The 121,896-nt window shown below is 45.1% G+C and overlaps 3 protein-coding genes and 1 long non-coding RNA gene across 20 annotated transcripts; 2 read left to right on the top strand and 2 right to left on the bottom strand.

The window, feature by feature from the left end:
- Nucleotides 1–1,748: 1,748 nt before the first annotated feature.
- TMEM268 (transmembrane protein 268) lies at nt 1,749–48,286 on the top strand. 15 transcript variants are annotated; one of them, XR_008656525.2, is made up of 9 exons: nt 1,749–2,546; nt 15,377–15,486; nt 17,923–18,033; nt 19,131–19,280; nt 25,182–25,292; nt 28,434–28,514; nt 29,990–30,172; nt 34,575–34,840; nt 35,509–37,138. XR_008656525.2 is itself a non-coding variant. In XM_055271331.2 (9 exons), the coding sequence occupies exons 2-9, from the start codon at nt 8,151–8,153 to the stop codon at nt 48,284–48,286; spliced, it is 1,041 nt and encodes a 346-aa protein (XP_055127306.1). In that variant the 5' UTR covers nt 2,421–2,546; nt 8,073–8,150. The 15 variants fall into 15 exon arrangements, 14 of the variants coding, with proteins under 14 accessions (XP_055127301.1, XP_055127300.1, XP_063492903.1 ...); XM_055271331.2 differs by lacking the exons at nt 34,575–34,840; nt 35,509–37,138 and adding exons at nt 8,073–8,256; nt 48,095–48,286 and having other exon boundaries at nt 2,421–2,546; nt 17,926–18,033; XM_055271330.2 differs by lacking the exons at nt 34,575–34,840; nt 35,509–37,138 and adding exons at nt 8,073–8,256; nt 48,095–48,286 and having other exon boundaries at nt 2,421–2,546.
- On the bottom strand, nt 48,068–53,276 carry TEX53 (testis expressed 53). 3 transcript variants are annotated; one of them, XM_055271338.2, is made up of 2 exons: nt 49,425–53,276; nt 48,068–48,395 (listed from the first exon to the last, which is right to left on the bottom strand). In XM_055271338.2, exons 1-2 carry the CDS (start codon nt 49,531–49,533, stop codon nt 48,292–48,294), a joined length of 213 nt encoding a protein of 70 aa, XP_055127313.1. In that variant the 5' UTR covers nt 49,534–53,276; the 3' UTR covers nt 48,068–48,291. The 3 variants fall into 3 exon arrangements, 1 of the variants encoding a protein (XP_055127313.1); XR_008656527.2 differs by having other exon boundaries at nt 48,272–48,395; nt 49,334–49,550; XR_008656528.2 differs by having other exon boundaries at nt 48,272–48,370; nt 49,334–49,550.
- On the top strand, nt 49,749–57,078 carry LOC134736286 (uncharacterized). The gene is made up of 3 exons (XR_010120198.1): nt 49,749–49,996; nt 50,898–54,710; nt 54,916–57,078. It is a non-coding gene; the product is annotated as an uncharacterized lncRNA (long non-coding RNA).
- A 1,194-nt stretch (nt 57,079–58,272) lies between these two features.
- Nucleotides 58,273–69,151, bottom strand: TEX48 (testis expressed 48). Its single transcript, XM_063636839.1, is given in 5 exon segments — nt 58,273–58,607; nt 60,071–60,202; nt 63,265–63,387; nt 63,602–63,709; nt 68,445–69,151. Coding segments are annotated over 4 exon segments (363 nt in total). The 5' UTR covers nt 63,606–63,709; nt 68,445–69,151; the 3' UTR covers nt 58,273–58,503.
- Between the last annotated feature and the right edge of the window lie 52,745 nt (nt 69,152–121,896).

Genomic DNA, 121,896 nt, shown 5'->3' with positions numbered 1-121,896 from the left:
GGCCGAGCATGCAGCCAGCTAAGTTCTGGGGTCTGAGAGTTTCCCAACAATTTGGCAATATCTGTTAAAATAAAAAAATGCATGCACAGGCCAGGTGTGGTGGCTCACCCCTGTAATCCCAGTACTTTGGGAGGCCAAGGCGGGCGGATCACCTGAGGTCAGGAGTTCGAGACCAGTCTGGGCAACATGATGAAACCCCGTCTCTACTAAAAATGCAAAAATTAGCCAGGCGTGGCTATTATTACCCCTGTAATCCCAGCTACTCGGGAGGCTGAGGTGGGAGAATCGCTTGAACCCAGGAGGTGGAGGCTGCACTGAGCCAAGATCACACCACTGCACTCCATCCAGCCTGGGTGACAGAGCGAGACCCCGTCTCAAAAACGAACAAACAAACAAACAAAAAAGCATGTACATTCTGACTCAGCACATCTACTTATAGAAATGGGCCAGGCATGGTGGCTTGCATGTGTAATCCCAGCACCTTGGGAGGCTGAGGTGGGAGGATCACTTGAGTGTAGGAGTTTGAGACTAGCTGCGGAAACACAGTAAGACCCAGCATCTACAAAACAAGAACAAAAACATTAGCCGGGCGTGGTGGCATGCACTTTTAGACCCATCTACCAGAGAGGCTGAGGTGGGAGGATCCCTTGAGCCTGAGAGGAGAGGCCGAGGCTGCAGTGAGCTGTGACTGTACCACTGCACTCCAGCTTGGGCAACAGAGAGTGACCCTGTCTCAGAAAAAGAAAAAGAAAAAGAAAAGAAAGAAGGAAGGAAGGAAAGAGAGAAAGAGACAGAGAAAGAAAGAAGGAAAGAAGGAAAGAAAAAGAAAGGTAGAGAAAGAAAGAAAGAAAGAAAAATGCAGGCTGTGGTGTGTTTGCATGTATACAACAATGCTGCTATGTTCATCAGGGCAAGGCCTGTCAGCAAGGCTGGAAATCACCTTCATGTCCACCAAGAAAGAAGGGCAAAGAAAACAAAGACCCTTTCTATTAGGTTGGTGCAAAAATAATTGCGATTTTTGCAATTTTTTTTTTTTTTTTTTTTTTTTGAGATGCAGTTTTGCTCTTATTGTCCAGGCTGGAGTGCAATGGCGCAATCTCAGCTCACCGCAACCTCCACCTCCCGGGTTCAAGTGATTCTCCTGCCTCAGTCTCCCGAGTAGCTGGGATTACAGGCATGCGCCAACACGCCCAGCTTATTTTGTATTTTTAGTAGACACAGGGTTTCTCCATGTTGATCAGGCTGGTCTCGAACTCCTGACCTCAGGTGATCCTCCCGCCTCAGCCTCCCAAAGTACTGGGATTACAGGCGTGAGCCACCGCGCCCAGCCTGTAATGTTTTTAATGAAAAAACCGCAATAACTTTTGCACCAACCTAATATAGGGACGTTTACGTGCCCCTTAAAAGGAAATGAGGCAGTGTGGCGCGTTCTGGCAGATGAGCGCCAAGGTACTTTGTCGAATGAAAAAGCTGAGTGCCCAACAGAATAGAAAAGGCCATCCTTTGTGTAAACGCACACACGCACAGGTACATATGTGCTCTAAGGAAAAATACAAGAAAAGCACAAGGTTAGTGCTTTCCTCAGGGGAAAGGGCACTTACTTTTAACCGCAGACCCTTTGAAATTACGAATGATGTCAGTGGGAGTGAGCCCTTGTGAGTACAGCAATTGGGAACACGAGTGAGTATTTATGTGTCTGGTAGTTGTGAACATTTCACACAATCTCATTAAATCTTCACACGACCTCATGAAGTAGCTATAATTATCTGCTTTTTACAGAAAACGAAGGCACAGAGAGGTTAAATAATTTACCAAAGATGATAATAAGTGGAGAGACCCGAATCACAGCCTAGACAGTCTGACCTCAAACCAATGCTCTTAGTAATACAGCACATACACAATTTTCCATTAGAAACAAGTCCCCGGCCAGGTGCGGTGGCTCACGCCTGTAATCCCAACACTTCGGGAGGCCCAGGCGAGAGGATCGCTTGAGGTCAGGAATTCGACAGCAGCCTGGGCAACACGGCGAGACCCCCGACTCTAAAAACAACGACAAAACCAACCAAACAAAATCCAAACCCAAGTCCCCAATAAACTTCTGGTCTCAAATACTGCCTCATCCACGGGTTCCGTGACTGTGTGTGAGGGGGCTGGACCTCCGGAGTAAGCCGCTCCTTTACAGTGAGGAGACGGCGGGCACCCGTGCCCCAAGATGCCGTGCACGTGGTCGGCTCCGCGCGGAGGCTCCTTCCGGCGTCCCGGGGGGCGCTCGGCTGATGAAACGCGGCCTCCAGCTTCGCTCCGCCGCGGGCCCGGGAGGCGCGTTCCCTCTTGGCCCCAAAGCGAGCCCGGCAGCTGGCTCCTCTGGGTTGGGCGACCGAGCGGGGCCGGCCGGGCCGGGGGCGGGCCCGGGAAGGCGGCGCCGCGCGGCGCGGGAGGCAGGCGGGGCGCGGGGCTGCGGTGCCCAGAGGCTGCGGCACCGGGGGCTCTACGCCCCCGACCTTCCGCGTCCCGGGGTGGCGGCGGCTGCGGCGGCGGAGCGGGCGGTGAGTGTGCACGGGCCCGGGCGCGCGCCCGTGTCCTGCGATCCGGGATTGGTGCCGCGGGGCTCCGGGGCCGGGAGGCCGCCTGGGCGCCTACGCCTTGGCCTGCGTTCGGGCCCGACGGCCTGGGGTCGGAGCCGCGGGCAGCTTGCGGGGGGGCCTCCGTGCGCGCTGGGGCCCCTGTCCCCGAGTGCTGGCCGTAGGAGCCGCTCTGAGAAGCCTCCTGGGAGCCCGCAGTTGGGGAGGGCCGGACTGATTTCTGGGGTGAAGGAGATCCCCCCTCCTCACCGACCTGGACAGTTCCAGAGGGCGGAGACAGACTGGGGCGAGACAGCTGCCCAAGGCCAAGGCCCTGTATGGCGGGACAGCTCCGGCTGGCTTGAAGGAGCCAGGGTTTCAATTCTGGCTCAGTCCAGGACTGGCTTCTTGACCTTGGATGGTACACTTTGTTTTCTGGGTCTTAACGTCCTCACCTGTAAAATGGAGAGCTCGGACTCATTGTGTCTCAAGGTTTTTCCGTCCCGAAACTTCTGTAACAGGCCCTCTTAGGGTCTCGTGTTGGGTTTTTCACAAACAAAACAAAACCTGACTTAGGAAACTGACGAATCTCAGTGCTGCACACAGTTCCCCGGGGAGGCTGGGCACTCGGTGTCTGCAGAGATGGGGGCCTTTTCGCAATAGGACTTAAGAGTATGTTCCTTTGCAGATGCTCTCTACGGGCTGAAAAAGAGGGGGGTTGACATTGTGCAAGATGGATATCTGGAAGTTGTGGTTAAAATGCAGAATCAGCAAAGGAGACCCAGAGAAGCTCTAGTTTCCTGCTTAGTTGCAGGGGCCTCAAGGCTGTGCTCACTCCCTCTGCTCTGCCTCCACCCTGCTGTCTGTCTGACCCTCTTTGTTATCCTAGGGCTGGTGCAGGGCTGAGCTGGATGGGGAAATGGGGTTCAGGACATATGATAGGCATCTGCCCTTGAGGTCTTGCCAGCACCCCTCCGGCCCTCTGCAGCTTCCTGGTTGAATGAGGGGCTGCAAGGTGACCACACAGGCTGCCCTGATGGGCCCGTCCTGGCCTCTGGTCCATATCCCTTTCTGCTTGGCACTGGCCTTTCTTGGCTCTCACCTCCACCTTTGCCAAGCCCAGGAGCCTCCTTCCTCCAAGAAGCCTTCCGGAGAACCCTTCCCCCACCCCAACCAAGGTGCTCCCTCTCACTGCCTTGTTGCAATTGTTTTGTAATTGTCTTTCCCTGAGTTTGTCTTTCCTACCAGATGGTGATCCCTAGCAGGGAGGGCAGAGTAGGAACTTCAGATTTTATTTCCAGTTTCGTACTCAAGAAAGCACAGGGCCTGGCCTGAGAAGGTGCTTAGGAAATGTCTGTGGAGTAAAAATGATGGCAGCTATATTTCTTCAATGATTCCTATTTGCCCAGTGCTGTTTTGAGTGATTTACATGTGTGAACTCTTTAAACCTCACAACCACCTGAAGTTACTGTCGTTATCCCCACTTATATGTAAGGAAACCGAGGCAGAGAGAAGTAACTTGCTCAAGGCTACAGAGGTGGGAAGCGGCAGGACAGGGCCGGTTACTTTTAGCTATTACAAGAAGCAGCCTCCAGGTGAATGGAATAAAGCCTGCTGATTGGTACTTTGTGAGAGGCTGATGGGGCCAAGTAGGGTGCTGTGATTTCTTCTGAAAGACAATGCCTCATGGTGGGATTTTGCAACAAATGGAACCTTCCACGCAGTCTGGAAGGCTACCTGTGCGGCTCCAGCCTGGGCATGGTCCCTCGTGGCTCCTCGGTCCCCCAGGCCTTTTTGAGACTCTAGTACAGCTTCTCTGGGCTGTAGGCCCCTAGCTATGATGTCCCTGCGTTTCTTGTCTGGAACATGGATCTCAGAATTATATCTGCCTCAGGGGCCTAAGAGATGAGCAAATGAAGGAGGGAAGGGCTTCAGTGATTATGAAGTGCCGGGCAGAGATCCTTGTGGCTATTTTTGTTGGTAACAGGAAGAAAGTAAGGCATGATGAGAGTGAGAAACGCTTAGCATATTTAGGAGAGTCTCCTGCTTTGGGCCAGGTGAGGAGGAGAAGGCCCCTGCCACCCCCAGTGTAGCATCTCAGGGCTGACTTGCATTTGTTGCTTGATCTTGCCTGGGAAATGCAGTCTCCCTTGACTCACTCTTTTTTGTTTTGTTTTGTTTTGTAAGGGTGATTTCATGAACATTCTCAGAGACAGTCACACTAGAGTGCAGAGGGGCAAGGGCATGGAAATTATGGGCTTGGACCCTGGAGCCAGATGGCTTGGGTTTACCTCCTGGCTCCATGGCTGGTTGCCTCCCAACCTTGGGCAAGTCACTTTACATCTTTGACCTGCAGTTTTTTCTCCTGTAAAATACGGAAAATCATGTTGAGGAAAGGGGCCTGTCTGGTGAGCAGAGTACTGGATATTTTGCTTGCATTTCCTTCTGTTACATCCCCACAGCAGCTATAGGAGGTAGACCTCTCTATCCCCATTTTACAGATGAGAACAGCAAGGTTCAGGTTGTTAAGTACCTTGACAGCTAATGTCAAAGAGCATGTATGTGGCAGAGTGGGAATTTAAGTCCTCCAGGTTTTCTGGCTGTAAAGTCTTCAATGTTTTCATAGTTTGCTGCTTTGCAGCCTTAGAGCCTGGTGCAGGGCAGATATATGATAATTGTTAAAGGCTCGTCTTTTACGTATTCTTGGTTGGGAGTGGGGGCTCCTAAGTGATCTTCCAGAGCTGAAAATCAGGGCCAGCTTCAGGTGCATGCAACCTGTGCAGTCACACAGGGTCCCCCACTTAGGAAGCCCCTCCCATTTGGTTTAATGCTGTGCTGTCGCCATCTGAAATTCTTCATTATTTTTGAAGAAGAGGCCCCACATTTTCATTTTGCATTGGGCCCCGCACATTCTATAGCTGCTGCTGTTTAAAGTATTGAGAGAAGTGAAAGATGGTGAGGGTATGAGAGCCCTGTTCCCCCTCTAGGGGGCCTGATCAGTGGCCGTCAGCTCTTGGGCCAGCTTGGAATCATGAAGATGTGTGCTGACTGGACACTTCATATCTTGACAAACATCTAGAACCATGGCAGCAAAAGATGATTCTAGTAGACTTTTCACCAAGGTGGTTAGCAGGGCTGGTGTGTCATCCCAGGGGACTTAGGCCTGATTTTCCTTGGTGAGGGGTGATTTTCAGGCCTGCTGGGGGACACATAACAGAGGTAAATGTGCAGGTTGCCGTTGGAGGAAGTGGCACTGGAAACTCAGTTTCTCATCAAGGAAACACCCATGACAGGTATCACTGCTTTTTTTTTTTTTGAGATGGAGTCTTTCTCTGTCTCCCAGGCTGGAGTGCAGTGGCGCGATCTCGGCTCACTGCAACCTCCGCCTCCCGGTTTCAAGTGATTCTCCTGCCTCAGCCTCCCGAGTAGCTGGGATTACAGGCGCCTGCCACCGTGCCTGGCTAATTTTTGTATTTTTAGTAGAGATGGGGTTTCACCATGCTTGCCAGGCTGGTTTCAAACTCCTGACCTCAGGTGATCCGCCCGCCTCAGCCTCCAAAAGTGCTGGGATTACAGGCGTGAGCCACCGTGCCCGGTGGTGTCACTGCTTTTCTGATGAACGTGACCGAGTGATTCCTGCTATGCCTCTCAATGACCTGGCCGTGGGGGCTTTGGAGCGTGTCCTTTGTTCAGATGCTGTTGTATGTCCATTATATGTGTCATCCATTGATCCTTTGCAGCGACTCTGTGGGGAGGGTACCCAGATTTGAAGAGCTGAAGCTGTCTGAGATTAAACCACTTGCCCAAGTTGACATAACTAAGAGGTGGTAGAGCTGGCTTAAAAAAATTTTTTTTTGGGACTAGTCAAGTGCAGTAGTGAGAAGGGGAGGAAAGAGTAGAACAAGGAGTTTGGTCTGTAACTGACTGTGAACACGCAATTGAGATAATGCACTACTTTCAGACCAGCCTAGAGCTGGCATTTAAACTGGTTAGTCTGACTTTGGAGACCATGTTCCTGAAAACAAACCACCACTGTCTCTGCTAGGGAGCCTGATTGCTTGAATATCTGGGTATTTTTGTTCTCTGTGGCTGCTACTTTTTTCTTTTTTTTTTTGAGACAGTGTCTTGCTCTCTCAGGCTGGAGTGCAGTGGCACGATCTCGGCTCACTGCAACCTCCGCCTCCCAGGTTCAAATGATTCTCCTGCCTCAGCCTCCCAAGCAGCTGGGATTACAGGTGCCCACCACCATGCCCGGCCTAATTTTTGTATTTTTTAGTAGAGATGGGGTTTTGCCACGTTGGCCAGGCTGGTCTCAAACTCCTGACCTCAGGTGATTTGTCCACTTCGGCCTCCCAAAGTGCTGGGATTACAGGCATGAGCCACTGTGCTCAGCCTACTTTTCTTTTTCTTTTTTCTTTTCTGTTTTTTTTTTTTTTGAGATGGAGTCTTGCTCTGTCGTCCAGGCTGGAGTGCAGTGGCGCGATCTCGGCTCACTGCAAGCTCCGCCTCCCAGGTTCACGCCATTCTCCTGCCTCAGCCTCCCGAGTAGCTGGGACTACAGGCTCCCGCCACCACACCCGGCTAATTTTTTGTATTTTTAGTAGAGACGGGGTTTCCCCGTGTTAGCCAGGATGGTCTCGATCTCCTGACCTCGTGATCCGCCCGCCTCGGCCTCCCAAAGTGCTGGGATTACAGGTGTGAGCCACCGTGCCTGGCCTCTTTTTCAATGATATTTCCTACCATCTGATTTTTTTTTTGTTTGTTTTTGTTTTTGTTTTGAGACAGGGTCTCTCTCTGTCACCCAGGCTGGAGTGCAATGGTACAATCTCAGCTCACTGCAACCTCTGCCTTCTGGGTTCAAGCTGTTCTGCTGCCTCAGCCTCCTGAGTAGCTGGGATTACAAGTGTGCACCACCACACCCGGCTGATTTTTGTGTTTTTGGTAGAGATGGGGTTTCACCATGTTGGCCAGGCTGGTCTCAAACTCCTGACCTCAGGTGATCCACCCACCTCGGCCTCCCAAAGTGCTGGGATTACAGGCGTGAGCCACCGTGCCTGGCTGATTTTTTTTTTTTTAATGTGTATTTTGCAGTGTCTTACGGGAAGCTACTTGAAATCCTGTGTGTAAACAAGACTCCCTGTAATGAATATACCTGTCCTGTGCCTGGTTGCCTAGGGCATCCTCCGTAAGGGAACAGAAATCCCAGCTGCCTGGCAGTGGGGCCTGGTCAGCTCTTGAGTTCCCTGTGGGCCCCTGGCTGTGCCTGAGCTGGAGAAGACCCAAGACCAGAAGGGAAATGCTCAGTTTGGGCCTTGGAAGGTTTTAGTTTCTCTTCCTCCTCCTTCTCCTCCTGGGAATTTTTCTCAGCATGTTCAAAAAGGCCAAAGTTGGCAAAAAGACTCCGGGTAACTCCCCCTGGCCTTTGGTGACTTTGGCCCTGGAGAGAGCCCCTAGGAAGCCCGGCTTGCCCAGGCCCAGGCCTGAAGTTCTTTTTTGTGCTGTTTTTTGAAGGCATATGATGCTGAGCTGGCTGCTCCAGAATGAACCACAGCTCTGAGAAGGGGAAGTAGAAACAGCTGGCGCCCTGCAATGGCCTGTGAACCACAGGTGGACCCGGGGGCCGCTGGCCCATTGCCCCCCTCCTCCCCTGGCTGGAGTGCCCTGCCTGGAGGGAGCCCTCCCGGCTGGGGGCAAGGTAAGATCATGACCTTTCATTTTCCACCCCCTTTCTACCTCATGCTGAGCTGGACTCACAGGGTGCAGAAGTTCCTTTAGATAAGGTCAGGGGGAGGTGTCTTTGAGGCCACATTCTGTCATTTTTACCAGTTCTATCTCTTGGCCTTAGATCAAGCCACCATCACTCTCTGCTGAGCCGCTGCTGTAGCTTGCTTGTTGGTCTTCTCTTTTCCATCCATTCTCTACATGGCAGCCAGAGAGCTCTTTATTATTTATTTATATTTCTAATTTATTTTTACTTAATTAGAGATAGGGTCTTGCTCTGTCATCCTGGCTGGAGTGCAGTGGCGTGATCATAGCTCACTGGAGCCTTGAACTCCTGGGCCCAAGCAGTCCTCCCACCTCAGCCCCCTGAATAGCTGGGATTACAGGCGTATACCACCACATCCTGCTAATTAAAAATGTTTTTTGTAGAGTTGGGGCCTTACTTTGTTGCCCAGGCTGGTCTCAGACTCCAGCCTCAAGCAGTCCTCCAGCTTTGGCTTCCCAAAATGCTGGGGTTACAGGAATGGGGCCCAGAGATTTTTAAATTTTTTTTTATATTTTGAGATGGAGTCTCACTCCGTTGCCCAGGTTGGAATGCAGTGGCATGATCTCGGCTCACTGCAATCTCCACCTCCCAAGTTCAAGCAATTCTCCTGCCTCAGCTTCCCGAGTAGGTGGGATTATGGGCACTCGCTACCATGCCCAGCTAATTTTTGTATTTTTAGTAGAGCTGGGGTTTCACCATGTTGGCCAGGCTGGTCTCGAACTTCTGACCTCAGGAGATCCGCCCACCTCGGGCTCCCAAAGTGCTGGGATTACAGGCATGAGCCACCACACCTGGCCCCAGATACCTTTTTAAAATGCACATTTAGTCCAACCATGTCAGTTTCTGCTCAGTGTTTTCCATGGGGCTTAGTGTGAAGACCCGTCAGTATCGCCTTGCAAGGCCTGCCTTCATGTTCTTTGCTGTGCTGTTCTGCCTCAGGACCTTTGCACCTGTGTTTCCTTCTGCCTGTTGTCCTTTACCCTTGCCTCCTTTCTCCTGATGAATTTCTATTCATCCATCAGACATGGTGGCTCATGCCTGTAATCCCAGCACTTTGGGAGGCCAAGGCAGGCAGATCACTTGAGGTCAGGAGTTCAAGGCCAGCCTGGCCAACATGGTAAAACCCTTTCTCTACTAAACGTACAAAAATCAGCTGGATGTGGTGGTGGGTGCCTGTAATGCCAGCTACTAGGGAGGCTGAGGCAGGGTAATCACTTGAACCAGAGAGGCGGAGGTTGCAGTGAGCCAAGATCATACCACTGGACTCCAGTTTGGGCGACAGAGTGAGACTCCATCTCAAAAAAAAAAAAAAAAAAAAAGAATTTCCATTCATCTTTCAGAACATAGTTCAAATATCCCTTTCTTTCTTGAAGAATCTTCCTGGTGGCTCAGCCTAAGTCAGGACCCTCTGATATATTCCTGTTTCTCCCTCTAGCATTTATCATAGTCTGTAATTATGTATAAAGTGTTGAAGTCTGGCTTCTTCACTAGGGTGTAAGCTCCCTGAAGGAAGGGGCTCCTGTCTTTTTCATCCCTGTATGTACAGTACCTAGCAGAGACCTTGGCCCATAGTAGATGCTCAATAAACATTTTGTTGAGTGAAAGAATTAATGAGTAACTGGATATGGGCAAGGGGAAACAGCATCCAGAATTGTGGGGGTCCACAGGAATGTGGAGGGTTTTTTAGAGGCTTTGAAATTTGACTGCTTAAAAACAAAGGCTTCTTTTGTTACTAGTGTTGTCAGGAAAGCAATGTGTGTATATATATGTAAGGAAAGCAGTGTGTACACACACACAACAGTAGAACAAGATGGAATGAAATGATTTTTCTATCAGAACTTTGAAGACATTGCTTCACTGATTTTTGGCACGTCAGTTCTTGTTCCTTTGTAGGAAACTGCTTCCCCCTCTGCGCGTGCGTGCACGCGCACACGCACACACACACACAAACACAGACACACACATTTTTCTTTGGTAGCTTTACTTAGCCTAGGTGTAAAAACAAGTATTTTTAAGTGGAGGACTTGCTGTTCTCACTTTAAGGAACAGATGAGAGCTGGTATTGCCAAGAATCCAGGAACTCTTGGTTCGAAAGGCAAAGACATCCTGAAAGATCTTTGCATTGCTTGGGCAAATGCATAATTCAGTGTACAATGAACTAGACCTGGGAATGGTTCTGAGTCTCCATGCATGGAGTCCAAATCAAAGTGGAGTTTTCATTCTTGCTGTGGACTGGAGGGCTGGTCTGAGACCGGATCTGCTTGACTGCCTGCATTTTTGTACTACCTTCCCTTCTCACTTCTTGTTCTCACTTTCATTTTCCCTGTTTACAAGGGAGTTTCTTCACTTTTCAAAGGCTCAGTTTTCTTTTCCATGCTGATGGTACCAAGCTTCGGGGGCTCTTGGAGGATGAAATGAAATCATGAATGAAGCCCAAGCATAGTGCCTGGTGCTTAGTAAAGGGCTCCATACCCAGAACCTGTTCTTACTGTCTGCCTTTCTTTTTGTTTTGCTGGTTTTTCTCATTTGCTTATTTTAAAATTTAGTTTTAGGCTGGGCATGGTGGCTCATGCCTATAATCCCAGCACTTTGGGAGGCCTAGGTGGGTGGATCAGATCACCTGAGGTCAGGAGTTTGAGATCATCCTGGCCAACATGGTGAAACCCTGTCTCTACTAAAAATACAAAAATTAGCTGGGTGTGGTGGCGCACACCTGTAATCCCAGCTACCCGGGAGGCTGAGGCAGGAGAATTGCTTGAACCTGGGAGGCAGATGTTGCAGTGAGCTGAGATCGCCCCATTGCACTCCAGCCTTGGTGACAAGAGCGAAACTCCATCTCAAAAAAAATTATTTTTCTAGTTTTAGTTACTTACTTATTTTTTTGAGACAGGATTTCACTCTGTTGCCCAGGCTGGAATACAGTGGCGTGATTTTGGCTCACTGCAGCCTTGACCTCCCAGGCTCAGGTGATCCTCCCACCCCAGTCTCCTGAGTAGCTGGGACGACAGGCACGTGCCACCACATCCGGCTAATTTTTTGTATTTTTTTTGTAGAGACGGGGTTTTTCACCATGTTGCCCAGGTTGATCTCAAACTCCTGGGCTCAAGCAATCCACTTGCCTCAGCTTCCCAAAGTGCTGGGACTACAGGCATGAGCCACCATGCCTGGCCAGTTTTATTTTTTCATATTTTATTTTTATGAAATAAAATATGGAACAAGGTGTGGGAGGGTAAAAACACAAATAAATCAGTGTTGCTTGATTTTAACTTTTGAGTTGTGACAAGCTTGCTTTTAAAAACACAAATAAATAAATGTTGCTTGATTGTAACTTTTGAGTTGTGACAAGCTTGCTTTTAAATTATGAAAATAGCAGCCAGTTATTTTGTACCCATCTTGTGCTGAGCACTTTATTTTTATCATGTTAATTATTTGTAAAGTCCTTTGCAGTGGATGTGTGCATCCTCTAAGCAAGGAAACAGGCCCATGTGTTTAAGTTGCTTCCTCAACTTTACCATGTTAGTGAGAGGCCGAGCTCCAATTTGAACTCCAAAGCTATCTAGCTTGTGTTTTCACCACTCACCACCTCGCCTCCTTGTCCCCCACAACTTCCAAAAAAAAACAGGAGAGAGAGAAAAAAAGCAAAATAAATTTCTTTTTGGCAGGATGTAGAATTTAGAATTCTATGGAACCCTTGAGATCAGAGATGATATCCCAGGGTATGAAAAAAGAACCTTTTCCTCTCTGGGTGCAGTGGCTCAGGCCTGTAATCCCAGCACTTTGGGAGGCTGAGATGGGAGGATTCCTTGAGCCCAGGAATTTGAGACCAGGCTGGGCAACATAGTGACCTCGTCTCTACAAAATAAAAAATTAAAAACAAAAATTAGCTTAGTGTGGTGGTGCATGCCTATGATCCCAGTTACTTGGGAGGCTGAGGTGGGAGGATTGCTTGAGGCTTGGGAGGTGGAGGTTGCAGTGAGCCATGTTAGTGTCACTGCACTCCAGCCTGGGTGACAAGAGTGAGATGCTGTCTCAAAAAAAAAAAAAAAAAAGAACCCTTTCCTTTCTCATTAATTTGTTTATACACCAAACGTATTTAATGTACCTCCTGTTTGTATCAGATCAGGGGATTCAGTGATGAACAAACCAGTGTGAGAGTGTATAGTCTGGTGGAAAAGATAGATTTTATTCAAGTAATTTCATGCATATGTAATCAAATAATTGCATACATAGGTATTTAGCTTTGGCGAGTATTAAGGAGAAGAGCATCAGTTATGGTAGGTTTAGTAGAGGATTTGATCAGTTAGGAGTTTAGAGTGTCAAGGAGGTCTCTCTGGGGAAAGTGAATTGTGAGCTGTGATACAAGTGATGCATGGGCTGTAACTGGGTGAAGCTAGGTAGACGTGTCCTAGAGAGAGGAACAGTATATGCAAAGGCCCTGGGGTGGGGGAGAACACTGTGTTCAGGGAGTGAAGGAGGCTGGTGTGGTGAGACACAGAATGAGGCTGAGGGGCTCAAGCTGAGTCTGGCGGGAGGCTAGTTTTCCTAAGGTCTGGAAGAACATGGTAACAAGGTTGGCTTTTGCAAAGCACCAGGAAGCTATTGAAAGTTTTACTCAAGGCATTGGTATCATCTGATCTGCACCCTGGCCACTGTGTGGAAGATGCATTGTAGAAGTAAAGGAAGATGCCACTGTAGAAGTGGCAGCAGAAGCCACTTAGGAGGCTACTACAGAGGGCCAAGGGAGAGGTGAGGATGCCAGGAGGGCATAGAGTGGACAGATGTTTTGTTTGCCCAGTTGGCAGGGCTTGGTGATGCAGTGGGGGAGCGGAGAGAGAGAGGGTTTGGATAGGCCAGGAATTTCCAGGAAAGTGGAGTGAGTCATTTGGCTTTAAAGACTCAAGTACTGTTCAGAGCTAGACTGGGGTGACAGGAGTTTTGGACCAGCAGACAACACACTTATGCTTTGATCCCTTCTGTCCTGCCTCGTTGTCCAAGCAGCCGCCACAGAGAATATGCCAAAATATCCAGTCCTCAGCAGTGCATGGCTGAAACCTGGGATCCTAGAATCCCAGGGTTGGAATCTCTCCCACCCCCCAGACCTCCTGGCTGCTGACCAGTGGCTCACAGGGCCTTGTACTGTGGTGCAAGGAGATCTCGATCCTTTTGTCCAGTTTCTCTACTTGGAACTGCAGGCGGGTAGGTTTGGCTTCATGCTGCTGCCATTCCTCCCTGGCCTTGAGGGGATTTCAGTCCAGACCATTCTCTCCAGCTGGTCTCATGGTCTGGCCTCATCCCACCCTTGGAGGGTGGGGGCTTTGGTAGCAGTTGTGAGCAGCCTGGGTTGATGCGTGTTTTTTGAGGGAATAAACATGCATTTTATGCTTTTGAAATGCTGAGTGTGTTGCAGCCATACGTAGGAGGGATTACAGTAAGTCAGTGTATTAGTTTTCTATTGCTGCTATAACAAGTTACCACTAACATACTGGCTTAAAACCACGGACTTGGGCCAGGTGCAGTGGCTCATACCTGTAATCCCAGTACTTTGGGAGGCCGAGGCGGGCAGATAACATGAAGCTGGGAGTTTGAGACCAGCCTGGCCAACATGGCGAAACTGTGTCTCTACTGAAATACAAAAATTAGCCAGGCACGGTGTCACATGCCTGTAATCCCAGCTACTTGAAAGGCTGAGGCACAAGAATCACTTGAACCTGGGAGGTGCATATTGTAGTAAGCTGGGATCGTGCCACTGCACTCCAGCCTGAGTGACAGACAGAGACTCTGTCTCCAAAACAACAACAACAACAACAACAAAAAACCAAACCAACCACAGATTTGTTATTTATTTATTTATTTATTTTGAGATGGAGTTTCACTCTTGTTGCCCAGGCTGGAGTGCAATGGCATGATCTCGGCTCACTGCAACCTCCACCTTCCAGGTTCAAGCAATTCTCCTACCTCAGCCTCCCCCAGTAGCTGGGATTACAGGCATGTGCCACCACGCCTGGCTAATTTTTGTGTTTTTAGTAGAGACACGGTTTCACCATGTTGGCCAGGCTGGTCTCAAATTCCTGACCTCAGGTGATCCATCTGCCTCAGCCTCCTACAGTGCTGGGATTATAGGCGTGAGCCATCGCACCCAGCTGGATTTGTTATTTCATAGTTCTGTAAGTTAGAAGTCTGACACTGATCTCACTGAGCTGAAATCCCCATGGTGGCAGGACTGTTTTTCTTTCTGGAGGCTCTGGGGAGAATCCATTTCCTTTCCTTGTCCAGCCCCCTGGGGCCACCCACATTCCCTGGCTCATGGCCCTCTCCCTCTGTGGTCAAAGCGATCGATGCCACATCCCTCCTTGCATTTCATCTATAGTCACATCTCCCTCTGACTCTACTTCTGTCCCCCTCTTCCACGTTTAAGGTTCCTTGTGATTTCATGGGGCCCACCCAGATGATTCAGGATAGTCTCCCTATTAAAGGCCAGCTAACGAGCCCCCTTACTTCCACCCTTTGCCATGGAAGGCAGTATATTTGCAGGCTCTGGGGATTAGGGTGTGGACGTCTTTGGGGCCATTGTTCTGCCTACTGTGACCAGTTATTTCTTACTTAGACTCTCTGAGCCTACTGGGAATTTAACTTATTCAGCTGAGCATCCTTTGCAGTGCTTAAATAAAGGTCCACTGCATCACCCCCCTCAATGTAGTTTTTCAGTCTCTGTTTAAATATTCCTTGTGTTGGGGAACATTTTTTTTGTGGGGACAAAAAATGCCTATTCTTTGTTGGGGACAGCTTTTGCCCTTGGAAAGTTCTTCCTTATGTGGCCTCACATGGTGGTCCTAGTAGCCTCTTCCTTCTGGCCTTAGTTCTGCCTGCTGGGGGCTTCCCAGTCAAATCCAGTCCTTCTCTCAAGAGGATTTGAGGATGGCCCCTGTGTACCTCCTTGTTGCGAGGAGGTTCTCATGGCCAGAGGTGGGATGCTGTCAGGCTTTGGGCTGACCCCACAAGCCTGGTATGGTTATCACTCAGCCAGATGAAGCTTCTGGTCTGCTTCCAGAGCTCCACAATGGCCAGGTCCTCACTGTTCTCCGGATTGACAATACCTGTGCACCCATCTCCTTCGACCTGGGAGCTGCAGAAGAGCAACTGCAAACCTGGGGCATCCAGGTGAGTGCTGATTTCCTTGAGTCCCTACCGTTTTCTCTTTCATCCATTCATCCCTCTATCTTTTCATCCAGTTGTTCACAAAATCTTTATGCAACACTCTGTACCAGCTGTCGTAGGGTATATAAGGAAGGTATATTAGAACTGCCCTCTCTTTCCTCTCTTCCCAATTAACTCACTTAACAAATGTGTATTTTTTTGGGTGCCCACTCTGTGCCAGGCACTTAATTGGCTAAACATAATAGAGGTGGACAGGACACAGTACCTGTGTCCACAGATCCCAGTGAGGGAGATGGGCGTGTGTGGGAGAAATTGGGACAGTATCATATAAATGCCACAGGAGAGGGATGCATAGGCAGTGAAGACATTCACAGGAGAAAATGAGAAACTTGCCTGGGGGAAGAGGGCAGTGGTTGTGAAAGCTTTGCAGAGGAGCAGATGCTTGATCTGGGATCTTGAATAAATAGGAATATGCTGGGTGGAGAGGAGGAAGGGCATTTTAGGAGAGGGAACTGCATAGACAAAGGAAAGTGCATATGAATTCATTAGATAATGATGCAGTACCTTCAAGCATAGTGATTTGAGGCCAGGCATCACAGACCTGTGGAACTGGATGCAGTTCTAGCTTCGATGCTCACTACCTATGTGACTTTGGGAAGGTGACTTAACCTCTCTGAGCCTCAGTTTTATCATCTGTAAATGTGGATAATATTGATACCTATTACAAAGGTTTTTCATTAGGATTAAATGCAGTAGTGCTTGAGGAACCCTGCATTATCTCTAGTATATAGTAAATGCTCAATACATTGTAGCTATTATTGTTATGAAGTACCTATCTGTACGGGTTGTACTCTCTTCCCAAAGCCCCCAACATGATCAGGCCTTTCCTGTGCTAGCCAAGGAGGATTAAGGATTAATTACAAATAGGGAAGATATACTGCTAATTTTAGCCTGAAGATTTTAGGATTTACTTCTCTCTTTTTTTTTTTGAGACAGAGTGTTGCTCTTTTGCCCAGGCTGGAGTGCAGTGGCGCAATCTGGGCTCACTGCAACCTCTTGCTTCCTGGGTTCAAGTGATTCTCATGCCTCAGCCTCCCAAGTAGCTGGAACTACAAGCATGCACCATGGCTGGCTAATTTTTGTATTTTTTAGTAGAGACGGGGTTTCACCATGTTGGCCAGGCTGGTCTCGAACTCCTGACCTCAAGTGATCCGCCCGCCTTGGCCTCCCAAAGTGCTGGGATTACAGGTATGAGCCACCACGCCTGGCAGATTTGGTTTTCTTATGGGTGAACAGTTTACATATTGTTCTACCATGTTCCTAAATATAATTTTTTTCTATTAAATTAAATTAAATTAATTAATTAATTAATTAATGTTTTGAGACAGAGTCTTGCTCTGTAGCCCAGGCTGGAGTGCAGTGGTGCGATCTCGGCTCACTGCAACCTCCGCCTCCTGGCTTCAAGCAATTCTCCTGCCTGAGCCTCCCAAGCAGCTGGGATTACAGCTGTGTGCCACCACACCCAGCTAATTTTTGTATTTTTAGCAGGGACAGGGTTTCACCATGTTGGCCGGGCTGGTCTTGAACTCCTGATCTCATGATCCGCCCACCTCGACCTCCCAAAGTGCTGGGATTACAGGCGTGAGCCACCATGCCCAGCCTTCTTTTATATTTTTATAAAAAGAGACAGGGTCTTGCTTTGTTGCCCAGGCTGGTCTTGAACTCCTAGGCTCAAGCAGTCCGCCTGCCTTGGTCTCCCAAAGTGCTGGGATTACAGATGTGAGACACTGCATCTGGCCTAAATATCATTTTAATGGTTAAGTTCTGTTTTCTTAGTTCTACTCTCATGGGGCCTTTATATTCTGTAGACACTTTTGTTTGGGCAGGAAGAGGTGAGTGTTCAGTCTTTTGGATGGCGTTAATAGATATTGCTATTGCAGTATTGATAATGGCAACTCTATATTGAGTATTCACTGAGGGACTGGCCCTTTGCTCAGCACTGTACGTGTATTATCTCATTTAATATGTACCTTGGTTCTACAAAGTGGGTACTTTTATTATCCTTATTTTACAGAGGAGAAAACTGAGGCTCACAGGAGTGGGGTTACTTGCTCTAGGTCACACAACACATGAGTGGCAGGGCCAGAGTTTGAGCCCAGGGCTGTCTGACTCCAGGGCCTGTGCCTTAACCATCAGGCTACCCTGTGTCTACTGCAAGGTACTGAGTCTGAGGCTGTGTGGATCCTTCTCCAGATGTCGTGATGCCTGTTCTTCCCTAAGCTGAGAGCTGCACCATGTGACTTCAACCCAGTGCTCCAAGCTCCTTATTCTGCCTTTGGGACAGCCCAGAATGTGCCTAATCCCTCTTCCACATGATAGTCACATGCACCGGAAACTGGCTGTCCTGCGGCTAATTGATCTCTTTCCCTGGGTTCCAAGCAGGTCCCGGCCGACCAGTACAGGAGCTTGGCTGAGAGTGCCCTCTTGGAGCCCCAAGTGAGAAGATATATCATCTACAACTCGAGGCCTATGCGGCTGGCCTTTGCTGTGGTAAGGGGGAGGTGGCCCGCACACTGACCCTGCCCTGACAGCTTGTGGCACCACCAAATTCAGCACCATGTCTTGGAGCCTGTTGGTGTGGGTCAGGGGCTTGGGGGCTGTTGGCCCAGGTGCCTGGAAATGAGCAGTACATATGGACATTAATTTGGGATCAGAGGAAATTTATGGGACAGCGTTGTAACCAGGTCGTTGCATAAAGGATGGGAGTCAGGGTTTACTGTGGGCAGAGCTTGGGACTGGGAATCTGCAGATCCACCCAGGCTCTGATCTCAATGTCTGGCCTTGGCCAAGACTTTCCTCCTCTCCAGAACTTGGTTTTCCCATCTGCTCAACAGATGGGTCTATTTCAGCTCTAGTCATATATACATGTATATATATGTGTGTATACACATACGTGTATATATATATATAAATATGCATATACATCTTCATATTGATATATGTAAACACTTACATACATAAATGACAGAGCCAGCATTTGAACCCAGGCAGTCTGGTTTCAGCATCTGTGCTTGGAACCACTATGATTTGCTGCTGTTTTGTATGTATAAATGGTCAAATAGCACACGTGACTCCCAGGTCCCATTTCTAGGGAGTAGGGAAAAGGGTGGGAAGCAGCATTGATTCATTCCCTGGTGAGTGCTGAGCTGTTACTTATGTTACCTTGTTAACCCTTATTGCAATGCTGTGAAATAGGTGTTATTATCCCCATTTTACAGATGAGGAAACTGAGACTTAGAGGAGTTATAAATTGTCCAAAGCCATGTAGTACTTGAAGGATCATTGTGGTCTTTGAACTGTTAACCTGTCTCACTTCAGATCCACCTGCCTTTTTCTGTTTTACTTAAAATTAAGGTAAACAAGGATTAGGAGTAGCTACTAACCCTTTTTGTCTACTTTTGCTTATAAACAAGGAACATGAGCTCATTCTCACAGACCCAGCTGTCTGCATCAATCTCTTACTGGTGCTGTGAACTGTCTGAATCCAAGGAGGGTATCAATAGTGTCTGAAGGGTGTCCCTTTGAATGGAGCTGCTTTATGCGAGGACTGAATTTCCTGACCATGCTCTCTGTCTGGCGTGTTGCAGGTTTTCTATGTGGTGGTGTGGGCCAATATCTACTCTACCAGTCAGATGTTTGCCTTGGGGAACCACTGGGCTGGCATGCTGCTCGTGACCCTGGCCGCGGTGAGCCTGACCTTGACTCTTGTGCTGGTCTTTGAAAGACACCAGAAGAAGGTGAGATGTCTGGAGATCCCTGCCACACTCTCTCCAGAAGGGTGGTGCAGGCGTGAGAATCAGATTTTTCTCTTTTGCCTCCCTCAAAGAATTTCCCTGGCCATGAAAATTCACACTAGCCCATAAGCCCAGTGACTAAAAGAAATCAAATTGTTCTCTCTGCTTTTCCTGTCTAATCCCTGTGGATTGTTTTTCTAGAAGCAAGCTGTGTTTTGGGAATGTGAGAGGAGAGCAGTAATAGCCCATATCCTGACAGTACTTTAGTTAACTGAGCCCTTTCACGCACTTCCTCTCCCTGGGTGCTCACAACAGCCTTGTGAACAGGGGTAGGTTACTGAACCCACCCTGCAGCATAAGGTGCCTGAAGTTGACGTCTGGGGAGAGGTAATTTACATTATTCCTTCCTGTGACGGGCAGATGCTGACCTGCTGCTCTATTGACAGTCATGTCTCTAATCCCAGCAATGACCTTTGAGGCAAGGTGAGTGGTCCGAGAGTTTGGGTAACTTGTCCTGGATCCCTGTTAGTGACAGAGCCAGGGTTCAAACCCTGAGCCCTCTGGTTCCTGATCACGTTCAGAAAGGAGGTGGATACCTCCCAGCTTGATGTATGATTTTAATTGTATTCTGTCCCTTCAGTGTCTGTCTTTTGATATGTACTGAGCACATCATATGTAGTAGGTCCTCTGTTAAATGCTTACCGCATTAACTCATTAAATCCTTCGACATTAAATCTGGGTAGAGGCTGTTACACTTATTTTGCAGTCGAGGAACCCTAGACTCAGGCTCAAAGAGCAGCCCCGGCCATGCTAGTAATAAATGCCAGAGTTGGAAATCAAGGCCAGGGCGTCAGATTCCAAGCCATGTTCTTAGCCACAACACTAGAGAAAACTGTTGGTTTTCCAAAGCTGCTGTAACAAATTACCATGAACTTAGTGGGTTGAAACAACACCAATTTATTATCTCCCAGTTCTGTAGGTTAGATATTCGACATAGGTCTCACTGGACTAAAATCTAGGTACAGGCAGGGCTGCTTCCTTCTGAAGGCTCTGGGGGAGAATCTATTTTCTTGCCTGTATAGCTCCTAGTGGTCCTCTGCATTCCTTGGCCGATGATCCCTTTCTTCATCTTCAAAGCCAGCAATGGCAGATCCAGTCTTTTTCACATCTCCTTCTCTGGCTCTTTTGCTTCCCTCTTCTACTTTTTTTTTTTTTTTTTTGAGACAGAGTCTCGCTGTCACCCAGGCTGGAGTGCAGTGGCGTGATCTCGGCTCACTGCAGGCTCCGCCCCCCGGGGGTTCACGCCATTCTCCTGCCTCAGCCTCCCGAGTAGCTGGGACTACAGGCGCCCGCCACCTCGCCCGGCTAATTTTTTGTATTTTTAGTAGAGATGGGGTTTCACTGTGTTAGCCAGGATGGTCTCGATCTCCTGACCTCGTGATCCGCCCGCCTCAGCCTCCCAAAGTGCTGGGATTACAGGCGTGAACCACCACGCCCGGCCTCCTCTTCTACTTTTAAGGACCCTTGTGATTACATTGGGCCATCTGGATAATCTGAGATAATCTCCTAATTTTAAGGTCAGCTGATTAACAACATAAATTTCATTGGCGGCTTTAACTCCCCTTTGCTGCTGTAACATTTGCACTGGTTTTGGGGAATAGGATTTAGACATCTTTGGGGACCATTTCTCTGCTACCACACCTATGTTGTCTTTCCACCTACTTGGGAAGCTCCTGTTCCTTCATCCCCCGATCCCTGGCACAGTGCTGGACTCTTATCTTGCCTGACTCAGAAAGGGAGGGCAGGATGTTGGGAAATGTAAATCAGCATTTGGGGTGTGAATTCCACTTAGTGCGTGTGTTCACGAGACAAATGGGAACTTTATGGTGTACTCATTCTGTAAGGATCTTTGTTGGGCTTTGCCACGAGACTGACAAAATAATGCTGCCCTTGGGGTCTGTTGAAGCTTTCATGGCCCTTGTGTTCGACCTATAAAAAAAAAAATCGAGCTGGCTACTCCTGCAGCAAGAACTTTGTCTTGGGGAGGGGAAGAAGCAAAGTGTTTGTTTTATTTAGCGAGAGCAAGCAAAAAAGATTGGCACCTGACAGGTGCTTCGAGGATGCAGATGTAATTCACATGATGGAGGGAATGCCTGCTTTGGCGCTCTGCCTCTGTCTCTTCTTTCTCTTCTTTCCTCCTTTTATTCAGCCGGTATTTATGAAGCCCTTGATAGTATCAGGATATACCTTGTCCAGGGCCGCACAGCCAGGAAACAGCAGAGCTGGGCTTTGACCCAGGACTGACACTATTGAATTTACTGTTCCAACAATATATATCCATCCGTCCATCCATCCATCCATCCATCCATCCATGCATGCATGTATGCATCTATGTATGTATGTATGTATGTATGTATGTATGTATGAATGACAGGGTCTTACTCTGTGCCAGGCACAGATCCCAGAAAATGAGCAAGGCTTGTGTGCAGCATGGAGGTCCCAGGTGCATCCTGGCAATGCCATCATCACTGTCTGCTCATTTAGGAGACGCTTTCTTTTCTTCCTAATAATGTCCATCATTTCATGAGCACCTATTGTGTGCTGTATGCTTGGGGCTTCACATCTATGCCCAACAACAACCTTATAAGGAGGCAGGATACCGCCACCATTTGCTAGCTCTGCAACTTGGGGTGAGTTACTTAATCTATCAGGGCCTCAGTTTCCTCATCTAAAACATGAGATAATAATTGTAGCTCCCTCGTAGGGTGATTGTGAGAATTAAATGACTTAGACACACAAAGTGTTTATAATAATACCTGGTGTAAATGCTTTATAAATATTAACTGTTATTGACTCTTCGCCAGTGAGGAAACGGAAGCTCAGAAAGGTTAAGTAAGCAGTCCATGGCCACACAGCCCTTCTCAGGTCTTCTTTTGGGTCTCAGCTCCAGGACGTCGTCCTCCCTGGATCCCTTGTCACTCAGGACTATGCAGGTCCCCTCTTCCTGACCATTGTCACTCTTACTTGTTAGCATCCTCCCTGTGTTGTTACTTGGTGTCCTTGAGAGCCTCAATGTCTTGCATAACTGTCTTGTTTTCTCTTTGGTGCACTGTTAGCGTTTCTCAGGATTGGAAGGTATGGGTTGGGCATGGTGGCTCACACTTAAAATCCCAGTACTTTGGGAGGCTGAGGTGGGAGGATCACTTGGGCCCAGGAGTTGGAGACCAGGCTAGGCAACATTGTGAGACTCTGTCTCTACAAAAAATAAAATCAGCGGGGTGTGGTGGCACATGCCCATAGTCCTAGGAGGCTGAGGTGGGAGGATTGCTTGAGCCTAGGAGTTCAAGGCTGCAGTGAGCCATGATGGCAACATTATACTCCAGCCTGGGTGACTGGGTGACAGAGTGAGACCCTGCCTCAAAAAAAAAAAAAAAAAAAGATTGGCAGGTTTGTAAAGGCAGGCAAGTCCCGGCCTTGTAGAATATAGCACCTTGCTAGGACACGTGAGAAGTTCCAGGTTCCTACAAATATTTGTTTGTGGCTAATATGGCACAGTGAAAACACAGTGATTTAAGTTCACTGTCATCATCCTCACTGTGATATTATCAGCTGGCATGTGTTAAGTGTTCAATTCTTTCAATTATTCTACATGGATTAACTCATTTCATCCTTATTATACCCCTCTGAGGTAGGAGCATTATTTTCTCCATTTGGGGGTAAAGAGATGGAGGCAGAGAGATGTTTAGTAATTTGCCCAAGGTTATAGATAAAGTTAGGAATTGAACTATTAGTGATATGGATTTCTAGAAGGAAGAAATCCACATCAAATCCAAAACCACATCCAAATCTTCTTACTACAGATCTAGGCAAAACAAAATATAATTATTCCTCAATTTTCATGGTAGAGGCATTCCTGGAAAACTCAGTGTATATTAAACTCATGCAAACAATCACTTTAAGTGGCTGGGCATGGTGGCTCATGTCTGTAATCCCAGCACTTTGGGAGGCTGAGGTGGGAGAATTGCTTGAACCTAGGAGTTTGAGACCAGCCTGGGCAACATAGTGAGACCTGATCTCTACTAAAAATTTAAAAGTTAGCTGAGTGTGGTGGCATGCATGTGTGGTCCCAGCTGCTTGGGAGGCTGAGGCAGGAAGATCTGAGCCCAGGAGGTCAAGCATGCAGTGAGCTGTGATCGTACCACTGCACTCCAACCTGGGTGACAGAGCGAGACTAGGTTTCCAAAAAAAAAAAAAAAAAATCACTTTAGATATAAATGTAAACTGGAGTTAGGTTGGCTGAGAGAATTCTAAGTAGATTTTTTTATCGGCATGTCTGCTGAGTGGGACATTTGGAGTCCAGGCAGCCCAGGGGACAGTCTTGAACATGCAGAATGGTTTCTAATAGGACATGCCTTTCAGTGAAAGGCATGGGTTTAGAACCCCTGGCCCTCCTCCACTAAGTGCCAGCACTGTCCATCCCATCCCTGTGACAACCAAAGGGTCCTCCTTGCATTTCTAAAATCTCCCTTACAGGGTGCTGCCCCTTTTGAGAACTATTATTCTTGATCAGGCTGCTCTCTTCTAACTGCGCCTGAAAGTCCTCTTGTGCTCACTTCCCCAAACCAGCATTTGGGGTCCCTTTGTCCCTCCTCTTCTCCCCCACCTGTTGAGCATCCACTTTCCCAGCTGAATGCGTGGCATCCATTGGTTTGGGTAGGAGAGCAGGAGGCTGATTCCCAGAGCCCCTCCTGAGGGCCAGGTGCTGTGTTAGGTACTTTAAAGTAGGTGCTTTCTAGATGGAGTGAGTGCGTCACTTACACAACAGATTTGATGTGTCAGCTCAAACAGATCAAACCCATTTGATCTCCCATCTTCTGCAAATATCTTATGCACCTTGACAGAGTCCCAGGCCCTGGGTTAAGTACTTTACACACAGTCTCAGTGAAATCTCACTCAATTCCTAGGAGGCAGGGACATTCTTTTATTCTACAACTGAAGAAAATAAGGTTCGGGGAAGGGATATACCTTGTCCAGGGCCATATAGCTAGGAAGCAGCAGAGCTGGGCTTTATCCCAGGGCTGTCTGACACTATTGAATTTACTGTTCCAACTATCCCCCATCTCATTTTATTTTTCTTCCCTTATTTTTAAGAGATAGAGTCTCACTCTGTCACCTAGGCTGGAGTGCAGTGGCACAATCATAGCTTACTATAACCTCACACTCCTGGGCTCAAGTGATCCTCTTGCCTCACCCTCCCAAGTAGTTGGGACTACAGGTGGACGCTTCCATACCTAGCCAATTTTTTTTTTTTTTTTGAGATGGAGTCTCGCTCTGTTGCCCAGGCTGGAGTGCAGTGGCGTGATCTCTGCGCACTGCAACCTCTGCCTCCTGAGTTCAAGCAATTCTTCTGCCTCAGCCTCCCGAGTAGCTGGGACTACAGGCGTGTGTCACCATGCCCAGCTAATTTTTGTATTATTAGTAGCGATGGGGTTTCACCATGTTGGCCAGGCTGGTCTCGAACTTCTGACCTTGTGATCCACCTGCCTTGGCCTCCCAAAGTGCTGGGATTACAGGTGTGAACCACCGCGCCTGGCCCCACCTAGTTAATTTTTAAACAATTTTTTTATAGAGACGGCATCTCGCTACATTGTCCAGGCTGGCCTCAAACCCCTGGCTTCAAGAAATTCTCCTGCTTTAGTCTCTCAAAACACTGGGATTACAGGCATGAGTCACTGCGCCTGCCTCCACCCCAGACCATTTAATAGAGGAGGAAATGGGACAGTCCTGAGGGTGGGGATTGTCCCTTGGCATCTGGGGGTGGGATGGTGTGTTTCTACTGCCCAGAGCCTGGGAGCTCCCCAATAGCATGGAGGTCTGGTGATGGGCCTGGCGTTTGTCTTACAGGCCAACAGCAACACGGACCTGAGGCTGGCAGCTGCCAATGGAGCCCTCCTGAGACACCGGGTGCTGCTGGGGGTGACAGACACAGTGGAAGGATGCCAGAGTGTGATTCAGGTGCTGTGTCTCATAGTGACCTCTTCCTGATGGCCCAGTTTTATGTTGGGCTAATGAAGAGCAGTGGCCTCATGTTCTCCCAACCTGCACAGTGTCTGCAGTAGTCTGCTAATGAGACCGCTGTCGGCAGCCCTTTCCTTCCTCCCTGCCCTGGTGTTTCTTCCTCAAGACACCTTCTCTGTGCAGTAACCAGTGGCCTGGAACCTCCACGTGGGAGGGCTGGAAGGGAAGCACAGATAATATCCACACCTTGCTGCTCACCTGGCATTTATTCAGCAGACAGACGGAGCCTCCTTTGTGCTGTGCCCTCAGTTGGACACTGGTGACATTGAGGGGCCCATGCAAGGTCCCTGTCCTGGCAGAGGATGACAGGTGTACAGTGAGACAGTCAACAGTAGCCTCTCTGGCCTTATAGCAAAGGGACAGCCCCCAACAAGGCTGAGAGGCAAGGTACACAGGGTCCCTTTGAAGGGCTGCATGGAGCTCACCATGGCTGGGGCTACACCAGAGTGACACAGCGGGAAGAGATGAGGCCGGAGAGGCGGGTCAGATGCTGAAGGCCTTGTCTGCCTGGCTTGGTCATTCTCTTTGCCCCGAAGGTTGGGGGGAGATCTGAAAGTGACTAGTATGGAGTCGCCAGGTGGGTCGGAACACAGTTAGGCCAGATCTCTTGATCCTGGCTGAACTCTCCTGTTCCTCCATCCATGCCTTATCTGCCCAGTGGAATTGCAAAACCTCCTTGGCACCACATCTGCATTCTCACCAGTCATGGCCCCTTGCCTGGTGGGAGCCCAGGGGTAGGTGTGCACGGGGGACCTGGGAAGAGGCTCCTCATGCACCTGCCTCAGTTATTCCACGAATGTTTATTGAGAGCCTATTATGTACCAGGCACTGTCCCAGGGATTGACGCTGCAGCAGAGAACACATGCAGGTCCCTATGTTTGTGGAGCCTATCACACCCGAGATGGTGTAGGTATAAGATGATCTTGCCTAACATTGGAGTGAAGCAGATGGCATCACAAGATTCTCAGCAGTTCAAGTGTGACATTGTAGACTGGGAGCTCCTGGAATGTGGGGGTCCTTTTTAGCCTCGTTTATCTTTGAATCTCCTTTATCCGTTGGCACGTAGGAGTGGCTTGGCATGTGTTAGATGAATGCATGGATGGATAGATGACTGAAGAATGGGCCGGGCGTGGTGGCTCACGTCTGTAATCCCAGCACTTTGGGAGGCTGAGGCGAGTGGATTGCCTGAGCTCAGGAGTTCGAAACCAGCCTGGGCAACATGGTGAAACCCCATCTCTACTAAAAATACAAAAAAATTAGCAGGGCGTGGGGGTGTGCACCTGTAGTCCCAGCTACTTGGGAGGCTGAGGCAGGAGAATCACTTGTACCCGGGAGGCGGAGCTTGCAGTGAGCCGAGATTGTACCATTGTGCACTCCACACTCTAGCCTGGGCAACAGAGCGAGACTCCATCTCAAACAAAACAAAACAAAACAAAACAAAAACAAAACAAAAAAGAGACACATCAGGTGGGCTCAGTGGCTCACCCCTATAATCCTAGCACTTTGGGAGGCTGAGGTGGGTGGATTGCTTGAATCTAAGAGTTCAACACCAGCAGCCTGGGCCACATGGCAAACTCTGTTTCTACAAAGAGTACAAAAACTAGCTGGGCGTGGTGTCGCATGCCTGTAGTCTCAGCTACTTGGGAGGCTGAGGTGGAAGGATCACCTGAGCACGGGAGGTCAAGGCTGTGGTGAGCTGTGATCGCGCCACTGCACTCTAGCCTGGGTGCCAGAGTGAGACCCTGTCTCGAAAAAAAAAAAAAAAAAAAGAACGGACACATCTTTTTAGACAACTTGGTTCTTTTAGTTTCTAAATAGTATCTTGGGATGAGGTGATACACTATCTGGCATGTCCTTCAGATTCACTGGGGGGTGCAGTGGAGGTGGGGGTGTTGGGGACGGGTACCAAGTGAGGATGGAGATGAACCAAGAGTGGCCATGAGGTGACCTAACAGTTGCAGCAGTAGGATGGGTTGCTGTCATCTACTTCTGTATAGCTTGGAAATTTTCATAGTAAAAAACTTTAAAGGAACCATTTGAGAAATCCTCCCTTGTGGGTAAGACACTGGGAGACTAGTTGGCAAGAAGGCTGTGACTTTGGGTCTCACGGGTCAGTCAGTGGGAGGAAGGAGGTCTGGGAACCAGAGGAGGTGGCCAGTGGATGGGAGTTTGGGGCAAGGGCCACCAGTTTCTCCAAGAATTCAATTAGGATGTGCAGCAGCTGTGGTCTTGACAGGTTGTCGTAACGTGAACGTGGAAGATTTCAGCCTGGTTAAGTTTAGCCTGGCTGGTCCCTGGGGTGGAAGGGGAGGCACAGGTGGGGTACGGACTTCTTGCCCTGCTTCTGTCCCCACAAGCACCCAGGTTGATTACCTCAGACCTGATTGAGGGCCACAGGTGTCAGCTCTGAAGGGTTCCACTCATTTGCATGTTCACACCCTGCCCATTGAGGATGAAGGTGGCCTCAGGTGGACAGGTGATGTCCAGGAGGGTTTGGAGTCTGTCTGGGATGCTCAGCAGCTTGTGGGAAATGGGGCCGCAGCCATTTTGAACAGGGTTTAACTTTTTCTTTTTTCTTTTCTTTTGTTTCCTTTTCCTTTCTTTTCAGACAGAGTCTTGCTCTGTCACCCAGGCTGGAGTGCAGTGGTGCGATCTTGGCTTACTGCAACCTTCACCTCCCAGGTTCAAGTGATTCCTGTGCCTCAGGCTCCTGAGTAGCTGGGATTACAGGCGTCTACCACCACACCCAGCTATTTTTTTGTATTTTTTGTAGAGACAGGGGTTTCACCATGTTGGCCAGGCTGGTCTTGAACTCCTGGCCTCAAGTGATCTGCCTGCCTCGGCCTCCTACAGTGCTGGGATTACAGGTGTGAGCCACTGCATCTGGCCTAGGGTTTGACCTTTTCTAAACTTGCACACAAAGCCATTTTTCTACCAGCCATACAAATGAGACGTGGTCATGTTGCCGAATGGCACGTGCCTGCCAGAGAGCAGGCTAAATAGGACTGTCTCAGGGAGGGAGAGTTCGGGGTTGGTCCGGCTTTGAGCCACGGTGGTCACTGCTGCTTCTCCCCACAGCTTTGGTTTGTCTACTTCGACCTGGAGAACTGTGTGCAGTTTTTGTCTGATCATGTTCAAGAAATGAAGACTAGCCAAGAGGTAAGATATCTTCAGTGAAAAAACAAAACAAACCAAAAACCAGGAGGCCAAATTGTATCGATTGCCTTATCTTAAGGGTGGGAAAATGTCTGAGAAAAAGTTGCTTGGAAGAATACCTACGAGCAATCAGTGGTTGTTTTGCCTAGGGAATTATGGCTGCTTTTCTGCTTCTTTTTAATGCATTGCTTCTTCCACATTTCCTATGGTAAGCATATATTTCTTCTTTTTTTTTTTTTTTTTTCCTGAGACAGAGTTTCACTCAGTTGTCCAGGCTGGAGTGCAGTAGAGTGATCTCGGCTCACTGCAACCTTTGCTTCGTGGGTTCAAGCAATTCTCCTGCCTCAGCCTCCTGAGTAGCTGGAATTGCAGGTGCCTGCCATCACACCTGGCTAATTTTTTGTATTTTTAGTAGAGACGGGGTTTCACCATGTTGGCCAGGCTGGTCTTGAAGTCCTGACCTCGGGTGATCCATCTGCCTTGGCCTCCCAAAGTGCTGGGATTACAGGTGTGAGCCACCACGCCTGGCCATATATTTCTTTATAATTATAATATTAATAATAAATTTTGGTGGATTCCAAAGTATCATGCATTGAGGCAACTTTTACTTGTTCACAGTGCCTTTCTACCGTTTATTAAGAAAATCAGAGGGATCTTGCTCTGCTTCTACAGAGGAGGAAACAGGCTCCGGGATGACCTGTTACCAGCCTGTGGTCATGGAGCTGGCTGGTGATGCCCAGGTTTGGAGGCCAGGCCTCCTGTCTCCAAGCCCTGGGCTCCTTCTCTAAGATTAGCCTTTTCTGAGCCCCGGCTGCAGTGAGTCTTGAAGTCAGAGTTGTGACTTAGCCCTGAATTTGGCTCATTAGTTCTTGTGTGGCCTCAGACAGGGCCTTTGAGTCTCAGTTTATTCATTTGCAACATATGGATAAAGATACCCACATCCCAGGCTGCTTTGAGCAAGTGAGAGCATGAGAGGAAAAATATTTGTTTGTTTTGAGGCAGAGTCTTGCTGTGTCACCGAGGCTGGAGTGCAGTGGCGCCATCTTGACTCACTGCAACCTCTGCCTCCCGGGTTCAAGTGATTCTCATGCCTCAGCCTCCTGAGTAGCTGGGACTACAGGTGTGTGCCACCACACTGGGCTAATTTTTGTATTTTTAGTGGAGACGGGGTTTCACCATGTTGGCCAGGCTGGTCTTGAACTCCTAGTCTCAAGTGATCCCTCCGCCTCGGCCTCCCAAAGTGCTGGGATTACAGGCATGAGCCACCACGACTGGCTATAAAAGGAAAAATATTTAGAAGCTATTAATGACCATCTGTAGGGAAATATGTAATATCCCGAATGCGACCAGCTTTTTCTGAGGTCATCATCTGAGTCTGAGACCTCATCCTCTGCTCGGTCTGCAGCTCGGGGAGGGAGTCAGCTGCAGATACCACCTGATTTAGGCACTCCTGAGCCCCTTCTCTCTTTCCTTTGCAGTCCTTGCTGAGAAGCAGATTGAGCCAGTTGTGCGTTGTCATGGAGACTGGGGTGAGCCCTGCAACAGCGGAGGGGCCTGAGAACTTGGAGGATGCTCCTCTCCTGCCAGGCAATTCTTGTCCTAACGAGAGGCCACTCATGCAGACTGAGCTTCATCAGCTTGTTCCTGAGGCTGAGCCGGAGGTAACAGGCACTGGGGCTTGTTGGGGCCATCCTCCCTCGGGGGAATTTGCATAGAGAAAGTCTATGTGGGGGCTTCTTAGATTCCCTGGGACATGGCTTCTCTCAGTTGGTAGATACCATACAAATCTAGCTCAGGTTTTCAATCTTTTCATTCTTCACCCTAGCACTTAAAAAGATAGTTAACAGGAAGCATTTTATATTTATTGGGACTTTTTGTTGCATTATTTAATATGTTGGATATTCTTTTTGATGGTTGCATTGGATGGGTAGTTGCATGTTGATAGATTATAGCTTACTTAACCATGAACATATTGATGAATATTTGGGTCTCAGTCAATTAATCAATTATTTATTCATCTATCCAACCATCCGTCTACTTTAATTGCAGTTAGATAGTTGACTCTTCTTTGCATTTTTTTTTTGTTTTCTTTTGTTTTGAGACAGGGTCTTGCTCCCGTCACCCAGGCTGGGGTACAGTGGTGTGATCACTGCTCACTGTGGCCTCAACTTCCCAGGCTCAAGCAATCCTCCCACCTCAGCCTCCTGAGTAGTTGGGACTATAGGCATGCGCCACTACGCCTGGCTAATTTTTTGTATTTTTATTAGAGTCAGGATTTTGCCATGTTGCCCAGGCTAGTCTCCAACTCCTGGGCTCAAGAGATCTACCTGCCTCGACCTCCCACTTCTTTGCATTTCTGTTGAATTCCAATTCCTCCAGCCCCAGAGTTCTGTTAGGTCCTGCCATCCACACTGTCTCTTGGCTATGGCTAAACACTGGCAGACCAGAAATCTGAAAATGTGGTTTGCAGCTTGTGCTACCTTCTTCTCATCATGAGGACAGACCCATTGTCAGGGAGACAAGCAGTGATGGTGACCTCAGGTGACGTTTGAAACTTCAGAAGAGCACTTATATCTTTTCACCCAAGAGGTTTGGGGATTCAAGGTCCAAACCAGCCCAGGCTTTCTCTTTTGTACTGGTGTGGAGTAGGAAGCCTGCAAGTAGTACTCTTTAAAAGAGAAAATGACAGGATGGTGCGGTGGGAGGATCATTTGAGTCCAGGAGTTCAAGTTGATCCTTCCGCCTCAGCCTCCTAAAGTCCTAGGATTACAGGCATGAGCCACCATGCCCGGCCTCTATTAAAATCTTTCATCTTTTTATATTTTTAAATTTTTATTTAGAGATGGGGTTTTACCATGTTGCCAAGGCTTGTCTTGAGCTCCTGAGCTCAAGCGATCCACCTGCTTCGGCCTCCCAAAGTGTTAGGATCACAGGTGTGAGCCACCGTTCCCTGCCAAAATATTAAAAAAAAAAAAAGAGAGAAATGATAAATGTATTAACCTCTTCACTTTATCCTATTGACTTTTTTTTTTTTTTTAAAGAGAAGACATTGATAAGGTTATGTACTTTCTTGTGACATGCGTGTGTGGGTTTTTGTGCGATAGCCCATTAGATACGGGTCTTTTAAATGATTATTTTCAGATTCATTCAAACCAATAATAATACAATTTCCTGTCATGAGTATCAAGTGTGTGCACATGTTTTTAAAGTAGCTGCCCTTATAATTTAGTTAAGGAAAATATAATCGATGCCCAAGTCTCAACCTGGGCCAGATGGTCACATTTCAGTAGGAACCCAGTGTCTATAAAAGATGGAAAGATAGTGATAATGACCTCTTACATTTTTACAGATTTTTCTCATGCATAAAATTCATTAGCATACTCTTCGAGGTATGAATTATTTTCCCTTCTTCCTTGGTGGGTGAAATAAGGTTCCAAGAGGTCAGCTGACTGGCCCAAGGTTGCCAGAAAGGGGGAGTGCAGTAAGCCCATGGCAGAAGCCAGCCCTGCTGATTCTAAGTAGGCCAATGTTCTTGCTACATTTCCTTGCTTCTTACGTTATTGATTTTAGAGTAAATTGGCGAGAAGACCAATCTGAGTTACTGAGTGTTAAACTATTTGAAGTGTTTTATATTTTCTAGCACAAAGGATAACTTGAAACAAAAGCTAATCTTATGAACCATGTGGGGTTTCTGCTTTTTTGAGTGATAATGATGGAAAGATATTGATGACATTTGTGGAGCACTAGGCACTGGGCTCAATGCTTTCTGTCTATTAGTCTCTCTCTCTTTTTTCTTTTTTCGAGAGGGAGTTTTGCTCTTTTGCCCAGGCTAGAGTGAAGTGGTGTGATCTCGGCTCACTGCAAACTCCAACCCCCAGGTTCAAGCAATCCTCCTGCCTCAGCCTCCCAAGTAGCTAGGATTACAGGTGTCCGCCATGACGGCTGGTTAATTTTTGTATTTTCAGTAGAGGTGGGGTTTCACCATGTTGGCCAGGCTGGTCTCGAACTCTTGACCTCAGGTGATCCACCTGCCTCGGCCTCCCAAAGTGCTAGGATTACAGGTGTGAGCCACCACGCCCGGTCTCTATTAGTCTCTTTAATCCTCAGTCTAACTTAGAGGGGTCAGTGCCACTATTTTCCTTATTCTACCGATGAAGAAATGGGCTCAATAACGTGAAGTGACTGCTCTGTGTTAGTCATAGAGTGGCTGAGTTGAAATTCCCTCTTGGCCTTTTTGACTTCAAAGCCTATCCTTAATTACTAACTCTACAGACATACCTAGTGTAACCCACATTTATTTCATTACATTCAGAGTGGACACAAGTATTGTGAAAGAGCTTCAATCCCATACTTAAGGAATTTAAGCATTTCCCCTGAGATCCCATCTTCTAGACCAGTGAATGGATCTTTACAGACCAACTGTGTTAATAAGAATGTGCATTAAGGCCTAGCGCAGTGGCTCATGCCTGTAATCCCAACACTGTAGGGAGGCCAAGGCAGGAGCCCAGGAGTTCAAGACCAGCCTGAGCAACATAGTAAGATCCTATGTCTTTTTTTTTTTTTTTTTTTTTTTTTTTGAAACAGAGTTTTACTCTTTTTGCCCAGGCTGGAGTGCAATGGCACAATCTTGGCTCACTGCAACCTCTGCCTCCCGGGTTCAAGTGATTCTCCTGCCTCAACCTCCCAAGTAGCTGGGATTACAGGCATGTGCCACTACGCCTGGCTAAATTTTTTTTGTGTTTTTAGTAGAGACAGGGTTTCACCATGTTGACCAGGTTGGTCTTGAACTCCTGACCTCAAGTGATCTGCCCTGCCTTGGCCTCTCAAAGTGCCGGGATTACAGGCATGAGCCACTGTACCTGGCTGTACTGTGTCTTTAAAAAAGAAAAAAAAAAAAGTACATTACATTCAATTTTTTAATCCTTTTTTACTTGCAATTTTTTTATTGTGGCAAATATACATAATATAAAATGTACCATCTTAACCATTTTAAGTATATAGTTCAGCAGCATGAGGTGCATTCACATCGTTATGCAACCATCACCATCAGCCATCTGCAGAATGTTTTCATCTTCCCAAATTGAAGCTCTGTGCTCATTAAACACTAACTTCCCCTTCCCTCCTTCCTCCCTCCCCTCAACCCCTAGAAACCACCATTTTACTTTCTCTCCCTGTGAACTGATTACCCTAGGTGCCTCGTATTAGCGGAATCATGCAGTACATGTCCTTTTGTGATAAACCTAATTTTTATAAGCAATCTCTTTTATTCCCTTTTCTATGTTTTTCTTTTCTTTTTCTTTTACTGTCAGTGATCATATTTAAATGTAAGCAGTTTCTTTTAATATGTTAGGAGTGCTTGTGTAAAGAAATCTACCAGGTACCTTGTATGAATTAAATAATTCTGCTATAATGGGAATATTCCTCTCCCCGCCTCCACATTTAACTAGTAATTTTCTTCAAGTGAGTCACTTTGATCTCATGTACTTTATAGACTCATAGACATTTGAAAGTGGAAAAGATGTATTTGTGGCTGGCTAGGTTTACTTTCTTTTTATATTTTAAAAATTTTTTTTAATTTTAATTTTATTTTTGTAGAGACAGAGTCTCGCTCTGTTGCCCAGGCTGGTCTCAAACTCCTGACCTCAAGTGATCTTCCTACCTCAGCCTCCTAAAGTGCTGGGATTACAGGTTTGAACAACCATGCCTGGCCAGCTAGGCTTAAAAAATTAGATAATTAGAAATTATGTAATTTCTCTAGAGCTTCGAGGTTGCGTATTTTTTTTGTGCGTATTATTATTGCCATTGAGCCGTTAGTTACCCACCTTGGCAACGAGGACACTGAGGCTGCAGGAGCCCCACAGGCCATGAGTTGCAGAACTGGGCTTCTGGACCAGGCTGGCATCTTCTGAGAGCCCCAGGTGCTGACCTGGCCTGGTTCTTCCTAGTGAACATCACTGCCGGGTCCAGGGGCAAGAAAGCAGCATGGCCTTCCCCTGGTGCCTAAGCCCTTTTTCCTCAAGGGGCTCCCCTGTGGTATTCAATCTGCTTCCCTGCCTCTTCTAGGAAATGGCCCGCCAGCTGCTGGCAGTGTTTGGCGGCTACTACATCCGGCTTCTAGTGACCTCCCAGCTCCCTCAGGCAATGGGGACACGACACACGAACTCTCCGAGAATTCCATGCCCCTGCCAGCTCATAGAAGCCTACATCCTAGGCACAGGGTGCTGCCCGTTCCTGGCGAGGTGACCTAGGGATGAAGGTACTCATCTTCCTCCAAGACTGAGCAGTCAGGAAGGCTTCAGGAGCCCAAGATGGCCAATGGGGAGCCCCAGGTGAGGAGAGAAGCATCTGGGGGCACTCCAAAAGGGGCCTGTGATGTCAGCCACTGGGGTGTTGTGCTCACTCCAGGGCCCAGCACAAAAATCCTTGTTTGACATCTCATGCTGACCCCCTGGCCATTGCAGAAGCTGATGGTTACAGAGCTAGTCCCACCAAAGCTACTCTCTCTGCTGCTTAGAACTGTGGACATGTATGGAAGGACTGGACCCCCATTGCTTTCGTTGTTCAGAGAGCCCAGGAGACATGAAGATGACCAAACTGGGCAAATTATGTGTCCAAAACTTGACCTCAGATGATGTTTCCATCTCCAACCCCTTCATGCCAGATGGGGAAACTGAGGCTCAGAGAGGATACTGCTCTATGTGGCATTGCCTTGAACCCCTAAAATTATCAGACTGCCTTTTTCCAATATAAAGAAAAAAAGTAAGTTTTCAGAATTCTCTCAATTTTTTAAGTTTTTCTCCCCCATATTTTGTGAAAAGCAGTGGTACGTGTACATGTTGTCTACCAGTACACAGGCTACAGAAGACAGAGACAGAAGAAAGAGATGAAGGGCAGATAACTGTTGATAGGAATATTTGAGAAAGATTGGTCCTGTTTGATTTGAGGACTTACTTGGTTCACAGGCATGCACGCTTGTGGTTGTGGTTTTATATTACAGATGTAGAACAACGGTTATGTTTCCCGACACGAACATTGTCCTGGAATGAAGTGTGATCAGCCACTTGTGGAATTCTGTGAAGAGCTCAGAGGCTTCCAAGTGATCTGCTCCTGAACAAGTTTGAAGACCTATTGTTTCATAGACCCAAGTCCAAACGCCCTGACCTGGCATCTGAAGGATCCCCAGCCCCCAAGATCTAGCCTTCATCTACGATTTTGGCTTCATCTCCCACAAAACCCCTTTATGAGTTGATGCTCTTTCCTGGACTGACATACCTATTCCTTTCCATTTGTTGGACTCCTATTCATGCTTCAAAATCCAGCTTTCTTAGTCTCTTCTTTAGGAAGCCTTCCCACACAGCCAACCCTGCTGCTCTCTGCCTCCTTTAAATTCCTGATACAGCTGCTGCTTGTTCTGACGTTTTATGGTATTGATTCTGTTTTCCTGTGTATATGCCAGTTTTTCTAGCTAGACTGTAAGCTCCTTAAGGACAGAGACTACACCTTGTATGTTTTGTGCATGACCTGGACCTGCTAAGAAAAAAAAAATCCCATGGATTGATTGCTTTGCCATCCCCACAGCAGCTTTTGCAAATTGCTGTCCAAACTCACTTGAATGATGACATTGCTATGGACCTGGGTTCTGGACCTGATCTGCCACTTCAAGCTGTGTAATTTTTGGCAAGTTGCTTTCTTTGTCTGGTCCTCAGTTTGCCCATCTATATAATGGGTGGATTGGATGATTTTTTTTTTTTTTTTTAATTGAGACGGAGTCTCGCACTGTCACCCAGGCTGGAGTGCAGTGGCACGATCTTGGCTCACTGCAACCTCTGCCGCCTGGGTTTAAGTGATTCTCATGCCTCAGCCTCCCAAGTAGCTGGGACTACAGGTGTGCACCACTACGCCTGGATAATTTTTTGTATTTTTAGTAGAGATGGGGTTTCGCCATGTTGGCCAGGCTGGTCTTGAACTCCTGACCTCAGGTTATCCGCCCGCCTCGGCCTCCCAAAGTGCTGGCATTACAGACGTGAGGCACCACAACCGGCCTGGATGATTCTTAAGGGCCCTTCTAGGACCAAAGTGCTGGAAATTTCTAGCTTATTCTGCCCCCTTGTAGCCCTTGGCCTGTCTATCCACATGCAGAAACATCTGGCAACCCCACATGGCTGAGATGACCTGGGCCTAGGACACCCTTGGACAGAAGACTGGCCTACTTAGCAGACCTGGATTTTTCTTCCTGATCTGCTGCTTCCAAGTTGTGTGACCTTGGCTAAGTCACTTAACCTTTCTGATTGTCATTTCACTTTTTAATAAAGTGGATCTGGTGAACAAGAAATGTAATAAACACGTGGCTTGCCATTCAAGAGATGAGTCTGACCATTCACTTTCTGTGTGCCAGAGAAGAGAGATCATGGGTATAGACCAGCCCCTGGAAAGGCTGCTTTGGTCAAGGCTGAGAGCAGCTTTGCTCAAGGAAATTATTCACGAAGGTGACCACTGTCTTTCTGACCTGGCACAGAGGAAATGTTGGCTGTGAATGTGACCAATACAAAGAAGCCCGTATTTCTCAGTTAGTCCTAGAACCCCGGTAAGTAATTAACAGAATAAAAATGTGTTTGTTAAATGACAAAGCAGCAGTTTTTCAATTTTTAAGGTCTACTTAAGAGCCTTTGATGTGTGTTTCTTTTCCTGCCTTTTCCTTTCTTTAGAATTTTTGATGGTCTTACCTGATGGGTGGGGCTTTCAGAGTATGCCCCCAGTGTACATTTCTCGGCATCTTTAAAATCCCTGTGATCTCTGTCTCACCTACTTTACAGGGTTGCTGTGAAGATCACATACTACACACAGGAATGCTCATCAGTTTTTAAATTTTAGTTAATTTTTATTTATTTTTTTAATGTAATTTTTTCAGAGAGATAAGGTCTTGCTATGTTGCCCAGCCTAGTCTTGAACTCCTGGTCTCAAGTGATCCTCCCGCCTTGGCCTCCCATGCTGCTGGGATTACAGGTGTGAACTACCATGCCCAGCCAGCTCCTAAGTCTTAAGGCTCTGTGTTAGTGATAGGTGTGGCCGTGGTGGAGGCAGTGCGATGTCTTCGAGTGAGAGTGAAGGTGGTAACTCATTGCATGGATTCTAGAGTTCTGTTTATTCTAATCCAAGTTCTTCCACTTAAAAACAATGTTCTTCCTCTCATTGAGTCTCATTCCTCTCTATAGGATGGGAATAAGAGCACGTACCTGGCAGGCTGTTGTAAGGATTAAATGATGTAAAAAAATGTCAAGTGCTTGCAACTTGAGTGAAAGCTCAATAAATTGTTGCTTAAAAAAATTTTTGTCTTGTATATTGTAGGTACCTGATGTATATTTTTGTTGATCTGGCAGGTCATTAACAGTTAAGGTTATTCAGTCTGCCTCAGACCTCAGCTATTTCAGTGCCATGGGGTATATTTATGTCAATAAAGATTTTAGTCAAATCTCTGGAATTCAGCATCCAGAGATAATATAGCAGGGAGATAAAGAGCAAGCTGGTGACTTTGGGCCAGATACTCACTCTTTCTGTGCTCCCTGTACCTAATTTCCTCATGTATTAAGGGGGGAGTGTGATAATAAGGGGGATTAACGGGAGTGATTGATGTGAAGCACAAAGCCTGGTCCACAGTAAGGGCTCAGTCAGTGGGGGCGTTTGTTCTGCAGCTGCTGGCTGCTGTTGGCTCCTAATTTATGTTATCCTATGTTATCTTATAGTTGAGTGTTTTTACATTAAGTCTGTGATTCATTTTGAGTTAGTTTTTCTGAAGGATATAAAGTCTCTATCTGGATTAATTTTTTTTTTATTGTTATTATACTTTAAGTTTTAGGGTACATGTGCACAATGTGCATGTTTGTTACATATGTATCCATGTGCCATGTTGGTGTGCTGCACCCATTAACTTGTCATTCAGCATTAGGTATATCTCCTAATGCTGTCCCTCCCCACTCCCCCCACCCCACAACAGTCCCCGGAATGTGATGTTCCCCTTCCTGTGTCCATGTGTTCTCACTGTTCAGCTCCCACCTATGAGTGAGAACATGCGGTGTTTGGTTTTCTGTCCTTGCGATAGTTTACTGAGAATGATGGTTTCCAGTTTCATCCATGTCCCTACAAAGGACATGAACTCATCATTTTTTATGGCTGCATAGTATTCCATGGTGTATATGTGCCACATTTTCTTAATCCAGTCTATCGTTGTTGGACATTTGGGTTGGTTCCAAGTCTTTGCTATTGTGAATAGTGCCGCAATAAACATACGTGTGCATGTGTCTTTGTAGCAGCATGATGTATAGTCCTTTGGGTATATACCCAGTAATGGGATGGCTGGGTCAAATAGTATTTCTAGTTTTAGATCCCTGAGGAATCGCCACACTGACTTTCTATCTGGATTAATTTTTTGCATATTGTTCCAGCACCATCTGTTGAAAAGACTCTCTTTGCTCCATTGTATTGCCTTTGCTTTTTTTTTTTTTTTTTTAAGGATCAGTTGACTATACTTATGTGGGTCTATTTCTGGGCTCTCTATTTGTTCCGTTGATCTATGTGTCTGTTCTTTCCCAATAACACACTGTCTTGATTACTGTAGCTTTATAGTAAGTCTTGAAATTGGGTAGTATGAGTCCTCCAACTTTGTTCTTCTCTCTCAGTGTTGATTTGGCTATTGTGTGTCTTACGCCTTTCCATGTAAACTTTAGAATCAGTTTGTCAATATCCACAAACTAACTCACTGTTTATTTTGATTGGGATTGCATCAAATCCATAGATCAAGTTGCAAGAACTGACATTTTCACAATATTGATTTCTGCCCACAAACATAGAATCTGTATTCATTTATTTTGTTGTTCTTTGATTTCTTTTATCAGTTTTGTAGGGCTTTTTCCCTTTTCCTACAGTTTTTTTTCGTAGTTTTTCTTGTAGATCTTGTACATATTTTGTTAGATTTATAAGATTTATACCTAAATATCTTATTTTTGGGGGTGCTAATAAAAATAGTATTGTGTATTTAGTTTGAAATTTCATTTGTTCATTGCTAATGTATGGGAAAGTGATTGACTTTTTATCTACTCATATTGTATCCTGCAACCTTGCTAAAATCTCTTATTAGTTTTAGGAGTTTCTTTGTTGATTCTTTTGTTGATGAGATAATCATCTCATGTGTAAACAAAGACAGTTTTATTTCTTCCTTCCTCATCTGTATATCTGCATACTTTTTATTTCCTTTTCTTGTCCTATTTCATTGGCTTGGACTTCCAGTATGATGTTGAAGAGTAGTGGTAAGAGAGAACATTCTTGCCTTGTTTATGATTGTAGTGGGAGTTTCTTGTGTCTCACTATTTTTTTTTTTTTTTTTTTTTTGAGACAGAGTCTTGCTCTATTGACCAGGCTGGAGTACAGTGGAGCAATCTCAACTCACTGGAACCTCCACCTCCCGGGTTCAAGCGATTTTCCTGCCTCAGCCTCCTGAGTAGCTGGGATTACAGGCCTGCACCACCATACCCGACTAATTTTTATATGTGGTTTTCTTTCTTGTTTTTTTTTTTTTTAGAGATGAGATTTCTCCATGTTGGCCAGCCTGGTCTCAAACTCCTGACCTCAGGTGATCTGCCCTCCTTGGGTTCCCAAAGTGCTGGGATTACAGGTGTGACCACCATGCCTGGCCTTCACTATTAAATATGATGTTAGCTCTGGACTTTTTGATAGGTTTTGTTTTGTTTTTTTGAGACAGAGTCTCTCTCCATCACCAGGCTGGAGTGCAGTAGCCTGATCTTACCTCACTGCAACCTCTACTTCCTGGGTTCAAGCAATTCTTCTGCCTCAGCCTCCCGAGTAGCTAGGACTACAGGCATGTGCCATCACGCCCAGCTAATTTTCTTGTGTTTTTAGTAGAGATCGAGTTTCACCATGTTGGACAGGATGGTCTTGATCACTTGACCTTGTGATCCACCCGCCTCGGCCTCCCAAAGTGCTGGGGATTACAGGCATGAGCCGCTGTGCCCAGCCCTAGTAGGTTTTTTGTTTTGTTTTGTTTTGTTTTGAGACAGGATCTCACTCTGTCACCTAGGCTGGAGGCTGGAGTGTAGTGGCACGATCACAGCTTACTGCAGCCTTGATCTCCCGAGCTCAAGCAATCCTGAGTAGCTGGGTTTATACCACACCTGGCTAATTTTTTTTTTTTTTTTTTGAAATGGGATCTCACTCTGTCACCCAGGTTGGAGTGGAGTGGTGGGATCTTGGCTCACTGCAACCTCTGCCTCCTAGGCTCAAGTGATCCTCTCACCTCAGCCTCCTGAGTAGCTGGGACCATGCTTGGCTACCAAAAGGTAGAGACAGGGTTCTGTCATGTTGGTGTTGTTCAGTTTGGTCCTGAACTCCTTAGTTCAGGTGATCCACCCACCTTGGCCTCCCAAAGTGCTGAGATAACAGGCATGAGCCACTGTGCCTGGCCTGGGCCACCACACCCAGCCATAATTTTTTAGTTTTTTGTAGAGATGGGGTCTCATTATGTTGCCCAGGCTGGCCTTGAACTCCTGGAGTTGATCCTCCCACCTCAGCCTTCCAGAGTGTTGAGATTTCAGGCCTGAGCCACCATGCCCAGATGAGATATTCTTTAACAAGTTGAGAAAGTTTCCTCTCTATTCCTTGCTTACTGAGAGGAAATTAGCTTTCTTTTGATTAGTCATTGCATAGTATATCTTTGTTCATCCTTTTACTTTTGACCTCTTCACATTCTTATATTTAAGGTTTCACCCTTGTAGGCATGTAAGATTTGCTTTTTTGAAATAAGTTTTTTTCTAATTCAAAGTATTTACTATACCATATCTAATGTGTTTACTGATAGACTTGGATTTGAATGTACCATCTTACTAATAATTCTGTTGGTTTTTCTCTTAATGTGTTCTTTTCTTTTTTTCTGTCTTTTTTTCCTTCTTTTGGATTAAGGTTGTTTGTTTTGGGTAATTTCTCCTTTATTAGCATATTAGCATACTTTTCTTTTAGTTCTTACCCTAGATTTAACAAGCATCCTTGACTTATTGAAGTGTATTATAAGTGATCACTTTTATCATTTCCTGGACAACCCAGTGACTATACAATTCTTTTTTTTTTTGATAAGGAGTCTCCCTCTGTGGCCCAGGCTAGAGTGCAGTGGCATAATCTTGGCTCACTGCAACCTCCGCCTCCCAGGTTCAGGTGATTCTCCCACCTCAGCCTCCTGAGTAGCTGGAATTACAAGTGTGCACCACCACACTCTGATGATTTTTGTATTTTTAGTAGAGACAGAGTTTCACTATGTTGTCCAGGCTCGTCTCGATCTCCTGACCTCGAGTGATCCACCTGCCTCAGCCTCCCAAAGTGCTGGGATTACAGGTAAGAGCCACCGTGCCTGGCCCCAACAACTATACAGTTCTTTCACCTTTCTACCTGTTACGGTAGTCTTGTCATGGATTTCAATTTTCTATGTATTTTAAGCCACAACAGACATTGATTCTTTCTATAGTCAATATTCATTTGGATTTATTCACGTTTCTTTTTATTACTCTTTGTTACTTCTCTTTTATTACCCTTTGTTCCTTTCTGTATTCTGTACATCTATTTTGGATCCTTCTTCTGGAACTAACTTTAGAATTTTTCTTCAATATAGTATCATATTTAGTATAGTATATTTAGAAATGCCTTTAGTATTTTCCTTTCAGTACAGATCTTATGGTGACAAATTCAATTTTTGTTTGCTGAGAAGTCTGTATTTTGTTTTTATTTTTGAAAGATATTTTTGGTAAGTAAGGAATTCTAGGTTAGTGCAGTTATTTTCTTTCAACCTTTTGAAGATGTCATTGGTTTCTGTTGTTTCTGTTGAGAAGTCATCTGTCAGCCGCATTGCTGCTCTTAACATTTTCTCTGTGCTTTGAGTTGTAGCAGTTATATTCTGATGTGCCTAGCTGTAGCTTTTAAAGTATTTTTCCTGCTTGTGCTTGTTCATAGCACATCTTGAATCTGTGACATGATATCTTTCATCACAGCGTTCACCCTCTTCTCTCTCATCTTGTTCAGGACCCTAATGATAAGTGTTAGACCTTTTCACTATATCTCTAAGACCCTTCTTGGTATTTTTGCATTCTTTTGGCTCTTTGTGATTCAGCCTGGATATTTTCTACTGACTCGTCTTCTCCATTAATCTTGCCTTCATTTGTGTTTAATCCTATCAATTGAGTTTTTTTTGTTAACCCTATGCTTCATTTAAGAATCAATCCAGTTTCTAATTTTTTTTTCTTTTCTTTTTTTTTTTTTTTAAGAGGCAGGGTCTTGCTCTGTTGCCCAGGCTGGAGTGCAGTAGCACCATCACAGCTCACTGCAGCCTTAAACTCCTGGGACCTAAGACTCCCAAGTAGCTAGGACTATAGGTAGCTGCCACCATGCCTGGCCAATTTTTAAATGTTTTGTAGAGGTGGGGTTTTGCTGTGTTGCCCAGGCTGGTCTCAAACTTCTGGCCTCAAGTAATCCTCCTGCCTCTGCCTCCTAAAGCACTGGGATTACAGGTGTGAGCCACCATGCCCAGCCTGAGTTTTTAATTTCATCCATCATAATGTTCAGGTCTATAATTTTGTTTTTTTAAAAAATAGTTTCCAGTTCTCAAATGAAATTACCAATCTTGTCATCTATTCTCCTCAATATTTAATTGTACTGCTTTTAAAGTTCACGTCTACAAACTCTAATATCTGGTTCTTTTTTTTTCTTTTGCTTTTCAGTCAGTTGGTCTTATTTTTTGATATTCATGGTAATTTTTCATTAAATGCTAGACATTTTGAAAAATGAAAGATCAAAGAGATATACAAGGCTCTGGATCTTCCCTCAGACAGGATTTAGTTTTGCTTCTGGGAAAAGTAGGCTTGAGATAAACTTGACCCTGGGCTTTGTGAGAGCTAGTCTAGTTGTGATTAAACCTTACTCTCAGGTTGTAGCCCTTCAGGGGTTTTAGCTGAAAACATGTGTGTGTGTGTGTGTGTGTATGTATGTGTGTGTGTGTGTGTGTATATATATATATATATATATATATATATATATATATATATAAAACCAGGACTCCTCTTTCATAGTGAGTCCTAAACTTCCAATTATTGTTACCCCAAGCTGTGAGACTTTTTTTTTGAGACAAAGTCTTGCTGTGTCTCCCAGGCTGGAGTGCAGTGGCACGATCTTGGCTCACTGCAAGCTCCGCCTCTCGAGTCCACTCCATTCTCCTGCCTCAGCCTCCCCAGTAGCTGGGACTACAGGCGCCCGCCACCACACCCGGCTAATTTTTTGTATTTTTAGTAGAGATGGGGTTTCACTCTGTTAGCCAGTATGGTCTCTACCTCCTGACCTCGTGATCCACCTGCCTCAGCCTCCCAAAGTGCTGGGATTACAGGCGTGAGCCCCCGCGCCCGGCCGCTGTGAGACTTCTGAAAGCTCTACTCAACTTTTCAGCTACTTGGACTCTGCTTAGGACTCGGCAGGTGCCTCGAGGGGATAAGAAGGCTTCGTTGCTCATCTCCTCTCTCTGTACTTTTCTCTTCAGCGTCTTGGCCCCTCATGTCCTGACTATGTTGATATCTCTCGGATGCATTCAAACACATTTAAGAAAAAAGAACAATTGCTTTTAAACTGCTGTCAGCATGAGGGTTGGTCTGATACAAGCAAGTTTGCCATGATCAGAAGTAAATCCAGCTGTGGCTTCCATGATTATTTTTATTGTTATTATTTGAAAATCCTTCAGAGAAAGATGTCACTCTGTAGCTGAGAGCCCTTTAAAAAAGTCACAGGATGGAGGCTTCTTTGCATCCCTTCTGTGAAGGAGTTTCTAAATTATCAAAGCAGGAAGTGACATTTAAGGAGCATCTTTTTTGTGTAAAGCACCTGCTATAGTTGTTGCGGAAAGCAGTCCAAGAAATAAGGAACATGGGGTTTGCTGGGGAAGGAAAGTGGGACCTTGGCGTGGGACGAGGTGAGGAATGCATAGGACAAGGGGAATCTGGGTAAGAGGGTGGGTCCAGGGGATACAGTATGAGAATGGGCAGTGGAAAAGGACTCTGGACATGAGGTCCGGGAAAGTGAACTGTATCTTCACTCAACGGATGCCAGTGGGGTCTCATCCCATGGGGAAGAGGTGCCACGATGCAGTGAGCTGACAACTCCACACACATATGGTAAGCCCCTCTGCCTCCTTCCAGCTATAGTTCTTTTACCTTTTCCTGCTAAATATTGCCACCCTTCTTAATATGGTCATCTGGATGTCCCATAGGCTCCTCCAGCTTGGAATAGCCCAAAATTAAGTGATCTGCTGTATGTTGTCAACTTGGCCTAAATACCACAAGGACCTCATTCCCTAGAATCTTCTTTCCTGTATGATTCTGAGTTAGAATTGGCCAGCTTTGCCTGAGAAATATGACTCAAGGTCCTCTTCTTCATCCTTACTGCTGCTGCCCTACTTTAGGCCTATAGCACTGTCTGTCCTGATCGCCTAGGCAGTCGCTTAATTTGTTTTGTTTTGTTTTGGTAGAGATGGGGTCTTGCTGTGTTGCCCAGGCTGATCTCAAACTCCTGGCTGCAAGTGATCCTCCTGCCTCTGCCTCCCGTAGTTCTGGGGCCACAGACATAAGCCTAGCCTCTTAATTTGATTTCTGCATTAGTCATGATCCACTTGGGAGACAGAAACCACATAACAATTTGAATATGAGAAGTTTAATATAAGTACTAACTAGAAGAGGGGATTGGAGTAACGAAGGAGTGGTAAGAAGTCAGGAGAGCTTTAAAGAATATAGAGAATAATGGACATAAGGAGCAGCCAGCACCCCTAGAACTAAGAAAGAACACCCCCAGGCTCTATCCCCACCTGAGATCCAGATCTTGCTGGGAAGGGCATGGCTGTGGCTCACAATGGCAGAGAAGTCTGGGAGAATGTTCTAGAAATCTGCCCTTGGGTGCCAGGGAAAGCTGTCATGGAACAGTGTCTGCTTAGAGGCACACCTATTTGTGGGGGACACTAGGAGAAACTGCTAGTTGCAAAGTGCTACTGACCACCACCCTCTGCGGGATTCCTGTTCTGGAAAAGTTGCCTGCACTGCGGGAGGGTGATGTTGGAGAAGCTGTGAGCTCTGCAGCTGTGAGCTCTGTGCTGTTAAGATGAGCCCAGCACAACCAGGGCGGAAGGCCCCTTCCTCCACCAATGTCTCTAGCTCCCACTCCTGACAGAGCCTAGCATTGCACCAACTACCAAAAGAAAAATCTTTAAAGGGCCAGCTCCATTTTTGAAGAGCAGGCGATGAACAGTCAATTTGGGGTCCAGAGCAATAACTGAATGTCATTCTACCATTATCGAGGGGCTGCATAACCAAGTAGTTAAGAGTGTGGACTCTGCAGCTGGGTTTTCTTGAGTTCAGGTCTTAGCTCTGGCACTTAATGTGAATTAGTGTAAACCTTAAAAGATTTATTTAACCTGTGTCTCAGTTCCCTAATCTGTAAAATCAGGTAGTAACAGTTCTAACCTTGTTGGGTTATTGTGCTGATTGGGCTGATGTTTATGAAGCACTTAGAAGAGGATCTGGCACAGAGTTAGCAAGGGACCAGACTGTCTATTGCGATTACTATTACACTCAAATCGTGGTGGTATGCACCTGTAGTCCCAGCTACTTGGGAGGCTGAGGCAGGAGAATCACTTGAACCCGAGAGGTGGAGGTTGCAGTGTGCTGAGATCGTGCAACTGCACTCCAGCCTGGATGACAGAGCGAGATTCCATCTCAAAAAAAAAAAAAAAAAAAAAAAAAAAAAAAAAAAAAAAAATCCATCCCTCAAATTGTAGCCAGGATGGGCTTTTCATTGAAGGTATGAATTTTACTCCACAATGCCATGGCATAGACATCATATTCCTTTATTCTTCTCTTTTCTGAGGCAGGGAAGGCACAAGGAGTGCTAACTAATAAGTTGTCTTCTGACCGGGTGCAGTGGCTCACGCCTGTAATCCCAGCACTTTGGGAGGTCGAGGTGGGCAGATCACCTGAGGTCAGGAGTTTAAGACCAGCCTGACCAAAATGGCAAAACTCTGTCTCTACTAAAAATACAAAAATTAGCTGGATGTGGTGGCACCTTCCTGTAGCTACTTCGGAGGCTGAGGCAGGAGAATCCTTGAACCTGGGAGGTAGAGGTTGCAGCCAGCCAAGATCATGCCACTGCCCTCCAGGCTGGGTGACAGAGCAAGACTCTGTCTCAGACAAACAAACAAACAAACAAAAAAAGTGTTGTCTTCCAACTCGCCTTGTTTGTTATGGTCTGAATGTTAATGTTCCCCCAAATTCATGTGTTGAAATCTTAACTCCCAAGGTGATGGTATAAGAATTGTGGTCTTTGGGAGGTTTAGGAGGATTAGGTCATGAGAGCAGAGCCCTCACGATTGAGATTAGTACCCGTATGAAAGAGCCTGAGAGAGACCCCTCACCCCTTCTGCTATGTGAGAACACAGCGAGAAGTGCCCTCTATGAGGAACAGGCCCTCACCAGACACTGATTCTGCTGGAGGCTCGATCTTGGATTTCCCAGCCTCCAAAACCGTGAGAAATAAACTTCTGTTGTTTGTAAGTCACCCAGTTTTGGTATTTTCGTTTAGTAGTCTGAACAGACTAAGGCACTGTTCATAGTACAAAAGTCGGAAATCAGGCTCTGTCACTTTTTTGCTTAAAACTCACCTGTGGCTTCCCATTATTTTCGAGATAGAGTTCAGCTCCCTTTCCCTGGATACAAAGCTCTTGATGCTCTGCCCACTTCATCTCCCACCAAACCCTGGCTCAGGTTTTCACTTGAGTCATTCCAGACTTGGTACTTTGCTACCCTCACGTCCTCCCAGGTCGTGTCCCTATTTTCCAACTTTGCTGATTGTATTCCCTCCTTCTGGAATGTCATCCCTTCTCCTTTTAGCTAACTCCTCTTCAACCTTCAGAAAACTCAAGCACCGCCTCCTCCAGGAAGCCTTCCATGAATCCCCAAGTCAGTTGCAAAATGCTCCTTTGTCATTTTGCTCTCCAAGTTTTTGCCCTGTTATGTCAGAGTGATACACATCTGTGCCTGGCTACCTGGCTAATGTGGAAACCATGTGGGGTCTTCTGCATATTACTCACAGTTGCATGCTCTGTGTTTCAGCACAAACAGTGCTGCGTATCTGCACTGGCTATGCATTGCATAACTAGGGCTGCTGCTTGTAGAGTTTTTCACAACATGCCCTGCTGTTCCTTATGGCCCTGAGCGTCAAATGGAGTTGCACAGTAGGTGAGCAGAATTGTGCCCTGAAGCTCTGGACGTTTATGACAGTGGCCTGTTATACAAACTGGCCTCTCCTAATATAGCACTTCCTTGTTAGGTTGGTTACGAGTGACTGAAACAAATGTGTTAATGTGTTAAAATGACAAAACCACATTTCTTTCCAAGAGGTGCCAAGGTCTAATTGCTCCATGTTCTTGGGAATCTCAGAGGTAGGGCTGGCAAAGGGGGAAGTAGGAGAGACACTTCCTCTGATGTGACCAAGGACTTTAATTGCAGGCAGCTCCCCCCACGGTGGCTTTTTCAGAAGCTGGAGTGACTCTCGATGGTGGCACAGGGATGGCTCAGACGTCTTCTCCTCCTGCAGGGGAGTTTCTGAATCAGTCTTCATGGCTCCTGTCCACTGCCCTCTTCCTCATGGAAGCCCAGCAGCTGTGCAGCCTCAGGGACCACATGGGGACCGCTGGCTAGAATGCTCATGGCCTCCTAAGGGTGCACGCCTTGAGCATCATGCGGTTGTCATAGGGGAGGCGTGGATGTCTGTTTGGTACAGCACTGTGGAGAGAATTTGTGTTCAGATCTGAAAGAACAGAGGAATAAACTTATCCTGGGTAAAGGCTTTGAGTGATGTGTGTATAACCTATCTTGGCCATACTCCACTCGGAGACTCCTCAAATCATTCATGGCTGTAAAAATAAAAGTTTGCTTGTATGAGCTAAGAATGATCTCAAGCTGGGTAAAGCAATGGAGATTTTAGAGTTTACTCATTACCTCAGCGTGGCCCAGCTGATCCTAATACACATCCACAGATATCATTTGTTGAATGTCTTTTTTTTTTTTTTTGAGACGGAGTCTCGCTCTGTCGCTCAGGCTGGAGTGCAGTGGCGCAATCTCGGCTCACTGCAAGCTCCGCCTCCCGGGTTCACGCCATTCTCCTGCCTCAGCCTCCCGAGTAGCTGGGACTACAGGCGCCCACCATCATGCCCGGCTAATTTTTTGTATTTTTAGTAGAGACGGGGTTTCACCGTGTTAGCTAGGATGGTCTCGATCTCCTGACCTCGTGATCCGCCCGCCTCGGTCTCCCGAAGTGCTGGGATTACAGGCGTGAGCCACCGCGCCTGGCCTTGTTGAATGTCTTCTTTGTGTGGGGCCATATGCATTCATTTATACATGGTGCCTCCCTTCATCCTCCTAACAGCCTGCATAGTGGGCAATATATTATTGTTATCCTCATTTTGGAGAGAAGGATGCTGAGCTTAGAGAGGGAGGGTCGGCGACATGCCCACACTCAGTAAGCACCCGAGGCAGAGTTTAAACTACCATCTAATAAAGTACCACAAACTCAGTGAGAAATTAAATAAATCAAACTGCCATGGACTACTAAAGCCAGTGATTTCAACGAATATATACTACCTAATAACTTATCTCTAATAACCGATAGAGTCTTTAGGCTGTGTTGTTACAGGCTTGAGTAACTACGCCCTTTCCACTCTCCCAGAAGGCTGAAAGAAATCTGACCATGTCCCAGCAGGAGGTGGCGGGGAGGCCGAGGCGCAGAGAATCATTCAAGTGTTCCTGACACTATCACACACCCGGGTCTGGAACCTACTGAAGGACCGTGGATGATGCTGTTGGAACATTCTTGGATTGTGAAAGCCAACAGTGGTAGAAGACCCCTCGCTGGCCTTGCGGCAACAACAGAAGATCTTGGACCCCATGTTTTGGTGGGCGGTGGGAGGAGGAAAGGGCACTGGGGCTCCTGGCTCTGCAGCTCCAATCCCAGAAGCCCATTGTTATTGAAGCGCTGGGTCATAGTGGGCCCTTCCCCTCTCTCTGACCTGCTGTAGCTCCCTGTGGCCAGCAGTTCCAGGCCCACCTGCCTGGGCCCACCACTCTGATAGCCAGTCTTTCCTCAACTGTGCACGTTTCTCCTACCTGTGGAAAGGGCGTGGAGCCTCCACTCTGCCAGTCTTTACCTGTAGCGTTGCCTTCTTGAACCACAGATGTTGGGGACCTGGCACAGTTCTCTGGGCAGTGTCGTTTTCTAGATGAACTGAAGACTGTAGCTGAAAAACGTGAATCTCTTCTTTGCCAGGTCCTACGGCAGCAGAACCCCAGGAGATGCGGCAGCCCACACAGACAAGCTCGTGTTTAAGAGTCAGATTTGCCCTCTCTCTAGGTGTATGTGTGCTCTTGGGTTGGTTCTGTAATCTCTTTGTGCCTCACTTTATTTTATTTATTTATTTATTTGTTTGTTTGTTTGTTTGTTTATTTATTTTTTGAGACAAGGTCTTGCTTTGTAGCCCAGGCAGGAGTGAAGTGGCATAATCATAGCTCACTGCAGCATCGAACTCCTAGGCTCAAGTGATCCTCCTGCCTCTGCTTCCTGAGTAGCTGGGACTACAGGTGTGTAACACCACACTTGGCTAATTTTTTTTTTTTTTTTACTTTGTGTAAAAAAAAAAGGATTTTTTTTACTTTTTACTGCCTCCGCTTCCTGAGTAGCTGGGACTACAGGTGTGTGACACCACACTTGGCTAATTTTTTTTTTTTTTTTTTTTTTTACTTTTTGTAAAAAAACGGGATTTCGCTATTCTGCCCAGGCTGGTCTTAAATTCTTGGCCTCAAGAGATCCTCCTGCCTCGGACTCCCAAAGTGCCAGAATTATAGGCATGAGTCACTTTGCCCAGCCACTGGCCTTCCTTTCTTATCTGGAAAATGGGAACAGTAATACCACCTTGGAGTAATGAGTGTTTAATTGTCTGTAAACTGGCCGCTCTGATGGGAGGTGCCCCAAAGTGCTTTCTGTGCTCATTGTCTTCCCATATGGTTTGTTGGCTCCATTATTCCAGCTGGGCCCAGGTCCCACAGGAGCGTGATAATGAAGCCCAGCTTTGCTGGTCCCAGTCCTGGCACTGCCACTAACTTGCTGTGTGGCTTTGGGCTAGCCCATACTGAGGCCCCCCGCGTCTGCAACAGGAAGTCAGTGGGCTGCATCATCTATCTTTCCAAGGATTCTCCCAGCTCTGATGACTGAAGGTTGTAAGTCTATCTTATTCCCAACCTCCTTTCTCTTTTCCAGGCTCTGGCCATCTGCTTTTGCTCCCCTTTCTCTGTGGCCAAAGCCCTACTCTGGAAATTTCCATCATTGGTGGTCGTGTGTCGGTCACAGCACACTGGGTTCACTCCATGGCCTCATCCTTGGGTAGTGACTTCCCACCCGTCCAGTGCTCCTCTCCAGCCTCAGTCACCAGCATCTCCTCCTTGGATTATTGCAATGACTCCTAAGCATCAGCATTAAGCATCAACACAGATGAATCTTCCTCCTACAGACATTAGATCATGTCACACCGCTGCCCAGAACCTCCCAGTGGCTTCCAGTATCATGTAGAATAAAAGAAAAGTCTTTCCCTGGGCCTCTCTTGAAAAAACTCATAATCTAACCATTTATCCACTTGTCCCTCACTGTCTCCTGCTACTTTACCCTTCACCCCGTTCCCACTGCACCAAACACACCACTGTTTGCATTTCTGCTGGAATGCTCTTCCCCTGGAGATCCACAGACTCATTCTCTCACCTGTTTCAAGCCTTTGCTTAAAGAACACTTTATCTTTTTTTTTTTTTTTGAAATGGAGTATCACTCTATTGCCCGGGCTGGAGGGCAGTGGGGCGATCTCAGCTCACTAACCTCTGCCTTCGGGGTTCAGGCGATTCTCGTTCCTTAGCCTCCTGAGTAGCTGGGATTACAGGTGCGCACCACCATGTCCGGCTAATTTTTGTGTTTTTAGTAGAGATGGGGTTTCACCATGTTGGCCAGGCTGGTCTCAAACTCCTGACCTCAGGAAATCTGCCCGCCTTGGCCTCCCAAGTTGCAAGGATTACAGGCGTGAGCCACCATGCCCGGCCATAAACACTTTTTCTAGTGAGGCCTTCTCTAGCCTATTTACTCTGTTTAATTCTCTCTGTTTATTCCCTGTTTAAGCCTCCTCCCCGCTCCCAGCACTCTCTACTTCCCTTCCCCACCTCATGCTTCTCTGCAGCCCTTCTCATGTTCAGAAGTAGCCTAGAATTTATTTATGTGCACGTATTCACTTTCCCATTAGTAAACCCAGGAAGGCAGGAGTCTCCTGTGTTCACTGCTCCGTCCCCAGTGCAGGGTGTAGGACAGGTGGTTAACAGCGTTTATGGCATGGTTGGATGAACCTGTATGTATCTCACTTTGGTCCAGGGTCCAAGCAGGTGCTGTCACCAGGGAGCAGCAAGGAATGTCACAACCAGTAGGACACCACCTGCCTCACCCACCTGCCAAGCTGATTGATGGCTTTATGGATGACTTATAGGGTTGCTTTTGGCTGCCTTCTGGTGGGACCACCTCTCTTCCCCACCCTCTCCATCCCAAACGTGCTTTTCCTCTTCTCATGTTTCCTATTTTGGGGACAGGTACCACTATTCATTTTGTGTCTGCAGCTAGAAATGGGGCACCCCTTACCTCCCCTCCGCTCACATTCATCAAGGCCTTTTGAATCTATCCCATAAATATCTCCATTGTCAGCCACCCTCTATTCCCATTGCCCTCACCACTAGTGCCTCCTGCGTTTGGATCCTGACCACTGCTTTCCCACTAGCCTCTCTGGTGGCTCATCTGCAACCAGAAGATCTGCCCCTGGTGCAAATCCTGTTAGGTCACTCCTCCTCTGCCTTAACCCCTCAGTGGCTCCCCTGTTCTGCTGCTTGAACTTGTCTGAGGATCTGCCCCTGTCGACTTTGCCAGCTCTGTTCATTCCAACTCAGTCACTACCCTTTGGCCATAGGAGCTGCTGGCTGTGCTCCAGACTTTTTCTTACTGTTCCATCCCTGTGCCTCTGCACAAGCTGAAACCTGCACCTCCGTGTCCTCTCCTCATTACACTTGAAGACAGCTCAGGTGTCACTTCCTTCAAGAAGCCATAATTTTTTTTTTTTTGTTTTTTTGAGACAGAGTCTCACTGTGTCACCCAGGCTGGAGTGCGGTGGTGCGATCTTGGCTCACTGCAACCATCCTACACCCTTTGGGCTTAAGCGATTCTTTTGCCTCAGCCTCCTGAATAGCTGGGATTATAGGTGCACACCATCACACCCAACTAATTTTTGTATTTTTAGTAGAGACAGAGTTGCGCCATGTTGGTCAGGCTGGTCTTGAATTCCCGATCTCAAGTGATCTGCCTGCCTCTGTCTCCCAAGTTGCTGGGATTACAGGTGTGAGCCACCATGCCCAGCCAGGAAGCCATCTCTTAAACCTGGGATGAATTGAGGCATTTCCTTTGTGGTTCCCTTGTCCCCTGGGCTTCCCTGTGTCCTGGACCTGACTGTCATTCCAGTGTCTGCCTAAACCACAGTGGATGCTCAGTAATATTTGTTGAATGGACTGGATTTTCACTGCCTGTTTATTTGCCTACAAAAAATCAGTGATTAAAAAAATTTGTTCAGCATATACCTTTTGAGGACCTACTGGTGCCAAACACTGACTGCGGTGCTGGGGATACTGCTGTGGGCAAGAGCAACAGAGCCTCACTCTCGAGGAGGCAGGGGTGGGTCCAGCCCACCTTCGGGTCCCAGGATGCAGCACGGGGCTGTGTGCAGAGTGCATATGCTCTCCGTACTGATTGAATAAATACAGGAACATTGGCTGACTGTTGGACAACGGTACGCTCAATCCTTCACCCCATTCTCCCTTCCATGAACAGGCTTTCTTTTTTTCTTTAATCTCAGAAGGTTATGGGAATAGAAACAGCCATGGTGTCAAGAATACTGACATTCATTGAGCATTTGGGCAGGTCCTTTGACATTGCTGAGCTCATTTCATTTTCCTCTCCACCTTGCAAGGCAGGACTTTGTCTGATTTTCCAGATGGAGGGAATTGAGCCTAAGAACGGTGACTTGCTCAGGTGTGGCAGCCAAGAGGAACAGCTGGTATTTTAATGTAGTTTTTTCTGAAGCCAGATTTTATTCTGTCTGTACAATTGCAGAATGAGATGTTCAGAACCACCTTGGCCTCCAAGAGTTGATAGTAAGTGGATTTTAAATGGAAAGGCTCCATCTGAAGCCTGGCAGAACAGCATAACAGTTAAGAGCACACTCCTTTTTAACTTGGATGGACTTCAGTTCCTAATTCCTGTTGCATCTTGCTGTGTAATTTCGGGCCATTTAGCCTCCTTGAACCTCAGTTTTCCAGTCTGTACAATGGTATGGTGAAACCTACCCGCAGAATGCCATTTTAAGGATTTGGTGACATAAAGATGTCAAGTGCTTTGCAGGGTATGCGGCACACAGTAGGTGTTTAATATCACTGAGATGCTGGCTGGGACAGTGGGGTGTGGTGTTTCTTGCATTGCCAGTACCCGTCTCTAGAGGGAAGCAGGAGCCAAAGAAAAGGGCCCTTGGGCTGTCCCCAGTGGGCTGTGAGTTTCAGGTCTCTAGGGACCCCACAGCACTTTGATCAGAATAAGAAAGATCAGTGAGGTCAAACAGGAAGTCGTCTGGAGATAGGGGAGCCCTTAGGAGTCTTTCAGCACAGCAGGGGAGACTGGGACCCAGAGACAGAGAAACAGTGGGGTCAAGGCGAATAAGGGGTGCTTCTTGTAGCAAAGTGAATAGGTGTCCAGGAGTGGCGGGGACATTTTCTGTTTTAGTACAGAAAAATTACTCCCTCCTACCCTTAGGTCTAACCTAAGCTGCAGCTGGCAGAGTGGACAGGAGGCTGTCTGTGATGTCACAGAGTGAGGGAACTGGGGAATACTGGGGACAGTGGGGTTTGGATTGAACCACCAAGGCAGGGAGGAGGGAGGACATATGCTGAACCCCTCCCCAGCAGTCCATCCCTTTGTCCACCATGCCGTAATGTCCACTGTGCCTATCAGGTCGGCTGGAGTGGTTCTGCCTCACGTGTCTCATACCCCTTTTGGATTAGTAGGCTAGCCAGGTGTGTTCTTCTTCGGGGGCTGCTAGAGGAAGACACAGCAAGCCCCACTGTGAAAACACATTTCTAAGCCCCTGTTAGTGTCCTATCTGCTATGTTTTCATTGGCCAAGCAAGTCACATGACAATTTAGTTCCTTCTCCGCAGGAGGGGGATGTTGGTGAATTCCCGACTGCTGCCGCCTCCTCTCCTGTCCTGGCATCTGTGCTATTGTGGCAGAAGCCAGCCCCAGAGTGGGCTGCAGATTCTCCCAGTGTGATTAGATGGGGCCCACCCAGGTAATTGTGAATTATCTCAAGGTCGCTGATTAGCAACCTTAATTGTATCTTCAACTTTAATCTTTTGCAGTGGGGTCATATTCTGTCTACCACAGTGTTTAAACACTTGTATCAAGAAAATAAAAGAATGAAATAATTTCCCAATTCTAAAAGCTGGAAAAAGAACAACAAAGTAATGAAAAGGATGTATCAGATTGAAAGCAGAATTTACTAGAGTATTAAAAAGCAGATCTAATTAATCAAAATCTTTTTTTGAAAAAAATTAACAAAATAGAAATACTATGTAGCTTAATCAGGAAAAAAAGGAGAAGGCACAAATACATAAAATTAGAAAGAATAAGGGGGAAATAATTGTTGAAACAAAAGAAATTTTAAAAATCTTGAGAGTCCATAATATACTTTTATGTAAAAAAGCTTGAAAAACTATGAAGTAGATAGTTTTCTGGGAAAATACAGTTTATTAAATTGATTGCATTAAAGATAGAAACTATCAATTTCTGTAGAGGAAATTTATTAAGCAACTATCCTCCCCCAAATAGGCAACAGGTCCAGATGGTTTCACAAGGAGAGTTTCACCAAGCTTTTAAAGACCAGTTACAGTACTACATAAATTGTTCTAGAACATATAAAATAAAACTTCCAAATTCTTTTCGTGAAGCAAGTGTATATTGATAACCACATGTGATAGGGATAATACAAAAAGAAAATTACAAGGCAATGTCACCTACCAATACGGATACAAAAGTTCTCAGTAAAATATTAGTGAACAGAATCCAACCTCATAGTATGAAGATAATAAATCATGGTCAGGTGAAATTTATCTGTGGAATGGAAGTTTGATTCGATATGAGTAAAGAAACTGTGATTTTTTTCTTATAGATGCTGAAAAAAGAAAAAAGAGGGAATTGATGGATATTATATTAATATGATAAAATGGCACTCTCTCTCTCTCTCTCTCTCTCTTTATTTCTACCTCTATGCCTTTGTCCTAAACCCAGCTTCTTCCTTAATTTGCAAATACTGGAGCTATTTAAAATCAGGAACGAAGCACAGATATCTACTAACTTTAACATTGTAGCGGTGGCATTAACCATTGCAATCAGAAAAGGTAAATCAGAGACATAAAAATTAGAAGAAGAAGAAATTAAAGTATTTCTACCTGCAGATTACATAATAGTATTACTGGTAAACCATAGGAAAGCAAAAACAAAACTGCTCAAAAGGTGAAAGAATTCAGAGGGAAGCAAGGCGTACAATTAGCACACTGAACTCAATAGTGTTATTATATGTAAGCAATAACTAACTACAACAATAGTGAGAGAGAAAACTTCATTTACAATAGCAACAAAAGATAAAATACTTAGGAGTAAAGTTAATAAGAAATTTGCAAAATTAATATAAAGAACACTTGAAAATAGTCCTGATAGCCAACAAAGTAGGTTTGAACAAATGAAAAGCCACTGGTTGGTGGCTAGGAAGAATCAATGTTATAGATGTGTCAGTTCTTCCTGATTTATAATTTTCCCTAATTTGTAAATTTAGCACAATCGTGATGAAAATAACATCAAGATTTTTTCTGAAGCTAGACAAATTGATCCCAACATTTACATGAAAAAACAAGCAAGAATAAAACAGGCAGACTCCCCAGTGGAGTAGAATAGAAAGTTCAGAAAGAGACACAAATATATATGAAAATTTAGTATATGATAATAAAGGTGTCATCTCAGATGGATGATTGGACCAAAGATATTCTCCTTAATAAATATGCTGAAATGACTATATAATCATTTGGAGAAAGTGTAAAGTTAGATCCATACTCCCTAAATACATAATAATAAATGCCAAATGGAACAGGTTATACTTCTAATGTATAATGCCATACAGGCAAACGAAGAACTGTGGGTAAATTCCTCTATAAACTGGATGTAGGGAAAGGCTTTCTAATGACAACCCAAAGTCCAGATTCAATGAAACATTAATAAACTTGACTTTGAGGAGCTAGTATTTCTAGTATATAAACAGCACTCAAAAAATTAATGGGAAAAAGAAAAAAGAGTGGAAGACATAAACAGATAATTAATGAAAACATATAAAAATGACCCTTAAACATATGAATAGATGTTAGTCTTCACTCATGGTAAGGGAAATGCAAGTTAAAACCAAAATGAGATACCATTTCTCACCTGTAGGATTGGGAGAGGCTAAACAGTTGCTGAGGGCATGAGGAAACAGGTATCTCAGATATTATATACTCTTACAGAAGAGAACTTGGCAGCATCTAACAAAACTGTATATATCTTTTCCATTTGGCTCAAAAGTCCATGCTGAAAAATTAACCCTAAAGGTACACCGTATTAATCTGTTCTCATGCTGTTAATAAAGATATACCTTGGCCTGGCACAGTGGCTCACGCCTGTAATCCTGCACTTTAGGAGGTTGAGGAGGGCAGATCACCTGAGGTCAGGAGTTCGAGACCAGCCTGGCCAACATGGTGAAACCCCATCTCTACTAAAAATACAAAAATTAGCCAGGCATGGTGGCGGGCACTTGTAATCCCAGCTACTTGGGAGGCTGAGGCAGGATTGAACTCCTGAGCTCAATCACTTGAACTCAGGAGGCGGAGGTTGCAGTGAGCTAAAATGGTGCCAATAGGGAAAATGTAAATTAAACAATTGGTGACTCTGGGTAAAATGTAAATGGGAGTTCTTTGTATTATTCTTGTGACATTTCTGTAAATTTGGAATTATTTCAGAAGGTATCCAAAAAGCTAATTTGTTTTCTCCTTCCTCTCTCTCTCTCTTTTTTCTTTCTTCCCTTCCCCCTTCCCCCTTCCCTTCCTTTCTTTCTTTCACAGAGTCTCGCTCTGTTACCCAGGCTGGAGTGCAATGGCGTGATCTCAGCTCATTGCAACCTCTGCCTCCTGGGTTCAAGTGATTCTCCTGCCTCAGCCTCCCTAGTAGCTGAGATTACAGGAGCACGCCACCACACCTGGCTGATTTTCTTATTTTTAGTAGAGATGGGGTTTCACCATGTTGGCCAGGCTGGTCTTGAACTTCTGACCTCATGTGATCCACCTGCCTTGGTCTCCCAAAGTGTTGGGATTACAGGCGTGAGCCACTGCGCTCGGCCAATAGGCTACATTTTTTAAGCTTAGTTAGATGTGACAATATATTTAAAAATAATAAGACATTATTTGGTAAGGGGGAAAGGAAAAGAGGACACATCCTCTGGTGCAATCACGTGCAATCACGAACTTTAATTGGAGGCAGCTCTTCCCATGGTGGCTTTTTTAGGAGCTGGAGTGACTCTTGCTTGGTGGCACAAGGATGGCTCAGACGTCTTCTCCTCCTTCAGGGGAGCTTCAGGGGAGTTTCCGAATTAGTCTTCATGACTCCTGTCCACCGCCCTCTTCCTCGTGGAGACACCCCAGCAGCTGTGCAGCCGCCGGCTAGAATGCTCAGGGCCTCCCAATGAGGCATGGCTGGAATGGCCAGTGCTCCTGGCAGTAGCGGTTTAAGTTTCTCTTGTAAAAATTTCTTTGGGAAGCATATGCATTCAGGTCTGAAAGAAGAAAGGAAAAAATTATGCTGGGTGAAGGCCTTTGAATTGGGCTTGGATGAACTGTTCTGGTTGTTTGTATCCTTTGCTGATCATTCCTCAGATTCTTGAATTCCAACGGACCCAAGGCAGACCCTAGCCTAGGACTCGGAAGTCTTTTGTGATAGGAGGAGTTTCTTGCAGTGTGTTTTACGTTGTGCTATGTTGGTGGCTTCAGTGACAGTAGGCTGTCTTGCAAAGCACAGTGACATGGAAGGTAGGAGACTTGGGCCCATCCTGGCTCTGACACTTACGTCATTCCCTAGTGCACTTGTGGGAAGTCCCTCTCCCTCTGTGAGCCTCACCCCTATGGGGGGTGGGAAGGGCAGAAGGAAGGAGTGGGTGAGCTAGTGGGGTTCCTACCTTCTCAAGCTTGATTCAAGCAGAGCTGTTCCTCTTTGATCTTTTATAGAAATTGGACTCTGTGAAATGTTGTTTTCAAGGGGGTTTAGTTGTTAGGAGAATTCAAAATGACTGGGTTGGATAATCCTTAGTTCTCAACAGGACTCCTGGGGTGGTTGTGAGTTATGTGAGACCACCTGGGCATAGAACTGGTGCCCAGCAATGTGGCTGCATTTCTTCTTCCTGGGCTGTGCCACTGTCCCGGGATTGGGCAACTGTTCTTCTGTGACCCAGAGGCATTTCACCCCCAGTGAAACTCAATCCACAAGTGTTTTCTGGCATTGTTTACTTGCCATGCACCTGGCTGGATCTGGGGGCATAACAGGGAACAAAACTGATGTGGGCCCCTGCCCTCCTGGCACTTACTGTCTAGTGGCCAAAGTAGACATCAAGTAAGCATATGAAAAATACGCGTGTAAGATGATGCCGCCAGGTGTGGTGGTTACACCTGTAATCCCAGCACTTTGGGAGGCCAAGGTAGGTGGATCACTTGAGGTCAGGAGTTCGAGACCAGCCTGGCCAACATGGTGAAACCCTTTCTCTACTAAGAATACAAAAATTAGCCAGGCATGTTGGTGGGTGCCTGTAATCTCAGCTACTCAGGAAGCTGAGACAGGAGAATCACTTGAACCTGGGAGGCAGAAGTTGCAGTGAGCTGAGATTGGAGATTGCACCACTGCACTCAAGCCTGGACAACAGAGGGAGACTCCATCTCAAAAAAAAAAAAAAAAAAAAAAAAAAAAAGATGATGCCACAAAGCCTTGAAAGGAAAGCATGGATATGTGTGCCCTTTTCCCCAAGACCTTCTCCTCCTCATGCACTTCCTAGCTGGGAAGATAGTGGAGTCAGGTCTTAGACTCTAGGGTCTCCCCAGTGTGCTCTGGAATATGACTGGGGCTGCTTGATGGGATCAATTCCATCTCCCCATCTCGCTTAGCTGAAGTATCAATGGGGTCTGGTTATCAGGACCAGGTTCCCTGTCTGGGGGTTTCTGGTCAGTGTTAGGACCCCAATTTGGGACTCACCCTCAAACTCACTGCTGCTGGAGGAAGTGCTCTTTTTTGGCTGGATCAGGGGCGTTCTCGAAGGCAAATGGGAGACTCCGTTAATGCGCTTGGGATTTTGTCTGTCAAGCTCATCCTTCCGAAGCTGCAAATCTGGCAATGAGAATTCCACAGGGTCACGTGGGGAGGTTTAGGTGAGATCACGGAAGTGAAGGTGTTTTGCAAGCTCTGAAGCAGCGCACACAGGCAAGTGGGAGTTATTATGGGGTGGGGGTGTACCTGAAACTACCACCTCCTGTCCTCTGAGGGCTTCCCTCACAAGCAGGTGCTGGATTCCAAGTGTGTATTTAAAAATAATACATTGTATTTGTACGTATTTATGGGCTACGTATGAAATTTTGTTACATGCATAGAATGTGTAATGGGCAAAGTATGTATTCCTTTTAAAACATTAACTTTTTTCCATTTATAAATGTAATGCATACGCTTTATAGAAAAGTTAGGAAATATTGAATAGTATAAAGGAGGAAAAAGTGCCCCCAAACACGTCTTCCCCAAGTTATGATCACAGTTTCGGTCTTTTCCTATGCATATTTTACATAGTCCACCATATCCTAAGTATTATGGGTGAATTTTACTTATTTATTTATTTATTTATTTTTTGAGACAGGGATCTGCTCTGTTGCCCAGGCTGGTGTGGTGTGATCATAGCTCACTGTAACCTCGAACTCCTGGGCTCAAGCAATCCTCCTGCCTCAGCCTCCGGAGTAGCTAGGACTACAGGCATGTGTCACTGCGCCCAGCTACTTTAATTTTTTTTTTTTTGTAGAGAGCAGGAGTCTCACTATGTTGACAGCTGGTCTCGAACCCCTGGCCTCAAGTAATCCTTTGGCCTCAGCCTCCCAAAGTGCTAGTATCACAGTTGTGAGCCACCTCACCCATCCCTGCATTTGACTTTATTCGTATACATTATGGCATAAATATTTTTCTCATGTCACTAAATTTAAAAAGTGGTTGTACAATATTCTAGTTTTTGAATAATGTAAGATTTATTTAACCAAAGTTCTAATGTTGGATTTTTTATTATTTATTTATTTATTTATTTGAGAGAGTCTCACTCTGGTACCTAGGCTGGAGTGCAGTGGTGCAATCATGACTTACTGCAGCCTCGACCTCCTGGGCTCAAGTGATCCTCCCACCTCAGCCTTCTGAGTAGCTGAAATTACAGGTGCGCGCCACCATGCCTGGCTAATTTTTTTTTTTTTTTTTTGAGATGGAGTTTCGCTCTTGTTGCCCAGGCTGGAGTGCAATGGCACGATCTCGGCTCACCGCAACCTCCACCTCCCGGGTTCAAGTGATTCTCCTGCCTCAGCCTCCCGAATAGCTGGGATTACAGACATGTGCCACCATGCCCGGCTAGTTTTGTATTTTTAGTAGAGACGGGGTTTCTCCATGTTGGTCAGGCTGGTCTCAAACTCCCGACCTCAGGTGATCCACCTGCCTTGGACTCCCAAAGTGCTGGGATTACAGACATGAGCCACTGTGCCCAGTCCGGCTAATTTTTTATTATTTGTAGAGGTGGGATCTTCCCATGTTGCCCAGGCTGGTCTTGAACTCCTGGGCTCAAGTGATCCTCCTGCCTCCCAAAGTGCTGGGATTATAGGTGTGAGCCACTGTGCCCGGCCCAGATTTTGCTACCATAAATACTGTTGTGATGAACATTGTTGTATATGAGACTTAGTCTTTATATACTTCTAGGTTTCTAGAAGAACAACAAAGAAATTTGTCAATAGTCTGAGCTGTGTTCTGTGATAGGCAGCTCTGTCATTTATTAGCTGCATGCCTTAACTAATTGCTTAACCCTCACCTGCCTCTTCATTGATATCTGCAAAATGGCATGCTCAATTTGAATACTAATGTCCGCTTCTTAGAGTTATTGTGGGGATTAAATAATATCATTTTACTGTTAAAATGTGAAATATACACTCTGAAACAGTAAGGGATTTATCTGATCACAGCTGGGTCCCCAGTGCCTAGACAGCGCTTTGCATATTATAGGGTTTCAGTAATTATCATCATTCTTACCTTGGGAAAAGGCATTGATATTTTTAAGGTTCCTGATTTTTATTGTGACTCTACTTCCAGGGGAAGTATTTTAAAGGCCCCCACATGTGGATTTCTGTCAAAATACATCATTGTACTATCCTGTCTCTCAGTGGGACTCTGCCAGTTTCCTGGCCATCTGTGCTCACCCCCTCCCACCTGTGTGAGTCCTAACTTTGGCTGATTTTGACAATAATGCTTCTTTTTTTTTTTCTGTCTGAAATTGTTGATTTTGATCCCTGATATTCTCTGCTTGATCTCTTTTCGTGGATCTTCAAGAAGGTTTTCATTACAAACTGAAGGCCAGGGTGACTTCTCTGTCTCTCTCTCTTCCCTTGACATGGTAGCCTAGGAAGTCTCATATTCCAGAGGCCCTGGCTAAAGATTAAAATGGGAGGTGGCTGGTTTGTACTAGACTTTGTGCAAGCAAGAAATACATTTTTATTTTGTAAACCATTGAGATTTCAAGGCTTATTTGTTTTAGCAGCAGAACAGACTCTATCCTGATCAACGCCTATATATTGTTTCTTTATGTTGAGTGCCTACTCTGTGCCAGACCCTGAGCTAGATGCTTATTGATATTGCCTCATTTTACTCTCCCAACGATCCTGAAAAATAATAATGTATTGTGAATATCCCTGTTTTACAGGCAAGGACAGTGAGACTCAGGGAGGTCAAGAGACTTGCCCAACTTCTGTGGCAGAGCTGAGATTTGAACTAGCATGTATTGCTCCCAAAACAGGGATCTTAACCACTATTTTTATAGTCTTTAATCCAGTGCTTCTCAAACTATTATGTACATTCAAATTTACCTGGAGATCCTGTTAAAGTGCCAGTTCTGATTCAGTAGTTCTGGACTGGGGTCTGAAAATGCATTTCTAACAAGCTCCCAAGTGATGTCAATATTGCTGGCCCATAGACTACACTTTAAGAACAAGAGTTTAAGCTCTCTTGTTTATTGGTTTGAGTACTTAGCCATCCAACACCCACCTCATTTTAAATTGAAATTATCACTCAAAAGATGAAGGCAGTTTGGGGGTATTCCAGCAGGCAGAGAGTGAGCAAAGTGAGGTTTAGAGAGGCCATGCAGAATGTCCTTATCTGATACCTACTTTGGGTTCATGGCTTGTGCTCTTGGGTTTGACTGGGAACCTTGGAGTCATCGATGACATAGGGCTCCTGACAGTCCCTGCAGCATAAACAGAAGATCTTCGAGATCAGGTTTTGGTGGGCTGCTGTTGGAGGCAAAGGAATGAGGGGCATGGGTTCTGGAATCTGAATTCCAGATGCCTATTGGAAATTGACTGTGGTGGGGGTATCACTGGGTCAGCCTTTCCCAAGGTATTAGTATAATACTCCTCCCCTCTCCCAGATCTTCTGTAGCTTCCCATGGCCAGCAGATCCTTCTGCCTAGGTCATTTTTTCCTATTCTGTACAAAGTTTTCTTACCCATGGAAAGGAGTTGAAACTTCTACTCTGCCAGCTTTGTCTGCAGGGATGCCTTGTTGAATCAGCCAATCTTGAGTTTAAGTCCAATTCAACGGGCTGGGCTGTTTCCTAAGTAAACATAAGACTGTGGCTGAAAAATGCTAGTCCTTCACCTGTGTTCACACTCCAGATAGGATCTGATGACAGCAAAATCCCACCTCATGCAGACATGCACGTAAACGTGCTCAGGTTTCAGATAGCTCTGTGTCCTACCCCATTAATAGATGCATGTTCTTAGGTGGATTCTTTACCCTTTTTGAACCTTACTTTTATAACGTGAAAAATGAGAATAGCAGTGCCTACTTTGCAGGAGTAAAGAATCATATATATGAAAAGTAGCTCCTGAGATGCTAGGTATACGATAAGTACTCAATCAATGGTCATTCCATTTCCCTCCCTTCTCTTTATGTAGCTCACTGGCTTCAAATGATCCCAGCTGGTCCAGGTCCTATGGAAAGGAAGCATATGGACTTGTACGTTTAAGTTCTGATTTTGCCACTAATTTGCTGGAGGGCTTTGGGTAGGTCCATGCTTCTTTCTGTGTCTCAGGCTTCTCACCAGTAATAAGAAGTTAGGCTGGATGATCTCTTCCAGGATCTTCCTAGTTTTGAAGGTCCAGGATCATAAGGCCTTGCTTTAGTCCCAGATTCCTTTGTGTATCAAGTTTTTCAGATCTCTGGATACATTCTGTTCTCACTCCCCTTTTTGTGGCAAAACCCCCCTTTAAAAGGAAATTCTTATCATGGTATTGGTTAGGCGTCCCTCACAATACCTAATTCACTTTGCTTTGTGAGTTTTGCCTTCATTATAGGCACTTGAGTCCCATTTTCTCTACTGCCATACCCTGGCCTGAGCCACCATCATCTCTTGCCTGAATTACTGCAAGAGCCTCCTAATTGGTTTCCTTATTTCTCTTACCCTGGACTTCCTCCATAATTAATACGAAAGTTGGGGTAGTTCTGTTAAAATGTATCATGTCACTCTTCAGCTCAAAACTTCCAAGGATAGGAAAAAATGAGTATAGTAGATGGAGAGATATAATATGGAAGGAAGAAATGGAAACTCAAACAGAATCAAATAGAAATTCTAGTTTTATAAAAACCAGTATCCGAAGAAAATATGTATTGGGTAGGGTTAACAACAGATTGGACAAAGCAAAAGCAATGATCAGTAAACTTGCAAAAAAAGTCAATAGAAATTATCCAAACTGAAACAGAGAAAGCAAAAAAGATTTTAAAAAGATGAAGAGGGCCAGGCGCGGTGGCTCACGCTTGTAATCCCAGCACTTTGGGAGGCTGAGGCGGGCGGATCACGAGGTCAGGAGATCGAGACCACGGTGAAACCCCGTCTCTACTAAAAAATACAAAAAATTAGCCGGGCGTGGTGGCGGGCGCCTGTAGTCCCAGCTACTCGGAGAGGCTGAGGCAGGAGAATGGCGTGAACCCGGGAGGCGGGGCTTGCAGTGAGCCGAGATCACGCCACTGCACTCCAGTCTGGGCGACAGAGCAAGACTCCGTCTCAAAAAAAAAAAAAAAAAAAAAAAGGTGAAGAGTATCCCACTGACCTTGCGGGATGCTACCAAGCTGTGAAACATACACGTGTTACTGGACTCTTAGAAGGACGAAGGGCACAAAACATATTTGAAGCAATAGTGGCTGAAAAGTTACTAAATTTGATGGAAAGCATCAACATAAGTACTCAGTGAGCCCCAAACATGAAAAACAAAAAGAAAATCACAATGACCGGGCGCGGTGGCTCATGCCTGTAATCCCAGCAGTTTGGGAGGCCGAGGCTGGCAGATCGCCTGAGGTCGGGAGTTCGAGACCAGCCTGACCAACGTGGAGAAACCCCGTCTGTACTAAAAATACAAAACTAGCTGGGCGTGGTGGCTCATGCCTGTAATCCCAGCAGTTTGGGAGGCCGAGGCTGGCAGATCGCCTGAGGTCGGGAGTTTGAGACCAGCCTGACCAACATGGAGAAACCTCGTCTCTACTAAAAATACAAAACTAGCTGGGCGTGGTGGCACGTGCCTGTAATCCCAGCTACTAGGGAGGCTGAGGCAGGAGAATCACTTGAACCCGGGAGGCAGAGGTTGCGGTGAGCCGAGATCGCGCCATTGCACTCCAGCTTGGGCAACAAGAGTGAAACTCTGTCTCAAAAAAAAAAAAAAAAAAAAAAAAATTCACACCTAGGCACATTTTAGTCAAATGGCTAAAAAGTAAACTAAAGAACAGGCTGTTAAAACAACTGGAATAAATAAAGATGAAAAAAAGAACCTGTAAACTTTTCACTTCATATTCCGTGAAAATATCCTTCAATAATTAAGGCAAAATGAAGACATTATAAGATAAACAAAAATAGAGAGAATTTGTCTTTAGAAGACCCAGGCTGTTAAAAATGCTAAAAGATTGAAGGAAAATGATACCAGATGGAAATTAACATTTACAGAAAGGGATGAATAGGATAAGAAATAGCAAATATGTGGGGTTAAATGTAAACTTTTTTTTTAATTTGAGACAGAGTTTTACTCTGTCACCCAGGCTGGAGTATAGTGGCGTGATCACAGCTCACTGCAGCCTCAAAGTCCTGGGCTCCAGTGATCCTCCTGCTTCAGCTTCCCCAGTAGCTGGGACTACAGGTGTGCACCACCATATCTGGCTAATTTTTGTATTTTTTGTAGAGATGTGGTCTCCCTATGTAGCCCAGGCTGGTCTTGAACTCCTGGGCTCAAGTGATCCTCCCACATTGGCCTCGAAAGGTGCTGGGATTACAGGAGTGAGTCACTGTGCCTGGCCAAAAAGATTTTTTCTCTTAGTCTTTCTTTTCTCCAAAATTGTTCAATGGTTTCACATATTCCTCAGAAGAAAAACCCAAGTTCTCACCTGGGTCTTAAGACACTCTGTAATCTAATCATCCTTCTTCCCTCCTGTCCACCCACAACCCTCATCACCAACTCTGTCTTCAATTCCTTCAATTCCCCAATTCCATTTGCCCCCCTGCTGAGTTTTAAAACACAGCAAGCTCTCAACTCAACAATTTGTGCTTATTTTACTCTCTGCCTGGAATTCAGTTCTCTGAGATAACAACATTCTGTCATTACCTTCAAGTCTTTGCTTAAATGTCGCCTTTTCTAGTGAGACTTTCTCTGTTGTATTTAACATTATACCCCCTTGCCCAGCACCCCAGCACTTCCTAATCTCTTCCTTGCTTACTTTTCAAACATTTTCTTTCTCTTTCTTTCTCTCTCTCTCTTTCTTTGTTTTTCTTTCTTTCTTTCCTTTCTTTCTTTTCTTTCTTTCTTTCTTTCTTTCTTTCTTTCTTTCTTTCTTTCTTTCTTTCTTTCTTTTTCTTTCTTTTTTCTTTCTTCCTTTCTTTTTTCTTTCTTTCTTTTTTTCTCTCTCTCTTTTCCTTCCTTCCTTCCTTCCTTCCTTCCTTCCTTCCTTCCTTCCTTCGTTCCTTCCTTTCATTTCCCTTCCTTCCTTCCTTCCTTCCTTCCTTCCTTCCTTCCTTCCTTCCTTCTTTCCTTCCTTCCTTCCTTCCTTCCTTCCTTCCTTCCTTCCTTCCTTCCTTCCTTCCTTCCTTCTTTCCTTCTCTCTCTCTTGCTCTCGCTCTCTTTCTTGACAGGGTCTAACTCTATGCTCAGGCTGAAGTGCAGTGGCACAATCATGGTTCACTGCAGCCTTGAACTTCTGGGCTCCTCCTGCCTCAGCTTCCTGAGGGGAAAGGTGGGACTACAGGTGCATGCCACCACGCCCAGCAAATTCTTAATTTTTTTTTTTAAGAGAAGGGGTCTCACTCTATTGCCCAGGCTGGTCTTGAAATCAAGTGATCCTCCCATGTTGGCCTCCCAAAGTGCTGGGATTACAGGTGTGAGTCACCATGCCCAGCTTCATTTCCTAACACTCTACATAATTTGCTAAATTACCGTGTTTAAAGTCTGCTTCTCCCCACTAAATTAGAAGTCACATGAGGTCATGGATTTTAGCTGTTTGGTTTACTGCTCTATTCTCAGTGTCTAGAGCAGTACCCAGTGCAGTGTGGGAAGTCAATAATTGTTTGTAGAATAAAAATTGAGGGTGTTTGTAGAATAAACTAGCATTTATTCTTGTCTTGAGTAAAAGCATTTGCAGGCCCTGGGGGCAGTAGAAAGGTGGGTGGTAGTTTTTGTGCCAGGAACGTCACAAGCTGTAGAACAGCTTACCTCATTTACGTGCTAAGCTACCTCTGATGGTTTCATAAGTCAATTTTAGTTTTGCTCTCTGTGTACTGGTTGGGACTATTTTTCTTCCCCGTCCGCTGCAAAGCATATCTATCTTCTTCCCATGTTCCCTATTTCGTGGGACGATCCTATTATTCACTCTGTCTCTAGAATCAGAAGCCTGCCAGCCTCCTGCCATCTGCTCGCGTTCATCAGTCTTTGAACTTTACTTTCCAAATATCTCTTCACTCTGTCTGCCCAGTCAATCCTTTGCCATTTCCTTCACCCTAGTGTCAGCTACCATCACTTCTCACCTGGACCACTGCTTAAACTTTCTCGTTGGTTTGTTTGCCTCCACCTAAACCTAGAGTTATCTGGTAGACATGTAAATCCTATCTCTCTCCTGCCCCAACAACCCTCTGCCCCACCAACGGCAGATCCAACTCCTTTTGTGATCCCCACTGTTATTCTCTTCAGCCTCATCTTCCCTGGGTTGCACTCAATGCCCTACAGCCATAAGAGATGCTGTATAGGCAGCTCCCCCAATCACCTTTTACTGAATGGATCCTGTTCACATCCTGTTCCCTCTACCTGGGATGTGCTCACCTCAACACTTCAATCATCAAACTCCAGGATTCAGCTCAGGGGCTACAGGAAGGCACGGGATAAGTTAGGAGTCCCTCTCTTGTGCTCCCACAGCACTCCCACGCTGGCCCACCATGTTTTCCTGTACACAGCCTGTTATTGTACAGTGACTGCCTAACTCATGGTAAATGCTCAATAAATACTTGTTGAAACGTTGTCTTCTAACTGCCTATTGTTGACAGTCTGGATACTAGTTCATGAGCTTTTTCCTTTTTCTTTTTCTTTTTTTTTTTATTTTTTGAGACAGGGGCTCACTCTGACACCCGTGCTGGACTGTAGTGGCACCATCAGGGCTCACTCCAGCCTCAACCTCCCAGGCTCAAGCGATTTCCCTGCCTCAGCCTCCTGAGTAGCTTGGACTACAGGCTCGCACTACCATGCCCGATTATAGTTTTTTTGTTTTTGTTTTTGTTTTGCTGGAGATGGGATTTTGTCATATTGCCCAGGCTCGCCTCGAATTTTTCAGCTGAAGAGATCTCCTGCCTCAGCCTCCAAAAGTGCTGGGTTTATAGGCTTGAGTCACTGAGCCCAGCCAAGCTTTTTTCTTTTTTTTTCTTCCTTTATTTAACATGTATTTACTGAAAACTTGCCATGTGCCAGGTATTGTTAGGTGCTGGAGATATAGCAGTGAACAAGACACAAGATAGACAAATGTCCATGGAAGCAGGGACAGTATTTTATTCACTTTTTTTTTTTTTGAGACGGAGTCTTGCTCTGTTGCCCAGGCTGGAGTGCAGTGGCACAATCTTGGCTCACTGCAAGCTCTGCCTCCCGGGTTCACGCCATTCTCCTGCCTCAGCCTCCCAAGTAGCTGAGACTACAGGCGCCCACTACCACGCCTGGCTAATTTTTTGTATTTTTAGTAGAGACGGGGTTTCACCGTGTTAGCCAGGATGGTCTCGATCTCCTGACCTCGTGATCTGCCCATCTCGGCCTCCCAAAGTGCTGGGATTCCAGGCGTGAGCCACCGTGCCCGGCCTTTATTCACTTTTGTATCCTCAGCACTCAGCCCAGGGATGGGCACAGAATAGGTACTTTATACATATTTGTTGAATAAACACATGAACCTTCTCTGACTGTTGGAAAAAAACCATGCCCAACAGATTTCCTTTCTCCCTTCCACTAACTGATTTTTAACTTTCTGCACATAAGCTGTTCCTTGTGGTTAGATACGATGCAGGCTAGACATATACAGATGTCCCCATTGTGTGGATTTTTTGGTCAAAGTGGGGGCACTCACTAGGTCCATTTAGCTTCAATCTCCAATAGTCTTTTGGATCTGCTGCCAGGTGAGGTGTTTTTTTTGTTTGTTTGTTTGCTTTTTTGTTTTTCCCTAGACCTAGGTCAGTGTCATGGGATTTTTTTTTTTTTTAACATGAGTTGAGCTCTGATGTATTTCACTGAGCTCTCTTTAGTGGATTTATTTCATTTTCCTATAATTTATAAAGAAATAGAAATTTATATAGGCGGTTAGATCTTTTGTTTTGGAGATGCACCATTTAGCAAATATCCTTGCCATTAATCTTCTTCTTATTCTGCTACTTGCTTTAGTTTCAGTTGTCTTCATCCACTTGTAAAAATGCTTGCCTCACAGGGTTTGGCTTTGTTCCAGACTGCCTTGTATATGTTGAATGTAGAAGGAAGCACTTCATAAGAAAGGAATGGAAGCATAGCTCTGACAAGCCTCCACCATGAGTCAGCCCTGAGTGGTTGGAGGTTTTTTGGAGTGGTAATTGATTTGTCTAGAAGAAATTGCTAAAACTTGGACTTGGGTCCCTCTAAACCTTTGTCAGCATGTGTTCTGTCTTGGTCAATCATAAAAGAAGGTCACTTTTTTTTTTTTTTAGCTTATATTTGGGAGTCAGTAATTTTCAGGTTTTTGATCATATGGCCTATTTTAGGCTCTGCTTGGCCAAGAAATTCAAGACACTGCACAAGTAGAAACTGTTTATCAGTTGTAGTGTACTCTTTCCTGCTTGTCATGGTCTCATCTGCATTAAGGTTGTTGCCTCTTCCTGGAAAAACTCCTTATATATACTCTCACTATAGGTACTCTCATGTATTTGTCTTAATAAATGGCAAAAGTTCACTAGATGACTTAGGATTACCGTAGCCATGATGACAAAGTTTTGATGTCAAAAATCAGATTTCAGAGGAGCTCTAGAGAAGAGAGAAGACAAAAATGCCAAACATAAATAGAAGGCTTCTTTGTCTGGAATGCTCTGGCCTCAGGAAGAAAAAGATAAAAAAGACCTTACTCTTACTCAAACCTTCTGACACCTATTTTCTTTGCTTCTCTCTTTCTCTCTCCACCCAACTTGATCTTTACCACCCATGTATACTCCTCTTATTCCTTTCCCTGGCTGCCCATATAAACTTTTTCAGGGAGTATTTTTCTAGAAAAGAACAATCACATTGCACAATACCCACCTAAAACTTCTGCACTGAAGGTAGATTAAGAGAGGCCGAATTTAAACTCTGAGTAAGAGTTGAGTTGGGTAAAAATAGAATCTTCCCAAATTTCAGAACAAAAGAAAGTTTGTTTTGTATATCCTATTCAGGATTCTGTTCATTACTTATTGTCTCGAACTATCATATTTGTACCAATTAGTTCATTTCGTTGTTGACCTTCAGGCCAGGCACAGTGGCTCACACCTGTAATCCCAGCACTTTGGGAGGCTGAGACAGAAAGATTGCTTGAGTTTTGGAGTTTGAGACCAGCCTGGACAACATACCTCATCTCTACTAAAAATCAAAATTTACCTGGGCATGGTGGTGTGCACCTGCAGTTCCAGTTACTCAGAGGCTGAGGAGAGAGTATTGCTTGAACCTGAGAAATCAAGGTTTCAGTGAGCTATAATCATGCCACTGCACTCCAGCCCAGGCAACAGGAGATCCTGACTCAAAAAAAAAAAAAAAAAAAATATGTTGACCTTCAACCATGGGGAAAATGCTTAAGAGTAGCAGGATGAAAAATGTCAGAAGACTCAAATAACCTATCTATGCATAATATCTTAAAAAATGGACTTGAGAGGGTAAGAAAAATAGGAAGTATGCCACATGAAACTATTTCAAAAGATTTTCTCTTAAGGGTAGATAGGGCAAAGATTCAAGAATAACAAACAAAATGATGAATCAGTAGGTGACTTAATAGACTTCAGGACACTTTCAAAGGACATTCTGGGGCAAACAAAGAGTATAAATAAAAGGAGCCCTTTCTTTATGCAAAAGCTCATATCTAAAATAGAGGATTTAGAAAAAATCAATTGGAATGGGAAATTCCATTAGTGTAGATATCTTGATCATTTTCCAAGAGTCCTAAAATGTTAACTAGAAATCAAGATAATCTTATGGCCTACTAGATAAAACAACTGGCCCCTAAAATAAATACAGGACCCAAATTTCCTCTGTTCTTTAAGAATTTGGAGTCTGTGGAGAACACTAGCACTTACTGTATGCAGAAAGGCCATGTTCCATGTCAGAAGGACAGCTGTCCATATCTGCCTGCTGAGTCTTTCTGAGGAGACCTTTTCACTTAAAACTTTCCTATTTGGCCTCTAAACTCCCAAGGGGCATTGTCTATAAATATAGATGAACAGCTATACTGCTTGCTTGTTGATATGGTTTGTTTCTTATGTGGAGATCAGACTCTTCTATTCCAACTATAATTAAGACTAATTGTTCTGCATGATGAATACTTATACCATTCCAGTGCATGATTCTACAGCACCCACGGTGGACAATGTCTTCTTACACAGAGTCTGAAGGGCTGAAACCCTTCTTGGGGGTTTAATTTCTAGCAGATGAAACAGACTTCTGAGGATTCTGAGTTGAACAATTTAAAGTGCCTTTTTTTCCCTCACCTTGACTGACACAGCAAATCATATAGCCCACATCCTAGGGTACACCTGACCAATTTAAACCCCTTAGCTCGAGTAATTATGGATCACAGAAACCTTCGGGTTTTATTTTAGCTAACTAGGGGAGTCTGCACCATTGCTAACACTCCCTGTTGTGCCTGGATTAATATCACAGATGAGGTTAATCTATAGCTAAGCCCAAAGAAAAAGCAGCCTGGCTATCTAAGGTGGATGGTTATGCCAGGCTTTCAGATCTTTTTGAAAATACTTTTAATTATCATTGTCCTTTTTTTTTTTTGAGATGGAGTTTTGCCCTTGTTGCCAGGATTGGAGTGCAGTGGTGCGATCTCAGTTCACTGCAACCTCCGTCTGCTGGGTTCAAGCGATTCTCCTGCCTCAGCCTCCCGGGTAGCTGGGATTACAGGCATGCACCATCACACCTGGCTAATTTTGTGTTTTTAGTAGAGATGGGGTTTCTCCATGTTGGGTCAGGCTGGTCTCGAACTCCTGACCTCAGGTGATCTGCCAGCCTTGGCCTCCCAAAGTGCTGGGATTATAGGCGTGAGCCACTGTGCCTGGCCTTAATTATCATTGTCTCGCATCATTCGGGTTCTGTTGTCCAGAGAGCTGAATGCTTTTAAGTAGCCTCTGGTTTGACAAATGGTGAAACAAATGATTCAAAGACAAAAATGAGAAGAAATGAGGCAGACTGATACTCAAAATGAAAACCAGATCTCTGTACATGGAAAAATGGAACTGTGTTTTCAAGAAAAGCCAACGACAGTGGTGAAAATCTGGACAATCTTGGAGGGTCTTTCCTGCAGCTTTAGTTGAGGGAGACCAGAAGGCAGATAATGAGAATAAAAAGAGAAGCTCCCACATTCCTAGGTAACGATGGATCGCCCTGTAACCACGGTAACAACGAATCCCCAGAACCTGTGTGACACCCATTTAATCTATTAATGAAACTCCCTTGGTAACCATTCTAACAGACACATGCCCGTAGGTACATTTCATAGCTAAAGGTCTACCATTCCTAAACACTGCTGCCTCTGAAACACCAGCAGTCCATGAACTCAACACCTCCCAAAGCCCCTTATACATCAACCATGAGCTTTGTTCAGAGACTTTGCCATACAAGCACAGTTCTCCCTTGTTTAACCAGAAATAAATTCAGTTTTTGTTTCATGTAGTGAATGGAGGCATCTTCCACCAAAGCAGCTTATGGATATACAAGAAAATGTAGTTATTCAAATTCTCTTTCTCTCTTTTTAATACAAATGATAGCTTACTATACACCATGTTTTGCACCTTGATTTTTTTCAATTAAAAATAAACCGTGGAGATCGTCCATATTATCAGCAGGGATTTGAAGCGTAGGTTTGTTGACACCCCGTGCTAATGCTCTCTCCACATCTTTACCAGACAATTTTGCAAGAAAGAGGGTAGTAGAACCGCTTGCTCCTCTGTGTTGACAGCAGAGAGCTTTGAGATTTTGAACCCTTTTCAGAAATGAAAAGGCTCTTAGGGAGAGCAGTGTATAAGTTACAAGCACATTCTCTGGGGGTATAGTTGTTGGAGATCTACTGTTAGCTAGGAAATTTAGAAGAATTTATAACCTCTTTGAATCTCTGTTTTCTGACCTGTAAAATGGGGATGAGAATAATAGTATCTACAATAGAAGGTAGTTCTGAGGATTAAATAATGATGGAAAGTGCTTAGCACAGCTTTCTGGTGTGTCGTAAAGGCTTGATAAATACAAATGAAGGTTCTGATGCTGATGAATATGTAGGGGAGATGCCTATGGGATGTGTGGCACTTCTTGCACTACCAGTGACCGCCTCTAGAGGGAAGCAGAAACCAAAGAAGAGGGCCCTTGGGTTGTCCCCATTGGGTATGAACTTCAGGTCTCTAGTGACCCCATTGCACTTCGATCAGAAGAAAGATCAATGAGGTCAAACAGGAAGGCTTCTGGCGCCGCGGGCGGGGTTGGGGGAGGTCATTCAGCACAGGCGGAGACTGGGACCCAGAGAGAGAGAGAAACAGTGAGGTTAGAGCAAATGAAGGATGGGGATTGCTTCTTGGAGCAAAATGAATAGGCGTCCAGGAGTGGTGGGGACGTTGTGCCTTTTAGTACATAAAAACTATCACCTCCCGCCCTTTGGTCTAAACTGTGAGCCCCACTCACCTGCAGCTGGCAGAGTGGACAGAAGGCTGTCTGTGATGTCACAGAGCTGGGGAACCGGGGAATGTTGGGGCTGGGGGATTTGGACTGTACCACACAGCGAGGAGGAGGGAGAAGTTCTGCTGACCACGATGCCATGCTGTCCACCAGACTGTTTACTGGGGCACAAGTCCTGGGGCCTCGGGAAGCACCTAGAGGATGGCCAGAAGGGGGCAGTACAACACTGGACGCTGTAGATCTGGGTGCCATTCTGTCTCTGTCCGCCCACTGGGTAGTAACCTTAGACAAAGGGACTTCGCGCTCAGGTTCTCCCTCTGCAATATGGGAATAATAATAATTTTTTTTCTTTTTTGAGACAGAATCTCACTCTGTCACCCAGGCTGGAGCACAGTGGTGCAATCTTGGCTCACTGCAGCCTCCGCTTCCCGGGTTCAAGCGATTCTCATGCCTCAGCCTCCCAAATAGCTGGGGCTACAGGCATGCACCATCACATCCGGCTAATTTTTGTATTTTTAGTAGAGACAGGGTTTCACCATGTTGGCCAGGCTGGTCTCGAACTCCTGACTTCAAGTGATCCCCTCCCCCCGCCTCCCGCCCTGACCTCCCAAAGTGCTGGGATTATAGGTGTGGCCTTCGCCTGGCCAGGAATAATAATAATTATATGTCCTGTATGCATTTTTAAGTATTAAATGAAATCAGGTAAACATTTAACACGGTATCTAGATGTAGTAAGCACTTTAAGAAAGGGTAGTTATTAATAACATATGCAAAAATAAAGTGACATTTTCTTCCCTATTTATTTTTCAGAAAAGAGGGAATCACTTTGTATTGGAGTCCTGACAAAATCCCTCACTTTATGGGGCACTCTTTCCATTCCTTAGGACAACCAAGTACTATTCATATTTGGGGAAGCCACATTGGATTAACATGTTCTCAATCAGTGCTGTCATCTGATGCATAGAGAGGTCACTGGATACAATAGAAACAGAAGAAAGCAAAGGAATTCAGCACAGCTGTGGGGTCATTCAGGTGGTTGGGGAGGGTGATGTGACCCCACAGCTGTGCTGAATTCCTTTAACAAATATTTGATGGTGAGTTAAACAGCCTTTGAAAGCTCACAGGTAAAGCCACATTTTTTTTTTTTTTTAATTATACTTTAAGTTCTAGGGTACATGTGCACAACGTGCAGGTTTGTTACATATGTATATATGTGCCATGTAGGTGTGCTGCACCCATTAACTCGTCATTTACATTAGGTGTATCTCCTAATGCTATCCCTCCCCTCTCCCCCCACCCCACGACAGGCCCCGGTGTGTGATGTTCCCCGCCCTGTGTCCAAGTGTTCTCGTTGTTCAATTCTCACCTATGAGTGAGAACATGCGGTGTTTGGTTTTCTGTCCTTGCGATAGTTTGCTCAGAATGATTAAAATCACACTCTTAAATGGTAATTGAAGGTTCTCCATTTTGGCTGCAAGGAGATTCACTTGAAGTGTTTTTAAAACAGAGAATACCTGGGGCCTAACCCCAGATATATTATAATTTTGGTAGGGTGTGGAAACTGGGCAGCAGTATGGTTACAAAGATTTCCAGGTGATTCTTGTGTATAATCAAGAACTGCTAAATTCCATTGTGCAGGTCATTATATACAGGTAAGCGGTGGTTCTCAGATCAGGCTGTATATTAGAATCCTGGGAGGGGCTTTAGAAAATGCCACTCCTAGCACCTGCTCCAAGTCAGTAAAATCACTATTTTGGGGGCAAGGGCCCAGGTGTCGATAGATTTTACATCTCCCCAGTTGATTTTAATTCGCAGCCAGCATTAAGAATTACTGATTTATAGAGGTTTTTTTTTCTTAAATCATAAATTTCATTGACGTGATACAAATGGATCCTATTTAGCTTGGGATGAGCTTTTCAGGAACAGCATTATTTGTATACAGATTCAAAAACATTATTTAAAAAATAACTTAGAAACGAAGATAATATATTCTGAAAACCTGTGCTAGATGAGGTTAAAGATGTGTATGAAGCATTTGAATGAAATTGTTTCAGAAAGGGTAAGACTGAGGATAGTGATATTGTTTGGCTGTGTCCCTACCCAAATCTCATCTGGATTTGTAATCTAAATTGTAATCCCCACGTCGGGGGAGGGACCTGGTGGGAGGTCATTAAGTCATGGGGGTGGTTCCCCCATGCTGTTCTCCTGATAGCGAGTGAGTTCTCACGAGATCTGATGGTTTTATGAGTGGCGGTTGCTCCTGCTCTCTTCTCTTTTACCTGCTGCCATGTAAGATGAGTCTGCTTCCCCTTCTGCCACGATTGTAAGTTTCCTGAGGCCTCCCAAGTCATGCAGAACTGTGAGTCAGTTAAACCTCTTTTCTTTATAAGTTACCTGGTCTTGGGTATTTCTTTATAGCAGTGTAAAAACAGACTAATACGGATAGCAACACAGGTATTTCCAAATTAATGTACTTTATATAATATGCTCTGGCAAACACATATCAGGTACTGACTACTTATAAGTTGATGCTTGATTATTTCACCCATAGCACTAAATGTGTATATATTCAAATTGGAGAAAATACTTAAAATCTTTGCATGAAGAAACTGCCTTCTGTTTGGGGTGGTTTACCATTCAAGCAAGTATGGTGTGATTTACTTTCTTCTCCTTGGATCTGGGAGGGGAGATGGGTCAACAGGCTTCTGTATTAATTTCTGGTTCAGGTAGGGAATAACGAAATCTTGACCTGATGCACTGGGCTAAGACAAGTGGGTGGATTTTTACTCTGGTGATTTCACAGTGCATAAGTTCTGGGGTCCGAGTACCTGGGTGGGACGCTGGCCTTCCTAACTTAATGCATGACCTTGGCTATAGCCATTAACCCCTCTAATTCTCAGTTTCCTTAACTTTAAAAGAGAAATAATAATAGGGTTGGTGTGAGGAGTAAATTAGACCAGCCATGGAAAGCTGTAAATGTAGTGCCTGCTAGAGAGGCAGCACTCAATAAATTTTGCTTATTATTATCTGGTGTTGAGAGTGAAGGATTAGCTTTCACACCTGTGGATGTGAAATTAGGGAATTCAGTTTAGGTTTTCAAAAGTTTTATTTTGTTTATTTTTATTTTTAATTAATTTATTTTTTTGAGACAGAGTCTCGCTCAGTCGTCCAGGCTGGAGTGCAGTGACTCTGTCTCCGCTCACTGCAAGCTCCGCCTCCTGAGTTAACGCCATTCTCCTGCCTCAGCCTCCCGAGTAGCTGGGACTGCAGGTGCCCGCCATCACGCCCAGCTAATTTCTTTTCTTTTTTTTTTTTTTGTATTTTTTTTTAGTAGAGACGGGGTTTCACCATGTTAGTCAGGATTGTCACGATCTCCTGACCTTGTGATCCACCCGCCTCGGCCTTCCAAAGTGCTGGGATTACAGGCGTGAGCCACCACGCCCAGCCTTATTTTTTAATAAAGTCTCGGTCTGTTGCCCAGGCTAGAGTGCAGTGACATGAACTCGGCTCACTGCAGTCTCGACCTCTTGGACTCAAGCCATCCTCCCACCTCAGCCTCCCCAGTAGCTGGAACCACAGGCACACACCACCACGCCAGGCTAATTTTTAAATTTCGTAGACAGGGGGTCTTGCCATGTTGCCTAGGCTAGTCTCAAACTCCTGTGCTCAAGCAATCTTCCCACCTCTGCCTCTCAAAGTGGTGGGATTACAGGCTGAGCCACTGTGTCTGGCCCAAAACTTTATTTTGAAATAATTACAAATTCACAGAAAGTTACAGAGGCAACTTTGTAACTTTCTCTCTTCAGAGAGAAACAAAGAGGTAACTTTGTAACTTTCTCTCTGCAGACAGTTCCCATGAACCCATCCCCCAGCCTCCTCCAATGTTAACATTTTGCCTTACTATATTACAAGATCAAAATAGGAAATTAACATTGGCCCAATCTACAGAGCTTACTCAAAGTTCAGTCGTTATTCAAGTACTCGTGTGTGTGTGTGTGTGTATGTGTATAGCTGCATGAAATTTTATTACATGTGTAGCTTCGGGTAACTACCACCACAATGAAGACACTTAACCGTGCCATCACCACAAGATTCCTTCCTGCTTCCTCTTTATAGCCACACCCACCCCCTCTCCCCAACTCTCTAAACACTGGAAACCACTAACCTGTTCTACATTCTATAATTGTCATTTCGTGAATATTACATAAATGGACACATGCAGTATATATGTATGTTTTTGAGGTTGGCTTTTCTCGGCACAACTTCCTTGTTCCTCATATACATGAGGAATACGTATCAATAGTTAGCTCCTTTTTTATTGCTGAGTAGTAATCCATAGTAATGCATGTACCAAAGATGTTTGACCATTCGCCCTTTAAAAGATATTTGGATGGTTTGCAGTTTTTGGCTATTACAAATAAAGCTACTGAGAATATTTGTGTACTAGTTTCTGGTGAAAATGTTTTCATTTCTGTATGATAAATGCCCAGTTTACTATACAATTGTTGGATTGTATGGTCAATCCATTTTCAGTTTTAAAAGAAACTGCCATATTATTTTCCAGAGTGACTGTACCATTGTACATTTCCATGAACAATATACGAGTAATCACATTTCTCTGAATCCTCTCCAGGGTTTTTTTTTCACTATTTTTTTACTTTTGTCATTCTTATACCTTGAGTTCAGGAGGTTGAGCCTGCATTGAGCCATGATTGTACCACTGCACTCCAGCATGGGTGACAGAGCAAGACCCGGTCTCAAAAAAAAAAAAAAAAAAAAAAAATTCACTGTATGGATATATCACATTTTGTGTATTCATTCATCTGTTGACAAATGTTTAGGTTGTTTTCACATTTTGGCTCTATGAATAATGCTGCTATGAATATTTGTGCAAGTTTTTGTGTGGACGGATATTTTTATTTCTCTGGACTATATACCTAGAAGTGAAATTGCTAAGTCATATGATAATTCTATGCTTAACATTTTGAGGAATTGCCAAACTTTTTCCAAAGGTGCTGCACCATTCTGCAATGCTGCCAGCAATGTGTGAAGGTTCCAGTCTTTTCACATCCTTGATGACACTTTATATTGTCTGTCTTTTAAATTTCAGCCTAGTGTGTTTTAAGTGCTATCTCATTGTGGTTTTGATTTGTATTTTCTTAATGACTAATGATGTTGAGCATCGTTTTATGTATGTATTGGCCATTTTCATATCCTGTTAAGAGAAATGTTTATTCAGATCCTTTGCCCTTTAAGAAATTGAGTTATTTGTCTTTCTAGTGTTGAGTTTTAAGAGTTTTAAAAACATATTCTGTGTACCAGACCTTTGTCAGATCTATGGATTGCAAATACGTCTTGCATTTTGTGGGTTGTCTTTTCATTTGCTTAATAGTTATAGTGTCCTTTGAAGCAAAAAGTTTTAAATTTTGATGTTAGATTTATCTTTTTTTTTTCTTTTGATGCTTGTGCTTTTGGTGTTACATCTAACAAACCAATTGTCTAACCCAAGGTCATAAAGATTTATTTACTCCTGTCTTCTTTTTTTTTTTTGAGATGGAGTCTCACTTTGTTGCCCAGGTTGGAGTGCAGTGGCATGATCTTGGCTCACTGCAACCTCCACCTTCTGGGTTCAAGCGATTCTTCCACCTTAGCCTGCCAAGTAGCTGGGATTGCAGGTGCACACCACCACGCCTGGCTAATTTTGTGTATCTTTATTAGAGACAAGGTTTCACCATGTTAGTCAGGCTCTTCTTGTACTCCCGACCTCAGGTTATCTACCTGCCTTGGCCTCCCAAAGTGCTGGGATTACAGGCATGAGCCACCACACCTGGCCTAATTTACTCCTATGTCTTATTCTAAGAATTGTATAGCTTTAGCTCTTACATGTAGGTGTATCATCCATTTTGAGTTAATTTTTGTATATGGTGTGAGGTGGGATGCAACTTCATTGTTTTGCATGGAGCTAACTAGTTGTCCCAGCACCATTTGTTGAGAAGACAATTCTTTCCCCTGTTAAATGGCCGTTGTACTCCCTGATCATAAATGTAAGAATTTAAATTTAGTTCTGAGCATGTTGCATTTGGCTCTAAAGGTTACCAAATGGAGTTTTCCAGAAAGATTAAAGGAGATATTGAGTGTCATAGATTGAACTGTTGTCCCCAATTCTTTATCCCTGCCTATGGTTATACCTTTGCCATGGCCTCATCGTGGACAGTATGTGTTTCCATGCTTTTGATTTTGGATTTGACTAAGTAGCTTTGGCCAATGTCTTGTGGGCAGAAGAATAGTATTAGAGTCCTGAGCTTATGCCTTAAAGTTCCCCTATGCTGCCAATTACGATCTTGCTCTTCTGCCAGTGCCAAGAAAAAGTATGCCCCCACTAACCTATTAGTCCCTGGAGGACAATGAGAAACATAGATCATTCATTCCATGCAAGCACCCAGCTAGGTCCAGCATTGACGCTCATGCTACTCACAGATAAGAACATGAGGAAAACCGACTGTTGTCCTGAATTTTTGGGTGGTTTGTTACACAGAGTGGTTAAGTGAGATACAGGGCGCAAGATCTGTTTATATCTAAGAAGTACTGTCCATATGAGAGGGAGGACAGATCACTCACTCCCCTTTCTTCTTTTTTAAAAAACTTTTATTTTAGGTTCAGGGGTACATGTGCAGGTTTGTTAAGTAGGTAAACTCATGTCTTGGGGGTTTGGTGGACAGATTATTTCATCACCCAGGTGATAAGCATAGTACCTGATAGGTATTTTTTCTGATCCTCTCCCTCTCCCCACCCTCCACTCTCAAGTAGGCCCCAGTGTCTATTGTTCCCTTCTTTATGTCCATGTATACTCGTTATTTAGCTCCCACTTATAAGTGAGAGCATGCGGTATTTGGTTTTCTGTTGCTGCATTTATTTGTTAAGGATGATGTTCTCCAGCTCCATCCATGTTCCTGCAAAGGACATGATCATATTCTTTTTTATGGTTGCATAGTATTTCATCATGCATATGTATCACATTTTCTTTATCCAGGCTACCACTGATGGACATTTAGGTTGATTCATGTTTTTGCTATTGCAAATAGTGCTGCAATGAACATAGATGTGCATGTGTCTTTATGATAGAATGATTTATGTTCCTTTGGGTATATACCCAGTGATGGGATTGCTGGGTTGAATGGTAGTTCTGTTTTTAGTTCTTTGAGGAATCACCACACTTTTCCATGATGGTTGAATGAATTTATTTCATTCCACCTCTGTTTGTGAACAAGAGCTCTAATCAATCAGAGATCTTGAGACATTTGCTAGGTGAAGGCATTAGTGAAATATTTTCCTGCAGTGTGGGGCCCAGTCCCCAATGAGAAGTAGGGAAATTTAAGGCCAAACATGGACATGACATTCTATAGCACTGGTTCACACCATGAAGGAATGACTCGCTTTTTAGTCCTTTCAATTACCTAAATTTAGCTGGATGCTACCCACTCAGTAATACCCCCAAACAGTTGCTGACCTCCTTCACAATAAAAAGAACAGCAGGCAGGCTCTGAGGCTTTGGCAGGTGATGGCATCAGGCTAGAATTTAAGCTCATAGTTTTGTTTTTGTTATGTTTATTTTTGTGTTGATCTTTTCTATTTATGGTAGTGATATGTACCTTTGTTTTAATGTAAAAGAATAATATGGTTTAAAGGAAAATATTAAGGAAATAAGAGTAGAGGTAGTAGAGTCACAGGATGTGTGAATAAATGGGGTTTAGAGAACACTCTTTTGAGGTACATCATTGTGTTAGGGTTCTCCAGAAAAACAGAACAACTAGGATCCTGCTTTCCTCTCTTTCTCTCTCTCTCGGTGTCTCTCTCTCGGTGTCTCTCTCTCGGTGTCTCTCTCTCGGTGTCTCTCTCTCGGTGTCTCTCTCTTGGTGTCTCTCAGTGTCTCTCTCTCGGTGTCTCTCAGTGTCTCTCGGTGTCTCTCTTGGTGCCTCTCTCTCTCTCTCTCTCAGTGTCTCTCTCTCGGTGTCTCTCTCTCGGTGTCTCTCTCTCAGTGTCTCAGTGTCTCTCGGTGTCTCTCTTTCTCGGTGTCTCTCAGTGTCTCTCTCAGTGTCTCTCGGTGTCTCTCTCTGTCTCTCGGTCTCTCGGTGTCTCTCTCGGTGTCTCTCGGTCTCTCGGTGTCTCTCTCTCGGTGTCTCTCTCTGTCTCTCGGTCTCTCGGTGTCTCTCTCGGTGTCTCTCGGTCTCTCGGTGTCTCTCTCTCTGTCTCTCGGTCTCTCAGTGTCTCTCGGTGTCTCTCGGTCTCTCGGTGTCTCTCTCGGTGTCTCTCTGTCTCTCGGTCTCTCAGTGTCTCTCGGTGTCTCTCGGTCTCTCGGTGTCTCTCTCTCTGTCTCTCGGTCTCTTGGTGTCTCTCTCTTTCAGTGTCTCTTTCTCAGTGTCTCTCTCTCAGTGTCTCTCTCTCGGTGTCTCTGTCTCTCTCTGTCTCTCTCTGTCTGTCTCTCTGTCTGTCTCTCTGTCTGTCTCTGTCTCTCCCTCTCTGTCTCTGTCTCTCTCTCTGTCTCTGTCTCTCCTTCCCTCCCTCCCTCCCTCCCTCCCTCTCTTCCTCTCCCTCCCTTTCCCTCCCTCCCCCTCCTTCCCCTTCCCTCTCCTCCCTCCCTCTTTCAGTCTCTCTCTCTCTACCTCTCTCTGTCTTTCTCTCTCCATCTGTATGTATGTCTTATCATCTACAAGCTGGAAAGCCAATGGTGTACAATCTGGCATGAGTCCGAAGGCCTGAGGACTGTAAGTGCTGAGGGCAGGTGAAGATGGATGTCCAAGTTAAGGCAGTCAGGCAGGGAGAGATTGACTCCTCCCTTCCTCTGCCTTTTTGTTCTGTTCAGGCCTCCAACAGATTGGATGCTGCCCACCCCCATGGAGGAGGGCAAACCAGTTTACTTAGTCCATTGATTCAAAGACTGATCTGTTCCAGACATACCCAGAAATAATGTTTAACCAGATAGCTGAACATTTCATGATCCTGTCAAGTTGACTTATCCAATTAACTATCACAGCCATTGTATCCGTGACCTATACAATAAATGTTTTGGGATGGTTTTTTGTTTCCCTCCTAAGAAGCTGTGGGAGGGCATCATTATGGATGTAAACTCGTTACTTGTCCATGGTTTTTGAGCTGGAAATTTGGTTTATTCTTTCAAACTATTTCAGATTCTTGATTTCCAAGAATCCTAGCCCCTAAGCTCTCTTCAAAGCCCTGAGGTGATTGTCACAAACAAAACCCTTCTGTGGCTCTTACATAATTGATACTTATAAACCTTTTGGAAAAAAAAATCATCCTCTGTAATGTAATTTCCCATTCTAAAAATAGGCTTGACTTTTGGATTTCTGCTTAATAAAAATATATTTTTCGATTACACTGGAGACAGAGAAAAAAATTTCCAGTATCAGTTTGAGGCTTGTGAGAAAATGGAGAGAAGACAAGTTTCACTGCTCTTGTTGAAGGCTTTGTATTAAAATTTTGCCACAGTGGCTGAGTTCTGAGTGTGGTGGGGCTGGGGAGGAAGGAAGAGTGAACACTGTCACCAGTCATTTAAGATGTCATTTATTACTCAGATCTGACCCCAAATGCGAAGGCTGCAGCAGGGAGATGAAGCTGGCATCGCTGTACACGTTTGTGGTTAAGGAGCGCATCTCTGAAATTCTATGGTTTCTCTGAGTAATCACTGAATCATCTCTTTATTACAGTGAAACTTCACAGTGCCATTATTTGCTGTGGAGCGGAGCTAGAGAGCATCACTCTGAGCCTTCTTGGGCAGCATTGGAAAGGGCTTAGGTTCTGAAAAGGTGGTGCTTGTCCCTTTCCAAGGCTCTCTCCCCCACTAGATGGCCCATGGAACAGTGTTACAGTGCAGGTCATCTCTCAGGAGCATCTGGTGGCATTCCTCTTGGTGCTGTGTTTTGTGCTTCCCTTTTGGAAGAGAAGGAGGAAGGAGCCGCCGCAGTGTAGGGCAGCATGTAATTCAGAATCAATATGGCTTCCCTTTCCTTCCACACATGCTTTCTTCTTGTCACCAAGTCATCTGGAATGTCCATGGCCAAACGTACTACCCACCCCTAGTTGGATTCAGACTTCTGCCTTTCCCATGCAGGGCAAATCACTTTCCTTCTCCGAGTCTCATTTGCTCATCTTTAAAATGGCACCCACAATTCCCACCTTGCTCCAGGCAAAAAGAGCTGGCATGTATGAAGTTACATTTTGAACTGCACGGTGTACTGTATCTTGGAAAGACTTCTGTGCCTTCCCCGATGACACACTGTGCTGCCTTTCAGTAGCCACCCACCTCTCTATGCTTTTGTGCTCATGAAGCTCAAAAGCTTCTTCATGATGATTCTGTACTGAGCCTTATAACTGATTTCAAGACAGTGTGCTAATTTTCAGAGATATGGAAGAGGTTTTTTTTTTTTTCCTTTCCTTTTTTTTGTTTGTTTTGAGACAGGGTATTGCTCAGTTGCCTAGGCTGAAGTGCAGTGGCACTACTGTGGCTCACTGCAGTCTCTTCTTCCCTGGCTCAAGTGGTCCTCCCACCTCAGCCTCCTGGGTAGCTGGAACTAAAGGCATGCACCACCACACTCAGCTAATTTTTTCTGCTTTTTGTAGAGATGGAGTCTCACTATGGTGCCTAGGCTGTTCTCTAACTCTGGGACTCAAGCAATTTTCCCACCTCAGCCTCCCAAAGTGCTGGGATTACAGGCTTGAGCCACTGCGCCTGGCCGGAGGAGATTATTTCTTAAGATTGTTCTGATGAAACCCCAAAAAGTGAAATCAACATTCTCAGAAACCAACAAAATAAGACAAATTTTCTGGCTTTGGCAGGGATGTGGGAAACTTACAGGAAAAATTATGGGTTTGCCAATGAAAATCATCTAGACACTGTGGGTTAAGGAATCTGTGGGACCACCTTGCCCAAATATAGGCAGGAATCATTTTATTGACTGATTGATTGACTTTTGAGCCTGGATCTCCTGTCGCCCAGACTGGAGCTCAATGACATGATCTTGGCTCACTGCAACCTCCACCCTTGGGGTTCAAGCGATTCTACTGCCTCAGCCTCCCGAGTAGCTGGGATTACAGGTGCCTGCCACCATGCCCGGCTACTTTTTGTATTTTTAGTAGAGACAGGGTTTCATCATGTTGGTCAGGCTGGTCTCAAACTCCTGACCTCAAGTGATCCGCCCAATTCGGCCTCCCAAAGTGCTGGGATTACAGGTGTGAGCCACTGTGCCTGACTGGCAGGAATCATTTTAAGGAGAGTAAGCATAATAATAACATTTGTGATGTTAACTATGTGTAAGACACTGTGCCAAGTGCTTTGCTGTGGAGACAACTACCTAAGATGAAATCCCAGCTCACCATATGTTAGCTGTGTGACCTTGGATGACTTATGTGGCTTCTCTGAGCTTCAGTGTCCATGCCTGTAAGTGGCATCGTAATGCCTAATGGCTTTTTGAGGATTCATTGAAACATTGAATTCAAAGTTTTAGGTACAGAGTAAACACTCAATACCTGATGTTGCTGTATTTGTTGTTATAATTCATGCATTTCTTACAAAATTCAGGACAGTCATGAATTTTGTGGCAGATAGAGCATTCTGAGGGCCCTGGGCTTCAGTGCTATTTTAAATTTTTTTTTTCCTCAAGGGGAGAGATAAATACTTGAGATTTAGAGTAAGAGTAAGAGGATTCTTGAGTTGTAAATTACATAAATCTGATTTATCAAATATAAAGTGGGAAGTTTCTTTCATTGCAGAACCATAAAGCTTTATAGGACTTTTAGAAAGCGGTAATTAGACTCTGAGTAAAGGTTTCTTTCTTCTTTATAAAGTACACATATGGGCTATGTAATTTGATGGTGGTAAATTAAAATGTAGTTTTCTCTATTCCTACTCCAAACAGGACCATATAAATGTTGCCTGGCTGGATTTTGACTATCTGACCACTCCCTTTCCATATCTTTTTGGGTCTCTGCTTCCTTAGATGGAGTCCCAAGCAGGAGTTGAACAACATCATCGGATCTTTGTTCTCTGACCTCTACTGGGTGCCTGAGGGTTATAGCTAGAGGCCTTAATGGACTAGATGCCTGCCCCAGACAGCTGCTTCTATGTAACTTGAAAAGCAGCAAGAGCGAGAGCAGGCAGATCTTTTTCCAACACAAGTTTCTGCTAGGTGTTGGCCTTTTTGTTCACTAAATACCTTCAGACTGAAGGGGCAATGTCACCTAGGTGTGTAAATAGGTACATCTTTGCTAGCATCTGATGGAAGGCCAACCCCTTCAAAATCTTCGCTGTGATTTCTAGCAAAGGAAAGAGCCAGGAGGAGCTTAAGAGCTCATGCAGACTAACTCTCCCTTGCTCCCACTGTATAGATAGGAACACTGAGGTCCCCCAGAAGGAAACATTTTGCCCACGGTCACAAGTTGAGTCCCTGGTTGAGCTGCGATATGGACCTAGGTCTGTTTGATCCCATACCTGTCTGCACTTGCAGCAAGACTTCTAATTGTTTCTCAGTTTCCTTTCTCCACTTCTCCCTTAATAATAGAACTTGCAATTTGTGGCTGGAAATGTAACTGTCTGGAATAAAGACCATTATTTTCCAATCTTCTCTGCAGTGGAGGCAGCTGTGAGACTGGGTTCTTGCCAATGACAAATAACTGATAGCATCCTACGTGACTTCTGGAAACATTCTTTTGTCCTTCCTCCTTCCTGCTAGCTGGAATGTAGAGGTGATTTATTGCCACAATAATGCTTCGTAATAAATACAAAACCTCAGTGGCTTATGGCAATGCCTGTTTCTTGCTCTTGTGCCCGGGATTGCCAGCCAGTTCTGCTGAAATTGGTTGGGGTTGGTCATACATCTGGGGAGCTGGCTGGCTACTGGATGGTCTATAATGAGCATGGCTGGGACAACTGGGTGACTTGACCCTGGTTCATGTCTCTCATCTTCCAGCAGGCTGGCTTATGCCCATGGAAGAGGCTACGAGGGATAAATAGGAACATGCTAGTAATTTTTCTTGCCTCTGCTTGTGTCATGTTCTCTGATTTTCTGCTGGCTAAAACAAGACACATGGCTAGGGCCCAGAGACAGAGTAGGAGGACACCTCACTTTTTATATCTATGTCATGAGTGTAAGGTAGAAGGAAAGTTGGGGCCTTAATGGGTCCAATCTATTGTTGATGGATGACTGAATGAATGGAGGGATGGATGGAAAGGCGGCAACAAAAGGCAGAGAGGGGAGGAAGTTCTCTTGACCGTGTCCAGTACAAGGGGAAAGTAAGCACTAGAGAGCAGTTCCCATGGCTCTGCTGTTCTCTGAGACCCTCCTGGCTTGGAGACTGCCCATGGCACACGAGGGTGCTTGGAGCTTGTGGGGTGTTTATTTCATGACTTGCTTCTCTGTTGGGGAACCTTTGCTTCTGAGTGAGTCATTGCGAAAGGCTTCTTAAGCTTCACTTTCAGGTTGGGAAAAGTCTATTCTGGAGATGAGAAGCCTTTTCAGAGGTCCTGAGCTTATAACATGAAAACAGTTGTGCTGTGGCCTGAGAACTGAACTGAGAAGCAAGGGACATGTGTTTCAGTCCCGCCTCTGCCAACTCAGGAAAAAAACAAAAGCAAACCAAGAGCAAAACACATCAGAAGTAGGAATCTCTCTTGGGCAATTTCTAAGTACTATAGAACTTGTCAGCAAGACAGAAGGCTAAGGAAAATTTTTTGTTGTTGTTGTTGTATTTTGAGACAAAGTCTTGCTCTGTCACCCAGTCTGGAGTGCAGTGGCATGAGCTTGGCTCACTGCAACCTCTGCCTCCCGGGCTCAAGCCATCCTCCTGCCTCAGCCTCCTGAGTAGCTGGGATTACAGGCACCCACCACCACGCCTGGCTAATTTTTTTTTCTTTTTTTGTACTTTCAGTAGAGACGGGGTTTTACCATGTTGATCAGGCTGGTCTCGAACTCCTGACCTCAAGTGATCCACCCACCTCAGCCTCCCAAACTGCTGGGATTACAGGTGTTAGCCACCGTGCTTGGCCAGAAAAAGTTTTAAGAATACATTTTTTTTTTTTTTTCTTTTGAGACAGTCTTGATCTGTTGCCCAGGCTCTGGAGTGCAGTGGCATGATCTTGGCTCACTGCATTTTGACCCAGGCTTCATGGTTCTTTGAGCTTCTGATAATATATTTTTAAAATAAGATACAAATTTTAAAGGAGATAAAACTAAGTTTGATAATTGAGTTTTCCTTTTTTTTTTTTTTTTCGATTCAAGAGCAGGTACTGTTTATTAACTGACCAGATTAGAAAAATAATCATCGTTGACATCTTCATTTACTCTTCTAAGAAAGCTGTTGATCTGGTCCTCCGTGTTGTCAGCATTTCCACCTTCTACAAAATGGGTGGTCTTTTTCTTCATTCCACCTTCCGGAGAGGATGGTTTGGAGGGCCACAGGAAGTTATTTGCTTATTTGAAGCATTTTCCAACAGTATAGATCTCATGAATCATATCCTCTGTGCAGATGATACCATATTTACCAAAAGATCGAGCAATCAAAGTGTTATCTGTCAAAGCAATTCGCTTCTTACTGATTTTGCCATAACCACGCTTACAGATTAGTTCATTTACTGACTTCAGATTTGGGTACCCACATGCAATATATGGTTCTATAATCCTCAGCATGTTAACTGAAGATTTGTTGAGCTTCACAAAGTTCCCATTGAAGATTTTATTTATTTATTTATTTAGAGATGGAGTCTGGCTCTGTCGCCCAGGCTGGAGTGCAGTGGTGCAATCTTGGCTCATTGCAAGCTCCACCTCCCGGGTTCACGCCATTCTCCTGCCTCAGCCTCCTGAGTAGTTGGGATTACAGGCGTGTACCACCACACCTGGCTAAATTTGGTATTTTTAATAGACAGCGTTCTCCATGTTGGTGAGGCTGGTCTCGAACTCCTGACCTCAGATGATCTACCCGTGTCGGCCTCCCAAAGTGTTGGGATTATAGGTGTGAGCCACTGCACCTGGCAGGAGCTACATTTTTATCAGTTCTGGAAGAGACAGGATTTTGCCCTAATTAGGTTTGCCATTTCACCCGGTAGAAGGCAGAGAACTAAATCCCAGGAGCTTTGGAGGTCCCTTCCTGCTCTGACTTTGGGTGGTTTTGCAAGGTTCACTCCCAGAGAAAGGGAAAGGTCCCATTATCACATGGTGGTGTGAATCGGAAAAAAACAACAGCAAAAAACAACTCCCACCATCCCCCAACTTTTACTATCTCTGGGGCCTCTTCTGAATCTCTCTGCGGAGAGAGATTAGGGATGCCCCGAAATTGAGATTGTGGTCGAGGACTGAGACCAAGTTGTTCACAACATGGTTATATAATGGATGCTCAGTCATATCAGGACTCAGAAGATGTGAAGGGCCCCGCCCTGCAAGCTGTTTGAAGGTCATGATGGCTTCGCAGTGATGGGAAACAAGGCCAGTGTCTCTGTTTGTGGGTTCCCTGCACCAAGGGTATATAATTCACTGGGGCTCTTCCCACCGTGGCCTGGCCATCTCTCCACCCACCCACCCACCACCTGACTCCTGGAGAATGGGGGGAAGCTTTTATACTTAATTTTTTTTTGTCTTCTCCTCTTTTTCTGTGTTTTCTTCAAATTTGTTACAAAGGGGCAGCTTGGCATAGGAAATGTGGTAGTGGCCTGAGGCCTTGGGGCTGAAAGATCCCAGGGTCTGAAATCATCAGAATTGTCTCCAGATGAATTGAATCTGAGATGGAAAGCAGCATATGACTCATCGTGGGTAAGAAGCCACAGTCTTTTTTGTATGATTATAACTCCTGGCCAAGTGAAAGCAGAATGACCCCTGTCACTTCTTTGGGGTCACACAACTACTCAGGAGGGTGAGAGAAAATGATGTCTATGAAGCACCTGCTATGGGACAGGCATTCTATCTAAACCTGTCCCATTTAAACCTGACAATGCACAGTGAGGGAGATGTGAGTACCACACCTGTTTTGTAGATGTGGCTCAAGGAAGGTAAATAACACATCTTAGGGGAGAGGTCTCTGGTAGTCACTCTCCCTAGACCACAGAGAATGAATTATCCCTTGGTACCCTCCATTTTTCAGCCCCTCTGCCTTAAAAAGCGTGTGCTATAGAAGGGAAGGTGTCATGTCCACTCTGCTGAGTGTCTTTAGGAAAATCCCCTTTCCTCTCTGGTCTATTTCTGCTTCTGTAAAATAAAGTCTTTGGTATGAGGTCTTTTTGTGCTCAAGGATTCTATATTTCATGCCCACTTCTTACTGCTCACGTTCATTTTCCCTAGCTCCACAATAGGCCATATCACTTCCTGGAAAGTTCTGTCCATTCCCATGCTCCCATGGACAACTGAGAGCGAGGACGTAAGGTGATTGGGATAAGATCTTGATATTGTAGGAAAAATGGTGAATGACTTTGAAATGCACCGAAAAGATGACTGGGTGTCTTCATCAGAAAACTAGGTGTTTCTACGGGGCCTCTGGGCCTTTCGTTGCCTTTGAACTGTTTCAGAACTGTAAGTTGTAGATGACTGAGAGTGATGCAAATGGTTCTTGTCCGTAGATATGCAAATACATTTTCTGGTGGTAATACAACTGTCTTACCACATCTCCTGTGGAATAAACCAGTTTTGGATCTTTATTCATTTCAGTATTTCTTGCTTGTGTATATGTGGTTCTTGGAATTATCCTTGCAACTAGATGTGACGTCCTGCTAGTTCTCTCACAAATTAATGAGCTAAATCATTGATATGCAATTCTTTGACATTTCAATGAGTGTTATGATTATGTGCTCTTCTAGCAATTATCCTTTAACGGTATATAGGTAAGTATAATCCAATTCTATTTGGCATTGTTGGTGGGTAAAGGGTGGTGGTGGGGTATATGAACATAAACCTTCCTATATATTTCAGCCTGGAGGCTGCTTTTCTGGCCCAAACCGTTTTTCATGACATGCTCCCTCCCGGCAGGCTTCCTATGGCTTCTGCTTATCCTGTGCACTGCCATCGCTCTGGGATCCCAGGCTTCTCTCTCTGCATTTCCTGGAGGGGAATCCATTCTCCCCAGCTCCCTACTTCTAAGCTATCCTAGAAGCTTTGCTAGCTTACTACCTACATCTGTGTTCAGATTTGACTTATCATCATTTGGGGGAAATAAATACCTACCGTGGGGCAGTGATAAGGGTTCAGCTATGTTGCACGTGTCTGAGGTTACCGACCTGCAGTCATTCCAGGTACTAACAGGTGCCTGTGCCTAATCCATCTTCATTTATGAGAGTGGGACTCTCCCAACACCTGGCAAGGTGGTGGAATCCTCTACTACTTGGAAACGAAATATGGGCCTAAAGAGCCCAGATTTCCACTGCCCAAGGGATAACACGCAAGTTAATCAATCCCATTGTATTTGCATCACAAAGGACAGTTACAATCAGCTAACACTGGGTTAGGAGAATATCCCAAACCAAAAGGAAGGGGTAGAACAGAGTCCTCCCTCACTCAGATCCTCTTTTTGACCAAGGTCACAAACTTCTACAACAGCCAGTGTTGGGGGAAGCTGGCCATTTAGAGTCAAAGTGAAGAGTACAGCTAGAGGCGAACATCCAACCAGTGCAGGATGTTAGGTGTCTCTACTTTTCAGAGCAGGTGGTGAGACTTGCTGAGGCCTTCAGTGTTGCCTGGAATGATATTCTCTAGAAATTTCCTCGCTAGTGCTTTACTATTTACACAATGTACTTCCATCCATTCTGAGTTCAGCCTACAATGACTCCTTGAGCTAGGCAGGAAAAACTTGATTATCCTCCACCTTACACGTGAGGGATGTGAACTTCAGAGAGAAGTGACTTGTCTAAGGTGGGTGTGGCAGGAAAAGGACCGGAGCCAGGACATGACAGACCTGGAACATCTCATTCTACTCTTCACTTTGACTCTAGACAGCCAGCTTCCCCCAACCTTGGGTGTTACAGAAGTTTTTGACTTTGGTCAAAAAGAGGATCTGAGTGAGAGAAGAGAACTCTGTTCTACCCCTTCCTTTCTGTTTGGGATAGTCTCCTAACCCATTGTTAGCTGATAGTAACTATCCTTTGTGATGCAAATAAAATGGGATTGATTGACTTGAATGTTATCTCATGGGCTGTGGAAGCCCTGGGGATCTCCTAGTCTCTCTCTGGTAGTGACACAGGCAGGAGGGCAGGGTCCCTGGTGAGGGCTTCACCCTCAAGCCTGGACCTATGGCCCTAAGTGAGAACAGGTATTCCTATTTTTGTGCTGGAATGTTGCCTTTCCAAGACCAGTCTGGCCCACTCCACCCCCTATCCTATGCCCGTAAGAACCCCAAATCCCAGGCTTCATGAGCAGCAGAGCAGCAGAGGGGCGCAGCAGAGGAGAGAAGAAGCGTCTGAACGTGGTGAGGAGTTTGGCTATGGACAGTCAGAGAGGAGTTCATCCTGGGATGGCTGAACTCCAGGGGAAGATTATCTTCCCACTGCATCCCCTTTCCAGCTCCCTATCCCACTGAAAGCCACACTGTCACTCAATAAAAACTCCGCATTCATCACCTTTCAAACCGTTCGTGTGACCTGATTCTTCCTGAACACTGGACAAGAATTTGGGACCCACTGGGTGTGGGAACCCCAAAAGCTGTCACACTGGCCCTTTGCCCTTGTTGGCAGAGGGCAGCTGCTCTATACGATGAGGCAAAAGGGCCACTGAGCTGGTAACATGCCCTCTGGGGCTCAGGGGTTGCAGGCACCCCATCCTGGATGGCAGAGCTAAAAAAGCATTGTCATATGCTTGGATGCAGCCGTGAGGCCTGCACAGGGCCTGCTCCTGCTGGAAAGAATGGCTGGGGGTTCCAGCCTTTTTTTGCTCTGGTTCCTGCACCCATCCGCTCATGTGCTCCCTCCTGTAAGGGATGGAGCAAGGTAACCGAGTAAACGAGCCACCCCCTTCACGAGGGGTCCCATGAAGAGGTCAAGGGAATTGTCCCATTTCAGTAGGATCTGCTAGAATACATATAACCGCAGGTAAATGTATTGATTTACAGTGACTTAAAAATTAGGCATTTATTTCTCTTATATAACAAGGAGTCTGAAGACATATGGCTCAACACTGAGTAGAGATTCTAGGAATCTCTCACTTTAGCTGTCTAATAAGGTCATCACTAGCCACAGGTGGCTATTTAAATTGAGATGAATTAAAATTAAAGAAAAATGAAAAAGAATCCAGTTCCTCCATCCCACTAGCAACATGACAAGTGGCCAGTGGCTACTGTGCTGGGTCAGTGCAAATGTAGAACATTGCCATCACGGGGGGAAGTTCTGGTGAGTGTCAGCAAGACGGCTCCTGCTGGAGGTGTAGTTTATCTGTTCAAAGAAGAAAGGAAGATAGAAGCTGATGCTGTTAGCCAGGTTTGTTCCTTTTTATTAAAAAGAAACACTATTTTAGAATTCCTACAAGACTTCTGTCAGTATCTTATCAACCAGAACCATGTCAAGTGGCCCTTCTGAGCTGCAAGGAAAACTGGGAAAATGAGAATCTTGAATAGGGCTGGAAATTTTGAGACACTAAAATAATTGGGGTGTGGATAGCCAGAAGGAAGAGAGAAGGATATCAGACAGGAGACGCTGCACTGGGAGAGGTTTATATTTTCCTGGTCGCCCCTACTCTGAGATCCCCCTCTCTGCTTTATTCAGCACATGGACTATTCCTATAGGTGCTGATCTATTCCACCTCACTTTCCCCAACAAGCTGTCTTCAATTTCCTCAAAAAACAACAAAACAAAACTACGAATGCTCACCAACGGTTTTTGTGTGCAGTGCCCTTTATTAGAGGTTCGGGGGACATAAAGGAGGCTTAGTTCATGTTAACAGAAATCCCTTCATGCTAACATCAGACATTCCTGATCTTTACATTCTGTCTGTACCACTATGTCACATGGCTGTTTCTCCTCTCACTCTCTACTTACCTATTAGGATCTTCACCCATCAGGCCTCCTGATTTCCCTGTTTTTATTAAGCAATTTAGGCTGATACCACAGGTCATGTGGCATGGGGCCTCGCTTTGCACGCCCAAAGACTCTGTAAAGCCATGGGCAGTCTTCTTCAATGCCTCCCCACCTCCCACTACTTTCACTAGTGCCAGAGAACCTGGGAAAGACTCTGAAATGTCAGTCTATTCCTTTCTCTCTCCCTACCAGCTTGGCCAGACAACAGGGCACTGCACAGATTTATCTTGCTTCTGACGGAAGCAACATCATCTTTGAAAGGCAGCAATTACAGCTAGTTTTTATTTTAAATAACATGTTGTTTTCTTCTCACATTATGAACATTGCACTATGAACATTGAAAAAAGCAGTTAATCAAGCATATTGGTTAAGAGCCAGAGGTTGGCAGATTTTTTAAAAAATGAAATACAATAAAGAAGTCTTAATCCTGGAGGCAGAGTGGCCCAGGAGTCAAATCTGAAAAATGCCTGTCTTAATCACTGGGTGACCTTGGGCAAGCATACTTCACCTCTTTGGATCTTGGTTTTTCCTTCTGAGTGGTGAAAGGGTTGGGTGAAGCCGGGATCCACCAACCATGGTCTTCAGGCCAAATTCTGCCCCAGGCCTGTTTGTGTATGCCCTTGAGCTAAGAGTGTGTGTGTTTTTTTTTTTTTTTGTAAAGGGCATAATAAAAATAGAAGAATATTCGACAGAAACTGGATGTGACCCACCAAAACTAATATATTTATAATTTGGCCCTTTAGAGAAAAAGTTGGCCCATGCCTGGATTAGGTGTTCTCTGAGGGATTTTCCAACTGTCAGAATCTAAAAGTCTAGGGCCCTGGTAGCCTAGGCAATTCAGGGTGTGCTGTTCAAATTCAGGGCCTTGTGGGGCTCATGAGAGTGAAAATCATGGGAGCAGTTTCCCCCATCTCTGGGGTCTCTCTGTTCCCGTATCTAATGGGAAACCAGAAGAAGCATGACTAACTAGGGACTCGGGCTGGAAGCTGTGAGATGGTAACTTTATGGTAAACCTGCTGATATGGTCTGTGGAAAGAGATTTCCCACAGCAGCTGAGCAGCGGGCGCCCACGTCAGAGCTTGGAAACTGTGGTGCAGAACGTCTGGTTTTCAGGTCACAGAGGGGCCTGCTCATCCGAAGCCGACAGGACAAGCTTTGTGGGAAGCTGATGGGTGCCTGTCTGTGGTCAGGTGCTGGTGGCTCTGATGGCAGTCAGCTGGGCAGCACTGGCACCAGGCCCTGGCTCAGATGGGGGTGGGGAAACTGAGTCACATTTACTCTTCCATAAGAGTACTGAGTCCGGAATTTCACTCTATGTAGGGGGCTTTGTATGGGATTTGGCATCCTTGGCTTTTGCTCTGTTCCTCTGGCGATTCTGGGGCTTCTCCTTGGGGCCTGCGAGGCCAGCCTTTTGCTGCAGGCCTTGGAAGGCACTGAGTATTCCCTTCTAGTCATCCCCAGTGTGACCTAGGTCAAGTCACTTCATTTCTCCAAGACACGATTTTCTCAACAGTCAAGTGGTGCTAATGAGTCCTATCTATAGACATCTGGTTGGGTTATTGGGAAAGCAAAAGAGGGTACTATATGGAAAATCAGATACAAACAGCAAAGAACAGAAAGCCTCAAAGTTCCAGCTGGAGATTTAAAGGAAAAAAGAAAAACCCTACTGTTTATTGAGCACTTAATTAGGAATTAGGCACTAGGCCCTTGGATAAACCTTTTACATAGTTGATTCATACAACCCTCACCACAATCCTCTAGATACATGTTGTTATCCCTGTTTTTGGGTGAGGAGACCATCTTAATGCATAAGGTAACCTTTTAAAGGGCAGCATTTGGATTCAGTCGGGCGTGGTGTGATCTCTCGGTCTTGTACACTTTCCAAGACCTGGAAAGATGATGTGTGGCTGGAACTGATGTTTTTAGGCCACCGTAAGGATTCCTGCATCTGCTCAGCTGGCTTCCTCATTCCCTTTGTGGGAAAGACCAGTATTGCTTTAAAGGTGCTTTGTGTCTGCTGTCCTATAGAATTTTACCTTGGCTCCTGACTAGCCACGTGGAGGATTGTTGCTATGAAAGCTCTTAACTGGAGTATTTCTATTGTTTAGTAACACCAGAGAACAGAAAAAAGACAACTGTTCTTGGGAAGTAAACAGACAAAAAAGATTGCAATCCAAAATAAAGTAATAGTAGAAATAACGAAATAGGATTTCAGATGGGATCCAAATGTTCTGCTTTGGGTAGATTTTGTGCTATTAGAGGTTTCTAATATAGATGGGGTCTCACTATGTTGATAGGGCTAGTCTTGAACTACTGGCCTTAAGCAGTCCTCCCATATCGGCCTCCCAAAGTGCTAGGTTTACAGACATAAGCCACTGCTCCAGGCCCCAAATATTTTGATTTTATCTTACCTCTCCCACTGCTAATTTTCAACTCTTTTCTGCCTGCATCCTGAGTAACTGTGGAATGAAAGCATTTTAGAATTACTGTTGTCCAGTCACATCTAAATCATAATTTTCCTTTTATGGAGTCATGCTACAGAGTTTTTTTAACCACTATTATTTCTATTGTCTTAGTTGAATATTACAGAAACATTCTGAGGTCCGGATAGTATTAAAATACATTTTCCACGCCAGGCATGGTGGCTCATACCTGTATTTCCAGCACTTTGGGAGGCCGAGGCAGGCGGATCACCTGAGGTCAGGAGTTTGAGACCAGTTTGGTCAACATGGTGAAACCCCGTCTGTACTAAAAAAATACAAAAATTAGCCAGGAGTGGTGTGGTACGCACCTGTAGTCCCAGTTACTCAGGAGGCTGAGGTAGGAGAATCGCTTGAACCTGGGAGGCAGAGGTTGCAATGAGCCGAGATCATGCCATTGCACTCCAGCCTGGGCAACAAAAGCAAAACTCTGGGGAAAAAAAAATCTATCATCCATAAGAAGGAATGGGGGCTCAGGGAGGTTAAATGACTTGCTTAGAACCATGTAACGACTCCCCAGCAGAGGCTGGATTCCCAAGACTGGCCACAACTAGCTGCCCTTCTGGGGAGGGCAACCTACCCTGATTTCATGGTATATGATATTAACAGTGGCAACCACCACAAACATTGATTGACTCTATGTTTAATTGCTTCTTTTTTAAACATCATAAAAACCAGCAAAATAGGTATTGATTGTCACTGCAGTGTCATAGATGAGGCAACTAAGACTTACAGGGGCCCACACTTTGCCTAAGTTCACTCAGCCAGTTGGAGGCAGGATCTGAGCCCAGCTCTGCCTGCTCTGGGACCTACATGCTTGCCCACTGTTTTCTGTCTTGTCATTGGCACCGCCAGGGAAAATTTAGGTGATGGTGAGGGGAGAGCATAGGGCATCTTGGCTTCTAAATTCATTGGAATTTTTTGTTTTTTTTGAGATGGAGTCTTGCTCTGTCGCCAGGCTGGAGTGCAGTGGTGTAATCTCTGCCTCCCGGGTTCAAGCGATTCTCCTGCTCAGCCTCCTAAGTAGCTGGGATTACAGGCATGTGCCATCACATCCAGCTAATTTTTGTATTTTTAGTGGAGACGGGGTTTCACCATGTTGACCAGCTGGTCTCGATCTCCTGACTTTGTGATCCACCTGCCTCAGCCTCCCAAAGTGCTGGGATCACAGGCATGAGCTGCCACGCCTGGCCCAATCATTGGAATTTTATGTGGCCAGGGAGTGAGTCTGGTGGAGGACCTACATCAAGTTTGGTGATCAGACACACACAGTGTGTATTTAGATCTCTGTCATTAGGAAATTAGTATGTATTAAGGTAGCTAAAAGGATGGTCTACAAGTAGCAGGCAAGTAGGGTCAGTCTGGGCAGGTGATGTGTTTGTGCATGCATCAGTGTCTTGTTCCCCCTGCTTTTTTTTTTTTTCTTAAGCTCAACATGAAGAAGGTAAAAACATTTATTAAGCACCTCCTATATACCCTGAAGCTCACTGCAAGATACATATTTATTATCTCCATTTTAAAGCAGAGGAAATGGAGGCTAGAGATACACAGTGACTTGGCCAAGCTCGCATGGCTGGAAGGGGCAGAGCTAGGATTTACACCCAGGTCTCTTTGGTACTGAGACACTCCACCTGCTATTTTTATCTGCCTTTTCATTCAGCCTATGGCTACTTTTCTTTTAAGTAGCCCCTGCTGCCATATTTCTAAGCTGACTTTTCCCCAAACCCACCTCTGAGGAAGTCCATGCTGGGCCCAGGCACAAGAAAACTCAATTCCCAGAGGCTAAGATGCTGCTCTTGGTTATAAGCTCTGCTTGGGTCAGTGAGCTCCTGCTTTCTAGTTCTCTTTCCCTTACCAGCATCTTGTATGACCGGAGTAGGCTTTCTCCAAGAAGACTAGTGTTAGTAATGGCTAAAAAACGAGCAGTGCTTCATACTCACATTCATCCTCCATCTGGACTGCAAAGGCTCAAACACTTCATAGCTGTTGCCCTCTTCCAGGTGGGTTCCTGGGTTCTGGTGTAAGCTCTGCCAACTATCTTCATATGACCTTGGCTCTGCAGCTTCCCTTTTCTGGACCTCAGCTTTCCCATTTGCAGGTGGACGGGATCCTTGGAGAGCTTCTAAGGGAAAAGGCTGAGGCCTCTGTGGCTTCTGTGTAAAATTCTAAGATCTTACTTAGTCTTTTACATTTTGCTCTGTTAAAAGACTAGTTTCATAAAAACACTCGAAACAAACAACAACTCCGTCTCTCTTAAACCTTTTTTGGCAGAGGGCATATTTCCTTGTTACAGTGTGAACTGCGCCCAAATAAAATTGATTATTCTCTACTCCACCCCCAAGAAATGGGGAAGATGAATTTAGCTTTAGAGCGATTACTCCTAATCCAGTACAATATTTTCCTACCATGCCCATGAGCTGAGCTCCTAACGGTACATCAGAATGAAGTTAACACACGTTTTCCACTCAGGGGACTGTATCTATTTCTGTGATCAACCTCATCCCTCCCCCTCTGACAGAGCACTCAATTCTTGGACAATTTTGAGAGCTTGCTTTAGGGAAAAACCCATTTTCCACTTGACAGCAGAGCTTTCTTTCTGAATCAGCTTTGGATGCTGCAGCCCAGGCAAACAGATTGCTCCCTTTGCTTTACCAAATTGTTTTTCTTTTTCCCTTTGCGTATTTTTTCCATAGGCATCCCTGTACCCATCGCTACCCTACCCTCACCTTTGTGCTAACTCGAAGCGTTGGCCTAAGATGGTAAATAAGACATCAAACCAGGAATCGTGTCCTTCCAGGCTGCAAGGAGAGCTGGAAGGTCAGAGGTCTTTCATTCCTTTCCTGGCCATCTTGTGCCTTATGGCTGCACAGTAACTTCCGGCCAGGATGAGGATGTTTTCCCCATCTCCTCTGAACCATCATTCATCAGCTGCCCCTCCCCTATGCCTGCCTGAGCTTTGGAGGTTTGCAGAGAAGCCTGAAGGTCTACTTTTTGTCCTTGGGAGGGTGTCCCCTTGAGGCAAGTAGATTTGATTGAAAAAAGTGCAAAGTTGACCAAGAATGGTCGGCTGAGGCTGCACTGAAATTACTAACATGCTCTCTGTCCCCCACCAAGCCTGGGGCCACCAGCTCTTCCTGATTTGTACTAACCCCTGGGGCTTTGCAGATCCAAAATAAATTTGGTTATTTGGTCCTTAGGAGGTTACAAGATAGTCTGGAAAAATACCAATTTCATCGTGTCCCTGCTTTCTCAAAAATAGTTATTCCGCATAATAGTTTTCTAGTGGAACAAATGATTCCCAAACCTAGCAGCTTAATATAACAATAAACATTTAGTATTTTACACAGTTTCTGAGGACCAGGAATCTGGGACCAGGTTAGCTGGGTGGTTCTGGCCTCAAGAAAGAATATCCTCACACTTCAGCAGAGGAGACAGATTTGTTAATAAACGTGATAGCTATGACTTGTCTTACTAGCTTTGGGGATAAGCATGGTCACAAAAATTTATTAGGAAACATATTTTGAAAGAAATAAGGCATAAAGAATAATGTAAGGTGGGTATACCCAACCAATTCTAAGAAACAAAGCATTTCCAATATGGTAGAACCTCCTGTGCACCCCTTTCCTATCACATCCTCCTCTGTGCCACCTCCTTACTCAACAAGTAGCAAATTCACTGAATGAGCTTTTTATCATTCCTGGTCATTTTACTTATACTTTTATTGCACTGGCACATGTGCGTCCTTAAGCCATCTAAAGCATTGTTTTGCAGGCTTTTGAACTACATTAAATTATGTCATACTACATATATGACATAATTTTTATGCAATTTGCCCTTTTTTAAATCTACTGTGATATTTTACATGTGAATATCCTTTTTTATCCATTTTTTAATGCTATATGGTATTTCACTATGTGGAAATACCATAATTTATTAATTCATTCTCTTGTTGACAGATACTTGGTTTGCTTATCATTTCTTTCAAATTAATTGCAGAAGCATTCCCTGTCCCAATTAGCAGGAAGTTTCCATCTCATCCGTGGGGATCCACTTTCCCACTTCCCCCCTCCCCCCACCCTCCGCCAAGATGTCTAGGAGTCTCAGTGACTTTCTTAGGTTGAAGCAATCAGTTCTGCTCAAGAGTTGAAACAGTCCATGGCTGCCCTTGTTTCTGGATAGTAACGTTGTGTCACTGCTTATAATTTGTTGTATACAGTCCTTTGTGTCCTTATTCCCTGACATGGTGATACTCTTAGAAGAAGAGCTGAATTTTCTGAGTATGAACCAAAGAGCAGTAACCCAGAGTCTGAGTGTGGGGCGCTGCTGCTCCCATGCAGGGCATAGTCATTAAGGGATTGTTGCAGCAGGGCACAGGGACAGAGATTCCCTGACCAGTGCTCCATCAGCGTGGAGAACACTGCTCCAGACAAATCCATCAACAACCGATCAATAACTGTTCGAACCCTGTGAGATGAGAATGCTGTTGCTGAGGTCTGTAGAAGCACTGCCTTTGGTGGGTCTGTGGGAGGAGCTTTATTTTATTTATATATATATTTATTTATTTTTGAGATGGAGCTTCACTCTTGTCGCCCAGGCTGGAGTACAATGGCACAATCTCGGCTCACTGCAACCTAGGAAGACCTTTATTTTTCAATAACGTCTCCTCTGTACTTTAGTTTCCTCATCTGTAAAGAGTGTTACCCCATGTGATGAAGAAAACCATTGTTACTGATTGTTTAGCTAGAAGCAATCTCAGCTAGTAGGGGCCCCCAGCCCCTACATGCACTGCCTCCTTCCCCTGGGCAGTAATTCTTTTTTTTTTTTTTTTTTTTTTTTTGAGACGGCGTCTCTCTCTGTCGCCCAGGCTGGAGTGCAGTGGTGTGATCTTGGCTCACTGCAAGCTCTGCCTCCCAGGTTCACAAAGTTCTCCTGCCTCAGCCTCCCGAGTAGCTGAGACTACAGGTGCCCACCACCATGCCCAGCTAATTTTTTTGTATTTTTTAGTACAGACAGGGTTTCACCGTGTTATCCAGGATGGTCTTGATCTCCTGACCTTGTGATCCACCTGCCTTGGCCTCCCAAAGTGCTGGGATTACAGGTGTGAGCCACCGCGCCTGGCCCCCTGGGCAGTGATTCTTGTTGGGTTTCCCTGACAGGTGACTGCTCCGTCCAGATGTCTCCAATGGAAGGCATGGCCAAAACACTGCTCTTGGAACAAGAAGTGGAGCTTCAGGTTCTCCATCTGTAAGTTCAGGGAAAACCACCTCTCTCTCCCCACAGAACTGTTTTGAAGGTGAAATGAGACAATGAACTTGAAAGTGCTTGAGAAGGTGGAGTGGGTAGAGTGAGGGCGAGGCTCTCATTATCTTTGGAGGTAGCACATCCTGTTGTTGGACAACTCTGATTTTACAAACATCTGAGTGAGGCCCTGATGTCCACACCCTCTGAAGCTCTGCTTGGAAGACTGCACAGCCTTTTGGGAATTTGAAGACTCTCAGCATGTTCAGAATATCCCCTAGTTTGTTTCTGGAACAAACTTCCCTAGTTCCTTAAAATGTGACTTTATGATCTACAATTTCCATAAAACAGAAGAAGGTTGTGGAACATAAACTGCTTACAAAAGTATAAAATGTTACATAATTCTAAGGTGATATAATTGTGACCATTGTTATTGTTGCAATGGTGAAAATGACAGCCTCCCCTATTGGGAGCAGAGGTGGCTGATGACTTCCATGTCCCTAAATCCAGGGAACACCTTTCAGTCCTCTGGTCACACTTATTTTTTTTGAGATAGGGTTTTGCTCTGTTGCCCAGGCTGGAGTGCAGTGATGTGATCACAGCTCAGTGCGCAGCCTCAACTTCCCCAGACTCAGGTGATCCTCCTTCCCCAGCCTCCCGAGTAGCTGGGACTACAGGCATGTGTCCCCACACCTGGCTAATATTTGTATATATATATATTTTTGAAGAGACGGAGTTTCATCACGTTGCCTGGGGCTGGTCTTGAACTCTTGGGCTCAAGTGACCCTCCCTCTTCGGCCTCCCGAAGTGCTGGGATTACAGGCAGGAGCCACTGCGCCCATCTTGGTCACATTTCTTGACACCTGCTCTTCTCTTGGCTCTTTTGACACTCCTGGGTTTCTTGCCATCTCACTGGCAGCTCCTTCTGAGCCTTCTTTGCTGTCTCTTCTTTTTCAGATCAACCCTTAAATGTTGTGGTTTTCAGGGTGTATATCCTGGGCCCTCTATTCTCCTCCTCACACCATCCCAGGAAGCTCACTTTAGCTCATCCATTCCAGTGGCTTCAATTACCATTCACATGTTGCTGACTTCCAAAGTCATCCAGTCCACATTTCTCCCCTGGGTGTAAGGGCTAGAGCTCCAACTGCCTGCTAAACACCTCAGTTGGGATGTCTTATGGGCACTCCCCATCCACCTCCCTCAACCCCCAAACCTCCCCTTTCTGCTACATCCTGTATCACAGTGAAAGTCCCCACCATTTGCCCAGTGGCGCAAGCCAGAAACCTGGGAATCCTTCTTGACCTTTTCCTTGCCTTCTATCCTACATGTAAAAAAGCACCGAGTCCTGTCAATACCATCTGTTTCTCTATGCCCACTGCCAGGACCTCTGTGTAGGATGTCAACAGGTCATCTGCTGCCATAGTCCCTTATCTGGTTTCTCTGCCTCCAATATTGCCCATGTCTGATTCAGTTTCTACACTCCAGCCAAAGAGACCTTTCTAAAGTGCAATCAGATCATGGGGATTTCTGGCTAGATAGTTTTCTTCATTCTCCCTACCCCTCTTCCTGCCCCCACCAACAAAACTTGAATTCTGGAGGCACATGGAAGGAGAGGGAAGCATGGAGATGCTGAAGAAATAGCGCAAAACCTGTGGGAAAACTCTGGGGTACTGCAGGGGAAGGAATCTTGACTCAGAAGGAAATGTGAGCCAGAGACAGATGGGGATGGACGGGGAGCCTCACCAGGGGACAGGCATGACTCCTACTCTTTCCTCTTTCCCATGCATTGCTTCAGGGCATCAGTGCCTGCCTGGCATAACTGTGACATGGAAAAGTATGAGAGCACTTTGGATTGTCACTGCAGTTGAAACCAAGAGCAAGCAATGTGAGATTGTTATGGGTGCATTGTATCCCCAGTTTGCATGTTGACATCCTAACCGCTAGAACCTCAGAATGGGACTGTATTTGGAGACAAGGTCTTTACAGAAGTAATTAAATTAAATAAGGTCATTAAGTTGTTCCCTAATACAATGTGACTGTTATCTGTATAAGAAGAGGAGATTAGGACACATGTAGGTACAGAGACAAGACATTGTAAAGACACAGGGGGAAGGTAGCCATGCACAAGCCAAAAAGATCACAAGAATTGTGAGAAAATAAATTTCTACTGTTGTTGGATGATTCTGATTTTACAAACATCTGAGCCTTCAGAATTGTGAGAAAATAAATTTCTACTCTTTAAGACATCCAGTCTGGTGTGTGTGTGTTTCTTTTTTAATGGCAGCCTAGCAAATTAGTATAAAAGTGTGTGAGGATTAAAAGGGAGAGGCAGGCTGGGTGTGGTGGCTCACGCCTGTAATCCCAGCCCCTTTTTTTTTTTTTTTTGAGACAGTCTTGCTCTGTTACCAGACTGGAGTGCAGTGGCACGATCTCGGCTCACTGCCACCTCTGCCTCTCGGGTTCACGCCATTCTCCTGCCTCAGCCTCCCCAGTAGCTGGGACTACAGGTGTGTGCCGCCACGCCCAACTAATTTTTGTATTTTTAGTAGAGATGGGGTTTCACCATGTTGGCTGGGATGGTCTGGATCTCTTGACTTCGTGATCTGCCCGCCTCGGCCTCCCAAAGTGCTGGGATTACAGGCATGAGCCACCCTGCCTGGCTATAATCCCAGCACTTTGGGAGGCCTAGGTAGGCGGATCACTAGAGGCCAGGAGTTTGAGACTAGCCTGGCCAACATGGCAAAAACCTGTCTCTACAAAAAATACAAAAACTAGCCGGGCGTGGTGGCACACGCCTGTAGTCCCAGCTACTCGGGAGGCTGAGGCAGAGAATTGCTTGAACCTGGGAAGCGGAGGTTGCAGTGAGCTGAGATTGCGCCATTGCACTGCAGCTTGGGTGACAGAGGGAAACTGTCTCAAAAAAAGGAAGAGGCAAAACTATCATTATTTGTAAGTGCTATAATAATCTGCATAGAAAGCCAACTGAATCAGCAGACTCCGTTTTAGAACTGATAAGAGGATTCAACAAGATTTCCAGATACAAGTTCAACTACTAAAAACCAATAGCATGTGTCCATACCAGCAAATACAGAACCAACCATCAAACGTAAGAAAATAAAGTGCCATTCACAGTAGCAACAGAAACTAAATGTACCTAGCCATTAATTTATCAAGGAGTAAAGAAGTTCTCTATGGAAGAAAAATTTAAATTCAATCAAAGGACGTAAAAGGAAGTTTTGAGTAAGTGAAGAGGTGTTTCATGTTTGTGATAGAAGAACAGAACATTGTAAAAATGTCAGTTTTCTTCAAAGTAATCTATAAATCTGATATAAATGAATTAGAGTTCCAGATGGCTATGTTGATAAACTTGACGAATATTCTAAAATTAATAAATATAAAGGTCCACAAATAGCTGAGCCAGCTTTTAAAAAGATGAGGGACTTGTCTTCAAGATATTAAGATGTATTACAAGGTCACAGTAATAGAAGAATTGTGTGGTTCTGATGGAAGGACAGGAAAATAGATGAATAGATAAGATGGCTCAGAGACAGACCACACATACATGGGAACTTGACATATGATAAATATGGTATCACACATTAATGGGAAAGGTCTCATTGACTTGCAGATGGCTTTGAGAAACTGGGTGACTTTGTCTATCAAATTATACCTAGAAACCTACTTTATCCAGAATATAAAAGTAGAGCATAAATTAAAGACTTAAATATCAAAGGTTAAACAATAAAGCTGATAAGAAACCTTATAGGGCCCGGTGTGGTGGCTCATGTCTGTAATCCCAGCACTTTGGGGGGCTGAGGCGGGCAGATCACTCGAGGTCAGGAGTTTGAGACCAGACATTATAGGGAAATATTTTTATAACTGAGGAATGAGAAAGTCTTCTCAAATAATACTTCCCAAACACAAAGTAGACATAAAAGTGGATTTTATTAAAAGTTATGGATTTCGGCCAGGCGCGGTGGCTCACACCTGTAATCCCAGCACTTTGGGAGGCTGAGGTGGGCGGATCACGAGGTCAGGAGATTGAGACCATCCTGGCTAACATGGTGAAACCCCGTCTCTACTAAAAATACAAAAAATTGGCCGGGCGCGATGGCGGGCGCCTGTAGTCCCAGCTACTAGGGAGGCTGAGGCAGGAGAATGGCGTGAACCCGGGAGGCGGAGCTTGCAGTGAGCCGAGATCAGTGCTGGGATTACAGGCATGAGCCACCGCACCTGGCCTGTGTGTTGTAAATTTACCTAAATTCCTTCTATGCCTTGTTTACTCAGTACTATGCTATCAGTGAACACTTAGACATAACTGTATGCCAGGGACTATTTTCATTACTCACCTCTTCATGCCCCCACAAGAAACTAGATTAATAAGTGTGTATATATATATATATATATGTATATAGTGTGTTTGTGTGTGTGTAATAAAAATTAAAACAGGAGAGAAGCATTCATTAGTCTGCTTGGGCTGCCATCACAAGATACCATAGGCTGGATGTCTTAAACCAGACATTTATTTTCTCATGGTTCTGGAGGCTGGAAGTCCAAGATCAAAGTGTCAGCAGGGTTGGTTCTCCTGAGGCCTCTGTCCTTGGTTTGTAGGTAGATGGACACCTTCTCCTTGTGTCCTCACATGGCATTTTCTCTTGTGGCTTGCTGCTGTCTTCTTTTTCTTATAAGGACACCAGTCCTTTTGGATCGGGACCCCACTTTATAACTTTAACATTAATTACCCTCTTTAGAGGCTCTGTTTCCAAATACAGTCACTTTGAGGATTTAGGGACTCAACCAATGAACTTTACAAGGACACAGTTCAGCCCACATAGCCCGACTGGTGTTGAAGGGGACATGGGGAGGGCTCTGGGATGCTTGTTGTGTTCTGTTTCTTGATCCAAGTGCTGATTACACAGGTGTGTTTAGCTAGTGAAAAATCACTGTACAGTGAGGATTTGTAGACTTTTTTTGTAGGTATGTTATCCTTCATTGAAAGCCTTAAAAAGAATTGAATTGTAGCCACTGCTTTCTCTGCATTTACTGATATGTTTATATGGGTTTTCTACTTTGGTCTTTTACTCTAGTACTTTGCTGGGGCTGACCTACCAATGTCCCACAGACTGAGTGGCTTAAAGAACAGACATTTGTTTTCTCATGGTTCTGGCAGCTGGACGTCTGAGATCAAGGTGTCAGCAGGATTGGTTTCTTCTGAGGCCTCTCTTTGGTTTGTAGATGACTGTCTTCTCCCTGTGTCCTCACACGGTCTTTCCTCTGCAGATACCTGTCTCTGCCCAAATTTCTTCTTCTTACCAGGACATCAGTCAGATTAGGGCCCATCCTAACAACCTCATTTTAACTTAATTACCACTTTAAAGATTCTATCTCCGAATACAATCATATTCTGAGGTACTGGGAGTTAGGACCTCAACATATGAATTTTGGGGGGACATAATTCAGCTCAGAACAGGTATCTTACATTGAAATATTCTTGTGGTACTGCTATCATGAGGTATTTTATGCATTGCAGAATTCAAATTGCTAGCATTTTGTATAAGATAAAAATAAGTTATGGCCACATTGAAATTTGTCTCACATTTTATTTTATGATGCCATCCCTGTCAGGTTTAAGCACCAAGGTTATAATAGCTTTAAAATGAGATAGGAAATTTTTGCTTTTTGTTTTATTCTGCAAAACAACTACTGTAATCTCATTTTATGTGTGTCTTGGAGGCTTGCTGAAACTGAACAGTAAAACTCTCTTACCTCAAACAAAAAGTAAATCAAAGGGGAAAAGAGAAGGGGAGGGAGGCATGCATAAAAGCAGATGAATAGCACCATGAGTATATTTTCTGTGCAATTCGCACCCTGTCAAAACACACAAAGGAGCAAACAAAACAAGTTGCATCAAGCCACTCTCCTGCTCAAACTTTCCAGTTGCTCCCTATTGCCTTCTGGAAAGAGCCCACTCTTTACCATAGATCCCCTGAACCTGAAACAGCTTTTATCTCCCTTCTGCACTTTTGTTTTGTTTTGTTTTCTGAGACAGAGTCTTGCTCTGTTGCCCAGGCTGAGTGCGGTGGCATGAACATGGCTCACTGTAGCCTTAACCTTCTGGGTTCAAGCAATCCTTCCACCTTGGCCTCCAGTGTGGCTTGGACTATGGGCATGTGCCACCACACCCGTCCCCTTCTGTACTTTTGATTGGAACACTGTCCTGCTCCCCTGGTGAACTCCTCCTCCTCTTTCAGTTTAGCTCAGATAGCACCTCCTCCATGGATCCCCCCCACCCACCCAGGCTTCTCCCACCCTACCCGACTCTAGTCTCAACTAGATGTCCTCCTCTTGGCTCCTCCTACTCTTTATGCTGTCCCTGCCTCAGCCGTCCCCTTTTCATTGTTCTTGTTGCTGGGAACCCTTTTATGGCCCCGGATTGGAGTCGTGGGCTCCAGTCAAACTCTGCGGGATGGATGACAATCTGACTCAGTGGGTGAGACTCACAGACTCACATCACGGAAACAGCCTTTCCCTAATTAAACACGCGAAGAAATGGAAGTCAGCCTTTGCTTAGATGACCAAAACATTTTTGAGAAGGTAGTGGCTCTCAAAATTACGTCTAGAGTTAAACACTACACAAGTTTGTATTTCGGAATGAGGTGGATTTGGGTGGGTGGGGTATGCAGCCCCCTCCCTCTTCTCTTACAGCTCAGAGCTGCAGGAGGTGTCTTCTTCACTTGCTGCTGCTTCTGGGCTGCCTGAGACAGGCTCACTCACTCTCAAGTGAGGATTTAGAGTCTCTAAACTTAGCATTACCTCCCCTCCCTTCTTTTAGGCTTGAATGGGCTGTTTGAAAGACTATCTGGCTCTCTTTTTGAGCCCCTGGGACATTTGCCTTTGGAAGAGAGCTTGGTTGTATCCTGGTGATCTTTGAGAACACCACTGCTCCTACATTGTGTACCAGGGAAATTGAGACACAGATAGGGGAAGGGCTTAAATTTCCTCCAGTGCTGGCAGAGGCTCTTGCTACCAATGGGTGCTGTTCTGGCAGTGTGTGTTTCCTGGGCTACCGTTTTCCCATCTTCATCCTACCTCTGCCCTCCTGCTGTGTACTGAGTTGTGTCCCTCCCCAATTCAAAAGTTGTAGCCCTAACCCCCAAGGTGACTGTATTTGGAGGCAAGCTTTTTACAGAAATAATTAAGGTTAAATGAGATCATAAGGGCAGAGCCCTGATCCAACAGGATTTTAGGGTGCTTAAGAGGTACTAGAGAGCTCTCTGTCTCTCTCTCTCTCTCCTCTCTCTCTACTGTCTCTCGCTCTTCGCTCTCCTCTCCTATTCTCTTCTCTCTTCTCTCTTCTCTCTTCTCTTCTCTTCTCTTCTCTTCTCTTCTCTTCTCTTCTCTTCTCTTCTCTTCTCTTCTTTCTCTTCTCTTCTCTTCTCTTCTCTTCTCTTCTCTTCTCTTCTCTTCTCTTCTCTTCTCTTCTCTCTCCCCTCACCATATGAAGACACAGCAAGAAGGTGGCCACCTGCAAGCCAGGAAGGGAGCCCTCACCAGAACCCGACCATACTGAAACCCTGGCTTCAGACTTCTGGTTTGCAGAGCTGTGAAAAAATAAATGTCTGTTCTTTAGGTCACCCAGCCCGTGGTATTTTGTTATGACAGCCTGAGCTGAAGAATACATCTCTCAATCCTGATAGATCTACTCTTCCCCTTATCTCAGACTGCTTTACCTGTCTAATTCTCTGTCTCCTTTTTCTCCCTAAAATCCTAAATGTTGGCATTCTTCAAGGTTTTGCCCTTTATACCATGCCCTTCCTTCTCCCCTTTCCTGTTCCCACTCTTCCCTCTTTCTTCTCTTTTCTATTCTCTGGCTTTCACATCTTCAGTTCTAGCCTCACTGTAGGTAATATCTTCATTCATTACTTCTCTCCTGACTCCTATCTGGCATTTCCAGCCACCTCCTGAAGTTTTCTACCTGGGTTTCCTTTTATCAAAGATGGTGTCCTCTCCACTCTCCCCAGTCAGAAAATTCATGGCCCTCCTGACTTCCCTGTTTATATCCTTGACACCCCACTCCCCCTGCCTTCTAATAAATTTCCAAGTCATCTTTGGTCTGCCATGCCTCCTTTCTGGACCAGGGAAGAGGGGGTGTGAGTTGCAGCCTTAGGGAGTGGTTAGCAAACCTGGTTGCATAGTCAAAAAGCACAGGCAGGAGTGGCCTCTGTGAGTCATGAAACCACAGGGGCCCCACCTCTTGTGTTTTTCTTGGAATCGGGTGTGTGGGTGTGAGCGCCCTCTCACGAAGACCTCTGCAGGGTTGCATCCTCAAAGGAGGGCAACAGCTGACCTGTGCAGAGCACTTTGCAGTTTACAAAGCACTTTCACATACCTTGACTCACTTCCACCCTACGACAACTCCATGAGGCGGGATTATTGTTCCCCATCAAGAGCTGAAGGGACTGAGAGTGACTTGCCCGAGGTCAGTGCTTAAAGGTGGCCAAAATGGGACTCAAAACTGGTTTTCCTGCTCACAGACAGAGGAATTCCCTGGGCACCTCTCACTGCCAGGCCCTTGACATTGGCTGTCTCAGTACATGAGGAAAGTTGAGGCTCAGATAAGTGGGATGATTTGCTTAGGATCTCCAGTGGGGGAGTGCTGCCCTGAGGCTCTGAACCCCCATGGATCTGACTCCAAAGCCAGTGTATGCATGAATTCACTAGGTCCATGGCCTCCCAAATCCCAGGGCTTCCCATTAACCCAGAGGGACATCCTGATGGGTATTGAGCCGTGGCTTTTCATCTTGTTGAAGTGGCTTCTTCCAGCCTGGAGAGTCATCATCTCCGTCATCACCCTCATGTTTGGCACTATTTATTGAGTGCTTACCATATGCCAAGCACTGTGCCTGATCCATTATATATACTTGATCCATGTGTTGATGCATATAATGATGCAAATTCATCTGCTGAAGTCCTAATCTCCCATATTTCAGAATGTGACTATATTTGGAGATAGAGTCTTTAGAGAGGTAATCAAGTTAAAGTCATCACGGTGGGTCCTAATCCAATGTGACTAGGGTCCTTATAGGAAAAGGAAATCTGGACACAGACACATACTGAGGGGAGACCATGTACAGACATGGAGAGAAGGTGACCATCTATAAGCCAAGAAGAGAGGCCATGGAAGAAACCAACCCTACTGATACCTTGATCTGGAATTTCTAGCCTCCAGAACTGTGGGGAAATGCATTTCTGTTTAAGCCACTCAGTCTGTGATACTTTTCTATGGCAGCCCTAGCAAATTATATATCTGATCTCATTAGGTTCTCACAGCCATTATGGTAATGGGCTTCTGATCCCCGGGGGAGCCCAAGGCAGGAGGGAGAGAGGAATGGGCCCCATGAGGTTGTCTGAGAATGACCTGCTGACAATCAGACTGGTGCCCACAAAGTGGCAATTATCCTGGTGAGGCTGCCAGGGTTGGGGTTGGTGCTATGGTAAGGGCTGGTGGCCCCCAGCTCTGTGAGTTCAGAATCAGCCCACTGAGAATGAGAGCAACCCAGCTGCACTTGACTGGGCCCTGCCTCTATGCCAGGCACATGCTCAGTGCTGTCAAAGAGTCTGGGGTGGGAGCTGTCAACACCTTACTGTACAGATGGGGATACGGAGGCTCAGGGAGCTTCCCTGACTTGCCCAGGGCAACACAGCTTACAGGGACTAGAGGTGGAACGTGAACCCAGTTCTGCCTGGCTCCAGGACTTGGCGTTACACCAGGCAACTCAGAGACATGGCATCTATATTTATAAACCCGATGCCAAGGGATCCATTTCCAGAGAGGAATGTACCCCCATGTGATCTGGAATGCTCCAGGGCTTTGGGAGGACGTTTTGTTCCCTGCAGCCAACTTGTCACAGGGTTGTCTGGTGACTCTGGAATTGGAGTGATGAGAGTTTTCTTCTTTCAAGGCACAGTGGTCAGGAAGACATACCTGGTAGAGCCAGCCTGCAGGCTCAGCTCTGACACTTGCCAGCCACGTGAACACAGACAAGCTGCGTAATCTCGTTGTTCCTCTGTTTACTTATCCAGGAAACACAGAAGATGCGAATGGCAGAGTCCCTCCTAGGGCCATTTAGGAGGACGAGGGCGTCAGGTTCCCATGCCAGGCTGGGCAAGGAGGCCACTCATGTCCATGGAGGGGCTCACTGTGCCAAGAGGTCAGGAGATGGAGACACTTCTGGGCAATCTTGGCTCAGCAACATCTCCTTGTCCTTCCCTTTCCCAGACACCAGATCTGATCTAGTTGGTTTATTATCTTTTCCAACAGAATCTAATCCAATGACTCTTTATTGTCGCCCATGGGGTTTTGGAAACCAGGTTCTACACTCACGCATTCTCCTGGTCCACCTAGATGGCTCATCTCTTCCTTTTGTGGGTGGATTTTGGTAATTAGAAGATTCTTTCCTTGTCCTCTCCCCTCCTCCTCCCATTAGAATGTAAGTTTGCTGAGGGCAGGAATGTGACCCTCTTGTTAATGATTGAATCTGCAGCTAGTGTCTGCTTGGATTAGCTTGAGGTCATGATGCAAATGAAAAGGGTTGGACTGGAATCCAGATCTCAGGGCTCCCAAGAAGATCTTCTTGGTCCCCCATCCCTCCCTTCCTTCATACACCGTGCCAGATGCCCGGTTTCCAGCAGGGAAAAGACAGACACTCACCCTCTACCTTGATGGGTTTCTTTCCTCACATGCCAGTGCCTCTTTGGAAGCCTCCTGTTAATCGCCCCAGTGTGCCCAGTTCTTTCCAGCCTCCAGGTTTTTGTCCTGCTGTTTCCTCCCCTGGAGCTGCCTTCTCCCTGCTCTGTGTGCTGGCTCCTCCTGGGGAGCCTGTCCACACCTTCCTCCCTGCGATGGCTGTTGTTCTGTTTCCCCTGCTCACTGCCCTGTCAGTCACAATCTGCTCACACAGGTTTGCTTGCTTGTCATCCACGCCCCCGCTAAGCTTAAAGCCTTGCAAGGGCAGCAACCCTGTAGTCGTATTTACTGCAATGTCTACACGGACTCTGAGCTTGAAAACCACCTGGTGATTGAATGAATGAAGGACTCTACTTTCTAGTAGGTGAATGACTCTTTGTCAAAGGATTACACAAAAAAACAAACAATGATGCACTGAGGTAACTGCTGTGAAGGGAGTTTACAGTGTGCATGAGGGCACAGCACACCCGGGCTGACCTCTGCTGAGTCTTGCATGGAGGCACACACAACCCTGTGGGGCAGGAGCTGGCGTTGCTTCCTCAGAGAAGCATCCCTGATGCCCCAGGTCAGTGCAGGCCTCCCTGTCATGTGGCTTGACCACTCCCTGTACTTTCCTTACAGCACTTATTGCAATGATACACATTTATACAATTCGTTTTATTTTCATTGTGCTGAAACATGCATAAAATTTGCCATTTGTGATGTTCGTTACATTCACAATGTTGCTCAACCATCACTGCTATCTAGTTCCAGAAATTTTCATTATCTCAAAAGGAAATCCCATACACTTTAAACAGTCACTCCCCATCCTCCACACTCCGGCAAACACTCATCTTTCTGTCTCTGTGATTTGCCTATTCTAGATATTTCAGATAAATAAGATGCAATTAGTTAAAAATTCCCCCCCCCCCCAGACACAAAAAAGAAAGAAATCACATCTTCTGCAGCAACATGGATGGAGCTGGAGGCCATTATCCTAAGTGAAATGACTCAGAAACAGAAAATCAAGTACTGTGTGTTCTCACTTATAAGTGGGAGCTAAACAATTGTTACTCACGGACATAAAGAGGGAAATGATAGACACTGGTGACTCCAAAATCCAGAAGGGTGGGAGGAGAGTGAGGGTTGAAAAATTACCTATTAGATGCAATGTTTACTATTTGGGTGATGGGTGCACTAGAAGCCCAATCTCACCATTACACAATATATCCATGTAACAAACCTGCACATGTGCCCCCTGAAACTACAAAAAAACAAAAACCAGTGTAGGAAAATATTTTTTTCCTCTCTTTTCATCTCCCTCAGGGTAAGACTTGTAGGATTTGTGTCTGTCTGCCTTACCTTCGCCCAGTCCTGGCACAGAGGCTGGCATGTGCTCTATGCCCCCCAAACAGTGGTGGCATGACGGAAGAACAATTTCTCACTGCACGTCTGCAAGCTCACTGGATGAAAACGGTGTGACTTATAGGATACAGGAGTCAGGGTGCTCGGGTACAGTTCCTCTAAATGCTTCTTGCTAGATCAAGTATTACCTTAGTCTTGTTATTTAACACCTTGGCACATCAATTTCCTCATCAATGAATTGGGGAGAGTCGTAATGCCTGCCTCCTTCGGGTAACACAAGGACAACTGACACTCTATCTGCACAAGTGCCTGTTGCAGCAGCTGGCCCAGAGCAGGCTCTCAGGATCACTAGCTGTTATTATATTCCTTGCGCTTTTCAACCCCAAGTTCTGGACTGGGTCGTACACAGAGTCTATGGCAAATGCATGTTAGTTTGAATGATGCCTAAAAGGGTTTAAAAATTAGGCAGGTGGATGCCTAAGTCAAAACTGCAGAGAGTTCAGTTGGGATGATGATAAAGAAGAGGCCTCTCCCATGAGCTTTTGTTAAGTTGTGCTGCAACACCAATATCTCAGAGACTTACAACACTGAGACTGTGTTTGGCTCACTTTGTAGGTCCCTGTGGGCCAACTGTGGCTCTGCTCCACGGGCTTTTCATTCTGAGATCCAGGCTAAGGAAGCAGCTCTCATCTGGGCTGTGCTGCTCCTGTCGCATGGCAGAGGGGAGTGACAGGGTTTGCTCCAAGTCTCCCACTCCCGTGTTGCATACATCACTACTGCTTATATCCTGAGGCCACACCAATCACAGCCAAGCCAAGCAGGGCAGCCACAGTGACCTCTTCCAGGGAGTGCAGCAAATGACTGGGAATAATTATACACAACCACGCTGTGGTCTCAGAGCTTTAGTTATGTTTCGGGCATCTTCTGATGCATCCCTCTAGTTCATGCACTCCAATTCTCTACCCACAAGTTAGAACCATCACCCCGAGAGTTTTGAGAGGGTTGTCAGCTAGCAGTAGCTACTCTGTGGTCTGTGAGGCTCTCCTGCTGTGCAGATTTCATCCATAGATGGAAAGCTTTGACATTCTGTTTGCGGCAGTGTTATTTATGGTAATGGAAAATTGGGAAGAACCTAAATACCCAGCAATAGGGGAAAGGGAATAAATGGTGGTTTGTTCACACAAATGGTACTCTATACCACCATCAAAATAAATAAATGACAGCCAAGTATTAAATTGGAGGAATCTCCAAAACACAAATAGTGAGTAGAAAAAGCAGATGTGGGATGATACCATGTGAAAATATGCAAAGTGTTGGAAACCATCTGGCAGTTCCTTAAAATGTTAAAATAAACATAAGTTACTATATCACCAGGTGATTCTACTCCTAGGTATATAACCAAGAGAACTGAAAATGTCTGTCTGTATAAAAACTTGCACATGAATATTCATAGCAGCATTATTCATAATAGCTGAAAAATAGAAGCAACCCAAATGTCCATCAACCGATGACTGGAAAAAGTAGTATATCCACCAAATGGAATATTATTTGGCTGTAAAAAGGAATGAAGTGCTGATACATGCCACAACATGGATGAACCTTGAAAGCATTATGCTACATGAAAAAAGTCACTCACAAAAATCTCATATTTCATGATTCTGCTTGTATAAACTCATCAGCTGTGTGCAGTGGCTCATGCCTGTTGCAGTTTGGGAGGCCAAGTCAGAATTGCTTGAGTCCAGGAGTTCAAAACCAGCCTGGGCAACAAAGTGATGTCCTGTATCTATAAAAAATAAAAAATTTAGCTGGCCATGGTGGCATATGCCTGTGGTCCCAGCTACTCGGGAGGCTAAGGTGGGAGGATTGCTTGAACCCAGGAGGTTGAGGCTGCACTGAGCTGTAATCACTCCGCTGTATTCCAGCCTGGGCAGCAGAGCAAGACCTTGCCTGAAAAACAAAAAAGTCCATTATGGGCCAATCTATGGAGACAAAGGTTATATTAGTGGCCGCCAGGGGCTAGGGAGAGGGGAGAATGAGGAATGATTGCTTAAATGGCATGAGGTTTCCTTCTGAGCTGATAAAAATATTCTGGATCTAGATAGTGGTGATAGTTGCACAATACTATGTATGTACTAAATGTCACTGAATTACACACTTCAGAATGGTTAAGGCTGGATGTGGTGCCTCACACCTGAAATCCCATCACTTCGGGAGGTGGGCAGACCACATGAGTCCAAGAGTTTGAGACCAGCCTTGGCAACATGGTGAAACTCCATATCTACAAAAATTACAAAAACTAGCTGAGCATGGTGGTATGCGCCTGTAGTCCCAGCTACTTAGGAGGCTGAGGTGGGAGAATCACCTGAGCCCTGGAGGTTGAGGCTGCAGTAAGCCGATATCGTACCACTGCACTCCAGCCTGGGCAACAGAGAGAGACCCCATAATGTTAAATTTTATCATGTTATGTGTGTTTTACCACAGTAGGGAAAGATAAGCAGGACAACACATATATATAGTGTGTATGAAAACCCACAGGGAGGAACTGCATATACCTATATCAGAATATTGTTATACAACAGAATATTAGTTATCTCTGGGGAAGGAGAAAAGGGGCTGGGAGGATGGATGAGAAGTGAAGGAATTTCCAGCATACTATACCTGTGACATTTTATTGCTTTAGAATGCTTTTGAGGGCATTTTGTCAAAATGGCAAAATGTCAACATTGATTAAATCTGGGTTAGTGTGGGAGTATTTATTGTATGATTCTCTGCATTTTTCTGAATGTTTGAAATATATCATAATTAGAAGAAAGCCCAGCAGCTTGGAAAGCCCTGTCTCTGGACAGCTGAAAGTGTGCCTGTGTCTTCTACCCCACTGCACTCTGGGAGCAGGTGACTTAGGGAACAGGGAACATTCGATTTCATTGTGTTTTTGCCTGGCTGCATCCCATTATTTTAGATTCTATTGAAATTAATGATGCTGGGACCTTATTTTTTTCCACCCAGGCCTGAAACTTTAACTCTGATCAATGAATTTCATTTTCCAGAGGTATAGTGATGGGCTGGGGGTTTTCATCTCAGATAATTGCTTTTTTTCCTTTTGTTTGGTGAAAGACAGAATTTTCCTTTCAGGCCCAAACTATTCAAAAATAAGGCAGTAAACTTGTTTTCTCAGTTTGCGATTTTAAAAATGAGTTATTCCATCATCATTATAAGCAATTCTCCAATCTATAGAAACTCTCAGAAATGATGAAGTGGGAGAGAGAGGAAGCTCGGTTTGCTAATTTTAGATGTTACTGATTATGTCGCTTGAACAAACAAATTCTGAGAGTGTCTCTGGGGATGAGGCAGGAGGCGGTGGGGAGTTTTTTTTCCTCAGTAAGATTTAATACCTTTCTGGGTCCTGTTCTTTTTTCCTATAAAACAAAATGATTACCCTTGTTGTTTCCTGAGTGCCTATGCAATGAAGTTACCAATCATTTTAACAAAATATAGCCATATTTTATATATCCAGCAACAAGCATAATATCCCTGGGGTCACCATTGTTCAAACCTTTTCTGAGGGTCCCTTCAAGGTCATGTTGTCCAACAAACTCGTTTTACAGATGAGAAAACTGAGGCCCAGTTTGGCAACAAGATTTGCCCATGATCCTGAAGTCTGTTTTCTATTTCAAGGTCAAATCGCTCTATGATCTACTGACTAATCTACCTCACTCACCAGTTGTGGATTCCAATGTCTTTTGTCTGTGAAAATCAAACTTTTCTTTCCAAGGGTATAGATTCCCCACTAAAAATTTTTCCTTGGGACAATCATGCTGTGAAAAAACTCTGCATGTTGGAGTCAGAAAGCCTGGTTAAAATACCTGCTTTATCTGAGAACCTGTATGATTTGGGGCCAGTCATTTCTCTTGCATGATTATCAGTTTCCTTCTATATAAATTAGCATAAGGATCCCCAAATTGAAGGGTTGTTGTGAGACAACAGAGGTTCCCTGTGTTTGAGAAACTTGAAGTCAAAGAAGGGGGCCCAGCAGGTAGTACCTGGGCATGAGCAAAATTTCAAATGGCAGTGGCCGGGCGGGGTGGCTCATGTCTGTAATCCCAACATTCTGGGAGGCCAAGGCGGGTGGATCACTTGAGGTCAGGAGTTCGAGACCAGCCTGGCCAACATGGTGAAACCCCATCTCTACTAAAAATATAAAAATTAGCTGGGTGTGGTGGCGCATGCCTGTAATCCCAGCTACTCGAGAGGCTGAGGCAGGAGAATCACTTGAATCTGGGAGATGAAGGTTGCAGTGAGCTGAGTTTGCACCACTGCACTCCAGCCTGGGTGACAGAGTAAGTCTCTGTCTCAAAAAAAAAAAAAAAAAAAAAAAAAAAATTCAAATGGCAACAGAGCCAGCCTCAGCCTTCACACGCTGGCATGTTACCAATGAAAACTGGCTTCTCTCAGGCTCATACATGTGCTAAATAAGCATTGTATTCATTGCAGTTTGTGGATTTTCTTTTTAAATTCTCATATAACTCTTTAATGTAGGTGCTATCGTTATCCTCATTTCAACTGATAGGGAAACTAAGGCACAGATGGGTGAAGCAACTCACTGAAGGTCACACAGCCACTGGAGAGCAGCCAGAATTTGCACTCAGGCCTGCTGGATCCAGGGCCCTTGTGTGTGTAACCTCAAGGCTGTCATTCTTTTCTGCTTTTGTGTCCAAGGAGGCATTTGCAGATCAGTGAGATGTCCTTAGCTGATGAACCCCAGAATCTTATCATCTCAATCCAGAAATCTTCAGAATATCTTCATGGTTTATGAAGGAACACTAGGGAAAGACATAGCAGACAGTACAACCCAGATGATGTCAGCCAGGCCTCAAAGTTCCTTTCCTTGACAGGGGTCACTTTCTTGTTTACTTTCTGACTGTTGGAAAGATGATTTCTTTCTTTTTTTTTTTAATTTTATTATTATTATACTTTAAGTTTTAGGGTACATGTGCACAACGTGCAGGTTTGTTACATATGTATACATGTGCCATGTTGGTGTGCTGCACCCATTAACTCGTCATTTAGCATTAGGTATATCTCCTAATGCTGTCCCTCCCCCCTCCCCCCAACCCACAACAGTCCCCGGAGTGTGATGTTCCCCTTCCTGTGTCCATGTGTTCTCATTGTTCAATTCCCACCTGTGAGTGAGAACATGCGGTGTTTGGTTTTTTGTCCTTGTGATAGTTTGCTGAGAATGATAGTTTCCAGTTTCATCCATGTCCCTACAAAGGACATGAACTCATCATTTTTTATGGCTGCATGGTATTCCATGGTGTATATGTGCCACATTTTCTTAATCCAGTCTATCATTGTTGGACATTTGGGTTGGTTCCAAATCTTTGCTATTGTGAATAGTGCCGCGATAAACATACTTGTGCATATGTCTTTATAGCAGCATGATTTATAATCCTTTGGGTATATACCCAGTAATGGGATGGCTGGATCAAATGGTATTTCTAGTTCTAGATCTCTGAGGAATCGCCACACTGACTTCCACAATGGTTGAACTAGTTTACAGTCCCACCAACAGTGTAAAACTGTTCCTATTTCTCCACATCCTCTCCAGCACCTGGCAGGATGATTTCTAAAAGAAAGAGCTTATGTTAAAGGATATACAATTACAATGAGATAGAAGGAGTAAGTTCTGCATCCTATAACACTGTAGGGTGACAACAGTTAACAATAATATATAGTGTATTAGTCTGTTTTCATGCGGCTGCTAAAGACATACCCAAGACTGGGTAATTTATAAAGAAAGAGATTTAATGGACTCACATTTCCTCATGGCTGGGGAGGCCTCAAAATCATGGTGGAAGGTGAAAGGCACATCTTACACGGCAGCAGACAAGAGAGAAAGAGAACCAAGTGAAAGGGGAAACCCCTTATAAAATCATCAGATCTCATGAGACTTATTCACTATCAACAGAACACAATGGGTGAAACTGCCTCCATGATTCAATTATCCCCCACTGGGTCTCTCCCACAACACGTGGGAATTATGGGAGCTATAATTAAAATGAGATTTGGGTAGGGACACAGGCAAACCATATCATATAGTTTCAAATCACTAGGAGGAAGATATTGAATGTTCCCAACACAACGAAATGATGAATGTTTGAGTTGATGCATATGCTAATTACCCTAATCTGTTCATTATACATTATATGTATCAAAACATACCTTGTAAATAGGTACAATTATTATATGTCAATTAAAATAATGAAATTTAAAAATGGCGCCTGGAGTTTTGTTTACTTGGGATAAGGAGAGACTGAAGAGGAAGACCATATATTTCGAAAGGATGTTTTGAAAGCTGACCCGGGATGAATGCTCTTGCCTTCCAAATTTCCGATCAGAGCAACTTTCTTGGCATCACCTGCTCCCACCAACTCTGTCTGTACCAGGAAAAATCAGGTCAGCTACTTACTCAACAGGACCTCTGACATTGTTTCCTGTGGACAGAGTTCTCTGAGGTCTTCACTGCAATAGAGATGGAACCACTGAGAATGGATTTGGGCCCTGGTAAGAACATTCCTTTGGTGCCCCCAGCAAGGGACCCCACTAAAAATCTTTGCATGTGATTATACTGCATGTCGTAGAATGGTGCCCTGCAACCCCTTTTCTATTGCTGAACAGAGTCCTGGTTTTCTGTGCTGGCTTGCCCATTCTCTGGGAGGCTCTGAGTGGGGAGGAATATCAAGAAGAAGGCGGCAGTTTTGATGCCCTGTTTCCTGCTCTCTCTTACCCTCCAACCTCTCAACTTCCCACACCTATCCGTGCCCTCACTTTTCCTTTCGTCCATGTACGTCCAGCCTCATAGACTGAGAATCCATGGCCCAAGTCCTCTCCCAGTCCTTGTTAGTATCTATTTTACATGTCAATGGAGCAGATTCTATCGACAGTGCTATTTCTCTTTCTTTTTTTTTCAATTAAGTTCTTCAGTATTACCACATAATGAAAGCCGATCTTCTCATCAGCCTAAAAGTCGGCATTGTGCCCTTGTCCTGAACAATGAGAACACATGGACACAGGGAGGGGAACATCACACACTGGGGCCTGTCATGGGGTGGGGGGCAAGGCGAGGGAAAGCATTAGGACAAATACCTAATGCATGCTGGGCTTAAAACCTAGATGACGGTTTAATAGGTGCAGCAAACCACCATGACGCATGTATATGTATGTAACAAACCTGCACGTTCTACACATGTAGTCCAGAACTTAAAGTAAAATAAATTAGTTAAGTCCACATCTCTTATCTGCACTTCTGAAATCTGTGAAGCTTCATAAACCAGTTCTTCTGCTGAGAAAGTTATTTTTCCTAACCTCACTTGAACAGATATGAGGCTATTTGTATTCTTTATTGATCCCTCTTATGATGACTGTGTATGTGTTTTGCTGCTGCTAGTGTCTTTGATGTATCGCCCTAGACTCTGCTGGGTATGATACGCAATAGAATATAAGCAACAAATA

Source organism: Symphalangus syndactylus, chromosome 3 (genome assembly GCF_028878055.3).
Source record: "Symphalangus syndactylus isolate Jambi chromosome 3, NHGRI_mSymSyn1-v2.1_pri, whole genome shotgun sequence".
NCBI classification, from domain to species: domain Eukaryota; kingdom Metazoa; phylum Chordata; class Mammalia; order Primates; family Hylobatidae; genus Symphalangus; species Symphalangus syndactylus.
This window is presented reverse-complemented; position numbering and strand designations above follow the sequence as displayed.

What these genes read in the sequence shown, in the direction of transcription:
- TMEM268 (XM_055271325.2), top strand. Translation starts at nt 2,213, where the DNA reads ATGCCGTGCACGTGGTCGGCTCCGCGCGGAGGCTCCTTCCGGCGTCCC. An exon ending in GATGCCAGAGTGTGATTCAG is followed by an intron (nt 25,293 to 28,433) that starts GTGCTGTGTCTC and finishes TTCTCCCCACAG; the next exon opens with CTTTGGTTTGTCTACTTCGA. An exon ending in AAATGAAGACTAGCCAAGAG is followed by an intron (nt 28,515 to 29,989) that starts GTAAGATATCTT and finishes TTTCCTTTGCAG; the next exon opens with TCCTTGCTGAGAAGCAGATT.
- TEX53 (XM_055271338.2), bottom strand. Translation starts at nt 49,533, where the DNA reads ATGGGGTCCAAGATCTTCTGTTGTTGCCGCAAGGCCAGCGAGGGGTCT. An exon ending in GCATCATCCACGGTCCTTCA is followed by an intron (nt 48,396 to 49,424) that starts GTAGGTTCCAGA and finishes CTGTTCTTTCAG; the next exon opens with ATCTGAACACAAATTCTCTC.